Source organism: Quercus lobata, chromosome 5, assembly GCF_001633185.2.
Source record: "Quercus lobata isolate SW786 chromosome 5, ValleyOak3.0 Primary Assembly, whole genome shotgun sequence".
Lineage (NCBI taxonomy): Eukaryota > Viridiplantae > Streptophyta > Magnoliopsida > Fagales > Fagaceae > Quercus > Quercus lobata.
Window position 1 is genome coordinate 52030041 of NC_044908.1, and position 144179 is coordinate 52174219.

A 144179-nucleotide genomic window follows, 5' to 3' on the forward strand; every position below is an offset into this window, starting at 1 on the left:
GGGGGTTGCTCATTCATATATACGGCAACAGTTTTAGTCAACAAGTAGCTAGTGATGGTAGTGCGTGCCCCTTTAGAGGTCCCTATTCCATTAAACATTGTTAGAATAGAAATACCTGAGAACTACTTTTTTCTTTTTTCTTTTTTTTTCCTAGAAAGGCAAAATATGAAATGACTATGAGATCCATTTGGAATCCCAAACTCAGAAATCTATTCAATTTTGATGTCTTGTAAGCTCAAACTCTAAATTTGGTTAGCAAATCACTGTTTTTACCTTCATACCAATAAGTGAGCCTAAACAAAGTTGACAATCAATGTATTAAGATTGCTAATTCTAAAAATTTGCTCCTTAATTTCCATGGGTAGAAACATCCAAGATTGTTTCAACCATACAAACCAAAAAGGAAGTTCTTCAACACGGCGTAGGTTGATTAAAAAGGGAAAAAGATTGAATCAACGAGTTATTATGATTTAGATTAAAGCTTGATTGATTTAGATTAATGCATGATTTAAATGTAAATGTAGTTTCAGTTTGTTCCCATCAATAGGTAATTAATCTTTTTGCTTGGTTGCCTTAAACTGCTCAACATCCCACAGTTATGGTCATAAGCCACTTCGCACTTCCAAGGAAATGATTCTCTATTTCACAGACTTCACTTCATCTACCTGATTATTGAAAATGACCATAACCAATCTATTCATTCTTCTTCTTTTTTTTTTTTAAGAATCACAGAATGCATTATAAGAAGCTAATTTGCTTGGAATGGTTCTAAGTATTCCAAGGATTTCTTCAGTACTCTAAGCATATAAGTTGTTTTGAAATCTTGAATTACAGAAAACTCACAGATATGAAGAAATTAAAACTACTAAGTAGGTTCAAGAAATTAAAATTAGTTCAAGAAACCAAAATACATAGAAAGGGAAACAAAACCAAATACATATAAAGCAAACTACTTTGTTAACATGAAAGCATAGCAATTATTTAAAATAACAAGCAAACACCCTAATCATTATAGGTACCGATCTTGTCCATGATCTTAGCAACAACTTCTTTGGACTTTTTAAGCAGCTCTATACTCTTGCTTATTTTCTGTCGCTTTGAAGCAACTGCAGGCGACTCCTCGAGCATCCTTTCAATCCCACCACCAGGTCCCATCAACTCATTAACAATCTCTGCTTCAAACTCTTTGTTCACCAAGTTCCCAATACTGAGCAGTAAATGTAGAGCCATGCAGTCAACCAATCTCTTTAACACAATCTTCCAATAAGCTGTCATTCTCATCTTCAAATCAAAAGCCTGTTGTAGAACATGAGAATATTTCTTTAAATGATCAACATCAATCTCACCAAAACCTTCAAGCTCTCTCATTGCAGGCCTCTCTTCATTATTCAAGACGTACTTCATGAACGCATCTTGTTGAACCATTAATTTATTCCAATCAGATAAGTACTCTGGATTACAAGTATAATCCGTCTGCTTCTCCATTTCAACGATCTCCATGACCCAGTTGATAGAGCGCTCTTTCATCTTGGCTATAAGATTATGTCCAGCGCGCCTGAAAGATAGCTGAAGCTGGTGATGGTGTTCAGAGTGGTGCATCATGACAGAAATAACAATTTCCTCAACATAACTCCAGACCTTCTCAGCAAAAATAGTTGGAATGCTAGATATGCCTTTCACCCTTCTCTGTAGGATAGTAAGGAAGTCAGTGCGGGGAAGAAAATTCGGCAGTCCAATACCCTTGGTTTCCTCCAAAACCATAATCTCCTCCATCAAAAATTTCTCTGCAGGGTCACTTTCAGCACGCTTGTGAAGTTCATCGGAGAATTGGTTGAACATTTCAACCAACCGAGCAGTGCAATGCATGTTTTGCTCATCTGGGTATTCATCAAATTCTCCTCTCACAAGAATTTTCCGTAATGATTCTTTGGCCATTCCAATAATCTGCATGAAAGCTGTCATTGCCTCAGTAGGAGATGACATCTTCTGGGGCATTCTTTTCGCTTCAGCAATGTTCAAGCTCAACTTGTCATTAATGCTCTTCACAATAGCAGGCAAATTTCTCGCTATACTAGCTGCTTGAATTTTCACCAGCTTTTCTGCCAGAACAGGAATCCCCACAATTGATTTATCAATCTTGGAAAGCTGAGGATGTGATTCAAAAAGTCTAGCCTCTTCCACTCGCGCCTCTTCATAGGATTCTTCTCCTATCCGATTCCTAACGCAGACATAGCCAAGCCCAATATTGACATCATCAGCAGTAACCTTCTCAAGAAGGCCTTCAGGAGACTTATCAGACTTAGTAACAACAGCAAGAGTCCGTTCACCAGTCTTGTCCACCATCTGTGACATCCTGATAGATTCACAAGTAGTGAAATCCACTGTCGCTGAAAGAACATTGAGTATAATACTCTCTTCAGGAGTGATATACTCCATGATAATATCTTTTATCTGGTCATAGATGTTTTCAGGCTGACCGTGGACTGGCACTCTAGTAATCCCAGGAAGATCAACCATAGTTAAATCAGGTACACCATTTTTTCTCACCTCCAATGTCAAAGGAGCGTTGGAAATCCCCTTCCCGAACCCGGCAATCTCCTCTGTGGCAAGATTTATAGCCTCAGAAACATGTTCTTCATCGGTTCGAACAACTTTACCATTGAACTCCAAGGAAAGATCAGGTTCAGGAGTTGGCTGGTGCATGAGCCTCATTATGAGAGGCACCCTTGTGCAAATTCCCTGGCCACGGGGCAGGTTGATACCAGCAAGTGATTCAAGAACACTTGACTTTCCTGAGGACTGGTCCCCAACCACGACAATGGTGGGGAGCTGAATGCCTTCTCTTGTGATCATAAGGTGACGGAGGCTGTCAACTGTGTCGAGGAGTGGGCGAATACGATCATTGTAGGATGAAATGATGGGTGCATCTTGGACTGCTTGAGCTACTACAAGTGAGCTTTCTTCTCCCATGTTTTTTTTTTTTGATTGGAAATACTCAGAACTTTTATTCAATACGTTGTAAAGAAGATTCATCATTTGCACACACATGTGCCACATGACTGGGACACTCTTCCAGCAATACGACCAAGTTCTCAACATTTTGAGCATGCTGAGCTAACAAGTGGGCAGGGACCTTATAATATGTAGAAAATCAAACGTCCTGAAGCTCTGGGCTTTCCGCAGCACGCCTTGGATGATGTTCTTCTCCCGTGTTTTAATAGAAAGGAGCAAAACTTAGAGCAAAAATGCAAAAGAGCTAGAGAGAGATATATAGTGTATGCGTTATGGAGAAAAATGGTATGTGATGCATAAGAGTGAACTATTTTTTTTTTTTTTTTTTGAGAAAACATAAGAGTGAACTAGGATGGAGTATTTTTATGGACTGGTCTCATTCATTAAAAGATGGGGAAAGTAAAGAAATGTGGGGTCTTAATTACCTTCTTCATGTGGAAAGAGTGTCTGCTACACCACAGTGACTTAGAAGTTTTAGGGTCTGTTGGGTAAGAAATTTAGTATAGTTATTTAAGTGTCGTGGAAATACATGTGGGTTAAAAAGTGTTACGAAAATATGTATTGTGGTGTTTAAACACTGAAAATTGTTGTTTAAACAACAGTATCAAACATCCCCTTAAACATTAAATTACTTAGTTCTTTTTAAGAACATATTAAGTGTACAGTGTACAAAACCCACGGCTAAAATCATGTTTTGAAACATAATTTTAGTTAAAATTGTGAAATCATAATAATCTCTTAATTTCACAATTATAACTTAAATCTTATTTTCAAAAATACAATTTTATTGGCTATGCGTACTACTGTGTGTAATAACTAAGAAGATGTCTACAACAATAATGCGCGAGTAATACTAATAACTCCCTTCAAATTTTCAATACATGAAATTTTACCTTGGAGAGTTTTCCAAGAAGAAATTGATTCTTTGTTGTAAAAGATAGCTTTAGGCAAAGCAACTTTGGTGCTCTACGAGGTCATCAATGAAAGGCTTTGCCTTTATATAAGTCTCCCTATTCTTTTCAAAATAAAAAAAAAAAAAAAAAGTCTCCCTATTTTACTGACTTGTACGTGGTAACCAATGAACGTCCTTGCCTTCTTTGTGAAGTTTCAACGGAATATGTCCATACTTTTTTTGATTATCGGAATATGTCCTATACATAGGAAAAAGGTCACCTAAGAGCATCCACGGCAGCGGATGTAAAATTTTAGCTATTTAACTACACAAAAAGTCATTTTATTTATTTTACCTACATACATGCTACAACAGTGGATCTATTTTAGCTTTTAATACAATAAAATAATATAAACACTACAATAAAATAATATTTCATTCAACCACCAACCACCGTCAAATCCATAAAAATCACTGCACAACCACAACCCGCCGTGTCCATCAAAACCAGTGAAGAAGAACAAAACAAGAACCCAGAAAAATCAACACAGCCAAACCGAAACCCATGCCCGATACCCTGTCCGTTTCGGTACCGACCGACGAGACCTGGGCCAAGGGGCACGGTTTCACGGTCTTCACCGACGAATTGAGCCCTAACTGATACTGACCGCCCGATTTTGCCGCCAACGGCGTGGCTTGGTCCTTCTTGATCGAAACGGAATGAGTGCAAAGCGAAACAGAAGGGTCTGTGTCGGCTGGGCTTGTGAGATCGGCGATGGAGAGAAGGTTTGTGGCAGTTGGGCTTGTGAGATCGGCGATGGAGAAAAGGGTCGGTAGTTGGGCTTGTGAGATCGGTGATGGAGAGAAGGGTTTGTGGCGGTTGGGCTTGTGAGATCGGCGATGGAGAAAGGGGTCGGCGGCTGGGCCTGTGAGATCGGCGATGGAGAGAAGGTCTGTGGAGGAAGAAAGAAGAGATGGAGAGGTAGTGAGGAGAGAGACACGGAGAATGAAATGCAGAAAGAATAAAAAATAAAAAGGTAATGTGAACATAAAATAAAAAATTAATATTTTTTTTAGCTATGATGAACAGTGCACATCTATAGATAGATGTGCACTGTAGCAATGGAGCTAAAATTTTTAGATTTAGCTCCACTACTGCAGCAAGCTTTTGGTGTTTGAGGAGCTAAAATATAGCAATATAGCAATATAGAACCACTGCTGTGAGTGCTCTAAACACGTATTTTACACACTCCGTACGCATACTGTTTTGAACTAAAATAGTCATTGCCCATGGTGGGAACTGGGAAGTGCCCATGGTGTGGGAATCCAATACTTGTGCAGACCTATTGGCAAAGTGGGGACCTTCTCAATCAGGGAGAGAAATTCTATAGGCCACATTCCTTTTTGTTACAATGCCTCTCTGTTGCGATTCCACAGGTTTTGTCTCAAGCTTTAGGGCTTGTTTGGATGCTTTTTTTTTATCACTTAATTTCCATCACTCATTACTTTAAAATACCCTACCCGTTTGGCACCATCACTCACTTGCCATCACTCAATATTTTTCACACTATTTGTGGGCCCTATACTTGTCACTCAGTGCAGCTTTTTTTTTCTTTTTCTTTTTTCCCCAGTACCCAAACTCACCGAACCCAGTATAATAATAATAATAATAAAAGAAACCCAAACTCATCGAACCCAATGAAAAAAAAAAGAAAAAAAAAAAGAAAGAAAGAAAGAACTGAAGATCGAAAATTAGAGGTGATGAAGAACCAAATAAAAAAAAAAACCCCAAAAACCCAAACCCAGTGAAAAAAGAAAAAGAAAGAACCCAGCCAACGGAGACCAGTGAAAGAAGAAGAAAAAAGAAAAAGAAAAAGAAAGAAAGAACCCAGCCAACGGAGACAGTGGAGAAGAAAGAAAAAAAAAATGGTTAAAAGTTGCAGCTAACCCTGACAGTGGGTCCCTCCATGTGTGTTTAATTACAAAAATGCCATTGAAAACAGAGTTATGGAAACTGAAAACAACTAAAATGTGTTTTCCGTTTCCATAACTCAAAAATCAGAGAATTGAGTGATGGAAACAAAAAACTGGAAACAGAGTTATGTGGTGCCAAACAGACTTCTCAGCTATGGGTCTCACCATTTTTGAGTTATGAGTTATGGAAATCACTCATCCAAACAGCCTCTTAGCTACTATTTGTAGTTTTGTGTGTTCGAAGTTCAAGTGTTGTTTTTAAATTAGTGTTTGGTTTGCTTGTTGGGTTTTAGTTTGTTTTGTAAGTTATTGCTCTCTCAGTTAGCAGTGTGAACTCTCTTGTGTTTGTTATTCTTTATTTCAATAAAGCCTTTGTTTATGCCAAAAAAAATATATATATATATTATGAGTAGTGATACATCAAGTTAAAGTTTTACTAGATTGAGGTTACTAATTGATGTGTTGGCCATCATAAAGAGAAAATTTAAATATTTATTTATGAGATAATTGAAGTATATCAATCACAATTATTGTCACATTATTTTATAATAAGTTTTATGTAAAAAAATTTATAATATCTTAAATATTTTCCTACATATATTTAATCACACAAATTATTAAATGTACTCTAGATATATCATCTAATCAATAGAATGTGTTGATGAGCACTTGCAAGGTTTCATATTTATTTATCTCTCATAGTTTTTTAGTTTTTTTCATAATTGTCAATTATATATAAAATGAGTTCAAGATAAATGATATCCATAAAACAAAATATTTTTGTGGCTTATATATTTAATCTCTGCCAAATAGAATTCTTATTCATCAGTCAACATTAGGGGTGTTGATTCTCAAAAAAAAAAAAAAAAAAAAAAAAGGCATTTGGGGCATGAAGTTAAGCCATCAATCTACTATAGCCAACCCGATACAACCCAACCCTCCGAGTTGGGTCAGTTTGTAGGGTTGGTGGGTTGGATTAAATTGTCAAAAATAAATAAATAAATAAATGGTGGGTTGGGTTGGATTTTTTTTCAACCAGATTATAATGAGTCGGATTGAAAAAGCCTGACTCAGCCTGACCCATGCACTAAGAATGGCAACTGGTCAGGTTCGGGACGAGTTTCTTTATACCCAAACCTGACCCGCGGGCCTGCCCCCGTAACCTAAACCCACCCCGTTTAATAAACGGATTTTTTTTCAACCCCCAAACCTACCCCGTCGGGCCCCGCAGGCCCTGTCTAGTCATGCTTGGCCCAAAAGCACAAACACAAACACAAATCCTAAACACAAACATAGAAATCAAAGACACAAAAATTTCAAACTTTCCCTTTCAAAATCACAAACACAAACTCAAATCCTAACACAAACACAAACACAGATTTCACAAACACAAAAATTTTAGATTTTCCCTTTCAAAATCAGAACACAAACACAAATCCTAACACAAATAAAAACACCGATTTCACAAACACAAATTTCAGATTTTTCCTTTCAAAATAAAAAACACAAACACAGAAATCACACACACAAATAAAGAAAAAAAAATGAGAGACGAAATGAACCAAAAAAAGAAAAATCATAGAGGGTGGCCATGAGAGATTAGCTGAAGCGTGATAGAGCTTGAGGTCGGCGGACGAAACAGTGAGACGTGAGCTTGAGGCTTGTAGACGAAATGGTGAGGCGTGAGCTTGAGGGTCGACGGTGACTAGTGTGAGTGAATGAGACTGGGTGACTGGTGAGGAGGGGTGGCTGAGACCAAAGAAAAAGATGAGAGGAGATTTAGGGTTAGAATAGATTATAAGTGTGTGTGTGTGGGGGGGGGGGTTTGGTATTTTTAGTTTTAATCGGGTCGGGTTCAGGTTCGAGGCGGGTTTCACTAAAACCCGTACCCGACTCGAACCCATTTCGGGTTTTGTTTTAAAAACACAAACCCGACCCTATTGTTTCGCGGGTCGGGTTGAGTACTTTTTGCCATCCCTACCATGCACCCCCCTAGGACCCAACATATTCATAAAAGTTCTAAAACACTTTTTCAATGGATAAAACTCATCCTTTAAGCACTCCAATTGTAGTTTAGTCATGTGATGCCATGAAAGTCCCTTTTCACTGTCAAGATAATGAAGAAATTCTTGATCCTAGAGTACCATATCTCAATGCAATCAATGCCCATATGTATCTAGCAAATTACAAAACCTGGCATAGCATTTTTAGTACACTTGCTAGTAAGATAGTTCTGCACCAACTCGAAAACATTGGAATAAGATCAAGCATATATTATGTTAGGGATAATTACAGATTATCCACCTGTGGTTTAGCCCGAATTTAACTTATCCACCCTTGGTTTCATTTTTGACACTTTCCCCATTCGTGGTTCATTCCGTTTATGCTCCGTAACCCACCTCTAATTTTTCCGTTACTCTAACAAGTTTCATCAAAAAATCAAACAAGAAATCAAATCAAACACTCCTCATCTCCCATGCACTCTCTCACGCTTGCTCACCCACCTGAGATCTTAGATGCTACAATGGCACTCACTTGATTTATTAGTCCGAGAATCATCACTAAAGGCAAAAATCACTTACTACTCTTTCCATTGCTTCTTATTTGATTTTATCTCTCTCTCTCTCTCTCTCTCTCTCTCTCTCTCTCTCTCTCTCTCTCTCTCTCTCTCTCTCATCTCCCACACTTTGGTTTAGATAGGCGGTAGCTTTAGATCACAGTTGCGACAATGGAGGAGCCAAGGGTGGCTATACGGGTTTGGGTTTTGATTTGTGGAGGAGGAGCATGACTGATTTAGGTCTGGGTTTTGAGGGGCGTGAAGTGTAGGTTGCAATTTGGGTTTTGGTGGTGGTCGATCTGAGATTTTGGGTTGTTATGGTGGACACGGCTTGGTTGCAGTGTCATCGTGGGTGTGGTGGATCATCAGTGTTGCTAGTGGTGGCTCCATTCCTTTGCTCAAACCTAGATCCATGATAAGCATATCATTTTCTTAGAAATGAAGTGAGCGACACCCATGAACCCATTCAACGGATCAACCATTGAAGATCATGTCTTCTTACATCCAGTTTCCACGTTGCTAGGAACAAAATTTGATGTCATTTGCATCATTTATGGTTTGTCTACATGTATTAAAATATTAATGAGTCAATGATAGTGGAAGTCTTGGATTGGATCACGGATGATTCAAGCCTATTGTTATGGGAATTTAAAAGTTGGAATGAAGGGTGGAATCACCGGGGTGCTTGGATTTTTTGTGGGTTTTTTATTTGCCATTGAAATCTAAATTTTTTATTTATTTATTTTATAGGTACAAAGATCTGAGTCTATTGTAGTTTGATGGTATTACTTGATTTGATTTGTATTAGTTTTCTGGGTGTATGTTCTTCATGTTTGTGTATGTTCTTCATGTTTGTGAATTGTGAGAAACTAATACCATATTTTAATCTTGTTTTTCTTTTGTTTCTTTTGTTTTTCTTGTTTTGGGAGGAGAGAGACATAAAATGGGTGTAAAAAGACTTATTTACCCATCTTTTTTAATAGAGGTGGGTAATAGAGACTAAACGGAAGTAATCTCAGGTGGGTAAAGTATCAAAAATAAAACCATGGGTAAGTAAGTTAAATTCGAGCTAAACCACAAATGGATAATCTGTAATTATCTCATTATGTTACTTCCATGGGACAATTTACATGGGATTATTTTATTCAAATTGATCTAATCCACAGTTGGTTAGATATGCAGGTAAAAGTTATCTTTCTAATCTACAAAAAAGACAAATCATAAACAAAATATTTATTTACTTATGAGAAATATTGCTATTTCATAGAGATCTGTCAAGTAAATAATTTATGTTATTTTCTCAAATAACTCAAAGATTATCGCAATTGAAGTTCTATGTATTAATGAGGAATAAATAAATATATATATATATATATATATGATGATTGTATTTTGTTTCCTTCGCTTAGGTTTCATCGCCCAATGTTTTTCTTTGCAAGGTTTTTAATAAGACCATTATAAAGTTAGAGAAATATAAGAAGGGTCTGGTTAATGTGTGCCCTTAGGGCACACATTAAACTTTCTAGTTATAAAAACATTTTCTCGGAAATTGAAAAAGCTGTCATTACTTTTTCAATTCTCAAGAAAAATTTTTCTAAAAATGAAAATTAAAGTGTACCCTAAGACACATATTAGTAAAATCCATATAAGAATGCTTTACTCTTTTTCCTTCATCATTTGATCTTTTCCGATAAGGCTTCCTTAGTAAGGTGGTATTAACGAGGCATACTTTGAGTGTGCGGTCATTCGACAGGGAGTGTTGTACTAAAAGATAGCTTTAGGCGGAGCAACTTGAAGGCCACAATTCACTTTTGATTTTTGGCCTTTAGTGCTGTATGCTTTAGTGTTGTACGTGGTAAAGAATTAAAGGGAGCTTTCACGAGAGGAGGAAGCGGAGCTATCCAGGAGTACTAAGAAGGTCAAAGAAGGATATCATGCTGATTTCAATGATGGAATTAGTGAAAGTGGGCAATCGCAGGGTGGCCAGAACGCTTGGGGGGCGGGGAAAAAAACCTTCAAGGATAAGTTGATGGGTGAGATTCCAGGGGCCTATGTTGAGGCTTTTGATTTCTCGGAGCTATTGGATTTGGATGCGGACTCAGACGAGGAGATGGAAGGCCTTCGTGAGGGTTTGGCAGCGATCAAACTCACGAGAGAAACCAAAATCCGTATCAGAAAACCGTGGTCCAATGCATTGATTATTAAACTTTGTGGTAGACCAATAGGTCTTAGTTTTCTTCAGAGTAAGCTTAACTTATTGTGGAAACCAGTTGGGTCCTTGGTGTGTGTGGACCTTGGTGAAGATTTTTACTCAGTCAGGTTCTCTTTGAAAGAAGATATGGATGTTGTGCTCAAAAACGGGCCATGGTTTATTGGGGGACATTTTCTATCCATCAGGCCTTGGGAGCCTTTTTTCAAACCAGCGAGTGCGAGTGTTTCGTCTATTGCAGTATGGGTTAGGTTGCATGCTCTACCGTTGGAATTATATGAGCTGGAGGTCCTCAAACAAATCGGTGAAGCTATAGGGAGAGTTTTGCGGATTGATTCGCATACTGCCATGGAGGCCAGAGGAAGGTATGCTAGGTTATGTATTCAGTTAGATGTTACCAAGCCGCTTATTAATACTGTTCTCATTAGGAGGTTTGAACAGCCCATGGTCTATGAAGGGATACATAAGCTGTGTTTTTCCTGTGGGAGGATTGGGCATAGATTGGAGGCTTGCCCGCTAACTATTAAGAAACCAGAGCCACCGGTCGAGGGTGGTCCGGTGAGTGCTGGAGAGAATACGCATGTTGTGCATGACTCGTACTGCTCTGGCACAGGTAGTGGAACGAATAAGGACAGTATAGCTGGCAGAGAGGAGGACGGGTACGGACCTTGGATGCTTGTGGCACGTAGGAAAGCTGGGCAGAAGAAAACAAATAATGCCGTTACTCCTGAGAATCATTCCAAGCATGGGCTGGGCCGAGAGGATCATGGGCTTATGCAAGATACAAAGGGCGGTAATAGGCTTTGGAATAATTCTAATGTTGGAGCTGACTCTGTTGGGCCTGGGAGGGTGGGCCGTGAACCAAACTTTGGCTTCAAAAGGCTTGACAAACCAGTAGATGTTCGGTCCAGCCCTTCAGTTAAGGGGAAGAGAGCGTTAGCCAGGAGTAGAGCTGCTGTGGGGTATTCTAAGGAGGTAACAGGGGCAATGGGAAATTTTTCTCCAAATACAACGGGGGTGTGGGTCTTACGGAGTATAAATGGTGGAGGTGAGTGTGCCGGTGAGCCTTACCAATTCTCAGCAAGCGGTGGAGATGATTTGGGTAAGCTGGATCATCGATATGAGTGTGGAGGCTCTGTAGATGGGTCAGGTGGTGATCGTCATGAGGTCAGGGGTCGAGGTGCGATGGATCGGAGCAATGAAATTGCTTGCGACGGAGGTCAGTGTAAGAAGGACATTGCTGTTGGCCACGGGTACAGGGGTGCGAAAGCCCAAGTCAACTCCAACCTTCAACAGCCGAGCAATGGTGAGGGAGATGAGCTTGGGTGTTTGGGGTCAAACTTTGAAGCTGTGGCTACGGAAGGCAAACACAATGGTAATGAAGGAATGGTTGAGATGGATGTTGAGGAGGGCAGCAGAGATGTTGGCCTTTCCAGTTAATTTTCTTTCCCTTTTGTCTTTAATAAATATGAAGATTATAGTGTGGAATTGTAGGGGCGCTCTGAAGCCCAATTTTCAGAGTCATGTTAGGGAGTTGGTGAGGATTCATAACCCGTCCATTTTGGTTGTTATGGAAACACGGGTTGGGGGAGACAGAGCAAGGGAGATTACAAGTCGGCTTCCTTTTGACGGTGTTATTCATTCTGATGCGATGGGCTTTGCGGGTGGAATTTGGTTGCTATGGAACTCAGATGGAGTGGAGGTGGTGCCTCTTGCAAGCACGGAGCAAGAAATCCATGTCGAAGTTAAGGTAATTCCCTCTAACATTGCTTGGATTTTTACTGCTGTGTATGCTAGTCCTAGATTTGTGGAGAGACAGGTGTTATGGGATAATCTCTCTAAGGTTGCTAATCTTCATAATAAGCCTTGGATTATTGCGGGTGATTTTAATGAACCCCTTGCTGGGGATGATAAGTTTGGGGGCAGACCAGTGAGTGTAAACAGAGCGTTGATGTTTAAGGACTGTATGGATAGTTGTAGTATGGTTGATATGGGTTTTAATGGGCCGAGATATACGTGGACTAATAGAAGGGAGATGCATAGTCTCATCCAAGAGAGAATCGATAGATTCTTTATGAATCCTAGTTGGTGTTTACTCTACCCTGATGCCAGAGTGACGCACCTAACCAGGTGTGACTCGGACCATTGTCCCGTATTGATGGACACCAATCCTAAGAGGCAGCTTCATCTCACTAGACCGTTCAGATTTCAATCCTTTTGGCTATCTGATCCTTCATTTCCGAGTGTGGTTAACAAGGCTTGGCAGCATCCTAGGAGGCTTATGGAAGCGATGGATGCCTTTTCCAGGCAGGCTAGTGTTTGGAATAAAATTCATTTCGGTAATATCTTCCATAATAAGAGGAGAATTTTGGCCCGGCTTGATGGGGTGCAAAGGTCGTTGGCCAACCAGCCGTCTTCCTCTCTAGTAGCTTTAGAGAACCAGCTTTGTAAGGAGCTGGATGTTGTGCTGGAGCAAGAGAGGGATCTTTGGGCTTTGAAATCTAGGATTAATTGGATGATCTTAGGAGATAGAAACACTGCTTTTTATCACATTTCAGCTCTTGCTCGTAGGAAGCGTAATTCCATCACCGCTATTAAGAATGAGGCGGGGGCCTGGTTGACAGAGGAAAGAGAAGTTGCAAACCATATCAGAGAAGGTTTTATTAAAATCTATACTACTTCCCAAGTGGTTGCAACTCGTGAAGTTAGTTATAATTTGCAGTGGCAACCAAAACTTTCGCTTGAGGAGAAGAATAGTATTAGCCACATGGTGACGGAGGAGGAAATTAGAGCTGCTCTCTGGTCTTTGAAAGCCTTCAAAGCGCCCGGTCCGGACGGGCTGCATGCAAGTTTTTTCCAAAGATTCTGGCTGGTTGTAAGAAGGTCGGTGACTGAGGAGGTGTATTCTGTTTTTAGAGAGGAAAAAATTCCGGATTTTTTGAATAGTACGAATATTGTCCTCATCCCGAAGACTCAAGGGCCTGAGTCTATTGGTAGCTACCGTCCCATAAGTCTGTGTAATTCTGTGTATAAAATAGTGTCCAAAATTTTGGTTGGTAGGATTAGGCCCTTCTTGGATCACCTTGTTTCCCCCTACCAAGCTGCTTTTGTTCCTGGTAGGAAGGGAGTGGATAATGCTATTGTTGTGTAGGAGATTATTCATACAATGGGGAGAGCTAAAGGGAAAGGTGGCTACATGGCTATTAAAATTGATCTAGAGAAGGCCTACGACAAACTTGAATGGAGCTTCATTAGGGGTATGTTGATCCGTTACAACTTTCCGGATAATCTTGTTGAGATTATTATGAGCTGTATTTCTTCTGTCTCGACCTCGATTTTGTTTAATGGAGGAAGCCTCGATCCTTTCAAGCCCTCTAGAGGCATAAGGCAGGGAGATCCGCTTTCCCCGTACATCTTTATCTTGTGTATGGAATTTTTAAATCAGCTCATTCAAGAGAAGTGTGAGGCTAAAGTGTGGTGTCCGATTAAGGCGTCTAGGAATGGCCCAGCCTTCTCTCATCTGTTCTTTGCCGATGATCTTGTTTTCTTTGCTAAGGCGAATGCCGGAAGTTGCAATGCCATTAGGGAGGTTCTTGATACCTTTTGTGGGTACTCCGGGCAAACTGTGAGTGAGTCTAAGTCCAGGGTTTATTTTTCTCCGAATATTGATCCTGATGATAGGGAGGCATTCAGTGACATTCTTGGTTTCCATCAAACGGATTGTCTGGGGAAATATTTGGGGTTTCCTATTAATCACAAAGGAAATAATAATCAGGATTTCGGTTTTGTTTTGGATAGAGTGAAGTGTAAGCTTGCAGGGTGGAAGGCCAACCTCCTTTCCATGGCCGGTAGAGCGGTGCTGATTCAAGCTTCTTCTGCAGCTATTCCGGCATACATTATGCAATGTAACCTGCTGCCTGGTAAGGTGCTGGATGGTATTGACAGAGTTAACAGGAATTTTCTGTGGGGTTCAACTGAAGAGAAGGGGAAAATGCATTGGGTGGGCTGGAAAAAGGTCACAAGAGCAAAGGAAGAAGGGGGTTTGGGGTTTCAAACAGCCAAGGGAAGGAATACAGCGCTGTTAGCAAAGTTGAATTGGAGATTCCACACCGAAGATAAGGCCCCTTGGGCTAAGGTTTTGAGGATGAAGTATTGCAATCCTCGGAGACTTAATTCGAGAAATGCAAGCAAGTTGCCTAGCTCTAGAATTTGGAAGGGAATGGGGCGAGGAGAAGAAATTTTTAAAAAAGGAACCAAGTGGCTTCCGGGTTTTGACAGTGAGTTGGATTTTTGGAATGACAGTTGGACTAATCATGGACCCCTTAGAAAGACCATTCAGGGGCCTTTGTCTAGAGAGGCAGCCAATCTAAAGATAAAGGAGGTGGTGGATCTTACTGGTAGTTGGGATTGGTCTTTAATCCAAATGATTTTTCCAGAGGAAGTTTTCAATGATATAAAGGCCACCCCAATCCCCTTTTCTGCCAGATTAGAGGATAGATTGGCCTGGAAGTATTCGGCCAAGGGTGATTTTGAGCTTAAGAGTGCTTATGGGTTGGCCACGGACTCCTTGAGGGATGCCCCTTTCAATGGAAAGTGGATTTGGAAGCTGAAAATTCTGCCTACAATTCAAAATTTTGTCTGGAAGTGTATGCACCATAGCATTGGAGTTAATCAGTGCTTAGCAGATAGAGGTCTTCAAGTTGATGTCTGCTGCCCCCAGTGTCATGTTGAGGCAGAAACTATCTTGCACAGACTGCGTGACTGCCCCGTTAGTAAGAATTTGTGGCTACACTTGGGTAGGCGGGTAATCAAGCATAATTTCTTCTCCTTGAGCTTACAGGATTGGCTTTTCTATAATGCCACATCTAGCTCTTATTACCAATCTGGTTCCCTACTGTGGAATCTTATTTTCTTATTTGGCATTTGGTTGCTTTGGAAGGAGAGGAATCTTTGCATCTTCAACCAGAAAAATCCTAATCCCAGACTAAGCAAGGAAGTGATGGATCGTGCTTCGGAGTTCTATTTCTGTGCAAGCAATGGCTTGGCCACCAAAAGGACAGTTATAAGGAGTGTTAGATGGGAGAAACCGATGGTTGGCTGGCTCACTTTGAACACGGATGGTTCGGCAACAAGCAATACTGGTCTAGCAGGTGGAGGTGGGCTAATCAGAGATGAAAATGGGAGTTGGGTGACAGGTTTTGCTAGAAGGATTGGGAGTACAAATAGTTTTATGGCAGAATTATGGGCGCTGCGTGATGGTCTGCATCTGTGTCTGCAAGCTAATGTGCATTCTGTTATTATTGAGGTAGATGCTAAAGCCATTGTGGATGCCTTTAACTCTCCCTCTTCTTGTAATGCTTTTGTCTCAACTATCATGGAAGATTGCAGAATTATGGCTAACCAAATTCCTCAGAGAAGATTCAGGCATATCTATAGGGAGGCGAACAAGTGCGCTGATCTTTTGGCTAGAATAGGACTACTGCTAGACAGGGAGTTTGTTGTTTTTTCAAGTCCTCCAGTGGAGTTATCTACCTTGTTGGAGGATGATGCTGTTGGGCTGGTTGTTAGTAGGCTCTGTCCTGCTCCTGTTTCTGTTGCTTAGTGTTGTTTATGTTTTCCCTTTTAACCACAAAAAAAAAAAAAAAAAGAATTAAAGGCTTCGCCTTTACAATTAAAATAGGTTCTCTTTGTGAAATTTCAACTGAATATACATTATATATTGTATAACACAAATTATTACATGTACTTTATTCTTTGGACATAATTAATATTATGCCTGTTTGAGAATAGTTTATTTAAATTTTTGTTAAAAATATGTTAAAGTATATTTGTACCTTAAAAAAAGTGAAAAGATATGAAAAAAACTATTAAAAAATGTAAAGTTTTAAAAAACTATACATAAAAATTAAAAATTAAAAGCGGAGCTTATAAATTAATAAAAAACAGTAGATGACCACTTGCGAGATTTGATATTTACATAGTCATATGGTTACCCATTGCTTTTGTTCCATATAGTTCAAAGATCCTCTCAATTGACAAACAAATATTTATGAATGTGTCATTCAACAACGTTGTTTGAAATCTGAAAATTAGCATGAGGTGCTTTTTAAATTCAGTGTTTAAACATCTTAAAACGAGTAATGTAACTCAAACACTCCTATTAAATGCGTTTTTTTTAGAAACAAAAGTTTTTAGTGCTTAAACAAAAACCGTTGTTTGGAATCACCAAACAAATAGGCTCATAACTACTTGGATTCAGAGAATTTCCTTTGTATATATGTAACAAACTAATGCTGTAATAAATAAATTTTCCAACTTTTCCTACTTGTTTATTTTTAAAATTAACTTTCATTTTTGAAATATTTCAGGCCTTTGATTTTGAAGGCGCTCATGCACAAAAAGAGTACCACCAAATGTAGATATTTGTTTCTACATTTGGTGGTACTCTTTTTGTTGGAACAGAGAACAATATTGTTTTTTTTTTTTTCCTGATAAATTTGATAATGCAATGTAGAAAGGAAGATTTAAAATTAGAAATATCAGGAAGTACTAGTTGAGTTACATGATAAATTTGATAACGCAATGAAGAAAGGAAGATTTAAAGTTAGAAATAATATGGTGTCAGTAGTTACTATAAATTCTACTCTAACTTAATTTGAGTGTCTATATTTGTGAAGCTCTTTCCTAGAGACTTGAACTCCGACCTTTATCCCTCATACTTTACAATCACTTATACTTGTGAAGTGACAATTGCACCAAAAATGCGCGGTAGTATTACTGCAAATAATTAAACATATAGAATTTAGTATAGTTATTCATAAAACTTGTGGTTACAAATCACTCCACGTTAATAAATTTTACAAGGGCAGAGCATCTTCATAAATCCATTTCCTTCAATAAATTTAATTTACAAAGGTCCTCTTCCACTAAGCCAAAAACATTTCCCCTTTGTAGTTCACTAATGCGATTGACAGACAACAATGCTTAGTTCATTTATAAAATCTTTATTACTGGTTCCTCGAAAAAAAAAATCGGTTATTATTTATATACTTTATGTTACCTATTGGTAAAGACTGGCTCCTTCTCATCAGTCACAAGTGAATGCTGTTTCATTCTTGCTGTTCTACGGATTATACCCATCAACACGTCCCATACGTACAACAGTTTAATCAATTTCATTATTCTTAGCACTTACTGACTAATGAGCAAGCTCTCATCTAACAATTCATTTTATTCCTACTAAAATTAGATGACCTTCTGGGACATAATCAGTGTTCAGATTAGTTCATTAGAAGTTTTGTAATTGTAGCAAATAGCCTAGATACAAATGGTCATAACAATGTTAGATGCAAAATTGCATTGAAAGGAGGGATTTAGAGAATGACAAGACGAGAGGATTACTGAATCAACTGTCACAATCAAAGCACCTGGAACTTGTATAGCATTTGGATATAAGCAATGTAAACATGGCAGAACTTAAGGGCTTGTACACAAATGCCCGACCTGTCTTATAACTCTGATTTTGTTAAGCAATAAACTAATAAGTAGGTTCAAGAAATAAAAATTGGCTCTCACCATCTAAAACATGATAATACTACAACGAATACTACAGAATTCCAAGAAAGGAAAACAAAACAAAATGCATAGAAAGCAAACAACTTTATCATAAATAACATAGAAAAACACACTAATCTCTAATCAGCATACGTGCCAACCTTGTCCATGATCTTGGCAACAACTTCTTTGGACTTCTTAAGCAGCTGTATACTCTTGTTTATTTTCAGTCGCTTTGCAGCAACTGCAGGTGATTCCTCCAGCATCCTTTCAATTCCACCACCAGGTCCCATCAATTCATTCACAATCTCAATTTCAAACTCTCTGTTAACCAAATTTCCAACACTGAGAAGTAAATGTAGAGCCATGCAGTCAACCAATCTTTTTAACACAATTTTCCAGTATGCAGTCATTCTCATCTTCATATCAAAAGCCTGTTGCAGAACATGTGGATAGTCCCTAAGTTTCCCAACTTCAATCTCACCAAAACTATTAAGCTTTATCTTTGCAGGCCTTTCTTCATTGGTCAAGACATCCTTCATGAATGCATCTTGTTGAGACATTAGAGTATTCCAATCAGACAAGTACTCTGGATTACAAGTATAATCTGTCAGCTTTTCCATTTCAACGATCTCCATGACCCAGTTGACTGAGCGCTCTTTCATCTTGGCTATAAGATTATGCCCAGCACGCCTAAAAGATAACTGCAGTTGGTAATAGTTTTCAGAGTGTTGCATTATGACAGAAATGACAACTTCCTCAACATAGTTCCAGACCTTCTCAGCAAAACTAATCGGTATACTCGATATGCATTTCACCTTTTTCTGTAGGATAGTGAGGAAGGCAGTGCGGGGAAGAAAATTCGGCAGTCCAATACCTTTGGCTTCCTCCAAAACCATAATCTCCTCCATCAGAAAGTTCTTTGCTGGCTTTGTTTCAGCGTGCTTGTGAAGTTCATCAGAATACTGGTTGAGCATTTCTACCAACCGAGCAGTGCAATGCATGTTTTGAAGATCTGGGTATTCATCAAATTCTCCTCTCACAACGATTTTGCGTAATGATTCTTTTGCTAATCCAATGATCTGCATGAAAGCTGTCATTGCCTCAGAAACAGATGACATCTTCGGGGGCATTCTTTTCAGTTCAGCAACATTCATGGCCAACTTGTCATTAATGCTCTTCACAATAGCGGGCAAATTTCTCGCTATACTAGCTGCTTGAATTTGCACCAGCTTTTGTGCCAGAACAGGAATTCCAACAATAGAATTATCGATTTTGGAAAGCTGGGGATGAGTTTCAAAAAGTCTTGCCTCTTCAACTCGCGCCTCTGCATAAGATTCTTCTCCTATCCGATTCCTAACACAGACATAGCCAAGCCCAATATTGACATCGTCAGCAGTAACCTTCTCAAGTAGCCCTTCAGGAGCCTTGTCAGACTTAGTAACAACAGCAAGAGTCCTCTCACCAGTCTTGTCCACCATCTGTGACATCCTGATTGATTCACAAGTAGTGAAATCCACTGTCGCTGAAAGAACATTGAGTATAATACTCTCTTCAGGAGTAATATACTCCATGATAATCTCCTTTATCTGGTCATAGATATTTTCAGGCTGGCCATGCACAGGCACCCTAGTAATTCCAGGGAGATCAACCATTGTTAAATCAGGAACACCATTTTTTCTCACCTCCAATGTTAAAGGAGCGTTAGAAATCCCCTTCCCAAGGCCGGCAATCTCATCAGTGGCAAGATTGATGGCCTCAGAAACATGTTCTTCATCGGTTCTAACAACTTTTCCATTGAATTCTAAGAAAAGTTCAGGTTGAGGAAGTGGCTGGTGCTGAAGCCTCATTATTAAAGGTACCCTTGTGCAAATTCCCTGACCACGGGGAAGGTGGATACCGGCAAGTGATTCAAGGACGCTAGATTTTCCTGATGATTGGTCGCCAACAACCACAATGGTGGGGAGCTGTATGCCTTCTCTTGTGACCATAAGGTGACGGAGCTTGTCAACTGTATCAAGGAGTGGACGAATACGATCATTGTAGGATGAAGTGATGGGAGCATCTTGGACTGCTTGGATTAGTGCAAGTGAATTTTCATCTTCACGTTGTACAACAGTGCTAGATTTCTTTTTAACAGAAGAAGCAGTACTCTTCACTCCTGCCATGTTTCAGTTGAAAGAGCAAAAGTTACAGTAAAATCAAAAGCAAGCTAGAGAGCAAAATGGTATGGAATGCATAAGGGTGAACGTGTATGGGGTATATTTATAGAAGTCTCAATCTCTTTCATTAAAAGAAGTAGATGGAAAGTAAGAAATGGGGGGTCTTGATCATCCAAATAAAGAGAGATAGAGGGACTTGACGTTTGGTATTTTCAATGAAACCAATGAGAATGAGAAGCCACGGGTTTTGAAGCTACGTACATGAATGCTCTGATAGTTGGTAGGAGCACTTATTGGTAATGTAGCACTACAAAATACAGAATTCAAAAGATGTGAAACGGTGTTTTTCCTAGGCCATACTTACAATATGATGCAGTAAATTAGCTGAGGGCCTGCGTTCAGTGGTTCAACCCTCTTGGGAGTTGGGGAGTGTAGTCGTTGTTTGGTGGACTACAGTGACTGTTACAGTTCTCGAGTTTTAAAGGTTACCTGATTCCAAAGAAAAAAAAAATTTTGTACACGAATGACCAGTAAAAGCTCCCTTCGAATTCCAATATGGAATTTTACCTCGGAAAGTTTTCCGAGAAGAAAACTGATTCTACGTACTCCATTTATCATGCAGGATGCTAGTAGTTTCATTGGGATTTTTTTCCCCTTTTCTTTGTTGTACTTGCATATTGGTCTAATATTGATTGAGGGATTCATATCCCGTGAAATACCTATCTCTCTCTCCTCTCTTATTTTTCTCTCTCTCACTCTCTCTCTCTCTCTCTCACACTTCCACCAGCGGTTTTTCTCTCTCTACCTCCCTCTCCCTGACGCTCCTCTCAACCCCAACTGTGCCTCCAGTACAGCCATTGCTCCGCCTCGCCAGTTTTGACAAGAGCGGGCTTGGTCTGTCGGATTACCCTGAAACCCACAAATCTCTTTCCCCACTACCACCCACAGTATTCTCTGAAACCCACACTATGCTCTGAAGTCTTCTAAAAGCAGTAGATGGTGTCAATCAACTGCTTGTTGTTTGTCTCCGTTGAAGTCCGACTGTTTTGGGTATGGTTGATTGGTTTGGATTTTTGGGTTTCAAATGAATGGCAGTTGGATGGCCGTTTACAGACTTGGGGATTAATGTCAAAATGGGTTTTGATATGAGCATGTGTTTTATTGTGTAAATACTAAATACATGTCATTGTGTGCGTGAGTGATTGAGTGTGAGTGAAATTTGTATTTATGCTTAAATTAGTGTAAACACATGGAGTAGACTGCCGGCCTTAAAATCTGGGAATGTGAAGGGTTAGTTCTATGTAATAACCTTATCATTGTGTTTTTTTCCTTTGCTCTGATCTTTGTTATTATCTTGCTTTTTTGCTCTGATTTTTGGGCGGGGGTGAGGTTAAAATGTGAGGCGTTTGATTAAAAAAGTTAAAAAAAGTGGTTTAGTTTAGTTTTTAAACAATTTTTAAAATTACTTTATTTGATTTTGAACTAGTTTAGGTTTATATTCTTTTTGTTTAGACTGAGTACATTTTAGTTAGCTTCTAAATACAATCATACACAAGGACCTTAGAGGCTATGTGGATTATGCATATTTAAGTTCAATTTGATACAGTAAAGAAGCTTGGCCTAAGAAAATTAGATGCAGCTATGGAATAAAGATGGATTTGCACATATAATATGAAGAGATAAGCAAAGAGAAAGAGAATGTTAACCTTTTTTAATTTTTTTTCTCCTTGATGGTTGATTTAGGGATGTAATCTCACTAGTAAGTAAACTTGTTTTGGTGGTCCTAGTTAAAAAGAGGGGAAAAGGAACACACACACACAGAAAGAGGCTTTGGAGAGAGATTGTGTATTTCATGATAATATGCATAGGGTATTTTGTGACAGAGTTGAGACTTATTGAAAATGACAAATTGGGTGATAATGTTACTTTAATTACGACTACTGTATGGTTTCTGAAAAATTACTTTGATATTGATTTCATAGATTATGGTGTGTCTTCATATCATATTGGAACTGGTTTTGGTCATTTTGCTATTGCAACTCCAGATGTAAGTTTCATTTTTATATTCTTGGAAGATTGTTGATGTAATTTCTGTTTTAGTGTTGAGGCTGAATTATGCATTCCTTGAACATTTAGGTTTACAAATTGGTTGAAGACATCCGGGCCAAGGGTGATGTTGTCACTAGAGAGCCTGGTCCTGTTAAAGGTGGACAATCTGTTATTGCCTTTGTGAAGGATCCTTATGGTTATGTTTTTGAGCTTCAAAGAGGTCCAACTCCTGAGCCACTCTGTCAAGTAATGCTTCGTGTTGGCGATTTGGAAACTGCTGGCACCATCTATTTTAAGCGAATCTTTGCCCATGGATGTGTATATTTTATTAGAACTCTTGTTATTATTACTAGGTTCTTGTAATCAAAGTTTTCATTTCAATAGAAGTTTTGTCATTCTTGAATCAAATCCTTTTCTTGTTTATCTTTCGTCTCATGTATCGATTTGTGATTGTAATGCAACATCATAATTGTTCTACTAGTTTCAACTTTTTTTTTTTTTTTTTTTTTGGATAGGAAATCACACACTTAATATTAGACAACATTAGAGTTTACATCATGAAGAATTGCAAGTTCTAAGAAACTTGGACAATTCTCCATCCACATACATTGATTAACTATACCCTTGGCATACTTTACTAACAAATGAGCTGGGGAGTTAGCATTACACTTTACAGGAGAAAAATACACAGTGTGGAACTCCAATGAAGCTAAACTAATCCCCATTATTACCGCATCAATTGAGGCTGGAGGTGAGGATGACTAATTCAACGCTCTAGAAACCATTAACGAATCACCCTCCATGATGATGTCTGATAAACCCAGCTGCTTTGCGAACTGCATACCAATTTCAACAGCCTTCGATTCCGCTTCAAGAGGTCCCAGTGGTGTGTGTAAATGCTTGCACATTGCTACTACAAAGTGCCCATGCCAGTCCCATACAATCACACCAATTCCCACTGACTTCAACTCAGCAAACACAACAGCATCAACGTTACACTTAAAACACGAAGTGGGTGGCGGGTTCCACCTTTGAACATGTTGAACAGAAATGTTTGTAACTAGTGTCAAAACAATGATAGATCGGTATTCCTCCAGATATTGAGTCACCCAATGAAGAAGCATCCTACCATCTTTTCGCTTTCCGCCACATTGAACTTCATTCCGGTTTCCCCACAACGCCCACGCATAGTTTAGCAGCAACTGCAGATTTTCCAGTGAACTTTTTTCATCCATCAATAAACACCATACCATCTCCTTAAAAGAACTTAACCGGTTCATTACATTTGGAAAAACCAGCTTGGACGACGACCAAAGCTCTTTTGCTCTACTGCATTTCCAGAAAAAATGGATCGAATCTTCCTCCTCCACGTTGCATCCATCACATGTAGCCACTTGCAAAACATTTCTTTTAACAAGGTTAGTTTTCAATGGTAAGATGTCCCGGCAAGCCCTTCAAGCAAAGTGCCTTATTTTGTGAGGCACATTGATCTACCATAGACGTTTCCAGAAGCTCCTTTCTTGGCTGCCATCAAAGCTTGAACCAGAAAATTTAGCTATTGACATTTGGCAAGCAACCCAGTAGGCATTCTTCACTGAGAACACTCCATTATTACTCCAAGCCCAAATCAGTTTATCTTCGGGCAGATGAGAACTTCTTTATAACCTCTACTTCATCCAGCACAAATAGAGCATCTATAGCATCAGCCTTCCACGAAGCCTCATCCTTATTTATCAATTCTCCAACCTTCATATCATGTGGCATAAACAATCTAGGAGATGAAACCATGAAAGTTGAAGGCTTAGGCAGCCATTTATCACCCCAAATCTGGATACTCTCACCATTACCAAGCCTCCACCGTAAACCATTTTTAATAAGGGGTTGAGCAAACATAATACTCCGCCAAGTAAATGAGGGATTATTGCCCAAAACAACCTATGAAAAATCACATGTAGGAAAATACTTAGCTTTCAAAACCTTATACACCAATGAATCATGACCTTGTTGAAGCCTCCACCCTTGCTTAGCCAATAAAGCCAAGTTAAACTCCTTAAGTTTTTTAAATCCCATCCCACCACAACTTTTTGGAGCACATAATTTTTTCCAACTCATCCAAGCTATCCTCCTCTCTTCATTTCTTTGCCCCCACCAAAAATTACGTATCATAGACGTCAAATCCTCACAAAGAGAGTCTAGCAATTTAAAAACACTCATAGTATACGTCGGAATTGCCTGTGCCACAGCTTTTATCAACACTTCTTTTCCTACCTTAGACAATAACTTCTCTTTCCAACCAGCAAGCTTTTTCCTTAGTTTGTCCTTAATAGAATTGAAAATAGTTTTCTTATTCCTACCCACCAATGACGGCAAACCAAGATATTTTTCATGGTGCTTAATCACTTGGGCCCCAAACCTCTCTTTAATAATTTCTTGAATATCCATAGGAGTATTACTACTAAAAAACAGAGAAGTTTTGGTATGATTTAACTGCTGGCCCGAAGCACATTCATAAACCCGCAACACCCTCTGGAGGGCATCACACTCCTCCAAGGAAGCTTTACAAAAAATGAGACTATCATCGGCAAAGAAAAGATGGGATATTATGGGACCCCTACGGAAAACCGCAACTCCCCCCAGCCTTCCATTCTCCACCTCTTTCTTAATAAGAGCAGAAAGACCTTCCACACATAGCAAGAATAGATATGGAGATAGAGGGTCACCCTGCCTTATTCCCCTACTTGGAACAATATGCCCTTTAGGTTTGCCATTAATCTTCACAAAATAAGAAACAGTAGTGACACAACTCATAATCAAAGCACACCATTTATCATCAAAACCCAACCTTTGCATAATTTTTTCCAACCATATCCACTCTACCCCATCATATGCCTTACTCATATCAAGTTTTAGAGCCAAATCACCCACTCTACCACTCTTCTTTTGACTAATATGTTGCATCATTTCATAAGCTACAAGAACATTATCAGTGATTAACCTACCATGCACAAATGCACTTTAGGTATCACTAATAATAAAAAGAAGTACTTTTTTCAATCTATTAGTAATGGCTTTTGATGCAATTTTATAAACCACATTACAAAGACTAATGAGTCTATAATTAGTCACAGATTTTGGCTCTTTACATTTAGGAATAAGGACAATATGTGTATGATTAAAATTAGGTGGGATGATACCTGAATTAAGGAAGGCTAAAACAGTTGAAGTAACCACAACACCAATCATGGGCCAAAAGTGTTGATAAAATAATGGAGGCATGCCATCCGGTCCAGGAGACTTCAACGGATACATTTGCTTAATGGCATTTTTCACTTTAACTTCTGTAAACTCTCTTACAAATACATGATTCATCCTTGGGGCGACTTTATGTTGGACTACATCTAAGATTTCTTCAAAATCCGTAGGACCACTACTAGTAAAAAGCCTTTCATAGTACTGCAACATCAACTCCTCCACGTGCTCATCTCCCTCCAACCACCTACCATTCTCATCTAACAAACCCTCTATGAAATTCTTTTTGTATCTTGCAGAAGCTTTCTCATGGAAAAACCTGGTGTTCCTATCTCCCGATATCAGCCAACTAATTCTTGATCTTTGCCTCCACATATCATCTTTCTTGTCCATCCAACAATTCAACTCAATTCTAGTATTCTTCAATGATCTAATCATATCCGGTGTTGAAGGTTGCAACTCTAACCATTCTAACTTTTTCTGTAATTCAGCCACTATTTTCCCCCAAATTGCCAAATTCTATGCCATTCCACATCTCAAGTCTAGCACGGCAATTCTCCAAGCATTTATTAAGAACATCATCCGACCCACCAAGTAAGCCTTCATCCCAAGCTTCCTCCAGCATAGCCTCACATCTTGGGTCCTTTAACCACATTGATTCAAATTGGAAAACTCTACCCATCCTCTTTTTTCTTAGTTTAGCAAAAAACTGAAGAATAAGAGGTGAATGATCTGAAGCCGATGATGAAAGATGAACAAGCTTAGCCATTGGAAATAAATGAAACCACTCCACCATAACCAAAGCTCTATCCAACCTTTCTCTAATTTGGGACCCATCCTCTTTTAAATACAACCAAGTGAACAATGGCCCCGTAAATCGAATTTCCTTAAGACCACAACAGTTAATGGTATCAACAAAATATTTCATATTCTGTCTTGTTCTATTACTTCCCCCCTCCTTTTCAACCATGCTAGTAATTTCATTGAAGTCCCCAATTGCTAACCACGGTAAAGAAGATGTCCCATGCAAATGCTTAAGTTTTTGCCATGACTCCCCTCTTTTAGAAGTATCATGTTCACCATAAAAACCAGTAAGATGCCACCAACCAATACCAACCCCCCCCCCCCCATCTACCCATGCATCAATATGTGAATGTGAATAAGTCTGAATATCAAGCTTAATCTCTTTCTTCCAAAATAAAGCTAAACCACCACTACTTCCCCTACTAGGCACGATAAAACCATTTTTATATTTACACTAATCACGAACCTTTAGCATCCAATCCAAACCAGACTTTGTCTCTATTAAAAAGACAATATTGGGATCTTGTTTATTGATTACCTTCACCAAGGCACGAATTTTCCGACGGTTCCCAAGCCCTCGGCAGTTCCAACTCAATAAACTCATAATGCCAGGCAGGGTTGCGTAGCAACCTCCGCCGATGTAATCTGATCTATCCCAGAAAGAACGTGTAAAACTTCACTGTTACTCACCTTGGTTTTCTTTTTTGCCCCATCTGCCTTCTCTGTCACACATGAGATATCCTTGTTACTTCTCTTTGGACCCAACAAAGTATTAAGTGGCAACTCTGTATCAAACCGTGGCTTAACTTGAGCCATCTTCCAAGTCCCTTTCTTGAACCCAATTTCACCCGCATTAAGTAAATTCTGTTTCTCTGAAGTAGGCTTTTGAAAAGTACCTCCACCTGAAGCATTTAAAGATGGGCCTTGTACATTGTGAAAAGCACTTTTAGTTTTAGTTGCACTTCGTTTGGGCCTGCCAACAACCGGGACGCTACAGCTTGGCCCTTCCCTTTGCCAACGTTGAAGTCGCATGCAACCTCTTGGAGACACAAAGAAGTACATGGCTCCACTTTTTTCTCTATGGAACTCGTTTATTAGGAGGTAAGTCAACGTCCATCACCTTAATTTCAACCAAGCCCGAATAAATGTCCCTTTTGTCCCCAACTATTCTACACAGACTGAACCTGTAGTCGAAATAATAGGTTCTGATTGGATAGCCTTATCAAGTTCCGAAATTATAGCCTCAAAGTCAAGAGTACGTTTCTCAGCCAATGCAACTGTTCCAGCCTTCTCAACCGCTCCAAACACAACACCACCCTTGGACGGCCCACCAACAGAAACACCACTGTCAACTTGAACATGCTTTTGCCCTAGAACTACTCCCACGGAATCAATTTCCATGTTTATGTTCTCCCTAATAGATTGCAATGATACTCTTCCATGACTTGGACCCACTTGCGTATCAACCTCTCTTCTCACCAAACCGCCACCAGTATTTGCAAAAGCAAAGTTTTTGCGAAAACCGACCTTCAACCATTTGTCATAAGGGAGTTCTTGCTGGTGATCGACTTGAAAAGAACACTCTCTAGCTTCATGACCAATCTGACCACACCTGAAGCATAGCCCCACTAATCTTTCGTATTTAAAACCAATACAGACTTTATCTCCTTTCAGACTTGCAACAACACCCCCTCTACATAACGGTTTCTCCAATGGCAATTCAACCCTTACTCGTAGAAAACGGGCTTGGTCTGATGAAAAAGCTTTCAAATCAACCTCCACAACCTTTCCCAGACCATTACCAATATCTCTACCTACCTCCTCAGACAACAGATCAAAAGGAAGCCCCCACACCTGTACCCACATTGGTATTGAATTGAAACGAACAAAATTCGCAGTCATGCCCCACTCCCACTTGCATAACACCAAAGGACGATCCTCAAAACTCCATGGACCATTTGCTAGCACCCACTTCAATTGGCTCTCCATGGTGAATTTAAATTGAAAAACACCATCTCCGACATCAACAATACGAACATCAGAACCCATCTTCCACACAGATCGCAATAAAGCCATTGTGGCACGTTGGTTAAAAGACCTAGTCATGAGAAATCTCCCCAACAGACTGAGAGAGCATTCTTCCAACATCCTATCCCGCATAGATCCAACCCTAATAACTTCTCCTTCATCTTCCATCAACTTAATATTTTGTAGCTTTTGAACAAAATCTGAATCCATAGTTGAAAACGTAAGACTAAAAGGAGACTAAAAGGACAAACTACCATAGAAAAGACCAAACAGCATAAATGTCTCACCAAAAAAGTGAGAAGAAGACTCCCATGTAGAGAAAAAGACTCACCTTACGTGAGAAGGAAAAGCACGCCAAAATTAAACATAAAATCACACAATCAATTGCATTCTCAAAATAATATCATGAAAGGATAAAACATGTTAGTACATTTTCTTGGTTTGAACTCTACATTCTTGTAAGATTGTTGTATAAATAAATAAGGAAACTCTTGCGTCAAAATTAGAGAATACATTCAATGTTAATAGAAAATTTTATTCAAAGAAATGTAAATCCGTATACAGAGGTAAATAGCCTGGGCACGCACCCCAGGCCAGGCCAGGAGCCACACAAAGAAAAAAACTAGGCTATCCCTCAACTAAACAAAAACCTTTCGATGAAGATGCAAGCCCAGATTGTAAATAACTGTAGCCCCATATTTAAGAATGTGCTTGAGTAGCCGATAGCTTGTGCTATGTCTCCAACATCACTAAAGCTCCCTCCAAAGATGGCCTTTGGTTGTGTCTAGATTTTCTCAAAGTAAGCTTTATTCTTGCATTCCAAATTAGATGTAGTGGCCCATTGTTCTAGCTCCCTTTTTGACAGTTTCTCCACCATCACCAAAAAGCTGGAAAAAAATCAAGCACTCCATTGCTGCATTTTTGCACTCCATTGCTGCATTAACCTAGGTTGACTTCAAGATACATGGTGCTTCAATCGATCATGGAATGTTTGAAAAGCTTTTCTCAAAAGATACATTAAAATTTTGGCCAGTAAAGGCTAAATTTTTTTCCTATTAACAAAAAAACAAGGGACATATGGTCATTACTCCATATAACATTTCAGCCTCAGTAAATGAAAACATAAAACAAACTAGGCTATTCATATGATCAACTATGCCTAACAAATTAGTTGCAATTCTTGCTTTATTGTACAAATCAGAACCATATCTGAATAACATAGAAATGTCCAAGTAGAATCAAAGTTCATCTAGAAATAATGGATGTTTTATTAGAAGAAAAATAGAATCACCAAATTTTGGAAGATTATTTCGAATCAAAAACCCAAAATATTTTGGACATGCAATAACAAACATATAAAAATCTGTAATTTATTGCTTAACATTTGGGCAAAACTTGTAAAGTATGACTGGTGACAATTCAAGACAACAAAAAGTTTCTCACAAGTTCACATTTCAAGAACCATAGTTTGTATGTATAAAATGAACTACAACATGCCAAATATATTATCCCACTAGAATAATACACAGCTGGATAATCAATCCAAATTTAAGGAAAAAGAACATGTACTTAAGTAAACTTAGAAGGACAAAAAAGAAAAATATTTTTTAGAATACCTCATGACCAAGCAACAGAATTTCTAGCTAATGTCAAAGAGGAAAAACCTCCTAAAATTGCTCAAGAGGTACCAAAAACAAAAGGCTCAGTGCAAAAGAGGTGGTGAAGCGATTTTTTCTATTTCCTTCTAATCAAGTACATCTTAATCCGAATTAGCAAGGTTTAAAATCTTTGTAAAGAATCAAAATGGCAAACCAAATATACAACTATATAAAATCAATATTTCAAGGATTCCAGTCTTTAAGTACTTACAAGTGAGCAACTTTTGTTGTCTTCTTCTTCCCAAATACATAGCTCGCTAGAACATCCTCCATTCCTACATCACAGCAATTAAGCAATTAGGATTAAAGAAATTAACCTTCAAGTTTAAAGAAATTAAGCTTCATTTTACGAAAAGTTATCAAATTTACAACAAAAGCCTAGATTTTTCTATGTTGAGTTTTCTTGAAGCAAAAATTGAATTTTAAGCATAAAACCCAAATGGCCAACCACTACTGATACTTTTTTTTGTTAGATAGGACAAAGAAAATGAAAATAGAGTAATTTTTATCATATGGGACACTTCAAAAATTAACGATTCCACTTAATTAGACTCCAAAACTTCATTGCCTATTTGAAGTTCTTCTTCACTACTATTAAATTATCTTATATATAATGATTCTCAAAAAAAAAAAAAAAAAAAAAAAAATCTTATACATAACAAACATGCACACAAATATATAGGAAGTGACAAAGGGAAAAGGGGTAACAAAAAGAGGAGGACAAAGGGAATTTTCCGACGATACAATGGCCAAGTACCGTCGGAACCACCGATCCGGCCAATGGCTTCGTTGCTTCAGAGAGACCTTCACTCCATGAGAGTTGGGACTTGGGACATCTTCACACACGAGAAAAAGGGAGGAAGTTTTTTTGTTGAAGAGCGAGATGGGTCTTCTTTGTTGGCGTCGGAATCGGATGAGCTTGAAGCTTCGCCGAAGCTTTGGAAGAATAGTAACTCAACTAGGTTCTTGAAGCTATGGAGGTTCAGAGAATTGGTTCATCGAAGCAATAGTGATGGCAAAGAGAGAGGCTTGGCCTTGTGTGGACTGGTACCGGGCTGCTGTGACAATGGATTGAAGGAGAGGCAGAGAATGGGTTGAAGGAGAGGCAGCTGCGCAAGGGAGAGAGAGAAAAAAAAATTGAGTTTATGAAAAGTTAAGGCTGAAACTAAAACAGTGGGCAGGTGAAATTTTTTAAAGGGAAAAATAGTCTTTTTGTTATTTGGTGAGGTGTCAAAGATTTAAGCTATTAGATTAAATCTAAGGCTGGGATTTTAGGTATTGCATGGGATATGGATCCTTGATTGAGATATAGTAGTTTTCATTCTCAGATATTTATTATTTTACATAAACTTTTATGGGTTAAAATATGGATTTTCCCATGTCAATTGTATGTAAATAATGTTCCTAAAAAAAATTGTACATAGATAATAGCTTCTCAAAAAAAAAAAAATTGAAAGTAGAAAAGAGAGAGAGAGAGAGAGAGAGAGAGAGAGAGAAATTATCTTTGTTATTAGAATTGTTCCATGTGCAAAAATGTCTGAATTTGCACTTGGAGACAACAAGAATTGGTCAAAATAACTTAATCGGTATTTAATTCGGTATATTTGAAAGGGTTAAGTGTACTGGATTATTAATCAAGGCAAACAATATGGAACAATATTTATAACTTCTTTTGATAATGAACCATTTTTAGAGAATGAACAATATTTATAACTTTAGTGTTCGAAGGTCACAAAGTCTATTAATTGGTAATTTGGTATAAACATATTTGAGAATATATATACCACAAGAAAGGCACAGTGAGATTGTGCCCTCTATGTATGAGTTGGAGACATTAGAATTGGACCATGTTTAACCTAATTAGGTCACCAGAAGTTGGGCACGTGTTGACCAATGCGAATGCTCCTTTAATGTGTTTGTAAAATTTAGAAATATTGCAACGTAACGACAAGCAACATCTTTCATGATGATTTCACTATTTTAAAAACTGGACTGGACTGACCAATTGAATCGGAAATAGGACACAGAACTTATCCTTTAAAAATAGGAAAAATCAGCGGTTGAATCATGAAAACTGAAAACCCCAATTGGTAAAAATGGGAATTAAACTCATTTTTGGTTTATTGTTTCGTTTTTTAAACCATGAATGCCTCCCATTTCTTATTCCTCTTAACTTTTATGTGAGAGGGTCCAAAGAAAAAGTCCATAAAGAATCTTTTTCTCTAATTTTACTAATTTTCATCTAGCCTACTATTTACATTTTTTTTTTCTTACCATTAACAGCCTGCCACATAGACAAGTGTCAATTTTTTGTCAAACTAGTACGCAAGGCTCACTCCATATATTTTGGGACCTAAGGTAAGAATTAAATTTAGACTTTTTATATATTTAAATATAAATTAAATAATAATTGTTTTATAATATAAAATCTATTCTACTTGCTTGTTAAGATTAAAAACTAGTAATTAAATTTTTGTATTCAAGTTATATAACATCTCTTTTTAAACCGATAATATTGTTAATTCACTTAATATTTCTTAGGATGTTATGTTTATTAACAAGTAATTAGATATATATTTATTTTATTTTTTCACAAATTATAAATTTTATTTAGTTAACAACTAGTATATCATCATCATCATCAAAGCAACACCTATACTACTATCAATAAAAAATGTGAAGTTCTATCTAACCAAAAAAATAAAATTCCCATAAAACCCATGCTACATCACCCAAACTATAAATATTAAAAAAAGTGAATGATAGTCACAATAATGAACATGGCTGGTGTAAAAGCTTAAAAGCTAAATAAGAGTGACTGAATAACTTCATTATCTAGATAAAACAATGGTTACTTTCTTTGTCTTCTACCACTACGACACTACCAAGGGTAAAATAAACATAGAGTAAAGTTAGTTTTCAACTATAAAAACAAGCGGGGAGAGAGAGAGAGAGAGAGAGAGGTTTTTAACACAAATTTGAATAACCAATCATTAAAAAAACAATTATTAGGGGTAGCAATAACATTCATTGCCAAATCATTTGTGAGGTAGTTGATAGAAGTTGTAGTAGTTTTAGCATTTTCAATTTTTTTAAAAATGGTATTTTTTATGGACAAAGTTTAACTACAAACTTGGTTAGGCTACAACTTCCATTAAAAAAATTAATATGTCTACATATTTTGAAAATATGATTGTTAGATTGCATTGATTATATTTTTAATATACATATCAAATTTCTTGTAATTGATAGTTGTTTACTATTCGATCCATAAACTTAATTTTTATTGATGACATAGTTATTGATATTTAATCTTCTGAAAATTTTGCAAGAATAAAGGATATGAGAAAGAAAACACAATCCAATGATGGATTTGTCACATCCAATAAATATATATTGAGTGGAGTTCTAGCCTTAAGCTACAATCAAGTTTGTTGCCAAACTTTGTCAATTTTTTTTTTTCTATTGACTAATAAGGACTTAATTAATACTCTTACAAGTAAAGATACATCTTTATTGGTTAATTGTCTCACTTGCCTATATAGTAGAGCCGGCCCTATTGGTATGTAGACTTATTATTATGAAATTGTATGTCTTGCTTCAATAACATAGCCACCATTGGAGCTTGCACAACTATTGAAACTTGTGACAGTTCTCTCAAAGCATATGTAGAAGAAGGGGGGGCTAGGAAGGCCACGGTCCAACTTAACTTTCCAAAAAATCCCTCCTCGATTCCTCTTTTAGTTTTGGTAATATATATATATATATATATATATATATATATATATTGTAGGGACACGTTTCGCAGCCCATTCCCAAAGTGTGTGGGATATTAGCCCAGTGAGCCTAGTACAATAAACTTGTAGAGAGTGGATTAAAGAACTAGGTCCTAGTGAATTTGACAACGGCTAGCATGGATATAGAAGATGATTAAGCAAGAACAAGGAACATAGAACTGAATGAATTCACTGTCCAAGGAGGTAAGTTTTCAAATAAATCAGTCAAATAGAGTACAAGTGCAATTTAGATTACTACAGTGCCTTTTCCTCCTCCTCTCCCTTCTGGGGTCTCTACTCTCATTTGTACTACATCTCTTCCTTCATCTTTACCCTACACGTGGACAGTTGAGAGTTTATGTTGATACTTGTCCCATCAACCTCTTCTAGAAGCCTTTAGGGGATGGTTATAAGGCTGAAGAAGTATTGTTCAGAGGTCACTTCCTCATTAATGCGGCCAGGGAGTTAGCTATAGAGCATTCAATGCGGTAGTAGTAGCTTTCCTTTAGATATTTTTGGGTTCCCATCTTTCTTGTACATTTATGGCGCACGTCCCTATCATTAGAGCTTCCTAGAAGGTCACTTTGATCATTAGGATCTACATCTGATTTATATTTAGCTTATCTGAGGAGATATTCCTCCTTGGACCACCTTCTCATTTGTATCTTGCTCATTAAGTCCTGAGTCTGAACCATTCATTACCATTCTTTTGTCCTCGGACTACTCACGCTCTCGGCCAAGGCCCAAGGACCTATATACAAATTTGAGCCCTTACCCCTATATATATATATATATATATATGTATGTAAATTTATGTATAAATTTAAATAATGGCCCCCTTATATATACTTGACTAATACATGGTTTTTGTTTCCTCAAATTAATCTTTTTTTTTTATATGACTCAAATTAATATTATACCATTCATAACTTATTAATTCAAAGTGTTATTTAATGTATTTCATAAAATAAAATAAAATTATAAATTATTAATACACTATATTTTTCTTATAATTACTCATCTACCATAAGAGAAGTACTATCTCCACAATGTTTTTACAATACTTTCACAACAAATTATAGGTGATTAATTATTATTGGTTCTAATTTAAATCAATCATTGAAATTACTTTTTTGCCCCCACCAATAACAACTGGTAACAACCTACCACTTAAATTTTTTTGCAAATTTGTTTTTAAACATAGCATTTCTCTGTACCATAATAGCTCATTGAACCAAGGAATATTTAAGAAACATCCTAGAAAAATTATATATATATATATATTAAATTAGAGATAATATGGACATTTTTTCTTTTTCTTTTAGAAGAAACCATAAATGTGGATTTGATGGTTAGGAGTTAAGAATTACTCTATTTAATTTTTATTGATTTTATAGATATACTGGATGTGAATAATTTGTTAAATATAAGAAAATAGCATATGTTAAATCATGCTATAAACCCTTTTTTTTTTAAACGTTATAAACATATTTTATGTTTATTCTTATAAATCATCCTATTCTTATAAGATTCACTTCATAGTCAAATAAATCAAAATCTGGTTACGCTTCAACCTACATTACATGTGTATTTATATATGATTTTTTTTTGTTAATATTGCCAATAATAATTTTTTTTTAAACCATTGTAATATATGTATATATATACTAGTCGCTAACTTGTGCAATGCATGGGAAAGCTATTGAATGCGATTTTTTTTTTTTTTTCTTTTAAGTAGTGTATATTTTTCAATTGAATATGCCCCTGATACACCAACTTTGATATCTAATGATAAGTTTATAAATTAACTCGATTCATCCCCCACCCCTACCCCACAACTGAAACAGACTAAAAATTATCATTGTACCAACATCTTGTTCAGTCTCAACGCCACAATCAACTAATATAGCAAAAGCCACTAATACACCAATAACTCTAGTAAAACCTTATCATTCACTCAATTCCCTAACCAACAACATTAAAATCTGCCTATTTCCTTCTCCATACCGAACCCACAATAGGATATTGACCCAAAACACTTGTTGCAAAATGTCTAAAATGTCTTAAAACTTAAGAACAAAATTACCATAATAGCATATAAAGTTACATATAGAAGTATCCAAGACATATATTTGGCTTACACATCTCTTTTAAATTTTTGATGATACCTTATGACAACACTAACTTACACAGGAAAATAACAAAATGATCTAAATCTTATATCCAAGAGATGCATAGACATATGCCATGTGAAAAAAATAAAATGATTAGTATCAAATTTTGAATTTCAATGATCTAATTCATAAGACTTACATGATAAAACCAAAAAACACTTCTTCTTTTTTTTTTTTTTTTAGTTGAGAAATACCTATTCTTAACACCAGGAGATTCATAGACAAATTGCCATGTGAAACATAAAATGATTTGTATCAAACTGTTAATTTTAATGATCTAGTGCATAAAACTTATGCTAGTAGACCTCATTCTGCGTAAAGCAGAAACCACTTTCCAGGTAACAATTTTCATCAATAAAAGTTATGAAATAGAGATACACAAATTAATTAAGCAGCTTAGTCACTTATGGGCCATTATATAGTTTGTGCCAATTCATCTATTCTATTATCCCAACACATGTACACCAGTTGCCCTTGAAGGACTTTTGTCGAACACCTAGCAAAGCCAAGATGTACTTAAATAGAAGTTGGTTGATCTACAGGTGTTGATATAGAGAGAATCATAAATTTCAAGCACCTAAAATTTTTGAGAATGATGTAATATACAAATTAGAAACCTATTTTGACAAACAACCAAGACAATTAAAAAATTAACAATATATACAAAAAAAAAAAAAAAGCTTCATGTGAGGTTTATAATTAATTAAATCTCTCTTATCAAACAACTAATATTTTTTTTTTAATCTCACCATTTCCCAAATGGCATCATCAATTGGAAACAACTGGACCTTCAGTTTCACAGGAGTATATTGTTCTCAACAAAAAGATTTTGCCAAAAAAAAAGGAATCCAAATTATTTTGGGTTTATGTGATTTGTAACTTCTTGAAACCAAAAAAATATGGGCCATACTATAGTATTTCCAACTAACATAGTAACTTGTTCTATGGAAGGTACTTATCATTGCACCAAGCCCGACTTCTGAATCCTACCCTTATGTTCAATTATAAACTACATCTAGTCCTAACTGGCTTTTATGTTTAGAATTATATGCAAAACGAAATCAATTAGGCTCCAAAAATAAATAAATAAATTCTAATATAAAGTTAAAATTTTATAAAACAAACATGAATTCTAATATCAAGCTCCAAATATATTATATAACATGCAACAAAGAAACCTCAAAAAGAAAAAGAAAAAGAAAAAAGAAACTATAGTAGCTAAATGTACAAATAAAACACTAATTAAAATTCATTGACATGCAAAAATTAATATCTAAAACTAAAGAAGCATACTTTGCTCAGAAATTTTTTTTTTTCGATAAGATCAAACCTGGTTTAGAAAACCTTGAACTAAAATAACAAAATTTAAATAGATTAGTAAACCAAAGGGCCAAATAAAGAAAATAGGTAAGAGGGAAAATCCTAAAATTAAAGTAAAAACATCACTAACCATTTTAAAAACTCCAAGTGACGAAGAATGACAACCTCCCAACTCAACAACATCTTTGCCAAAGAATGCAAACTATGACACACCAAAAAATGTACATTCTGCATCACAACAGAATTCAAGTAAAAAAACCTGTCAATTCTCCAAACCTACAATGTAAAACAATAACCTCCAAATATAAAAAAGACATTTAATGATATAAATTTTTCCCAATGAGAAAAATACACACACAGCCTTACATGCTTATATGCATATAGGGCAGGACAATAGCTATCATAACCTCACTCTCGAGCCATTTTTAAATTCAAACATGTTCCAATTTTCTCAAAACAAAATTAAAAAATCTTTTGCTAAAATCCACCTCATAGTAAAACACAAATAAGTCATTCTATCCACTATAGCGACAATTTGTGAATGTAGTATTATACAAAAATTATGAATGGTTTTGATTCATGGGCAAATAAACAGGCCTAAGAGATGTGCCTAATGAGGGAAACATGCAAAGAAAAATCTATTATCAAGTCTAATGCTATTTGCCTTAGTCAAATAGTTCGATAGTCGATAGATTCATAATTTCTCTACAACTAAAAGTAATGGCTTATAGGTATTTATCATGACCAACTCTAAAACATGATAGAGACTGATACCAGCAATTTTCTTTTTGTGGGGAAATACCTATGCGGGAATGAGTTGTGGGCAACCTTGTAATCATTATGGATTTGAAAAATGTTTTCCCTTCTTGGCCTGTGTTTGCTCCACTGCCTTCTCTTCTTCTCTAATAACCCAGGTTGCAAGCCAAAAAAAAAAATCCTAATAACAATTCAAGTAGAATTTGATCATCTAGGTTGTTTCCCTGATTTCAACAAAATCCCTAAATTGATAGCAAACCTAATTGTAGACAATAGGATAAGAGATTAGTTGAAAATTACCAAGAAAGAATGGTCTTATATTGGGGCTGGGCCAGAGATTGAAAAAGATTGCACCATGGTCATGCCTAGAACTATCCTCAAGTTTTCAAGCAAATAAAACTTACTGACGACTTTGTGGAACTGAGAGATGAAGGAAGAGCGGTCTGACAATAGTGAAGAGGCCTCTCCCTCAGATCTGTCTCTCCAACTCTGTCTGCATCTTGTCAGATTTGTATCTCTATGTCTCACGGTCATAGATGGTTTCTAATCTCCGTTGATATATGTTTGTTTATAACTCTAATATATCTCTTTCTCTGAAATAGTTTTTTTTTTTTTTTTTTTAATATATAGTTTATGCCAAACGTTTAGTAGAGAGCATTCGTAGCCGTTGTTGCAAAAAAAAAAAAATGTCATTTTGACACACCAAAATCCTACTTTATTATTTTACCACATCATTTTACAATATCTCATTTATCAAATGTTCTATCATTCAATTCTATACATTAAAATAATATTTACTACACATTAAAATAATATATTAACTCCTCCCACCATCATCATCATCAAGCACAACAACAACAAAGTCAAAAAGGATCAGAGAGAAATGAATAAAAAACTTTTTTTTTTTAGCATTCTTGTCCGTACCATTCCAAAATGGAACAGTACTGTTCACATGTGGCAAAAATTATGAGATTTGGAACATCTTATAAAGGGGTTTTTTGTGTTTGGTGTGCCAAATGTGCCAAATGCCAAATATTTGGCACATTTGGCACATCTATTGTGGATGTTCTTAAAAGGAAAAACGAAAAGATATGGTTGTTTATCGTTTTTAAAAGTAAATGTGGTGTAAAAACTTAAAAGGAAAAAAAAAAAATTATATGTAAATTGTGAAGGAGAAAAGACATAGGCAGTTTTATAACACTACAGCCTTGTGTCTCTAGTTTGTAAGAATAGGCCTTTTTTAACAAAATAAAAATTTAAAAATTTAAAAAAAAAACTGTTAAAGGTGAACGGAAAAGATACAATTGTTTGTGTTTTTAATTGTATATGTGTCAATAATTTATGTAGCCACGTGACGTAATGAGAAGTGGTCAATAAAAAGTCAAACATTTCAGCTATTAGTTATTCTATAAATATAAATATAAATATATATATATATATATATATATCTCATTAATAATAAGTGTTTAGCATATCACCCATGCACATTTTTTGTGTGAAAAAAAATGTTAAAATGCAAAACTCATATTCTTCTATGTTTCATCAAAATTCATTTCAGTTATCTAACTTTGCTTTCGTTTATTTCAGTTTTATAATTCTCAAGTTTATTCAATTAGGCTTTTCCATCAACTTTTGTTATATATTGTAATTAATTTTCCAGTTTTTTAAATTTTTCTTCAAAATTTTTTATTTAGAAAAATTCAATTAATGATTGAAAAGTATTTTTCAGATTTTTTTTTTTCAGAAATTTTTAACAAAAGTTGATAGAAATGATTTAATTGAATAAATCTGAAACTTAAAAAATTAAAATGAATGAAAATAAAATTAAAAAACTGAAATGAATTCTGAAAAAACTTAAAGGGTAAGTTTTACATTTTAGCCCCCACAAAAAAAAAAAAAAAAAAAAAGGGCCATGCCTTAGCACAAAAAATTAATTATTTTCTCTTCTAACTTTTTTTTTTTTTTTCCTCTTGAGTTTTATGATTTAATTTGCCACTAAACTAGGACTATTTGAATTATAAAAAAGTGAAAAAAATTGGTGGGGCTTTTCTGATTACATGTGTACAACGGACCAGAGTCGAGACACTTTTTCTTTTACTTGAGAATACAACTCCGAATTCCTACAGAACACGGTGAACAATGTTAAAAGTCCGAAACTTGATATGAATGCCACCACCAAACGTGACTCCCACGTTTCCTAATCCTCACAGAAATCGGTTTTCAACAATAGGTTAAGGTTAAACCCCAAAACTTTTCTTATAAATACCCCCACATACTCCCCCACATTTTACTCTATATTCTATTGCTTTGCTTCTGTTCTGTTCTGTTGTTTCCTTTTGTTTCTATTTAGTCCATAGCAAGGCAGAGCAAGCATCAACATCCATGGATTCCCTCAATAATAAGAAGAAGAAGGCTCCCAATAGGTTGGTCGTGGAGGAGCCCATTAACCACGACGACAACTCTGTGATCTTACTGCACCCTGATACCATGCACACCCTCAACTTCTTTCATGGTGATACTGTCTTGATCAAGGGGAAGAAGAGACGGGACACGGTTTGCGTTGTTCTTGATGACGCTGCTTGTGACAGTTCCAAGGTTTTCATGAACAAGGTGGTGCGTTCTAACCTTAGAGTCAGGCTTGGTGATGTGGTTTCCATTCATCACTGTCATGGTATTAATTACGGCAATAGAGTTCACGTTCTGCCTATTGATGACACCATTGAAGGCCTTAGTGGGAGTATCTTTGATGCCTACTTGAAGCCTTATTTTATGGATTCATTTAGGCCGGTGAGGAAAGGTGATCTTTTTGTTGTTAGGGGTGGGATGAGGAGTGTAGAGTTTAAGGTTATGGAGACTGATCCTGCTGAGTATTGCATTGTTGCACCTGAGACTGAAGTTTACTGTGAAGGAGAGGCTTTGAGGAGAGAAGATGAGGAAAGATTGGATGAGATTGGTTATGATGATATTGGTGGTGTTAGGAAGCAACTTGGTCAGATTCGTGAATTGGTGGAATTGCCTTTAAGGCATCCACAGCTTTTTGAAACTATTGGAGTGAAGCCTCCCAAGGGAATTTTGCTATATGGGCCTCCTGGTACTGGCAAGACACTCATAGCAAAGGCTATTGCTAATGAAACTGGGGCTTTCTTTTTCTGTATTAATGGGCCGGAGATTATGAGCAAGTTGGCTGGTGAGAGCGAGAGTAATTTGAGGAAAGCTTTTGCTGAAGCAGAGGAGAATGCTCCTTCGATTATATTTATTGATGAGATTGACTCTATTGCTCCCAAGCGTGACAAGACTGGTGGAGAGGTAGAGAGGAGGATTGTTTCACAGCTTTTGACATTGATGGATGGTGTGAATTCCCGGGCACATGTTATTGTTATTGGAGCCACCAATAGGCCTAATAGTATTGACCCTGCATTAAGAAGGTTTGGGAGGTTCGATAAAGAGATTGATATTGGTGTTCCGGATGAAGTTGGGCGTCTTGAGGTTCTTCATATCCATACCAGGAAGATGAGGCTCTCTGAAGATGTGAACTTGGAAAGAGTGGCCAAGGAAACTCATGGACATGTGGGTGCGGATCTTGCGGCTCTTTCTACTGAAGCTGCACTACAATGTATTAGAGAAAAAATGGATGTGATTGACATGGAAGATGAAACCATCGATGCCGAGGTTCTCAATTCCATGGCTGTCACCAATGATCACTTTAGTGCTGCTCTTGCAACTAGCACTGCCTCTGCTTTGCGTGAAACGTTTGTGGAAGTGCCTAATGTTAGCTGGGAAGACATTGGTGGACTTGAGAGTGTCAAGACAGAGCTTCAAGAGACAGTTCAATATCCAGTGGAGCATCCCGAAAAGTTTGAGAAGTTTGGAATGTCACCATCTAGAGGAGTTCTCTTCTATGGTCCTCCTGGTTGTGGAAAAACCCTTTTGGCCAAGGCTATTGCCAATGAATGTCAGGCTAATTTCATTAGCATCAAGGGTCCTGAGTTACTCACAATGTGGTTTGGAGAGAGTGAGGCCAATGTTAGGGATGTTTTCGACAAGGCTCGCCAGTCAGCACCTTGTGTCTTGTTTTTTGATGAACTTGACTCCATTGCTATTCAGAGAGGAAGTGGAGTTGGAGATGCTGGTGGTGCTGCTGATAGAGTTTTGAACCAGCTTTTAACCGAAATGGATGGGTTATCATCCAAGAAAACTATTTTTGTCATTGGAGCTACTAATAGGCCTGATATAATTGATCCAGCACTTCTAAGACCTGGTCGTCTTGATCAATTGATCTATATCCCTCTGCCGGATGAGGCTTCACGGCTTCAGATTTTCAAATCTTGTCTTAGGAAATCACCTGTGTCAAAAGATGTTGACCTTACAGCTCTTGCCAAGCTTACAGGAGGCTTTAGTGGGGCAGATATCACAGAAATATGCCAGCGGGCTTGCAAATATGCCATTAGAGAGGACATTCAAAAGGATATTGAGAGGGAAAGCGGCACTATGGCAAAGGATTCCGCAGATGAAATGGCTGAGATCAAGGAAGCTCACTTTGAGGAGTCCTTGAAGTTTGCCAGAAGGAGTGTGAGTGATGCTGACATCCGCAAGTATCAAGCTTTTGCTCAAACATTGCAGCAATCCAGGGGCTTTGGGTCTGCTTCCTATGGAGATCCTGTTGTTGATGATGCACCTCCTGCTACTTCGAGTTCCTCCACATCTGTTCATGCCATTCCACAGCAAGTGCTTGACATTCAAGCAACTCAAGGAGACATGTTGCAGTCTTTACTGACCGCTCAGGCTGCACATGGTCAGCTCTTGGATACACTGATGGGCAATATGGCTGAATTGCGTATCCAGCTTCATCAGTTGAAAAGTTCGTTGTCCTCCACACCACCTCCTGGGCCCTCTGATAGAGTTTGCTTTGCCAATGTGTCACAAAAGGGGGGAGCACATCTGTTTGCATCTTCAGCTGATGGGGTTGATGATGCTGAGCTTTAAGGACTTAGATATCCAGAGAATCAGAATCATACAATTCTTTGTAGCTAGAATAAGTATTATAGGATTTTAAATTTAGTTCTCTCCCTTCTTACTTTCTGCAATGAACTTTAGCTTTAATGTATTTGCTGTAACTCAATAATGATTGTAGTTTTTTCTGCAACAAGTGATTCAATATAATTCAATATTTTACCTTTAGAAAAGCTTCCTTTCTGTTGGTCTTGTCAATTGTAATTACTTACTATTAATTCAAATTTAATTCCTTGTAAATATATTTTTTAAATTGCCATGGTATCACAAACACTTCAGAAAAGTTTTCCATAAGCAAATTCTGTGTTTCATGACTTTTTGTTTTATGTTTTCCTTAACCACATTACGAGATTGGTTAAAAGAAATGTCCTTAGGATTGGCTAATATATAAGCTCTTATAAAATGCTTTGTTTGGTTTTAGGAATGAAATGCACCTTTTGTGCCCTACAACATAGTGAGCTACAGTCAATTTGATTGGGGTGGCTTTCCACTAATTTCAAATAACCAACTTCATAACATATGGCAACAATCAAAAGGGCTATCTACCAATCTGCCTATTGGAGTAGGATCTGTGTCCTGTGCAATGTGGCAAGAACAACATGTCATTGCCCAGTTCATTGTTTTCTCTACCCATTTTTTTTTATTCATACACTAGATTGTCCCCATATGTTGCTTGCAAATGAAAATATTGGGCTTATTTCATACCAGTTTCTGCAGTATATTTTTTTGTTCTTGTTTTTACCAGTGTTTTTATGCAAGAGAGATTAAGATACTTGAGTGATACTTCTCATTTTTCCTTATTTTCTGCTCCCAAGTTGTGCTTTCTGAGATGAGTGCACAGGAACATGAAATATGATAAGCTTTGCACGGTTGCACCAGACTGATGCCCTCCTAGGCTCCTATCTAGTCTTCAAAGAATGATCTTGTATATTAATTAAAAGTGATAGTCCATAAGATTTTAAGAAGTTGATTTATGTACGGAACTGAAAATTAAGTATCAGAAAAGACAAGCTTAGGCACCAAGAGATGTCTAAAAATAGTGCTAATAATCAGTTGGCAGGTCTTCAAATGGTACTTTGAAGTAGATTGGCAAGAGAACATAATTTCAGGAGTTTAGAGATGTTTTCTGGTACTGTCCCCCTTGAACTTGGAGAATCTGCCAAACTGTGTCAGTGTTTCTTTCTTTTATTTTATTCATTTGCAAATCACATTTGATGATTCATTTTTTAAAATTTTCAATGATTGACTTATTCCATCAGCACCAAGCTGAACTGGACTGCACTTTTCATTTGGTGACTGCAGCATTCTAGTGCACAATCTCACTGGCGAGTTACTAGTTGCTCTCAACCAAATTAACTAAAGTGTAAGTGGTTGTGACCTTTTCCATTTATGTACTAATAGTGATTATAGGTTTATACTTGAAAAACTTCAGGTTTTCAATTTGGGCCATATGCAGTAGGATTAGATGTAAAAACTTCACTAGTAGAATACCCCAACTTTTTCAGAGTTGGAAACAATTTCAAAATTTGTATGCATTTTCTTCCCAATAATATTATTTAAATATATTCTTGTAAAATTTTCAAGTGAATCTAACCCATTAGAGTTGTATTTTCAATAAAGATATCCAAGCTAGTGGTCTTGAGGGGTCCATTTCTTCTACAGTTTGTGTCCTGAGTAATTTAATTGATCTGTAAATCCTACCTTCCAAGTATTCTTTTGTTGCATAATCTCTATGAAATTCTTATGTTACAATCCAATTCATTATTGCTTAGTTATTCTTTTTTCTAAACAGTTATCAACTAGAATAATACAAAGTAAAGAAATTGTGCCTTCATGATGTCGGCTTATGTTGCATGATATTAGGGTCTTGCACAAAAGGGGGACAATGCCACACTATGCGACAGTAAGCACTCTGAAGTTCAAGTTAGTTGTTAATTTTGGAAAGAAGAGTTGAAATGAGACTATAAGTTATTTCTCATCTCTCCCAGCTGAGAGGGGAAGGGGTATTTATACCCTTAGCAATAAGTGTGGCATGGTAGGGGGCATCATTATCCTATGAGGCATCTTTTAGCCAAAGAAACAGCTCATTGATGGGACAATTCAATGGGACGAGGTGGGCCGGCCTGCTGTAGTGCAGTTGTAATTGTTTCGGCCTTGATGCACAATGTCTTGGGCTGGCCTTAATGCACGTATCCTAGTATGGTTCTGTCTCAAGTGAATTTCCCTTTTAACCTTATATTTATTTGGTTGCATCCCATAATATATATTTAACCCTTTCATATTACTTTTTAAATTATATTTGAAAAAATAAATAGTAATTATGAGGTACATTTTTATTCTAATTCATTGACAATTCATCATTTTCAAATATATTTTTTCCACCTAAAAGAACCCAGAAGAGCGAATGAAGTAATGAAACCATAAATAGAAATTATGGAGAGGGAATTTGGGAAGTAATTAAAAATATAAATTCATTAACAAATAAAAACTAATAAGGAAATAAAATTAAGATTAAAATGATTTGGGGAAAATGTATTAAATTATCCAAAATAGGAGATAAAATTAGAGGATAACACAATAAGTGAGCAATCAATGTTGTACTTGTTCCAAAAAAAAAAATGTTATACTTGGTGGGTGAGTTTTTGCAGTGTAAGTTTATTTTGATAAAGTTTCAAGTATGATTTTCGTTTTTTATGATTGTGCTATTTATCATTAAACCAAAATACCAATCTGTTTTTTGTGTAAGTAGGAATTGAACCCTAGATCACTTATTTAATCAACAGAGACTTTACAATTGAGTTAACCGAAATCCACTTTTAAGGTGTAAGTTCATGGGCTGCGCTAGATGTATTTCAAGGGGTTCAAATGAACCCCCTGATTTTTTTATTAAAAAAAATTATATATATAATATTTTTTTTACCGGTTTAATTTATCATTAAAAATATTTTTGCACACCATGGCTTAAATCTTGAACACCCTGATCACATATCAACTTTACTATTTTTTTTCCTCAAATCACTAACTTTGTAACAAAAAATTATTATAACATGATAATAATACACATACATGTATCAAACCCTCCGTATTTCCTGAATATTAGATTATATTAAGTTATATTATATTTACACTATACATGTATATATCATACTCATACGCATCACAATTCACACAAATTACTTTATAACCAAAAATAATAATAATAATAAATAAATAACGCACATATCATACACATACGCATAACTAACAAACACTCACTCTTTACTCTTAGAATTAGAGATATCAAGATAGTCAAATAGAGAAGAGAGATGAGACGAGATTCATGAGAGAGATTCAAGCATTTGATTAGTTAAGTAGACACTTAGTGTATTATTGATGTATGGATGTGTGTGGTTGTGTTAGTTAATAATTCATAACAATGCAAGTGAGATAAGTTTTGCCATTTAGTTTAAAATATTTTTATAAAAATAATGACAAATAGATAGTGACAATTGCATAAAAATAAAAATGTTATACAAACTCAATAAAATAAAATAGTCATATCTACCCACATTGACAATAGATAATAACGATTGATAATGAATTATCATGTGATGATTTCAAAATATGAAAACTCATAGAAGGATATTGTAACATTTTATGTATTTGCAACTGTTTTTTTTTTTTCGTCGATAACTAAATATATTTAAGTTTTCTTTTTATTAAATTTTGTTTAATTTAACTTTCTAAATGACCCCCCTAAAAAATATTTCTGGGGCCGTCACTGTGTAAGTTGATGCACCATGTGTATATAGTGTCGGATTTCATAACATTTTAATTTATTTATTTTTGTGTTTTTATTTATTTTTGTGTGGTTGTAGGATGATTGATGTAAGGCCACAATTTGGTGCCTAAGCCCAAAAGGTAATAGAATCTAGGCCCAAAGAGCCCAATACAATGAATTTGTAGAAAGTGGGTTAGAAAACTAGGTTCTAATGAGTGGAATAACAATTACAGTGGATCCAGATGACGAGAAAGTAAAGAAAAATTAGTTTACCCAAAGAAAATCATCCTCGATGATGAAGCACGAGTTCGTCAGTGAGAATGGGCAGATGGAATCCCTTGTTGTGTGTGAGGGTATGCTCTATAAGGGTCACCGGTGTGGTGCCTGCCACAACGCCTCCGATGCCAAAGTTAGAATAATGACAAAACAAGATAAAGAACCAGAATGCTCTCTCAAAGTATGAGTGTATGTGTGTACCTTCTGTTGATTGTGTAAGGGCTTTATTCCTGCGGCCTTAGGGGCTAGCCATTGTGGTTGTTAATGTTTTCTCAAGTAATGCCTCTGGTCCAATAATGGGACTTTTAAGAGGTTCCCAACGATCTGCCTGGTTGATTTGGTAACTGTCCAGGTCATTGATTGACTGCATTGAATGACTCCCCTGCCTTCGTCAGTGATGACTGCTTTCTTCGTTGTTCAGGATGACTTCGTCAGGAATGCTTTCTTCGTCCTTAATGTTAGCTTCATCTGTGGGATGTAATCTCGTCATTCCCATCACTCGGCATGATTCGAGGAGATTAGTTCTTGTATATATTTCTTTTGGATTTGATTACAAATCTAGTTCCTATTGTTACAATGTTTCTTTTTCAATTCTCCGATCCCTCTCACTCAAAGGCTTCTCTCTCTCTTATACTATTCTCTTCCTTCCATCTCCACCCTCCACGTGAAAATCAAGTTGCTAGTATTGATCCTTGTTCCATTAGCACCTTTCTGAAGTTTCTGGGAGTAGCTGTAAGGCTGAAAATTATTGTTCAAGTATCACTTCCACATTAATGTGGCTAGAGAGTTAGCTGCAGAGTATTTAATGCGGTGATAATAGTCTTTCCTCAAATATTTCTTACCTTTCCCATGTCTCATTACTTCTTGATATTTATCCTTAACAGTGGAATTGCTCGGAACGTTGCTCTTGATGGCAGGTCAACCCTTCTAACCTCTGCACCGTTACAGCCGAGGAGAAATTTGTCCTTAGGCCACCTTCCTGAACTCTTATGACCAGTCACTTTCCACTATTTATTAGCTCGTACTTCCACATCAACATTCCCTTATCCTTGGACTACTAGGAGTCCTCGGACAGGGCTCATGGCCCAATATATATTTCTAGGCTTATCTTCCCTACAATTGAAATATAAAAATAATATTTAAGTAGAATAAAGAAGGAAATAAAAATATTGTTAGGAACATATCCAAAAAGTTAATAGGTAGAATAGATTGGAAAATGACTTTCTAACAAAAATTTAGTTAAGTTTAGCAAAAAAAACAAAATTTTAGTTAAAATTTTATTTAGCCAAGTTGTTTGTTGGTCACAAAGTGGGGCTATTTTCATCACTTTCTCTTCACCAAGGGTTGGGCCTAGTTCACTTAGGCCATGTCCTAACCTCTCCTAATTGAGAAATGTCCAATAAGGTGAATAAGTGATTTTGTTTTAATTAAAAATTGTGAGTTATATATATATATATTTTTTTTTTCTCTCTCCACTTTTGAGAAGGCTAAAACAATTATGTGATGTTAAAAATATTATAATTTTATTATATAGGTCTTATAAATTGTTGTGTCATTAATCACAATACGTAATTCAAATACTTAGTTATTATTTTATAGTTGTTAATGTGCCATTAATTATAGTCTTTTTCACATCAATTTTTTAAATTTTAGTTTTTGTATTAAAATTTGCAGTAGTTTTAGCATTTTTCTTAAAAAATTAATAGAACAATAGTAGTCCAACTAAATTACCATTAAGAAAATGAAAAATGTTGAAATTGCTACAAATTTTCTCAAAAAAACTTAAGAATTAATGTGACAAGAATATGATTAGTGCCACTTAAACAATAAAATAAATGTATGTTTGAATAAATTTCTTTTTGATGTGACAAGAATATGATTTTTTTTTTTTGAAAAATACGACAAGAATATGACTGGTGCCACTGAATGTTTGAATAATTTTTTTTTGATGTGACAAGAATATAATTAGTGTTACTTAAACAATATTACAAATAAATGTTTGAATTAATTTTTTATAATTTTTGACACGTCAATTTTTAAGGCCTTTACAATTTGTAAGATCCGTAACATCAAATAAGTGAAATTAGTCATATTAAAAAAATAATTTAGAACAATAACTAAATTGATGAAAAATAAATTATATATTATTTAAATATAAAAGGAACCATTTAAATTTTTTACTTTAGGTCTCAAATTATATTTAAATAAAAACTGTGATGGTGGGTGTCAGGACTCGATTTGTAACGACCCAAAATGATATTGGGTTCACACGTAAAAAGGTCCAAACAATATAATTTGTAGAGCGTGGGTGTTAAGAACTAGATTAACCTCCGTAGAATAAAAAGATTCAACCTAACGTTTATTGATGGATCAGAGTTGATACAACAATCGGTTTTTCTTTGAAATAGATACAGTTCTTTTGTTTTTCACCTTTTCTTCTTGAGTCTTCTCTGTTTTCTTCTCTATCTTCCGATCCCTTTCCTGCATGCCCTCTTTTCATGTTATATACCGCCCTCTTTATTCCATCTTCACCATACACGTGTAGGTTGAGTTCAGCGGATCTCTTTTTGTCTCATCTAACACCTTCTGGAACCTCCTTCTAGTAGCTGTAAAACTGCTTCATCACTGTTCAGGCATCACTTCCACATTAATGCAGCCAGAGAGTTGGTTGAGAAGCAATTAATGCGGGGGCAGCTGTTACCGTAGATATTTGTTTGCCCTCTCTCTCTCCCACCTTTGGCCCCTTATCCCACCTTGAGTGATGATGTAGCTCCGAGATGTGTTTGTTACCTGATGGCGTCCTGATCGTCCTCGGACTCGTATTGCCGAGAAGGGTTTTGTCCTCGGACGAATACTGAACTTCCCTTTCATGATATTCCCTCTTCCCTTCGTTTGGTTACCCCTTTAATCTGATATGGGCCTCCTCGGGTAGGTTTGCCTCCTCGGATGGACCACAGGCCCAATTAACTTGACTTTAATAGTTTTAGTGACTGACCGGCCCCCACAGTGGGAATAAGATACAATGTAAATATGTAAGTATTATAATTTTTTCTAATTTTTAATGGTTTCGTTTAGTACTTTTTTATCTTAGATTGGCCGCACCAAATTTGAAAGACAGTCATAGGCTACGAACAGGTCAGAGTAGATTTTTAATATGAAGAAATTAGATTTATTTTTCATGTGTGAATAGCAAATTGTTTGGGGAAAAGCCACAAGAACGGTTAAACAATTTTTAAAGCCAAAAAAAAAAAAAAAAAAAAAAAAAAAAGAGGAAAAACCTCTCACCCAGATTTTTTTTCCCTTCCATATAATCTATCGGTCTTACAATAAATTTGATCAATAAAATTTATTATTACATGAGAAAAGTATTATTTTTAATTATTTTAAAAGTAATCCAAGAATATGATAACGTAATTATAATTTCTAAGGGTAATGATTTTTTTAATAATTATTTATTTGATAATAATAAGGATAATGATTTCAATAATTTCCCAAATCTTACCAAAAAAAAAAAAAACACACAAAGGAAAAAGAATTCATTGCCATTTTTTTTTATGAAAAAAAATCCAATATAATAAAGGAGAAAATAGAAGCAGAAATGAAGGGACATGTACTTAACTATCTTGTCAGCATGTCTACCATGTCCATATACATGCCTTTGAAACAATCCAAAAGTCAACAAAAACAAAAGTTATAATAAATGGTCCAACTTGATGAGCTCTCGTGGGCGCAAAATTAATGAATCTTTCCACAGTATCTATTTAGGTCAGGTTACTACTGCCTCTCTCTCTCTCTCTCACACACACACACTAAAATAAAAAGAAAAATACGCTACTTTCTTCAATTGGCATTATCAAACTCACAAAGGAGGACCCATACTATATTTTCCTCTAGTGTATGTATAGTTGTATACTACTAAAATGAGAAACAGAAATATTGGGGTCAACTTTTCACAAACCAAAATGGGTTATTTGCGAAAGCAAGAATCATCAAATACATTATAGCCATGTCCATGCATCATTTAGAATATGGTAAGTCAAAAGCTTTTGATTCTAAGAAAAAATAATAATAAAACTCAAAAGCTTTTGCTTTAACAATGCTACTACCATTTTATGAGGCCATTCTAATGGACAAACTCTTCCTTCTACTTTCATCTGAAGAAACTTGAGCATTCAGCCCAAAAAAAAAAAAAAACAACTTAAGAAACTTGAGCATGTTAATTTGATTCTCAAATCCAGTTGATTTGGAGCTACTCTTTTTACACAAATATTGGTCATAAGATCATTTATAAAAATAACATATTCATGTCATAAAATGGGTTAACTCTTTTTTTTTTTTTTTTTTAAATTTTAATTTACATAGATTCATCACTTTTCATGTCATAAATCTACAAATTGGTTTATGCTTTTTACGTAAATTTATCACTTTTTTCTTCTACTATTTCTTAAAAGTGTAAAATTGAGTGTGAACTGTGTTGGTTAGAATTGTTGACCAAATTATGAAAAAAAGAAAAAATTGGTTAATGGTGCTTTTCAAAAGGTATTAATAAGACATTTTATTTTTATTTTTAAGAAATGAATTTTAGTACAGAGAAAGTATTGATCTTTACTCTTACAAAGATGCAGGTGGACCAGTCAACTCAGAATCCTGATTTCCCATCCTACCGAAAAATTAAAAACGCGTTTTTAGCCATCGTCATAGTCAAAAGCCGTGCCTTTAGAACAAGAACAAACTTCACCTACTAACAAAGTCCAACCTTGCCCCACCAAAACCCAAAACCAAAAGACACAAAACATTATTAAAAAAAACAAAAACACAAAAACAAAAACACTTCCATCTGCTTCTGAGAAAACCATGAATTTCACATTCAACAACAACAACAAACAAATCACTTCTTGTTCACCTTCACCTCCTATTGTCTTCCACCAATGAAAGATCCTCTTACTATGGAATACTCAGAAACAGCAACAACAACAGCAAAACCAATGACAGCATCAAGAAGCTTTAGCTCTGATGCTTTGGCTACTACTCTTAGCAACTCAATCCAAGCTTTAGGCAGAGGATTTGATGTCACCTCTGATATTAGGCTTCTTTACTGCAAGGGAGCTCCTGGGTCGAGGCTGGTTCACCTTGACGAAGACAGTACCAGGGATCTTGTGGTCTCTAGAGGAGTTGTGGTGCCAAATGTGCCTCTTGAGATTCACTGCTCAACGGGGGAGATTGCCTTTGAGAGTAAATCTGTGTGCTCCTTTCATGAGGTTGTTTCTGACTTTCTTCACACATTTTGATTTTGGGTTTTTGTTTTCTTGTTCTTGGTGTTATTTGCTGCTTGAATAATTATCTGGGTATATCTGAATTCTATAATTCTGATTGTGTGATGGGCTTGTTGAGATGTGGGGTTGTTTGTGATTTAGCTTTGGCTTTTTGTATATTGATTGGGTACTGAAATTAATATCCGGGATGTTTGCTTTCTTGTCCTAGTTTGGTTTGGTAATGGAATTATAGCTGGGTATGTTTCAATTTCAACTCTTTAATTCTTATGGTGAACTGGTTCATATGAGTGTGGTTCAGGACCATCATCTTTAACAATTGGCGTGCAATGATTGTCTAGTTTTCAATTTCTATTTGTCTCTAAGATCTTCAATAGATTTTGGTTGTCTATAATTTTAATAGGGTGGTCTGGTAGTCTAAAGATTCTTTTGGTTCCATTTATTTATGGCTGCTGATTTCCAATATGATTATGTAATTGTAAAATATATTTGATATCTACATTATATACTATGTGCATCATGAATGTTTTGTAAATATGCAATAACAGTTTGTCATGATTTCTTTGTACAATTGCAATCTCCTGTCACTACTTTGATGCTCTGGTTGCATTTGGACATGGAATTTGGGGTGGTTAAAGTGAACCGCATTTTAACACCTTAATAGATTCTATTAAGTTACAATTACAAAACTGTATTTGTTAAATATTGTGCCACTGTTGGGGAGCAGTTTGCCCATGACCTATTTGGGAATGCCATTGGGTACCTCGTATAAGACAGCCTCTATTTGGAATCCGATTCTAGAGAGGATGGGGAAGAAGTTGGCAGGCTGGAAGTGTCTTTATTTGCCAAAGGGTGGCGGACTCACCTTGTTGAAAAGTACTTTGTCAAGCCTCCCAACCTATTATCTTTCCCTTTTTATTGTTCCTAAAGCTGTGGCAATGAGATTGGAACGTATTCAGAGAAATTTTTTGTGGGGTTCTTCAGCGGAGTGTTTCAAATACCCTTTGGTGGCTTGGGAAAATGTTTGCTTACCTCGTGAGCTGGGTGGATTGGGAATTCGAAATTTGGTGTGGTTTAATCAGGCTCTTCTGGGAAAATGGCTTTGGAGATATGGTCGTGAAACTACTCATCTATGGCGGAGGGTTATAGCCACGAAATATGGGGAGGGGAAAGGGGGTTGGAGCACTAGAGTTTGTAGAAGGGCCCATGGTTGTGGTTTATGGACAAGTATTCGTGATGGGTGGGAACGTTTTTCTAGGCATGTGTCTTTTGTGGTGGGGATGGTTCCCGTATTCTTTTTTGGCATCATAAGTGGACTGGGGATAATTCTCTCAAATCTCTTTATCCTCAACTATTTGTGTTTTCAGCCAATAAGGAAGCTTTTGTGTCTGAAGTGTTAAGTCCTTTGGCTGGTGATAATGATAGAGTATGGAGTCTAAGATTTTATAGGGAATTTAATGATTGGGAGTTGGTGGCTTCCTATTCCCTTCTTCACGTCATTCAAACTAGAATTCCTAGGGGTGGAGGTAGTGACAATCTTTCTTGGTGTCTTAATTGAAGTGGGAAGTTTGATGTTTGGTCTTTTTATCTTAAGATTCAAAATGCAACTCTTACTTCTTTCCCTTGGAAAGGCATTTGGAAAACAAAGGTTCCTAAAAGGGTGGCGTTCTTTATGTGGACAGCAACTCATGGTCAGATCCTTACTTTGGATAATCTTATGCTTTGAGGCCGAACTTTGGTAAATCGTTGTTGTATGTGTTGTTGTAATGAGGAATTGGTGGATCACCTGCTGATTTCTTGTCCGGTTGCTCATTCTCTATGGATGTATATGCTTCGGCTGTTTGGGATTGATTGGGCCATGCTAGGTTCCATTATAGACTTATTTTTTTGTTGGTATCAGTGGTTTGGGAAACATAATTCTGATATTTGGAATCTGGTTCTGGATTGTTTAATGTGGAATATTTGGGTAGAACGGAATCGACGTTCTTTTGAGGATATGGCAAAATCTTTGGATCAGTTGCTAGATTTATGCAGATGGACCCTCTTTGATTGGTCTCGGTGTTGGCCTCTCAGATTGTTCTACTATCACGGATTTTCTTTTGTCTCTTAGGATAACTTAATGCCAGTTTGCTTTTCTTTTCCCTCTTTTCTACTTGTTCACTATTGTGAATCTTGTATTTTGTTCTTGCTTTTTCTCTTTTAATAAATTTTTTTCTTACCTATCAAAAAAAAGATTGTGAATGCATTGTTTAGACTTGAGAGATTTAAGAGATAATCATAGTGTTCCTGACCTGTGTTTTCCTCTTCTCTTCTAAGCTATGTAAGTTCTATCGCATTTGTCGAGATTATATTCATTTGGGCTTTTACGGCATAGGTAGTTTGATCTTCTAGAAAAATGAATTACAAAAGAAAAGGCTCTAGTTACTTATTGCAATTAAATTTTACCCTATTATAGCCAGAAGACTTTACATAATTTTTTTTTGATAAGAAGTATGTGACAATTTTTAAAGTTCTTCCCAGGAAGCTGAAGGTTATATTTAAGTTGATTTAGGAAAATGGCAAAAAAAAAGTATGTGGGCTACAACTATTGGATTTTGTCATGATGATGGAAGAGTACTTCTGAAAATGATGGTTTGTTGACTACTAGCTTTGCTATTCATATTAATGGTGGGGAGAATTATGGTTCAAGGCTTCTAGGGTTAATTTGGTTAAGAGAACCCTTTTCTTGCATCTCTCCCCTTTCTTTTTAACCCTGGCCTTGATATTCTGCATGCAATTTGTATCTAAGAGGAAAACTGCAAGTTTATTTAATTATTTCAAATTGGGAGGAGATTATTATGGTTTTTCATTTAGAGAGTACTGATCACACTATCTTTTTAAGCATCCTGAAATATACTGAAAATCATAAATTGTAGAAGAGACTCTGACCTTTATCATGGGCTGAAGTTTTACTTTGGACATCATCTTGTGGATGAATGGTGCAATTTCAGCTCAAGCTTTTGAGCTTCTGCATCCTCTTGTTGTCAAGGAGTTCCAACATTTAGCAGGGGCTACGTCAGAGAAGGCTTAGCTCACATTTGGGGGTAGATTCTGTTTTTCAATTTGTTTTATCCAACCAACCTACCTATTTGTTTCAATTTTTTCAGATTCTCTCTAGGAATTTTTGTCAGTGTTGTTGGGTGAGAGATATTTCATGATTTTGGAAGCAGGGATGGAGAGTAAAAATTATCTAGTCATTGGGACAGAATTTCCTTTCTAAGTTGGGTTGTGCATTAGCTTAGGCTAATGAGAGAAAACCTATAAAGGCCTAGGAAAATGGATTTTTAGATATGTGAATGGAGAATCTTTAATTATGGACAAGATACAAAAATTTCAATAGGGAGAATATTTGATTTCCTTGAAAATCATCATCCAAAGATATCTTGGATGGCCTAGTTTTTCAGGGAATTATTATTTTTAAATGATATAAGCTGTAAGCGATGTTCTTCAGCTGCAGTTCTCACTGGAGTAACCAAGCGGTATTTTTGTAGACCAGGCTGTAGGCAAGCAAGCAAGATACTGATCAAAGTATCTTTTTTGATAAGTAAAATTTGAAATTTGAAACTGATCAAAGTATCTTTTGAAAATCGACAAGCATTTCTAGTTAGGAATTTGGAAACGCTCATAATTTCGTTCTTTTTATTGGCAAGAGTGGAACCTAAGACCTTACAAACCTAACTCAACCCTTTTTCCACCTGTACTTGTCTGTCATTGAGAATTGTGGTCTTTGAGTCCACAATTTGAAATTATTTTGAGTCAAGGTCATTGGTAAACAGTTTCTCCTAGTGTTTTCAACAAAGACATCCAAGGTTCAAACCTCACTGCTCCCAATTACTTTATAAAAAAGAAGAAGAAAAAAACAGTTTCTCCTAGTGTTCTTAAAAGCTTCAAAGCTCAAAGCCCCAAGGTCTAAAGTGTTTTTCTTGACCAAAGTGAAGCTCATTTAGTGGAGCTCACCTTACATATTAAAAGACATGAACAAGGATAATTAATTATACTTGTGCTTTTTAGTCTTTGCCTTTTGGATTTTGATTGAACCATATACTTTTTTATTTGATCATAGCTATCATGGTTAGGTATTATAAAGTACAAGAGAGATATATAAAATGTTATGTTTCAACTTTCTATGACTAGATTATTAGAATTGTTTTTCAAATTTACTATATAAAAACTTCAGGCTAAACTGCACTTTTGGTCACTGAAAATTCAAAAATTTTCACTTTGGGCCCAGAGAATTTTACTATTTTGTGTTTTAAATACTGTGCCAAGCTTGTCCTTTCCTCATAACTCTGTCACTTAGCAAATGGAGCAGTACTAAAACTGTTTACACATCATCAACTTTGTCATGGCATTATGACAGAAGGACAAACTTGACACATTATTTAAAACACATGGACTAAACTGAAACAAGATTTTTGTGCAATTGCACTTACCATTTTCGCTAATAGGCAAAATATATCACTATTTTGATATTATTAACTTTCTTATATTGTATGTTATGTATCTATGTTTTTATAAAAAGCATTAGAGGCTATTATATATTATATTTGAAAAATATGTGCGTTTTGCTTCAGTTAGGTGCATTCTTATGCTTTGTGCCTAGGCTCCAAGTGGATTGTGTGCTTAACATTTTTACCAACACTAGTATCTCTGTTTCAGCACCACAAATGATCATTGTGGACAATTTTGAGAGAGGAATAATAGAGCCGTCATCAGTTTTAATTGTCTTTGTTCTGGAGGTCATTGTTTGGTTGATTGAACTGCTTTAGACATCATCCATTCCATTATATTTTTAGGTTTTTTCCTAAATCTTTTGAACACCAAAATGTAATGTTTAGGAGCTGCTCTTGTACTCCCCATCTGCTTGTGCATTCTCTCCTCTTATTAATACATTTGTTCTTTACTTGTCCAAGAAAAGCCGAACCACATCTTTTGGGAACCTAATACTGGACCTTTAAGCTTTACTTTAACATGTTCATAGTCAATAGTACTAAATATTCTACATCCACCCCAATAATATCCTTGTTTAATGAGTGCTCCCAAAGCTGTGGAAAGTACTTCCTTTGTTCTCTTCCAAATTTTTCTGGTTCACTTGCTTCAATTAGCTTAGCATGTTCAAAGGCATGAATTCTGAATTTGTTAGAGCAGCTTAGTTCTGTTGATGATCTTATGTTTGCAAAAGAATTGATGATAGTTTGTACATAATATCGGGTTGTAAAGTGACTTAATTGGCAATGACATTTAGGACTACATTGGGCTCCAATTTCAAGGCTATAGCTTGCAGGGTGAAGAAGAGCTTTCTTTCAAAGGGATGGTGTTAAACAAAAATATGTTATCTTCTCTTCTTACATATTTTATTCCCCTCTTGAAAGTGCCCATCTGTATTGATAATAGATTGAACAAAATTCAAAGAGGATTTTTTTTTTGGGTGGGGGGGGGGGGGGGGAATTGGAGGTAGCTAGGAAGCTCCATCTAGTTGATTGGGGGACGGTTTGTTCTCTTTTGAAGAAAGGAGGGTTGGGGATTTGTAAAATGAGCACATTCAATGAAACACTCTAGGTAAATGGCTGAGGATGGATAGAGTGGATAGGGATCAGCTTTTGCAGTGTATTTTCTCTCTCAAATATGGTGAAGCCTGATTATCAAATATATATATATATATATATATATATGGTGAAGCCTGAGGTGGGCTAGGCTATGGAGGAGCTTAGAGGGTCCTATGGGGTTAGTCTCTGGAAGTGCATTAGAGGAGGATAGGATAACTTTTCACAATATATAAAATTCTTTGGGTTGGTCATACACGGTTTCAGTCTTGGCATGATTTTTGGTGTGGTGACCTTTGCCTGAATGATGCTTTCCCTAACTTATTTTCAGCTTGCAACTGATAAGAATGCGTCAATTGATTCCTATTTGGGTAACAACCATAGTTGGAATCACCATTTTATTCAATCATCCTGGGATCAGGAATTGGAGTCTGTCTACAAATTCTTTTGATATGCTATACTCTAGTCTCCGTGCTATAGAGGATTGAATAGAGTGGAACCTTGTAAAAGCCGGTAAATTTGAAGTTCATCCTTATTATGAAGCTTTGATGGGTACTTTGGGGGCAAGTTTTCCACACAAAAGTATATAGCAAGTCAAGGTGCCTAAAGATTGTTTTCTTTGTGTGGACCAAAGCACTAGACAGAATTTTTCAACAATGGATAATTTGTGGAAGTGTAAACATGATGATTGTCAATTGGTGTTGTATGTTCAAGACTGGGGGAGAATCGGTGGACCACCTTTTACTTCATTGTATGGTAGCTAGAGATATTGTCACTTGTGTGGGTGTTATATGGAGCATCATGGGTCATGTTGAAGATGGTGGTGCAAATGCTCCGTTGTTTGAGAGGGATTTTTCAAAGCCATTGTAGTTTTAAAGTTTGGAATGCGGTCCCTTTGTGCGTCTTGTGTATAATTAGGGTGGAGCACAACAGGCTGACTTTTGATGGAATTATGGCAAATCCATAGGATCAACAAATCATTGTTACAATGCTTGTATGATTAGATGGTCGTGCTTGGAAATTTCCCCTCATTTTCAGTTTTGGATTTGTTACAATACTAGATAGTCTGAATTTTGAAATTGTAAGATCTAGAATATATGTTTTTCTGATAGTTTTTGTTGAATAATTTCATTTATTTATTAAAAAGAAGTTCTTTACATAATCTCATGTTTAATTTGCAGAGATTTCAAGCATGGTATTCTTACTAGATTGCTTGTCATAAGGTTGAGACTCAGTCTTTTATATTCATAAAGTACTATATTTGCTGTTTTTGTGTTAAGTATCATGTCCATGTTTTGCATGCTTGTCTGGCATTGATGTTTTGGCTTATTTCCCTGATAACATGAAACCATTCTACCTATTTTTTGACCTATTATGTTTTTAACCTCAGTGTCTAATAGCTGCCTTTGATACTTGAAATTCCAGATGGCAGAATATTTTAATAAGAAGTCAGATATATCAGGACGCATCCCGCTGGGAAGTTTTAATGCCATGTTCAATTTCACTGGTTCTTGGCAAGTAGATGCAGCAGCTACGAAATCCCTTGCAATGGTTGGATATTTCATTCCTCTATTTGAAGTTAAGTTGGCAAAAGATGGTTTGGTTTTGAGTGAGGAAATTAAACATGCTGTTCCTTACTCTTGGGATCCAGCATCTTTGGCAAGGTATGCAATTCATTACTGATTTGTATTGTTGTAATTCACTTCAGTTTGGACAGCTTTCTATTTGTTTTTCATTGATTTATCTAATGTTTAAATTAGAAAGTTCTTGTTTTTTCAATTGATATTCTAGCATGATGATGCGAATGATCTCTTGCACAAATGGCCATTACTTTTCTCATAAATGAGGGTGAGGGTTGAGGTTGTAAATTCAAAACCCACTATGTGTGTGTGTAACTAAGCAATCAAAAGAGAATATATACATGATAATGTAATGCTTATTATGATCAATATTCTCAAAGTAATAGATCTTCAAAAAGGACTATGATTTGGAGGTGCCAAAATTGTTGAATCTTTTACCTACTCCTATACATATCTAATATTTCGTTCTTACCTTGAATAACCTCGATATGCATTGAATTACATGATAGTTACAAATTGGTTACTGAGCGATTATGACCAGTATATATTGCTCAATAAAATGGTGTGGTCTTCATCCCAATGGATCTGTGCTTCTTTCCAAATATGTAATTTGAGACAAGTGTATAGTAAAATGATAGAAACTCATACTTGATACGTCCTTGGAGAAAGGACAATAGCATGGATCATATGGTATTACCTTTTTGTTGGGAAATCTTGTAACTACCAATTACTATGCAATATTTTAGACATAATTGCCCTGTTAATGCATAGAGAAGAACTTTGACAGTTCAAACTCCAATGATTTGTCAATAGGCTGGGAGCATGTTCTGATGGCTAACTGGATTGACTCAATATTTTGGTTGCAATTGAAAATTAAAAGTAAAAATTAAAGATGAATTTGATGATCTGGAGAGCATGTTTCTGACTTGCATTTCCATTTCATTTTCCCACTTTTCAGTTTTATTGAAAATTTTGGTACCCATATCGTTACGTCTGCAACAATCGGTGGAAGAGATGTTGTTTATATCAGGCAGCACCAATCATCTCCATTGTCAGCATTGGACATTGAGAGCTATGTGAAAGACATTGGGGATCAGCGGTTTCTGGAGTTGAAAAGCCAGTTAAGTGCTGGGCCCTTAAAATACAAGGATAAGGTCAGCATGGCTCACTCTAAAACCTTTTTTTTTTTTTTTTTCTCTAAAAGATTGCATTTATTCCTAGAAGTCTAGAACCCTCATGGAACTTTTAGCTCATTGCATCATGTCTCCTTGTTCTCAAGTGTGTTTTGATGAAATTTGTTGTTCTCTGAAGCCGTTTCTGTTTCATTGCATAAATTTTCTTCTTAGCTTGTATGCAAAAAATTCTTAAAATTCAGTTTATTGCTGCAGGATGTTACTGTAATTTTCAGGAGGAGAGGAGGTGACGATCTTGAGCAGAGTCATGCCAAGTGGGTAGAGACTATTCAGTTGGCACCAGATGTGATTAACATGACCTTTACACCCATCGTTTCTCTGTTGGAAGATGTGCCTGGAATAAAGCATTTGACACGTGCAATTGAATTATATCTGGAGTGTAAGATTTCATTTAACTATTTGTTTTCTTGAAATGTGAATTTCATTCACATCCTAGAAGGTGGCTACCAAAAGTAACATGAAAAATATATTAGAAAGAAAAAAAAAAGAGTATTCTTAGAAATACATTCCATTCCTTTTTTATCCATTAGAAATACATTCCATTCTTTGAAGCGAGAAGGGTTTGAAGCCATTTAAAAAAGAAAAAAGGAAAACGAAAATTCAATGCCTAAGTAATAAATCCTGTTTATTGATTAATGACTAGTGATCAGTATATGAAAGCGATTTACTTTTTAAACTATGTTGTAGAAGTTCATTTATGTTTACTTCATCAGGCCTTTTAACAAGATGTGATTGCACTACAGGGGCCAATACCACCTAGAAGTCAATAGGTGTGGAAATAATTTGATTAGAATCTACGCCTAACAGATTTTTCATAGTAGGCCATGAGATTGTTGCAAACATTCTCAAATATTTAGTTTACAGATTCCAAAATAAGGCGAGTTAAACAAAGAATACACAATAATTCCTTAATGATAATACAGATAACAAATCTGACATTGAGTTCTAAAAATCTGGTATCTTTTTGTATTGTTTTTAGTTTATTTCTTTCTGTGGTTAAAAATAATCTTGCTTTTAACAAATTTGATTGTCCTGTTGATTTATTACTTTCTATGATTCTGCTAAGCTAAATAAATCTCGAAATGTCCTCAACTATGTTAATTCCAACTGCAATTTCCCTTAGACTTGTTTAGGAGCTTATTCATCTTCTTTCTACTACGGAGTAGTTGTATTACAAATATGCTTCTTTGATAATTGTTGCCTGCTCATCTGTTACTGTTTTTACCAGACAAGCCACCTATTGAAGATTTACAATATTTCTTGGATTTTCAAATTGCTCGAGTTTGGGCCCCAGAACACAATAATCTACAAAGAAAGGAGCCTGTGTGTTCCTCCCTTCAGTTCAGCTTGATGGGTCCAAAGCTGTATGTGAGCCCAGATCAGGTAATTTTTGTGGTTCTATCATCTATGTACTGGAGTGGTTATGAAATTGTGAATTTGAAATTGGCTTACAAGTGGTTCAGACATGTCTTGCATTCTTATTAAGTTAATTTTCAGTACTGCTGAAATATAAAAGAGAGACTGATAAATCTGAAACCAAGACACAGAGGAAAAAAATGCATGGTCACAGTAAATTCAATGCAGGAATGCCTGGAAAACTATGCATGTATTTTCCCCCTTTTTAATGTTTTGGGATACAAATGTTTTCCCCCTTGTTTAATTTTTTCCTGTGTCATCTGTGGCTCCTGGTTTGTCATTTCTGTAATCCAATTCTGGGGCATGTTGTTTCAGCCTTAAGAATAGGACTTGGAGTTTTGAGAAAATGGTTTTAAACTGAGGCTAGAAGGGATATTTTTCCCCAACTTGCACCCAAAAAAAGCTGTCATTTTTTTTAATGACTCCATCTTTTAACATCCCCCCTTTTAACATGGTAATTATATGTGTGCGCGCGCGTGTAAATTTTTTCCTTGGCATACCTTGTATTATTTCTTGACGAGTTACCTACCAGTTCAAGCATGCAAAATATGTTGGTTCTCTAGAATTTTTAAACATGGCTTGCTATTCCAGGTAACAGTTGGCCGTAAGCCAGTCACTGGGCTTAGACTTAGCCTAGAAGGGAACAAACAGAACCGACTTGCTATTCATATGCAGCATCTAGTGTCTCTTCCGAAAATTCTTCAGCCCCATTGGGATGCACACATGGCTATTGGGGCCCCCAAGTGGCAGGGTCCAGAGGAACAGGACAGCCGTTGGTTTGAGGCAATCAAGTGGAAGAACTTCTCCCATGTAAGCACTGCACCTATTGAGCACACTGAGACTTGCATTGGAGACCTCTCCGGTGTTCATATTGTCACAGGGGCTCAACTTGGTGTATGGGATTTTGGTGCCAAAAACGTGTTACACCTCAAACTACTCTTCTCTAAAGTACCGGGCTGTACAATAAGGCGGTCTGTTTGGGATCACAACCCTTCCACTCTTTACACATCACAGAGGCCTGATGGCACTTCTTCATCAGTTTCAAGTGATAAAAAGGAAGATGTAAGTTCAAGCCAAATTGGGAAACTTGCAAAAATTGTAGACATGACAGAAATGTCAAAGGGACCACAAGATATTCCTGGTCATTGGTTAGTCACAGGGGCAAAACTTGGGGTTGACAAGGGAAAGATTGTATTGCGCATAAAATACTCCTTGCTGAATTACTGATATAATTGGTTTTGTTGTTCTAGTTTTTTACCTTCCCACTAGAAACTATAGTCAAGCATTCTTTGCACAGGTGATCCCAGTTCTTTGGTTTTGTACATTTGTGTTGTTTTGATCTATAGCCGCCTTGTTGATAATTGTTAGTCGCATCATTGATTAGCTGATGACCTTTTTTCTTCTAGAATTTGGTTTGATTTTTTTTTTTTTTTTTTTTTTTTTTTTTTAAATTATTGAAAAGGCTATTTTGTTGAACAATGAAATGATAAACTTGTTTATTTTATTTATTATAGTGATTTTTTCCTCGTGAAGATATGATGATGTAGGCTCCCTGACTGATGAACAATGGGCTGTGTATTTTATATTCTCTCCGCATATATTAGGTGATATCCATCTCTTCCAATTTTTCAAAAATGGGAAAAACTTAGGTACAATTACTTAGATATTTAGGTGCACTATATTAAGATCTCCTCTTAAATTCAAATGCGCAATTAGATTGACCAATAAAAAGTGCTATCCTTTCCAATGACAATTAAATTCAATGACACAATGAAATAAAATTTAATTGGAAAAATAATGTATTGCACCTATGCAAATTAAGAACTTTTTTTTGTGCGTGTGTGTGTGTGGAGATAGTTACAATATGTTGCTAAACCTTACAACTCAAACTTTTTATTCCTCTAGACTCCAAGCACTTTGTGTATGCTAGTGCCAATTAAACTATAAGGCTCTTGGCACCTAAGTATTGACTTAATTTGAAATACTTATGAATATCTTGTTACCTATTTCCCTTTCCCAACAATATCTTCTAACTGGCTTTCTTTGATAAAAAATGGAACAAGTCCACCTTAATCAGCCTATGGGAAGAATCTATAGCCGTAAGTAATTCATCAGACACTTTTAGCCGGCAATTTGAGGGAAGGACCCATTTGATTGGTGACAGATCCATTTGAAGCTGGATACAGAGCAACTTGTGTACATAAAGGGTTCTATTTTGCCCATGATTTGATAAATTCAAAGCCACGTAAATGACCATGCATTTATCACATTTTTCACGTTACAGTGCTGGAAGGAAATACGTAACATAAGTCATTGTAAACCCAATCCCATATACTATATTATGATTTAAACTTGTCTGTCTGGATTCTGTTTTCATTATTCCTAAATAACAAGTTAACAACACATGAACCTTTGTCATGACATTACTATTGGACCCACATTTGAATACAATTTTAATTTTTTGCTTAGTAATAGCTTCTGTTACATTGATGTTAACAATAACAAATGTTTGGGTAGGTTTCACTGTTACTGGACATTTCCGTCACCTTTGGATACAAATATTTGTTGCTATTAAGTGATTGCTAGTGATTGATGATAAAGGCACGTACTTGTGTCCAAAGAGAAAGCTCTCCAATAATACACTAACTACAAACATGTTGGGACGTTTGGGATTGAACATAGATCATTTCTGTTGTATTGTTGCTTTTGTTATGAGTCTAGAATGTAACTACAGGTTCAGACACAAGATTCTAAATAAACACTCTCTCTCTCTCTCTCAACTTTATTTTGTGGAACATTTTTATATATAATTATTTTGGTAAACATTAATGATCCAATAATAAGAGTTTCAATTCTCTAAGGGCACCCTATAAGAGAAGAAAATTACTTACTTTTTTGACAATATTTTACCTTTCCCATGAAATTGGTATTAAATTTTTTCTAAAATAATTCGTTAACAAATACTCTAATGGCACCTTATAACATAACTCATTTTATTAAATTTTCTTAATTTTTAATTGAATATTAGCATAACACCTACTACTTGAATTGGTGACCCAAGGATCCGATGCTTATTCCAAGTTAAAATCCAGTGATAACGATGATGAGAAGTATCCTTTCGTTTACCAAACATTACTAAATAAAATGTTATACACTATTGCAACAATTTTTGACATTTTGGATGGGAAGAATGCTTATCATCATTGTTATTGCTGGAGTTTAACCTGGAATAAGCATTGGATTATTGGATCAGCAATTCAACTAGTAGGTGTTTGTTGATGTTCAATTAAAAATTATGAAAATTTTAAAAAATAAATAAAATATTTGTTAAAATTTTATTGTTTAATTTTTAAAAAATTATATAAAAAATCCATTATAAAAATTTAAAACATAATAATGGCATACTTAAAATAATTAAGTATAAGATCAAATCCTTAAATTACAATTAATAAAATAACCATATGGGACCACATGTTCATCAAATTCATACATAATAAGTCATAAATAATATTGAATTCTGCTTATTAAATAAATCAATCAAAAATACAATTATAAAAAGAAATATTAGTCATGCATTAATATTAAGAATGTGGTTACTATTCAAGTATTAGTTCTTGTGGGGTTTGAGGGGGTGAGGCAAGGACAGGGCCAGCTGAATAGTAAAAGCAATAGATGCAGTTGCTTAAGGCCTTAAGTAAAAAAAAAGGGCCCCCAAATTTTAACCAGTGTTATTTATAATCAATAAATAAAATAATATTTTTATCAAATGAAAAACAAACAAAAGAGAGAGAAAAATGCTACTTCCACAATATTTTTCACAACACTTTTATAACAAATGCTAAATAATAGGTTGTTATAGCCTGTTATTGATGGTGAAGAAAATAATTATAGTGGTGTTTTCAAATAGAAAACAAAAAGCAACTTAAAACCTAGGATTTGTTATGAAAAATATTGTGAATGTTACACTTCTAAAAAATAAAATAATAATAAGAGTTGAGTTAGCAAATTTTTACTAGTTTTCATCTAGGTCTACCATTAACCCCACTCTTTTACTTACCATTATCAATTTGTCATATCAACAAGTGTGAAAAGTTTTGTTAAATTTTTTGTCTATAAAATTTCTAAAAAAACAAAAAATTCTACATTGTTCATGTTAATTAGTAGTAATTTTGCATCTAAAACAATATAATCAATTTTCGCCTTAGGCCCCTAAATACATCAAGCCGCCCCTAGGCAAGGACCTAGGTTCAAGTGTTTAGGAGTAAGATTCTCACACATATATATTTAGATTAGGCTAGAGTAAAACTTTATCTCAGATAAAAAAAAAAAAATTAATATGAAAAATTTTATATGAAGATAGTTTTCTGGATTTCCTTGTTTTTAGTAGTATTAAAAAATTAAAAAAAATTAAAAAAATAAATAAATAAAAAAAGGTTAAAGGAAAACTATCTCTTAACTTCCCTTATTTAGCTTAAACATAAATTTTTTTGGATAAAAACTTTGTTTCACACCAAGCTAAATAGAAGAAGTCAAAAAATAGTTTTCCAACTCATTTTATTAAGGTTGCTACCATAGTTCATCAGTATGTCTAATAATATGCTTATATCAAGCATATGAATTTCTTCTTCGACCCTAACACATAAAAGTATTTGAGGAATTAATGCAAATGCAAGAAAATTGCTTCCATAATACAACCTGTAGTACAAACTATAAAATAATACAATTTGCTTTTAAGTATTCAAAACATGAAAAAGGCTCAACCTTGTCTTGAGTCTTGACAGTGCCCTCAGAATCTCTCTCTTCCAACTACAAGTCGGCAATTTGCGGCACAAGATACAATTACACTCAAACAAAGCAAAGGGACATTGAGATTTGAGCTCAATATATAAGAATTGGTCAATGCCATTGCCAACCACCAAAACCTCAATCATTTGCACTCTTATAAATACACAGATCAATTGATCCTTAGCTTCAATCCATCCAAAACCTCTTCTTCTGGTTAAGACCTTACCAAGTAGCTAGCTATGGTAATGGTATGCTTCCTTTTATCTTTGTTTTATTTTCATGTGTCTCACACTTTTGATTTGCATGTTATAATTTTCATGCTTTAGCCTTATCTATCTTTTTGAATTTTTCGTAGGAGAAGCGTGAGCTCGTTGAAGGAAAAGTGGATTGGAAGGGAAGAACAGCTGTGAGGGGCAAACAAGGAGGAACTAGAACTGCTTTGTTTGTACTAGGTAAGTAAAAAAAAAAAAACTCAACTTACTTTGTTAGAACAATTTAATTACATTAAAAAAAAAAACGGAAATCTTGTTATAAATTCATGAAATTTTCCAAGAGTTTATCAAAATTTTCTCAAGAGAGATTAATTGAACTCAAGTGAGTTTGATAATTCTTTAATGAAGGAGAGCAATCCAATTATTAAAAATAATATGATGCAAATGAAATCAGCAATAATAGAATCAAAGAAAACTTACTTCCATTGACTTTAGAACATTAAATAACATATAATTGGCTCCTTGGTTTCAACAATTGTCTCCCATTTCATAGAAAATGAGATATATATTTATTTATGGAAAAATTGTCTCCTAGGTAACTGCACCGAAAAACAAAGAGGTGGTGTATTTATTTATTTAAGAAATGAAAAATGTATAGATAATTATCATATGTACTTATATGTGGCATAAGTACATTTTATATTACATATATTATATTGCACTGTTCAAGTAGCACATGCATTATCATTGTACATGTTGATTTTACAAAACATAAAATATTATTGCATGAGTTACATTCATGCATAGAAGTTCCACACTCGAGAGAAGACACCTTGACGAGAATGTGCTTTAATGGGTAAACACCAATCACTCTTCAGTCTTCACAAATAATTCATCTTATGAAAGTATTAATTATTGGTCCATTGCATCATCCGAAGTCTTACCAACTGTGTCCTTGTTGTAGCCACTTTTGCTTTTGAGAATGTGGCAACCTTGGCCCTCTCGGTGAACTTGACCACATACTTCAATGGAGTGATGCACTTTGAACTAGCAGATGCAGCTAATGAGCTAACCAACTACTTGGGCACTAGTTACATCCTGTCTATCTTGGCAGCTGTTCTTGCAGACTCTTACATCGGCAGATATAAAGCTGTTCTCATTGGGGGATTCCTCGAATTAGTGGTATGCTTGCAAACCCTCCATACAATCTTTGACATTTACAAGTTACTAGATATCTTAAAAGCTCAACTAGTAAGGGGAAAAAAAAAGTAAATAGAATCATTAACAAGTGCTTTTGGATATGGCTTGAGCAACAATAAATATTCAATTATGAATTGAAATGAATCTTCTGTGAAGACAAATACACTTGCCAATCAATACTTCATTAAATGGGTGCTCAAGATCTTATTTTGCCTGGAAAATGTTAAAAATATTACAAGTTTTCTTAAAAATAACTTATAAACTAATATGACAAGAATATAATTAGTGTCATGATTTAAACAATATAACATATAAATGTTTGAATCACTTATTTTGTGGGTTGGTAACAAATTAGTTCGTGAAATTTATGTAGTAAAATTTGTAGTATTTCTAATATTATTTTTATGTTTTGTTCTCCAAAAAATATTATATAAAATATAAATGATTATCAGTTTTTCTATTTTGTGTTCAAGAAAACGAGACCAACAATACGGAGGGCATGTAATTTTAGTTGAGCAAATTAACAATATCTGTGTATGGAATACTTATATTTGTTGGTTATGTGTATCCAGGCATTAGCATTATTTGCAATACAAGCTCACTATCCAAGTCTGAAGCCCCCACCTTGCGACGTCTTTGAACCAACTTCTCACTGTGAGAAAATTGGCGGTGGCAGTGCTGTTCTCCTCTTTGTTGCTCTATATTTCCTTGCAGTAGGGTCTGCTGGAGTAAAAGCTGCATTGCCATCACATGGTGCTGACCAATATGATGAAAAAGACCCAAAAGAAGCAAAGCAAATGTCTAGCTTCTTCAACTTCCTTCTATTAGCAGTGTGTGGTGGTGGTGCTGTCAGCTTAACGCTAATTGTGTGGATCCAAGATCATAAAGGGTGGGACTGGGGCTTTGGAGTCTCTTCCATCGCCGTACTCTTTGCTTTTATTATTTTTACCGTGGGATTGCCAATGTACAGGATACAAGTTATTCAAGGAACCACCGCCATCACTGAAATTATTCAGGTTTGTGTAATTAGTTAAGCATATCTGCAAAGCAAATCTTAGACCCTTCTGCTAGTTATTACTACTAGAAAAAGAAGAATTAGAAATCTGCCTTTCACTTAATGCTCCATCATGCTATGTGTTTGATTTATTTTTAATTTAAACTTTTGTTATTTTATAAGAAAAAGAAAAGGATGCATGACGGAGTGCGATTATTAGAGTATGAAGTAGAACACTAAAAATAGGGCAAATGATTCTTATTTGATTAAGACGAATACAAATCTTCTGTCTCATTCTAAATATTTCATTTTATGTTCCATCAATTATAGTATGATATATATTTGATTTTTTTATCATTTTAAACTTTGGTTATTTTACAAGGAAAGAAAAATTTGTATGAAATAAATTGTGATTGGTGGAGTATAAAGTGAAGCTCTCAAAATGCAACAAGTGAGTTTTTATGAGATAAAAACCACATTTTCTTGTGCTTAATCTAAAAATCTGTCCTTGCCTATCAGCTAAGATTGAGCTTAATATTAAGCCACCAGTAGTGTTTAATTACTAAAGTCAAAGATCCTCTATGGATACTTCCAACTATGTCCTAGTCTAATCCTAAAGCAAGATTTGATTGCACGGATTCAGGTTTGTTTACTTTCTGCCTTTTCCTCTTAGGTGTATGTTGCAGCCATTCGTAATAGAAAGCTTGAACTTCCTGAGGACCCCACAGAGCTCTATGAGATTGATCATGACAAGGAAGCTGCTATAGAAGAAGATTTTTTACCTCACAGAGACATTTTCAGGTTCTATCCAAATTAGGTTCCCTTTTATTTTTTACTTGATATGTTAAAGTTACAAAATCTATAGTTTATATCCATGCAGCCTCCTATATTTTGACTATTTTGCCTTAACATTCCACGCTAAAATTAATCCTATGCAGGTTTTTAGACAAAGCAGCCATCCAATCAACATCTATAGGAAAATATGGAAAACTAGAGGCTCCAAACCCATGGAAACTATGCAGGGTCACGCAAGTGGAAAATGCCAAAGTAATACTAGGCGTGCTTCCAATATTTTGTTGCACAATTATCATGACCCTTTGCCTTGCTCAGCTTCAAACCTTCTCAGTCCAACAAGGTCTCACTATGGACACAAGTGTCACTAAATCTTTCCACATCCCACCTGCCTCACTCCCAATCATCCCAGTCATGTTCATTATCTTTACAGTCCCTGTCTATGACCGGATTTTCGTACCCTTTGCACGCAAAATCACCGGCATTCCAACAGGCATCACGCACTTGCAACGAATAGGAGTTGGTCTTATTCTCTCATTCATCTCCATGGCAGTAGCTGGCTTCTTGGAAGTGAAGCGAAAGGGTGTAGCACGAGACCATGATATGCTTGATGCAATCCCAGTCACACAGCCACTGCCCATGAGCACATTCTGGCTATCTTTTCAGTACTTTATATTTGGAATTGCAGACTTGTTCACCTATGTGGGACTTCTTGAATTTTTCTACTCAGAGGCACCTGCTGGCCTTAAATCCGTCTCGAGTTGTTTCCTTTGGAGCTCCATGGCACTTGGATATTTTTTTAGCACTATACTTGTCAAAATAGTTAATGCTTCGACAAAGAATAGTAAAAGTGGAGGTTGGTTGGCAGGGAATAATATTAATAGGAACCATTTGAACCTCTTCTACTGGTTGCTCTCTCTTGTGAGCTTGTTCAACTTCTTTATCTATTTGTTTGCAGCTAAGAGGTACAAGTACAGGCCTACCAATCCTGTCCTCACAAATGAGAAAGCCAAAGTATGAGGAAAATAAGAGTTAGTCTTAAGTGGTGATATTAATATTGTAAAGAATGAAAATGAAGATTTGGGGGGTTTTCTATTCGACTTGTGTTTCTTTATCTTTGGTTTTTGGTTAGATTTGATGATATTATGAACGGTTTGGGACATGTATGTTGTTCATTAATAAAAATAATTTAATTACGTTATGTTATGATGAACCCAATTTTTGTATTGGTTGTTTTGAAGGAATCAAGACTTCTAATTTGTTGAATGGACTATTTCAAGAGAGTTTGGACCTCCAAATTAGACTAGTTAGCAATTTGTAATTCAATAATTTATGACTGTTTTTTTATTTATTATGGACTTCTGAATTAATACAAAGCAGATTTTGCAATAGATAAAAACAAATACTAATTTCATCCATCAATAAAACTAATCATAGCTTATTCTCATCCAAACTAATCTAACAAATCCTAATCCACACTAATTTATTTAAATAAATAAATTGCGAAAATATACTTTTGGTTACTTGAGATTAAGGTGAGCACTATAATCTCTCAAATTTTTTAAAAATAAACGCAATTAGTTATTTTGTTAACCATCGTTAGTCTAAGCGCCTACATGGTTGATAGAGAAATGATGTGAAAAATTTTGACTGATGTATCTTTAAATTTAATATTTAAAAATTAAAATCCAAATCTAACTCACTAAAAAAACCTATCATCCCATTAGAAGCCAACCCATTGCAAATTGACCTGTTAACAAACGAGTATATTCTCAAATCAAACTAAAAAAAAATGCTAGCCCTAATTTGAGATATGCTTTGCTTACCCAGAATAACGATCGAATTTGTTTAGGCCCACCAGTATCATTTGACTTGTTTTGGAACAAAGTTTCTCTCCAAACTAGTTTGAAGAGAAACTCTTCAAACTTCTCATATATCTTTTGTGTGTGTGTGTGTGTGTGTGTGTGTGTGAATTTTGAAAATCTTGATAGGCCAAGAATCTATTGACCCCTTGTGATAAATTAACCAATTAATTAGCCAAGTTAATTGATTAATCCAATTAAAATGCAATAAGCATGGTAGCACAAACAAATCACCAACTAAAGTAAATATGTAGCGGAAAATAAAGTTGATACGATGATTTGTTTACAAATGGGGAAAACCTTCAAGGCAAAAACCCCATCGGGTGATTTTAAGGTTATCACTCTCGAGAATGCACTATTATCACAACAAGTGGTTACAGGTAAGGAATCCCAGTACCTTATACCAACCAATAGTTGAACTCTTACCCAAATACCCAATTGGACTTGTTCTGTAGTGACAATCTCTCATTTTCAATGCACGGCTCCTAGTACATGACTAACCAATTCGATGCACGAATCTATGCAAAAAAAAAAAATTCCTACATGATCAAGATAAAAATTCCCACAAGTTCATGCACAAATAAATTCTCACATAGCCAAAATCATAACCACACAAATTTTCCAAGAATCAATATCACATACCCAACAAAATTTCTCCATAAGTCAAAATTTGCCAATACCCACAAATATATCCATGTACATACCCACAAAATTTTGCCATGTCCATAAAACTAAGTTTACATATACCAATAAAATTTTCCCACATATACCATAAGCACATTCATATAAGCTTAACACAAATTTTTCACAATGCAATACTCTCAAAATCCAAACCAAAATTCATCCAACAACATCACAAATTACCTACACTGTCAAAATTCCATAAGCCACCCACATTGTCCAAATTGCAACATGATCAAAGAAAAAACAACACTTCAAGAATGATCCAAAGCCAACATTTCCAAACATGATCAATCACACAATGCCCCAAAATTTCAAAATAACCAAATGACAATATGTCACAATGAAACTTTCAATAAAACATGCAACAACATTTTTTCCAAGCAAAGAAACCAAAGAAAAACTCACCTTGGTGTCGACATGAAAATATGGAGCATGGGTCCTAGGGTCTTGAAGAAGTCCATCATCATCATGCCAATCAAATGTTGGATCATATTTCTTACCATGAAAAGCAAGAAAAGAAGATCCCTTGGAGGAAGAAGCCATTTTGATGTAAAGAAAATGGGTTTCACCAAAAATGGGTGTATGATGAAAATGCTCAAAACACAAATATCTAAAGAAATATTGATAGAGATGGATGAGGGAAAGTTAAGAAGCTTAGAAAAGTGCTTTTTGTGAAGAGAAATGGTGAGATGAAGAAGGTGAATAGTGTCAATGGAGGAAGAGAAGTTGATGGAAGATAAAGCAAAAAAAGAAAAAGAGAAGAGACAAAGAAGTGGGGGGCCAAAATTTCGGCCCCACACTTAAACTCAGCCAAAAGCTGAGTCAAGTTGACTTAGTCAACCCAAAAAAAAAATATATATATTTTTCAAAGTTTTTAAGTATCTTTCAAAATCCAAATTTTCAATTCAAAATTTTCATTCCCAAATTTTCAATTTCACATTCTCAATGCCCAAATGCTAAACTCAAATCATAAGTTTTCAAAATTTTAAGCCTCAGATTTCATGATCAAAATTTCAAGGCTCAATTTTCAAAATTCTAAGTTTCAAAATTTCATATTTCAAGTTCCAAACTTCAAGTCAAGATTTCTAAGTTCCAAAGTCTCAAAATTTGAAATAAAAATTTCAAAACTTCCAAGTTTCAAAAATCAAATGTTTCTTAAAAGATAAATCTTTTGTTAATTAAAATTTTCTTGATAAAGTTCAAATCAAGAATGAGCAAATGAAAATCACACATCTTAGAAACAGTGAGACCACGAAGCACCTATTAGTTAAAGTCTAACTCTAAATTTTGACTTTTTGCAGGCAACAATTCCAAATTGAGATCGAAGTAGAAGAAGACCTTTGATCGACATTTCAATTCTAGATCAAAGTAGAAGAACATTTCAATTCCAGATCGAAGTAGAAGAAGACCTTTGATCGAAATTTCAATTCCAGATCAAAGTAGAAGAAGATCTTTGATCAACATTCCAACAAATCCATATCAAAGTAGAAGAAGACCTTCGATCAACACTCCAACAATTCCAAATTAAAGTAGAAGTAGACCTTTGATCGACATTCTAACAATCCAGATAAAAGTAGAAGAAGACATTCGATCGACATTCCAATAATTCCAGATCAGAGTAGAAGAAGACATTTGATCAACACTACAACAATTCCAAATCAAAGTAGAAGAAGACCTTTGATCGACATTCCAACAGCTCCGATTTCAAGGTAGAGAAGTCCTTTGATTGCCTTTCGTCAAGATTGAGAGAAGCCCTTAGGTTGCAGACAATTCCAGTTTCAAGGTAGAGAAGCTCTTTGATTACCTTTTCATCAAGATCGAGGTAGAGAAGTCCTTTGGTCACTTCAATTACCAAGAATCATGTCTAGAGTCATCAACTACTAGCTAAGTCAAGTATTTTCATTTTTCGTCAAAAGATAAGGCACCAGTTCTATGTTCCAAAATTTTAGGTTCGAGGGCTAGGTAATTTTTGAAAACTCAACCTCAATTAAATCATGGTCGCTAAAATCAGTGTCTTTGTTTTACATTGACATTCGTTTTTCAAGCTCTGTCAATGAGGTGCATTATGTAGACACTCAATTTTTCACCTGTGATTTAATCAAGGAGAATGACTTGAAAGACCATCCATGTACCCTAAAAATCATAATTGCATTATATGCATCAATTTGTTCTTGCATCACATGCATCAATTGTCTTTGCATAACATGCATTACTTCATTCATTTATTACATATCATAAAAATGATCTTGATATTCTAATAGACGCAATGGTGTTTCCGGTTTTTAAGTCGGACCATTGGATCGAAAGATATCACATGATCAAGTTTGCACGGTCAACATTCATTGTGTCTAGGTAGAGTCGACCACACATGATCAATTTAAATTAATTTTGATTGGTTAAACAATTAAAATTAATTAAATAATTTTGTGATTGGTTGATAATTAGTGTTTAAAATAGGATTGCATGCATAGGAATAAAATGAATGATTGGATAACAATAAAATTGTGGATAATCTGAACTTTATCAAGATTTCTTTTAGGATATTTATCTACAAGAAAATTATTCTTAAATGGCCTTAATTATCTAGAAAAAAGATGAAAAATCATAGATGGAGGATGAAAACATGTCTAGGTACAAGGACCGATCAAAAAACTCTAGAAGAGGAGTCCAAACGGCACCCAAACTTGAAAGAGTGTTTGGTGTCCAAAGGCCAATTCGACACTTTTGGAGTGCCGAACAGCACTCTAAAAGGGCCAAATTTCCATGTTTTGGGGTTTGGCCCAACAGCCTTCGGGTGACGATAAGGCATACCCTTTTCGATCTTTTCGCAAAAGGATGCATTCGGATTCATATCCTAATCATCCATGCTTATTTTATAGAGTCCTCTAACCTCTATAAATAGAGACTGAACCTCATAATTCAGCACCTTTTTTTTACGCTCTGGGAGGCATACGTTAAGCGCTTTCAAATTACTCATATTTTCTGATCTCCTCTCTGAGTTTTGCTGCTTAAATTAGGTTTTTTATGTTTCAAAGAGAATTGAACAAATTTCCTTGAACCCTAAAACATCCTCTCAAGAACAAATAGTGCTCATGCAAGAGGTTGTTTCCATCACCCTTTCTTTTTCTTATGCTTCTTGTTTATGATGATAAATGTTATATATATATATATATATATATGAATTATTGATCATTGTTTTGTTTAAAGCATGATTGTTTTTATACAATTGTTACAATCTCTTTCTTGAATGTCAATAATCTGCATGTAATTAACTCTTCAAAATAAAAATATCTGGGTCTTCTTTAGATGTAGATCTGAATTTTTCTTCAAAATAAAACAAATCTGCATCTTCTTTAAATGTAGATCTGAATTTTTCTTCAAAATAGAACAAATCTGCATCTTCCTTAGATGTGGATCTGAATTTTTCTTCAAAATAAAATGGACAGAATTTTCTTTAATCAAAACTGATTTGTATCTACCCTAGATACATATTTGATTTTTTAATACATGCAGATTTTTGAAATAAAGAAAAAGGTTAAATATGATTGTGTTTGTATTTAGTTCATATTGCATAAATTTAAATTATGAGTGAAACTCTCTTCTTAAAAAAGAAAAAATCTTTTTCATTATTTTAAAACATATAAAAAACAGATTTGATTTTTCTACTGTTGAAAACCCTTTTTTTATTTTATCATAAAACAGATTTGATTTTTCTATTATCGAAAACCATTTTTTTTAGTTCTTAAAAAACAGATCTGATACTTTTTCAAACCAAAAGACTTTGTTTTATGTGATAAACACAGATTTGAATTTTTATCTCCAAAAACCACTTTTTTCTACATACTACAAAACATATCTGGTATTTTGACAAATCAAAATCAATTTTTTTTACTAACTAAAACAGATCTGATTCTTCTTAGAAGAAGAGATTTCATTCATAAATAAATTTGTGTGATTTAATTTTTTCACATTTTCAACATATCATTCATGACATGCATAAAAAGGTACATTGGTCACAAGAGTCTAGAAGACTAGACTCTATTTGGGCGAAATGAGTGCCTAACACCTTCCAATTCTGTAACCTAGCCTTCGGATTTAGGTATTTGGTTAAGTAGATCTAGCCTTGTCTTTATTTTTATTTTGGATAGAATGTAACTAGGACAAAAAACCATGTATTTTTGGTAGATTGTAACTAGGACCCAAAGCCACGTAAATTTTCAATTTTCAAATATGTAATTTTTATTCAATCAATGAAGAGAATAATTCAGTCATGTATTTATTTTTTCTTATTTTTTTTGGCGACTCCATACCACTTACCCAAAAGGAAAGGTGCTATAAAAAGTACCCAAATCTCTTTTTTGAGAGGCACCCTCAATTTTGGTGGTCTCTCACAACTAGCAAGCAAGACTCATGTATGGACATGTAAACAAGCGTGTAAAGATGCATAGCAAGCCAACGGGTGGCACAAACAAGCATGGTAAGCATATCAGCTCATGGGGCGAAAAGGGGGAAGGTGTGCACAAAGCAACTAGCATCACGACAATGCATCCCAAGTGGCTACATCCAAACAAGGCCTTATGGGCGTAGGATGTAACCACACAATGATGACCTGCTAAGGGCGTCAAGTGTGGCAAAGCCTAGAACTAGAGAGGCTAACACAAGCATAAAGCATAGAAGCAAGCAAACATAGACATGCAAAACGGGTGATCCAAACCCTTTGATATGGGCCAGGGTATATGGATGATGACAAAGACCATAGGGTCTAGATCGGGTTTGAACCAATAGGCCAAAACACAAGAAAGAAAGATAAAGCGACAAAAGGGCTACAATAGCACATGGCAAGACAAACATAGCTTAGACCTAGGCACACAAAAATGGCATGGAGTGCACAAGCACATGGAAAATGGCATAAAACAAGCAAAGCATAGACCCAAGCACACTAGCATGTGGAAATATAGATCTAGACATATAAGCATGTGAAAACCTAGATCCGAGCACGCAAGCATGCAAAAATGTAGATCTAGGCATAGGCATGGCAACGCATGTGTGAATATGTGAAAGCTAGCACATAAACATGGTAGAACATGAATCCAAGCATACAAGCGTGTACGGATGTGGATCTAAGCATAAAACATGGCAAAAAGCATACGAACACATAGATTTGAGCAAAGCATAACCATGGACATGGTATCAAGCATGTGAGCATATAACCCTAACAACAACACAAAGCAAAGAGAGGAACAAAACGAAGGAAACATGGTATAAAACCCTAAGCATGTTGATCTAAACATATAAGCGTGTAAAAACATAGATCTAAGCACAAAACATGGCATAAAAACCCTAAGCATGTAGATAGGGACAAATAAACATGTGAGCAAGCATAAAAGAACACAGATCTAAGCTAAAAAACATGCTAGAAACAAGATAAAACAAGAAACATGTCAAAGAAAGTAATAAAGCATATTATTATGGTAAAAAGTGCTAGAAAATGCTAGGAAAAAGAATTAGAAGGTTAGGGATGTGGATGATAGCTAAAAAAGCTACATCCACACCCCTAAACCCCAAATCCAAAGTGTAGAACCAAGGAAAGGAAGATTAGTTGAAAAAGCAATACCTTGTGTTCTTGATGAAGAGAGCAGAATCAAGAGACTTTGATGTGTTTTTTTTGGAGTGTTTTTAGATGTTTTTGGTGTTTTTTTTGGTGTTTGGAAGAGAGAAAGTACATAGAGAGCAATAGGGCAAAAGGGAAAATTTCATAAAAATGTGTGTCCTCCTCTATCTTGGGCATGCTTGGGGCTATTTATAGCCCCAAGTGTGAAAATCGAGGCCACGGCCATTTTAAGGCCGCCAGCAGCCTTTCAATGGCCGCCGGCCTCAAACCCCCCCTAATTAGGCTAATCCTAACTCCTTTGGATAGATATTGATTTTCAGTTTCTAAAAAGGTATGGAACTCAAAAATCCAACGGTCAGATCAAAAGTTATGGCTCTCGGAAGTTTGCGGTGCATTGATCAGTGTGTCATTCCGGTTTTCATGATATCTTGGCCGTTTCAACTCCGATTTCGACCCATGAACAATCATTGGAACAAGAATTGGATAATATTCGAAATGGAATTGTCCTCAACCCATTCTAGCAGCCGGATAAAAATTAGATGGCATTGATTTTATATCCCCGGGTGCGAAAATCAAGGCCCTGGCCATTGTAAGGCTGCCAGCAGCCTTTCAATGGCCGCCCGCCTCAAACTCCCCCCCCTGATCCGGCTGATCCTGACTCCTTTGGATATATATTGATTTTCAGTTTCTAAAAAGGTATGGAACTCAAAAATCCAATGGTCTGATCAAAAGTTATGGCTCTTGGAAGTTTGTAGTGCATTGATCGGTGTGTCATTCCGATTTCATGATATCTCGGCCGTTTCAACTCTGATTTCGACCCATGAACAGTTGTTGGAATGAGAATTGTATAATCTTCGTAATGGAATTGGCTTCAACCCATTCTAGCAGCCGGATCAAAATTAGATGGCATTGATTTTATAGCCCCGAGTGCGAAAATAGAGACAGTGGACATTGTAAGGCTGCCAACAGCCTTTCAATGGCCGCCAGCCTCAAACCCCACCTGATCAGGCCAATCCTGACTCCTTTGGATAGATATTGACTTTTAGTTTCTAAAAAGGTATGGAACTCAAAAATCCAACGGTTGGATCAAAAGTTATGGCTCTCGGAAGTTTGCGGTGCATTGATCAATGCGTCATTCCAGTTTTCATGATATCTTGGCCATTTCAACTCTGATTTTGACCCATGAATAGTCGTTGGAATGAGACTTGGATAATCTTCGCAATGGCATTGGCCTCAACCCATTTTGGCAGCCAGATCAAAATTAGGGTTTTAGGCCCACCCGAGATCGACTTCAGGCCAAACTTGGTCAAAATTGTTTAAAAATTTTTGAGAAGCTCGGGTTTGATGTAAAACTATGAAAAAAAAAATTGTGAGACTCTAGACCTTGTTTTGGCCTTCAGTCAAACCTGGGGCTGATTAGGGGCATTTTGGTCATTTTGGCTGAAAAAGGCACTTTGAGCACTCCGGTGTCCGAACAGGTTAGGCCATGTCATTCTAGATGTTCTCATGGCTCCATAGAGAGAAAATAATATTTTTGAATTTTTGGGGGTCCAGCACGCAAATCGAGGGTGGGAAAAATGTGGTATCAAGAGTTATTGATATTTGACGATTGAATAAGAGATTTAAACCTATCCCGCCTAACATCACTTTTTTAGTTACAATAACCACTCACTACGTCAATAGTTTGTGAAATTGTTTGTAAATTTAGGATTTTCCTATTCATATAGCAATAATGCAATAAAGATTATCACACTACTGCTAGATATAAAGAAACTAAATTAGTCCTATCATGCATGGTAATACTCATTGATACCCATCAATACATATTTAACACGTTATTCATACAAATAACATTTATTAAGCAACCAACTAGTGGGTGTTTGGTAATTATTGAAATAAAAATTATGAAAATTTGATAAAATAAATAAAAAATGGTTAAAATTTGATAGATTAACATTTAAAGATTATTTAAAATATTTTCACTAAAAAATTTAAACATAATAATGGGAGAAAATGGGCAAATGCCTCTTCCAAAAAAAAAAAATTCAGCATTTTGCCCCCTTTTCCAAACTAATTAGGAAAATGCCCCTCTTTTGAAACTAGATTTTCTCAAAATCGAGTTATAAAAAAAAAAAAAAAAAAAAAAAAATTCTGGAGCCCTATAGTGATGTTTTAAGGAGCCTATAGTGACATTTTAAGGACTTATAGTGGCGTTTTGTAACTTGATCTCCATAAAGTCGAGTTACATGCAATTTTTTTTTTCTTTTTTTTTACCTATAACTCGACTTCATAAAAATCAAGTTACAAAATGCCACTATAGGTCCTTAAAATGTCACTATAGGCTCCTTAAAAACGCCACTATAGGGCTTAACTCGATTTTGAAAAAATCGATTTTCAAAAGAGGGGCATTTCCCTAATTAGTTTAGGAAAGAGGGCAAAATGCTGGATTGTTTTTTTTGAAAGGGGCAAAGGCCAATTTTTTCCCATAATAATGACATACTTAAAACAGTCAAGTATATGATCAAATCATTCCTCAAAAAAAAAAAAAAAAAAAAAAGGTATATGATCAAATCCTTATATAATCATACGAGATCAAGTGTTCAAACAGATACATACATAATAACACTAATTAATTTTTCTTATCAAATAAATCAATAAGAAATAAAATTATAAAGGAAATATTTGACATATATTAAGCACATTAACATCACAAGTAAAAGCAACCCATTTGAAGAAAACTATTACAAAAAGGTCAAACAATCAGAAACGATAATAATTAAACCATTCAAAAAATTTATAATTTTTCTCCATAATAAAAATTAAGAGATAAAATTACTTAAATAATCACAATTAAATTAAGATATTGTATTCCTTAATTTTATTTTTTATTTTGACAATTCAAATGTTACAAATTACAATGAGGCATGGACTTCTCATTTGAAAATATCAAAAAGTACAAGTTGAGTTACAACACTACTTCCTTTTTAAATTTTGTCCCTAACATAACATAGTTGATTGAGTCTAGAATCTTCTATCTTAATTAGATGGCAAGTTCCAGTATTTCAAACAGAAATGTTCATATTCCCTTTGGCCCAACTATCGAATTGTAAAAAATAATACTAATAATTAACACATAATTGGTTGGCATGGGTCTAATAATATGCTAATCAAGCATATAATTTTTATTTTCTAAAATAATACCAAAAAGCATTCAAGGAACACAAGCATATTCTTTTTGTAATATATAATTTATGTCTTGTTGTGTTACACTTTATACTCCATCAACCAATTATAGGATGTTGTGTGTGTGGGTGTGTGTGGGTGTGTCATTTTTATCCACTTTAAATTTTATTTATTTTATAAGGAAAGTGAAACAATATATATATATATATATATATATATATATATGTAGGGTCACGTTTTTCAAGCCCTACCAAAGATTCTTAGGACCTTAGACCAATGAACCCGGTACAATGAATTTGTAGAGAGTGGGCCAAAGAGCTAGGCTTTTGGTTTATGAATAACGATAATCACGGTGTTCTTCATGGATCGAGTTTACCAGAGGGGATTGCTCCTCGGCACGGTCCGGGGAGCTTTTTCTGGTGCCTCTAGTGGGATGGGGGGTCTCAGCCTCCCATCCTTTTCATCTCTCTTTACTCCCTTTTTATAGTAGTTTTCTTCCTCCTGAATGGGGTCCCTAAGGTAGGTACTTGTCCCATCATCCCTTCCCTGCAGTTGTTGGGAGTGGTTGTAAGGACAGAGAAGTATGGTCGTGTCAGACACAAGGCATTAAATGCAATAATGGCAGCCTTTCCCTTAGACACTTTCGTTTTCTTCGTTGTCCTTTTCTGCTTTAGTGTTTTTCCTGCTCAATGGAACAATATGGAGTGTCACTACTAGTGGCAGGTTACCTCTTTTATCCTCAGCTATATCCATGCCGAGGAGGATTCTCCCCATGGCCGAGGAGGGGCTTTCCCTTCCCATGACCGAGGAGGGGGTTTTTCCTTGGGCTGGGCCCCTGGCCCAGTGTAGACATTGACATGGGCCTATTAGTCTTTTACCCCCCCCCCCACAATAGCCCCTCAAAATCCTGCTGTCCAGCTCCTCGGACGGAGAGGAGGGTTTTGTTGACATCGGGCCTCTGTCACGGCTTGCCAAGTCTTGCCCTCCATTAATGCCAGAGTCTCTTCGTTTGCCTGAAGTGCGTTCTTAGCTGTGAGACATTCTTTTAGTCTATCCAAGCCGCGTTCTTATCGTTTCGGTACACGAGGCGCGCTTTAATTGGGGCCCTTTCACGAGGTGACATAAATCCAACGGCTGAAGACTACTTTGGAATTTGAGCAAGATTTATTTCGTTTGTAATCCCTTCTTGGAGATTTGGGGCAAAGTGATTGCCTCCAGATTTGTCCCCTATATAAGACGTGCGGTGGGAGATCATCCCCCTTTATTTACAAACCCTTGAGTTTTTCAAGTTTCTAACTCCCCAAATGTTCCCAAAGTCCCCACTATGAGAGTGACTGAGATTTAGGGAGTGAAATGGTCACGGTTAGGGTGAGGGTGAAGGAACAAAACCCTCTTCAAAAGCCTTAGGTATCTCCGAGATTCAGAATGGCCAGTTAAGGTAAGAGAGGCAAAGGTTGAAAATATTTCTCCCTCTCGACTGGACAAGAAAGGAGTCTCTCTTCCTTCAGCCAAAATCCGAAGCAGGTGTAGGTCGCATCAGATTTTTGGTGTGACAGCACTGGGATTTTCATCCGGCGCCGTGTGCCACGCATGTGAGGGTTTGGGCTTCCCATTTCTGGTACCATTCATACTTGCTCGATTGCTGCTAGAGCAAGTATGGAGATTTTGGCATCCCTGCTTCTTCTTCTCTTCCACCGCCGGTGCCATCCAGACTTGCTTGGTTGCTGCTAGATCAAGGTTGTGGATCGGGCGCCTCCATTTCTTCTTCTCTTCCACCGCCGGTGCCATCCGTACTTGCCCTATTGCTGTTGGAGCTAGATTGAGGATTCGTCGTTCTCGTGTGCCCCCCATTTTTTTTTACAGTTAGCTTCTGATATAGGCTTGTCTAAGCCCTTTTATGTACAATGTACTATTTCTTTATCTAATAAAAGATGATTTTATCTCATTTTGCGTATCCTTTCTTTTCTGCAATAATTATTTTGTGAATGGATGTGCTGGTGTCTTTTCTTCCGAACGGTACTTAGAACCGATGTCATTGCCAGTAAAAAGATATCATTTTGAACTTATCAAAACTAACGGGCACAACAATACCGACTTTAAGTAGGTTAACTATATAAGACTAACCGGGATAACAGCCGCATGTTCTGTACTGTGAACAGGGTGGCCGCCCAAGGACGTGTAACCTAAAATAAACTGTCCGAGGGGGTCGCCGAGTACTAGGGTTCTTTTCCACATTTCCGACGATATTCACCGCTTTAACTCGCTTTAGGCGTCTGGTCCGAGGACCGGGGCATGACTGTACCTAGTCTAAACACTTAGAAAGGTACCATTATGTGTTAGTTTCCATAAAGCCGGAGGTCCGAGGGCCACGCAAGACCTTTATTCTGCCTAGGATTTAGGCCTTTCTTGAAGTAGCTAGTTTCCTGTAGGTTTGAGTCCGAGGATCATGCAAGGCCTTGGTTCTGTCTAGCACTTAAGCTTTTGGAGTGACTAGTTTCCTCATAGGTTTGAGTCCGAGGACCATGCAAGACCTTGGTTCTGTGTAGCACTTAGACTTTTGGAGTGACTAGTTTCCCCATAGGTTTGAGTCCGAGGACCATGCAAGATCTTGGTTCTGTCTAGCACTTTAAGCTTTTAGAGTGACTAGTTTCCCCATAGGTTTGAGTCCGAGGACCATGTAAAACCTTAGTTCTGTCTAACACTTAGGATTTTAGAGTGACTAGTTTTCCTATAGGTTTGAGTCCGAAGACCATGCAAGACCTTGATTCTGTCTAGCACTTAGGCTTTTAGAGTGACTAGTTTCCCCATAGTTTTGAGTTCGAGAACCATACAAGACCTTGGTTCTATCTAGCACTTAGGCTTTTGGAGTGACTAGTTTCCCCATAGGTTTAAGTCCGAGGATCATGCAAGACCTTGGTTCTATCTAGCACTTAAGCTTTTGGAGTGACTAGTTTCCCCATAGGTTTGAGTCCGAGGACCATGCAAGACCTTGGTTCTGTCTAGCACTTAGGCTTTTGGAGTGACTAGTTTCCCCATAGGTTTGAGTCCGAGGACCATGCAAGACCTTGGTTCTGTCTAGCACTTAGGCTTTTGGAGTGACTAGTTTCCCCATAGGTTTGAGTCCGAGGACCATACAAGACCTTAGTTCTGTCTAGCACTTAGGCTTTTGGAGTGACTAGTTTCCCCATAGGTTTGAGTCCGAGGACCATGCAAGACCTTGGTTCTGTCTAGCACTTAGGATCTTGGAGTGACTAGTTTCCCAATAGGTTTGAGTCCGAGGACCATGCAAGACCTTGGTTCTATCTAGCACTTAAGTTTTTGGAGTGACTAGTTTCCCCATAGGTTTGAGTCCGAGGACCATGCAAGACATTGGCTCTGTCTAGCACTTAGGCTTTTGGAGTGACTAGTTTCCCCATAGGTTTGAGTCCGAGGACCATGCAAGACCTTGGTTTTGTCTAGCACTTAGGCTTTTTTTTTCTTTGAAGGAAATTCAGCGAACAAGACCATTAAACCCTCGAGGATTAGCCCCTTGACGGGTCCCCAGGGCATGCGCCTGACGTCGGAAGCCCCTAGAACCGCGCTCCATTTAGCAATCCTTCCCGCGTAATGAACACTTCAAAGCGTGGACCCAAGCAGAGGCTGAGTTATGGCAACGACGGTGTGTTCTTGGAGATGATGGGGGCTTTCGCATAGCTTGCACCACCGCCAAAATGGTCCTCTCAAGGGACTCTTGCTGATAGGAGTTTGACCATGATTAACCGTCGCATTTGCCAATGCACAAGCTCTCCCCACAGACGGTGCCAATTGTAGGGTCACGTTTTTCAGGCCCTGCCCAAGATGCTTGGGACCTTAGACCAGTGAATCCGATACAATAAATTTGTAGAGAGTGGGCCAAATAGCTAGACTTTTGGTTTATGAACAACGATAATCACGGTGTTCTTCATGGATCAAGTTTATCAAAGGGGATTGCTCCTCGGCACGGTCCGGGGAGCTTTTTCTGGTGCCTCTGGTAGGATGGGAGGTCTCAGCCTCTCATCCTTTCCATCTCTCTTTACTCCCTTTTTATAGTAGTTTTCTTCCTCCTGAATGGGGTCCCTAGGGTAGATACTTGTCCCATCAACCTTTCCCTCCAGTTGTTGAGAGTGGTTGTAAGGACAAAGAAGTATGGCCGTGTCAGGCACAAGGCATTGAATGCAATAATGGCAGCCTTTCCCTTAGACACTTCCGTTTTCTCCGTTGTCCTTTTTTGCTTTAGTACTTTTCTTGCTCTGTGGAACAATATGGAGTTTCACTACTAGTGGCAAGTTACCTCTTTTATCCTCAGCTATATCCATGCCAAGGAGGATTCTCCCCATGGCTGAGGAGAGGCTTTCCCTTCCCATGACCGAGGAGGGGTTTTTTCCTTGGGCTGGGCCCCTGGCCCAGTGTAGACATCGACATGGGCCTATTAGTCTTTTACCCCCCACAATATATATATATATATATATATAAATGATAAGTTGTGGTTGGTGTAACAGAAATAATTAACATATAATTGGTTGGCATGGGTCAAATAAGGAAAATTATTGTATACTCCTGAAGTACCATAAATGCGTACTCCTCACTCTCACATGAATAGTGGGTTCCACTATGAATTTAATTAGTGTGACCCACCATTTTTATGAAAGGGGAGAGTACGCATTTAGGATACTCCGAGAGTACATAATAATTTCCCGTCTAATAATATGCTAATCAAGCATATAATTTTTATTTTCTATAATAATACCAAAAAGCATTCGAGAAACATAAGTGTATTCTTTTTGTAATATATATTCTATGTCTTGTTGTGTTACACTTTATACTCCATCAACCAATTATAGGATGTTATATATATATATATATATGTGTGTGTGTGTGTGTGTGTGTGTGTGTGTGTCATTTTTATCCACTTTAAATTTTATTTATTTTATAAGGAAAGTGAAACAATATATACATATATATATATATATATATATATATATAAATGATAAGTTGTGGTTGGTTTAACATAAATAATTAACATATAATTGGTTGGCATGGGTCTAATAAGGAAAATTATTGTGTACTCCTGGAATACTATAAATGTGTACTCCTCCCTTTCACATGAATGATAGATCCTACCATGAATTTAATTAGTGAGAGTGTGCATTTAGGGTACTTCGGAGTATACAATAATTTCCCGTCTACTAACACTACAAGAATTTTGGTTTTTTGCGACCAATGTTTTAGCGACGACCAAAAAGTCGTCACTATTAGGCATACATTAGTGACGAAAATATATGGTCATCGCTAATTAGTGTATTGTAGCGATGATGCTAAGGTAGTCGCTAATAAGTCGTTGCTAACACCATGGAGGGAATTTTATTTACTTTTGGAAAATGGAGGGAAACTTTTACCAACGACAATAAATTTTGTTGCAACGACATTTACGTCGCTAAAATAAGGTCTATTTTAACGACGACATCTATCATCGCTAATAATCATCTTTAGTGATGACCTTATGTTTCGTCACAGATATGTGGCCAAAAATATATAGTAAATATATTATATATATGCTTTATTTATCAGTGATGACACATTGGTGGTTGCTATTAGAAGGTTATTAGCGATGACACAACATGTCGTTGCAAATATATCTACCTAAATATAATGGAGGGTAAAATTTTCACTCTCAAAAAGTGGTGGGAATTATTGGAGGGAAGCAGATTTTATATTAGCAACGAATTAGGTCGTCGCTATAAGGGATCTTTTAATGAAGACAAAGATTGTCGTCACTAATATGTGGCCAAAACAATTTTGATATAATATGATTTTTTTTTTTTTTTTATCAAATCCTCCAAATGCCTCTTAAAATATTCAAAATGACATAAATTACTTTAAAATGTTTGAAATGATTAAAATACCATTAATCTCGTCAAAATGACCAAAATACCCCTAAACTTATATAATGACCAAAATAAACTTGAAGCCTCCAAAGTAATTTAAAACTTTCAAATCCGTTAAAAAGAAGAAGAAGAAAATATGAGACAACGGAGGGCTTGTTGCTTCAAAATACTCTCAAATCATAATGTTACCCATTTGAAACTAGAAATCAATAACATAATAAAAATTGAGAAAGTTCTGATTCCACTCAAAATACTGACTAATTCTCATAGTTATCAAAATGTGAATCGTATTGTGAATCAATTTTTAATTTTTCTGTATCATGTGTCATAAGAAAGGTATTAGTCAATATTTACCAAACTAATAAATTCATTATAAATATATGAAAGGTATATTCATTATAAATTCATAATATATTCAACTAATAACTTCAATCATCAATTATGTAATGATATTTACCAAAAGTAAGTAAATAAATCAAATTGAAATATATTTATAACATACATATTTAAATTAATTAAAATCAGAAGTGATAATACATGATATATGAGCCAAAATAATAAATTTTTTAATCATTTTGCCTAATCAATTTTATCTAAGTCAATGTTAACAAGATGTTCATCATCTCTCAAAATTATTTCCTTATTAACTTTTTCTAACAACTACTCCAATACCCAATAATCCACTGAAAACCTTCCCACTAAACCTAATTTCACAAAGTCTAGTGGTCTCGAGACCATCTATTAAGTTTAATCGGGTTTGACCAACTTAAACTAAACTTTGACCGCGACTTTCTTTAAGTCCGACCGTTTGATTGTGACCATAATTTACCAAAATTAACTTTTCATTACACTTTTCAAATCTAACGGTTAGATTTCAAATCTAAGAATGGCACGTGATGGACATGTGTTGTGTACTTATATGGCTATATATATTCTCTCAATCTGACCATCTAATTGGTCTCAAATTTCACAAACACTAATATGTCACTATACTCTTCAATCCCAATGATCAAGATTTGAATATGATTTTCACCAAGTCCAGTGGTCTCGGGACCATCTATTAAGTTTGATCGGGTTTGACCAACTTTGACTAAATTTTGATTGCGCCTTTCTCTAAATCCAACCATTTAATTGTGATCATAATTTACTAGAATGAACCTTTCATTACACTCTTCAAATTCAACGGTTAGATTTCAAATCTAAGAATAGTACGTGATGGACATGTGTTGTGTACTTATATGGCTATATATATTCTCTCAATCAGACCATCCAATTGGTCTCAAATTTTACCAACACCAATATGTCACCATACTCTTCAATCCTAATGATCAAGATTTGAATATGAATTTCACCAAGTCTAGTGGTATTGGGATCATCTATTAAATTTAATCGGATTTGACCAACTTTGACTGCGTCTTTCTCTAAATCCAACCATTTAATTGTGACCATAATTTACCTGAATGAACCTTTCATTACACTCTTCAAATTCAACGGTTAGATTTCAAATCTAAGAATGACACGTGATGGACATGTGTTGTGTACTTATGTGGCTATATATATTCTCTCAATCTGACCATTTAATTGGTCTCAAATTTTACCAACACCAATATGTCACTCTACTCTTCAATCCTAATGATCAAGATTTGAATAAGAATTTCACCAAGTCTAGTGGTATCATGACCATCTATTAAGTTTGATCGAGTTTTACCAACTTTGACTAAACTCTGACCACGTCTTTCTCTAAATCCAACCGTTTAATTGTGACAATAATTTACCAGAATGAACCTTTCATTATACTTTTCAAATTCAACAGTTAGATTTCAAATCTAAGAATGGCACGTGATGGACATGTGTTGGACATGTGTTATGTACTTATATGGCTATTTATATTCTCTCAATCTGACTATCCAATTGGTCTTAAATTTTACCAACACTAATATGTCACCATACTCTTCAATCCTAATGATCAAAATTTGAATATGAATTTCGCCAAGTCTAGTGGTATTGAGATCATCTATTAAGTTTAATCGGATTTGACCAACTTTGACCGCTCCTTTCTCTAAATCCAACCGTTTAATTGTGACCATAATTTACCAGAATGAACCTTTCATTACACTCTTCAAATCTAACAGTTAGATTTTCAATCTAAGAATGACACGTGATGGACATGTGTTGTGTACTTATATGGTTATATATATTCTCTCAATTTGACCATCCAATTGGTCTCAAATTTTACCAACACCAATATGTCACCTTACTCTTCAATCCTAATGATCAAAATTTGAATATGAATTTCACCAAGTTTAGTGGTACCGGGACCATCTATTAAGTTTGATCGGGTTTGACCAACTTTGACTAAACTTTGACCGCATTTTTCTTTAAATCCAACCGTTTAATTGTGACCATAATTTACCAGAATGAACCATTCATTACACTCTTCAAATCCAATGGTTAGATTTCAAATCTAAGTACGGCACGTGATGGACATGTGTTGTGTACCTATATGGCTATGTTCTCTCAATCTTACCATCCAATTGGTCTCAAATTTCACCAACACCAATGTGTCACCCTACTCTTCAATCCTAATGATCAAGATTTGAATAAGAATTTCACCAAGTTTAGTGGTATCGGGATAATCTATTAAGTTTGATCAAGTTTGATCAACTTTGACTAAACTTTGATCGCGCCTTTCTCTAAATCCAACTGTTTAATTGTGACCATAATTTACCAGAATGAACCTTTCATTATACTTTTCAAATTCAACAGTTAGATTTCAAATCTAAGAATGGCACGTGATGGACATGTGTTGTGTACTTATATGGCTATATATATTCTCTCAATCTAACCATCTAATTGGTCTCAAATTTTACCAACACCAATATGTCACCATACTCTTCAATCCTAATGATCAAGATTTGGATATGAATTTCACCAAGTTTAGTGGTATCGAGACCATCTATTAGGTTTGATCGGGTTTGACCAACTTTGACTGCGCCTTTCTCTAAATCTAACCGTTTAATTGTGACCATAATTTATTAGAATTAACCATTCATTACACTCTTCAAATCCAATGGTTAGATTTCAAATCTAAGTACGGCACGTGATGGACATGTGTTGTATACCTATATGGCTATGTTCTCTCAATCTGACTATCCAATTGGTCTCAAATTTCACCAATACTAATATGTCACCATACTCTTCAATTCCAATGATCAAGATTTGAGTATGAATTTCACAAAATCCAGTGGTCTCAGGACCATCTTTTAAGTTTAACCAGGTGTTGATGCTCATTTTGGGAAGTCCGGTAGAAGGAAGAAGTCCAACAATATGGGTAGAAAAGAGTTAGTGAGTGGATAGAAAAACCATTAAGCTCAAGTGGTAGGAATAATGGATTATAAGCCTATAAAATAAACAATGGGCGTTAAGGAATCAAACGGGCCTAAAGGAGCCGGAGAGAGAAGTAGCAAACCTATGGGTAATATGTGATGTAGAAAAGTGAGTTACAGTTAGACCGGTCCCAACTTTCTTATCCAAAATATTTGGGCCCTCAGTATAGCAGGAGATAGTCCAACCCCAAAATCACAAAAGGCCCACCACACCAGGTTTGACCAACTTTAACTAAACTTTGATTGTGCCTTTCTCTAAATCCAACCGTTTGATTGTGACCACAATTTACCAAAATTAACCTTTCATTACACTTTTCAAATTCAACGGTTAGATTTAAAAAAATTAATAATAATGAAAGGAATACTTAAATAAATAAATTTAATTATCTTATTTTATTTTAAAAAATTAGAAATTCAATTTTTTTAATTTTTATGTGATTTATTATTTATTTAAATGCTGACGTGGAATTTTTAATATGCTAAATACGTTTTTTTAATATTTTTCTAATAGCCATGTCAGCATTTAGTGTGCAAATAGTACACTTCATTTGCCATGTAAGTAATTTTCGTTAGTGAAATGACGATAAGGACCAAAATAGAATGCATTTTTTATTTTAGGAAATACAAATGATAAAATAAAAAAAATAGGGACAAAAAAAATTCCCCCCCCCCCTCCCCTTTTTACCCTTCCCACACAAAATTTCCCACGCCTAACTATTTTTTTCAATCTCCCCCCCCCCCCCCCCTTCCCCCAAAATGTTTTTTTCGTTCCCGCAAAAAATTTCCCCAAAATTTTATTAGTCTCTCTTCTCACTCATTCTTACTCTCTGCTTCTCCTCTCTTCCCCAAATTTTTGGATACAATGGATTGGTTCAATTAATTATTTTTTACTAGACCCAGACCATAACTACTCACAATGGATTGGTTCAATTAATTTTTTTTTACTAAACCCAGACCATAACTCCTTCCCTTGGGTTCTGGTCATCCCAAATTTCATCCTCATCAACCTCTCTCTCTCTCTCTATATATATATATATATATATTGGTGTTTACGGTTGAGACGGGAGTAGTGGTGCATGTTTTAGGTTTTGGATTGGTGATCTTTTGTTGAGGGTTTGGGCATCTTGTGAAATTAGGGTTTCTCGATATGGCTTCCAAGCTGATCTTGAAGGAACTCAAGGATTTGCAGAAGGATCCTCCTACTTCTTGCAGCGCCGGTACTCCATTCTCTCTCTTATCTTCAATTTTGTATATGGTAGCTTTGTTTTGCTTGATCTCTGTACTTTATTTGCGTGTATATTATATATATATATATATATATATATATATATTTGCCGATTTGTTTTTTTTTTTACCAGAAGGGTAGATTCAAGGAACTCTCGATTCCATTAGTTTTGGTAGTACTTGTTTTGTTTAATAACACTTGGACTTTATCATGCGCAGGCTTTATTGCCAGGATCCATTTTAAGGTACTACTGCAACACTCACAGATGTTCACTTGCTATAGTTCCTTTTTATTTTTTTATAGTTTTTATTGGATAAAGGAGAATATTTTATTAACATACAAGAACCTGAGGCACAACCACCGACCATACAAAAACCTTACCTTTCAAAAGAGTTGTCTTTAAGAGAGTGGGCAGTACATTCCTAGAGTTAATGAATCTAAATAATTCATAGTATGTTTGCATAAATTGGGATGAAGTTGGACCACCATTATTATCTCTTAAATTTGTGGTACAAAAACTGAATTTATGATAATGGTTCAGCCGGTAAACTCTTTTTTAGTAAGATCTTTAATTTATTTTAAAATATAATTTTCCATTAAATTTATGAAATTTTAAGAAGTGCCACCTTTTCTTCTTATTATTTTTTTAAAGAGTTTTATAGTTGGCCCACACAAATGTTTTTTTGGGTGCAAACTATGAGGGGTATTCTAGTGCTGAACATATAGCACTCAAATATTTTCTAAATTTCAGTGGGAGCAATTGCCTCAACTCAATATAAGGTACTTTCACCCATGCTTTGTAATGGTTGTCTAGGTGTTGAAGTTGGGACCAAAGAATTTGTTTTTCCTGCAAAAGTTTACTCTAATTAAGGACTTTTGATAGCTTTGGATTTTTGTCCCATATAAATTGAACTTTGTGATTTGTTATGAACATCAATCATGAAGCTTTGCAATGATTTGAGGATCCTTGTCTGGAGTTGGATGGGGAGAGTGATGGTAACCTTTGAATGGAGTTGGGAGAAGCATGTTTGGGTGGATTGTTGTAGTGATACTGTCTACTTTGTGTTGACTGGACCAATGATCAGGCCATGCTACCATTCTTCTGGTTAAACTGGTAAATCTGGCTTGGTCTTCTAAATTTTAATATTCTTCTTGATTTGAGCTACTCACTGGGGTCAACGCATGGAAATTTGATGGATTAGAAATCATGAAGATGCTCTACAGATTATCAACAAAAAAAGAAAAAAAGAAAAAAAGATGCACCTACATGTCTAGGATTTGCAGGAAAAGAAAAATTCTTTTTTCTCTCAATACCTAAAACTGAAGGAAACTCTTGATCTAGTGTTACATTGGCAACCATATTCTCTCACTTTTTTTGGGTTTCTGTATTACGTCAATTGTCCATATGAGTTCTTTGTTGTATTATTGGAGCTAATGTATCTTCTTGTAAGAGGTGTAAAATTTGTGTTGCAAGAAAAAAAAATTTTAAATCTATATTCTGATATTCGTTATTTATGTGTCAAATTGGTTCTTCCCCTGGTTTTGAGGATGGAGCATTTGAGTCTACCAAGTTGGTCCGTCCAGCAGCTTCATTTTATCATGCTGTAGATGATTGCCTATATTTTGTGGATTTAGAGGTATACTTTTGGAACTTAGAAATTTCTTACTGAACTGTTATGACGTATACACAAATATTCATAACCTTTTAGATATCTCAACAATTGTATCAAGGGAAAGGATAAAAGCATATATATTCATTTTCATTAGTGAAAGCATATCAATAATTCAATTAGCCAATGTTGGTCTAGCTAAGGCAGTGCAAAGATATTACTGCCCAAAAAAGTATGTTGTAGTGTGAAGTTTGCAAATAGAACATAATTTTGAGCATGTTGATTATGCTCAGTGTCCATGTGTTTCCACTAAAAGAAGATATAAATGTCTTAAATATATTCAGTTACTGGCCTACTTATTTGTTGTTGACCATACATTTATGTAATTCTAAAGGGGTGGGTATCATAAATTGGTTTTATTTGCAGCTTTGAAACTCTTTGGATCATGGATATGACTTCAGGGTATCATAAATTGGTTTTATATTGATAACTTTCCTAATTTATCCTTTCCTTTATTTAAAAATTCAATAAACTCAATATCTCTCTTCCAATAGAGTTTCAATTAAGGAGAGTAGTTTTGAATCCATATTTAAGGTCAAACTTGTTTCTCAATCTTTCTCGTCAATGGATGCAAAACTGAAATCATAAATTAGTGAAAAGCATGTTAAGAGTTACCAGCAAATTATCTAAGTGATTGTGAATGCAAATGAGCTAAATATATATTTTCATGAGAAATTGCAGCCATATGGAGAATAGTGGGCTATGTGTGTAGAATCAAAAATTGGTTGAAGAGGCTTTTTAAGCAAAAGAACTGGCTTTTGCTGCTGTTGTGGAGCTGAAAATTTAGCTGGTAAAGTGTCAAAGCCTTCCAACATTTTGGTTTCAGGTCTCCTGGTCTTCAAAGGCTGTGAGTAGTCTCCCTTTCTTTTCCCTCCTTTTGTGTTTACTTCTATAATTCAATGTTATTGTAAATTATTCTGTATAAATCTAAAATTTTAAAGGTGTCATCAGATGCCATTTCCTTGTAAAACCATGAAGAAGCCTGACATATTCTTGTTTATTAGGATGCTTGCCTTTTAGTTCTATGTTTCCCCTAATTTTCTTACTCTTACAAATTAAACATTGCATCCAAATTTCTATTTCTCATTTTTTATTTGCAAAAGTGAACAAAATTTGCATTCATGCAAACTTATATAGGTATACTCAAACGTTAACTAATGTCGTGATTAAGTTTCACTCAAAATATATGTGAGTTGCTTTTCATGTATGGCATTTTTCTCTCAGCATTTGAAAGGTATACATGTATTGCAAACCTGTGGTATAAAGTAAACCATGAACCTGCCCCTAATCTTTCCAACAAAGAATATTCACCCCGCCTTGCCTTCCCTACATGTAGCCTTTTGAAAAGTAAAGTTTAAAAATTAGAACCTTCTTGAATTAATCTTTTTGGAGGGAAAAAATGAATCATTTAAAAAAAGAAAAGAAAAATTGAGTATATTTTTAGCTTTTGAGGTATAGTTTTGACCATTTATTATTTTCACTTTGTTGTTAAATTCCCAAAGTGGGACTCTCAATTTGGAGAGGGAGTATAAAAATCTGCATAGACCCATTATTTCATCTTTCTAAGAATTAAAATCTTTTTAAGTTAATGCTTGAGATAGTTTTTTTGTGGATGGTTTAGAGGTAACCCATGTGGTTAATTTTATACACCTTTTGGTTATAACTCTTTATCTTATACTTGTTTTGAAGGTTATGCTGAAAGTACCAGTGATAGTTTGTCTTGAAGGCACAAACGTGATCAGAAAAGAGCACGACTTCACTCTTTTGTTCAACTTCTAAGTCCAAGGTGTTTACCAGACACTATGTGAAAGAAACAAAGTTTTTATTTTTATTTTTTATAGAAGAAAAAACTAAACTCAAAGTCTGACACTTCAACTTTGGGGATTGTCAAAGTTCACATCTTTCCTGGTTGTGTTAAATTGAGGTACTTTTGATGATCTCTCTTCATTTTACCTTCTGGGTATTCCTTAATTTTGGTAAACAAGTTGTGGGTATCTTTGAAAATCAGCAACTGTTTCATGGTTTAGTTGTGGGTCTCTGTGTCTTAGAGTTTCATGGGTTTTGAATGATTTTTGGAGTTTTTGTGTGTTTTGGGTGTAACTAATTGGTGAATTGTAAAAAGTGTCTTAATTTAATTTGAGTTATGGAGTACTTTTTAAAAGGAGACTAGTTTGGAAATACTGAAAAAATTGGATATGGAATTTTAGCGGTTACTTTTCTTTTCTTTTTCTTCTTTGTCTTGTTCCTTGTTGGCTCTTGTTTTGTGTTTTGTTCATTGCAACAAGTTTTAGCTTGATTGCATATCTTCATGAGAAATTCGTTATCCTTTGATTAGTATTTGAGTGAATAGATTAGAGCTTTTATTATGTATGTGATATTGAATTTGGGTATTTTTTTCCCTTATTAGTAGTTATTGATTAAGCAATTGTTATGCTTCTGAGTATTTGTGATTGAAAATTTTTTATGTGCATAGGATTGTGCTTTGTTAGAGCATCCACAGCAGTGGAGCTAAATTTTTAGCAATTTAGCTCCACCAAAAGTTACTTTATCTATTTTACCTACACACATACTGCAGCAGTGGATCTATTTTAGCTTTCAGCATAATAAAATAATATAAAAATCACAATAAAATATTATAACTACTACAATAAAATAATATATTCTACTACCAAAAAAATATTACACCACCAACCTCAACCACCTCTACCATCAACCACAGACAACCACCACCAACAACACCACCACCACCACCACCACTACCGGCAGTCCACAGCATTAAAAAAAAAACCGCAACGAGCACAAGTCCACTGCCACAAACACAAACACACCCACAACAGATCAGAAAACATAAACACAAACCCACATCGGCGCTGGGCCTTGCAGAGAGAGGGTGGAGCTCGGTCGGCGCTGGGTAGTGAGGAGTGGTCAGCGCTGGGTTGGGCTTCGATCGGCGATCGGCGTTGGGATCGCCGATCGGCGTTGGGCAGCGAGGAGTGGTCGGCACTGGGTTGGGCTTCGATCGGCGATCGGCGTTGGGCAGCGAGGAGTGGTCGGCGCTGGGCTGGGCTTCGATCGGTGATCGGCGTTGGGCAGCGAGGAGTGGTCGGCGCTGGGCTGGGCTTCGATCAGCGATCGGTGCTGAGGAGTGGTCGCCGTTGGGCTGGGCTTCGATCGGCGATCGGCGCTGGGCAGCGAGGAGTGGTCGGCGTTGGGATGAACTTCGATCGACGATCGGCGCTGGGCAGTGAGGAGTGGTCGGCGTTGGGCTTTGGCGCAACGGATTGAGGTCGGTTTGATTAAAATGGAGGACTGGAAGAGGAAGAAAGAGGAAGAAAGAAGAGACACCGGAGAGAGAGAAAGAAAAAGAAAAAGGAAAAAATAATTTTTTAATAAAAGAGGAGAGAGGAATTTAATAAAATAATATTTTTTCTTTTAGATGTTATGAACAGTGCACATCTATTTATAGATGTGCACTGTAGCAATGGAGCTAAATTTTTTAGATTTAGTTCCACTGCTGCAGCAAGGTTTTTGGGTTTGAGGAGCTAAATTTTAGCATTATAGCATTATAGCTCCACTGCTGCAAATGTTCTTATTACCCAACAGGTACCCATGTAAAATTCAGAATGTAAATTTGAGAGAAAAATTAAAAAAAAAAAAATGTAAAATATTATTAGCGACGACAATGTCATTGCTAATATTTTATCATATCATTAGTGATGAGAAACAATATCATTGTTAATATGCAATTTTTAGTGATGACATGTTTGTGGTTACTTATATATCGTTATCTGTGACGACAAACAATATCATTGCTAATATGCAATTTTTAGTGATGACATGTTTGTGGTCACTTATATTTTGTTATCTGTGACGACAACAAGCGTCGTTGCTAGTAATGATATATCAATGACCACAAACATGTCGTCATTAATAATAATCTACTAGCGACAACAAAAAAATTTGTCACTACTAATGAGATAGTAGTGACGACATTTCGTCTTGGGGTCTCGAGTTATTTATGATGACAACTGTCACTATTAGCGACAACTTTGTTGTTGTTAATAGTATTGTATTTGCGACGACATTAATATCGTCGCTAAAAAACTTTTTTGTAACCAAATTCGTTTAACGAAAGTTAGCGACGACATTTTTCGTCGCCAATATAATTAGCGATGATATTTAAAGCATTAGTGACGACTATATGCTGTCGCTAAAGACCAAATTTCTTGTAGTGTAATATGCTAATCAGGCGTATAATTTTTATTTTCTAAAATAATACCAAAAAGCATTTGAGGAACACATATGTCATTTTTATCCACTTCAAATTTTAGTTATTTTATAAGGAAAGTGAAACAATATCTATATCTATATATATATATATATATATATAAATGATAAGTTGTGGTTGGTGTAACATAAATAATTAACATATAATTGGTTGGCATGGGTCTAATAATATGCTAATCAAGCATGTAATTTTTATTTTCTAAAATAATACCAAAAAGCATTCGAGGAACACAAGCATATTCTTTTTGTAATATATATTCTATTTCTTGTTGTGTCACACTTTATACTTCATCAACCAATTACATTATTTGCACTCTTATAAATACAAAGCTCAATTGATCCATCCATCTAACTATTTGTTCTCGTCAAGAACCTAGCAATTAGTTATGGTACTTTGCTCCTCTATTCAATTCATTTCCATGTGTCTCTCACACGTTTGGGTTACACGTTATATAATTTTCATGCTATAACATTATCTATTGTCTTAATTTCTTTTTTGTTCGAGAAGCCTGAGCTTGTTGAAGGAAAGGTTGATTGGAAGGGAAGAACAGCTGTGAAGGGCAAACATATTGGAGGAGCCAGAACTGCGTTGTTTGTACTAGGTACATAAAAACTCAACTTAATTTGTTTAGAAATATAGCTTAATGATTGTATTGTCAATGTGAAGTCTGGAATAGTTTCGTTAGCGCAATATAATTGCATTCTCTTTTTTGTTAATCTTATAAAAAGAACATCTTGTTACAAATTCTCAAAATTTGCCAAGTATTTATCAAAATTTTCTCTAGAGAGATTGATTGAACTCGAATGAGTTTGGTAATGCTTTAATTAAGGGGAGCAATCCAATTATCAAAACAATATGATGCAAATGAAATCAACAATAATATAATCAAAGAAACTAATTTCCATGATTTTAGAAAATTAAATAATATATAGGCCAAAATGGGCAAATGCCCTTTTCGCGCAAAATATAGAGCACTCTGCCCCCTTTTTCCCAAACTAATTAGGAAAATGCCCCTCTTTTGAAACTCGATTTTCTCAAAATCGAGTTTCAATGTAAAACTCGATTTGTAGAAAATCGAGTATGGAGCGATCAAACTTAAAAAAAAAAAAAAAAAAAAAAGCATGGAACTCGAGTTCCATAAAAAACGCCACTATAGGCCTCCATGAAACACAGCTATAGGTAAAAATTTTAAAAATAAAAAATAAAAATAAATTTTAAAAAAATTGCATGAAACTCGAGTTCATGGAGCTCGAGTTCTATAAAAAAACTCCACTATAGGTATTTAAAACGCCACTATAGGGCTCCTTATAGAGCAATCAGACTTTAGAAAAAAACTTGCATGTTAAAACGTTATTATAGGGTTTTAAAACACCACTATAGGGCTCCCTATGGAGTGATCAAATTTGAGAAAAAACTTGCATGTTTTAAAATGCCACCATAGGGTTTTAAAATGCCACTATAGGACTTTTAAAACGCCACTCTAGAGTTTTAAAAAATTGCATGGAACTCGAATTTTAGTAGTTTTTTTTTTTTTTTTTAATTTTTAGTTTGTTATAACTCAATTGTCCAAAAATCAAGTTTCAAGTTGAAACTCGATTTTGAGAAAATTGAGTTTCAAAACAGGGGCATTTCCTTAATTAGTTTGAGAAAGATGACAAAACGCTGTATATTTTGCGCGAAAAGGGCATTTGCCCATTTTGGCCTAATATATATCATTTGTTGGAACAATTATCTCTCATTTTAAAGATAATAAGATAATTTATTTTATTTTATTTATATATACAACAAAGAGGTGGTTTTATATATAAATTTTTCAACCACTTCTCTTAGCCTCATTTTAAATATCGAATTTATACGCACGACATAATTATTATACTTAGTTACCTACATGATATATACATTTGCACTATCATTGACATGTAGATTTTACAAAACATGATATATATTGCACGAGTTCAACATGACTTCCGAGACATGACACCTTGATGAGAGAATGTTCTTAATGCACAATTAAACACAAATTAATCACTCTTCATAATTTTCGTCTTGTGAAAGTACTATTGGTCCCTTTCATCCAAAGTCTTGGCTAAAATTAGTCTCCAAAATACTTTGCTAAATTACCGCTTGTGTCCCCTGTTGCAGCCCCTTTTGGTTTTGAGAACATGGCAACTTTAGCTCTGGCTGTGAACTTGACGACATATTTCAATCTGGTGATGCACTTGGAATTAGCCGATGCAGCTAATGAGCTAACCAACTTCTTGGGCGCTAGTTACATACTGTCTATCTTGGTAGCTATTCTTGCAGACACTTACATCGGCAGATATAAAGCTGTTCTCATTGGAGGATGCCTCGAGTTAGTGGTATGCTTGCAAATCCTCCATCCAACCTCATCATCAAATGATATAGTGATATTAATAACAATCTTTGATAATTAAAAATTTTAGGTATCTTAATTAAAAGTTTAGTAATAATTAAGAGTGATTAGTAACATACCTTGCTCTCCTTTATAAGGATAATCAAGATTTAAATTCTCCATTCTCATTGTTGTAACTATCAAGTTTGTTAAGTTGTAACTTCCATATATTTAGTGTTGGCTTATTCCGTGTCAATTTGATTGAATTTTCATGTTTAATATCTTGTATTCATGGGCTTTGTTTTGTATTTGGTTTGGGTGTTAAAAAAAATGCTACTAAAAAGCCATTGAGACACAATTCACGGATCCCTAGGAATGTCACACTCTTGAATTGGTTTACAAATTTGTAAATGAATACCGAGAAATTTGTAAAACAGTCCACTAATTTCATACTCTTGAAATGATATATATAAATTGAGAAATTTGTAAAATGGTCACTTTGCTATTCCATCCCTTCCCCCACATTTATATATCCTTCCATCTCCTACGAATTTTACCCTAAGCACTCACTTCAAAGTTGAGAGAATTGAATCTATCCTTGTGAGAGCCAAACACCATTAGTTCTCTAGACTTTTCCCACTCACCGTTGACAATTCTTTGAGAGAAGATCAGATTCTTCACACCCATCATTACCTAAGTTTTGTGAGTGTTGTTTGGACCTTTGGGAACCATTGGAGCTAGCCAAATTTCAGCCTTGGAGGCTTGAAGGTGCAACCAAGCTTGGTTGCGGGATCCAAGAGCTAAGTTAGAGAAAGGACTCAACATAGTCAGTTGTGAAAAGTGAAGCTTAGAGGGCTCAAATACAAGGGTAACTTTAAGCTTGGAGGGATTTTTGTAAATCTATAATGCGCAACTATATATACTTAATGGATCAGTTCAGTGGTGGAGCCGCAGAGAGATATTTTCACCGAGTACTCTAGTTCTCCTCTTCGATAACATATCTAATGTTATCTTGGGTATGTTTCTCTTTACTTACTTCCCTTTATCTTTATTGATTCGCTTAATATTCGTATTCATGCAATTGTTAGCATCCATGTTTAGTTCAATCAATTAATTGCGTACACTAGGTCTTAATTGATAAATTAATTGTAATTAGCTTAGCCATAATTAATTCAGCCATAGTTAATTAGGTAATTTCTATATAAAAACAAATCCACACCTTAACTAATTAGGGAAAAAAAGAGTAAATATAATCATTTAACAAAGGGTCTATGTTTTTTAGGGGGAAAAAAGTAGAAGAAAGAAAGGAAGGGTCTTGTTAGCAAATGTCATACAAATACGGATTGAGGAATAATAAATTTTCTAATATGAATTGAAATGAACACTTTTTGAAAAGAAAAATACACCTGTCAATTAATACTTCATTAAATGGGTGCTAGTGATCCTATGGCTTTGTTCTCCAAAAAAACAGTCATCCAAATGATTTTCAGTTTCTATTTTATGTTCAAGAAAACGAGACCATGATATGGACTATATATGGAGGACCTGTGATTTCAGTAGAGAAAATTAACTAATTTTATAGAATTTTTATATTTGTTGGGAATGTTTGTCCAGGCACTAGTATTACTAGTAATACAAGCTCACTATCCCAAGCTGAAGCCCCCACCTTGCAATGTCTTTGACCCAACTTCTCACTGTGAGAAAATTGGTGGTATCAGTGTTGTCCTCCTCTATTTTGCTCTATATTTGCCTGCTGCTGGGTCTGCAGGAATCAAAGCTGTTTTACCATCACATGGTGCGGATCAATTTGATGAAAAGGACCCAAAAGAAAAAAAGCAGATGTCCAGCTTCTTCAACTGCCTTCTATTAGCAGCATGTATTGGTGGTGCTATCAGCTTAACACTAAGTGTGTGGATCCAAGATCATAAAGGGTGGGACTGGGGCTTTGGGATCTCTTCCATTGCCATACTCTTTGCTATTATCGTCTTTGCCATAGGATTGCCAATGTACAGGATACAAGTTATTCAACGAACTAACGCCATTATTGAAATTATACAGGTTTGTGTACTTAGTTAAGCCTTAGCAATCAAAATCTTCCTACTTGTCATGAAATTATTTAGTACACTCGATATACCATACACTCCTCTTATATAATAATTAATGAGCCTTATGTTAGGGTTACAGACATGGGACTTATCCTTACGTAGAGAAAAATGTAGTACACTAGGTGTATAGAATAATTTCTATGGATACTTCCAACTAAGTCATGGTCTAATCTAAAAAGGTTTGTTTACTTGCTGCATTTTTTAAGGTGTATGTTGCAGCCATTCGTAACAGAAATCTTGACCTTCCAGAGGACCTCACAAAGCTCTATGACATTGATCATGACCATGAAGCTGCTATGGAAACAGAATTTTTACCTCACAGAGACATTTTCAGGTTCATCCCAATATTGACAAAAATTATGCCTTTTTTCTTTTTCCCCATTTACCTGATATGTAAAATTTACACAATATATGTATAAAATTTATATCCATATCCAGCCTCCAATATTTTAACACCTTTGCCTTAACATTCCATGCTAAAATTAATCATATGCAGATTTTTAGACAAAGCAGCCATCCAACATGGTAGTCTAGTAGAGGCTCCAAATCCATGGAAACTATGCAGGGTCACTCAAGTTGAAAATGCCAAAATAATACTAGGCGTGCTTCCAATATTTTGTTGCACAATTATCATGACCCTTTGTGTGGCTCAGCTCAGTGGCGACTCTAGAAATTTTTTTCAGGGTGTTCCCAACAAGTATAAATTACACAATTTATTAACAACAATAAAAATAAAAAAAAAAACACGCAAATATATAAAGTTTACAATTGTCTTTTACGTTGTTTTCTTATCAAATATTTGTCCATAATTCTAGTAAAAGAATAAATAATAAACTATAAGTTCATTTGAAATATTAACAAAATTATTAATTATTGTTGTTTAGTTGTTTCATTAATTTGTTTGTCTTTTATAAACTATAATTTGTTATATTGTTGTTTCATTAATTATAAAATTATTAATTGTTGTTTAGCCTAACATAATTTAATTTGTTTGTCTTTTATAATGTGTTAGTTAATTAAATTATTAATTATTGTTTATTAGTTACTTCTCCCAATTAATTATTGGTTAATTAAATTATTATTTATTAGTTGCACTAGCACACACCCCATGTGCATTAATTACTTCCCCCAATTCAAATATCCCACCTCGACCCCATGTCCCCATCCACCCCCCCCCCCCTCTCACTTAGACAAGCCCCATAGCCCCCAATCACAAAAGTCAATAAAAAAAAATTCATAATCACAAATCACAATACACTGAAAGACAATTAATTGTATCTCACCAACACCAACGGATAAAGTAAAAAACAAGGGCAAATATTAATAAAGTGATAAGATAAAGCTAAGCAATCAGATAAAGTCTCAAAGAGAGAGACTCTCATTTGCTTTCAGTCTTCAGATAAAGAGAGAGAGACAGAGAGTCTAAGAGAGAAACCCATACTCATTAATCCATTAACCCGTATATGTAGAGACTAAAGAGAGAAAAAGATGAAATACCTTGAGGCAATACTGTGAATACCGTTTCGAAACCCGTTTCAATTTGTTAATTGGAATGAAATATTTCAGTACCAGATTGGTACCAGACTATTTCGGTGTATCATTTCGAAGTCATCGCAAATAAATAAATAAATAAATATATTATTCATATATATAAAAAATAAAAAATTTAATATATTAGTTTTTTTTTCAACTCTTAGAAAAAGTAAGTCTGCATATGATTATTTTTATAAATAAAATAATAAAATCATTAATGGCATTTTTGTAAATAAAGCCAACATTTTGAGTAATTAAAATCATAGAACCTTCTTGAAATTCACTTTCTCATTTCCCAAATCCACCCACGTGATCCATCCTTTCTCACCTATCCAATTTATTTCAATTGTCTCTCACACTTGTCAATATTCTTTTGAAAGTTTCAGACGACTGGACACCATCACAGCAGTGCATTCTCTCTTTCTCAGTCTCTCATCTTGTTCTTGTTGTTTTTCTTTTCTCAGTTTTTCTTGCTACCACCATTTTTTTTTCTTCAATATTTTAAACTGAGACGAAGACAGTCACGATGTGCTCTGTTGCAGCGTTGCTTGAGGCGGAGGCGCCGTCTGTTGGTTGTTGTCATTGATGTGCTTTGTTCTGGTTTTGCTTTATTTTATGAATCTGTTGCTCTAGTTTCTTTAGGTTAGGTTGTAATAGCGTATATTGAGTTTTGGTTTTTTATTTATTTATTTTTAAATTTTGAGAATCCGTGGGTTTGCTATCATGTTGGGTTTGCTTTACCTTGTTTTTTTTTCTTTAGATTGGATTTGTAATCTGTTGTTTAGGTTTGATGTTGGGCTTTTTTTTCCTTGGTAGGCTTGCTCTTTTACAAATTTTTTGGGCTTTTTTTTTTTTTGCTTGAAAGTGAACAAATAAATTTTTTTATTTTTTTTATTTGAGGGTGTTCCTGATATTTTTTGAAAGCAGGGTGTTCATAATTTTGGTTTAGGGTGTTCCTAATTTTTTTTTTTTTAAGGATAAACAAATAAAAAAAAATTAATTATTATATATAATTTTTTTTTTTTTTCAGGTCAGGGTGTTCCTGGGAACACCCTGGCCTAAACGTGGCGTCGCCACTGGCTCAGCTCCAAACCATCTCAGTCCAACAAGGTCTCACTATGGACACAAGTATCTTTAAATCTTTCCACATCCCACCTGCCTCACTCCCTGTCATCCCAATCTTGTTTATTATCATTATAGTCCCCGTCTATGATCGGATTTTCGTACCCTTTGCGCATAAAATCACTGGCATTCCCAATGGCATCACGCACTTGCAACGTATAGGAGTTGGCCTTATTCTCTCATGCATCTCCATGAACGTGGCTGGCTTCGTGGAAGTGAAGCGAAAGGGTGTAGCAAGAGACCATAATATGCTTGATGCAATCCCAGTCATACAGCCATTGCCTATTAGCACATTCTGGCTATCATTTCAGTACTTCATATTTGGAATTGCAGACTTGTTCACCTACGTGGGGCTTCTTGAATTTTTTTATTCAGAGGCACCAAATGGCCTTAAATCCATCTCAAGTTGTTTCCTTTGGAGCTCCATGGCACTTGGATATTTTTTCAGTACTATACTTATCAAAATAGTTAATGCTTCAACAAAGGATAATACAAGAAGTGGAGGTTGGTTGGCAGGGAATAATATTAATAGGAACCATTTGAACCTCGTCTACTGGTTGCTTTCTCTTTTGAGCTTTTTCAACTTCTTTATATATTTGTTTGTAGCTAAAAGGTACAGGTACAGGCCTACCAATCCTAAATGAGAAAGCCAAGCGGCATGAGGAAAAGAAAACTTAGTCTTAAGTGGTGATATTAATATTATCAAAATGAATATGAAGATTTGGGGTTTTTTATTCGATTTGTGTTTCTATGTCTGTAATTTTTTTTTTTTTTTATTTTATTTTATTTTTTATTGTTTGATATGATTATATTACATATGAAGGGTTTGGGACATGTATGTTGTTCATTGTAAAAATACTTTAAGCACATCTATATATGTTATAAAACTGAATCCTTTAACCTTTTTTTAAGTTATCACAAATTTCCATATCAGCAATATTTAAAAATAAATAAAAAACACCCTTTCTCACCCCAAAAACAAAACCCGATTAGTTGCAAACTCAGTCGAGTCTTCCAAAAACAAAACACCCGATCAAACTCACAAACGCACTCCCATCTCCCTTTTCATCTTCTTCACGCAGTCCCATCTCTCATCTCTTTCAAGCGCAGCCGAAGTTTCTCTTCTGCTTCTCAATTCTCTCTTCACTCTTCACCCTTGCAACCATGGTCAGATTTATTTGAACCCTGAATCTTCATTGCCTTCAATTCACCTGTAGGCTTCCACCTTTGTTTTACGTTGTGTCTTTTTTGTTTTGGTTTGTCTCAGATCCTAAATTCCTAATATGTAGAAAGAAATTTTATGTTTTCAGTTGGGCTGTAGCTGTTGGCAGATAGTTTTTGAAATTACCATGAAGACCAATAAAGAAAACGACATGTAGTATAGATACGAAAATTGGCGTATAAAGCTTTGCAGAACCATGTTCAAAACCTTCAAAAGTACTGGTGCAGTTTTGTTCTGCCCTCCCACCCAAAAAAAAAAAAAAAAAACCTTCAAAAGTACTTCACAAATCTCACTGCGCTCCTTTCTTCTAAAAAAAATCTCTTTTTGGGGTTTCCCTGTTTTGTTTTATTTCTAAGGTAACAAACCTCCTTCCCATAAAATATTTGAAAGCTTTTCCCTTTATTTTTTACTCTATTTCTCTATTGGATTCATGTACTTTTATGTACTTTCAAACTTTATATTACATTGTGTTCAATTGTTAGATGGTACCTTTTTACATATATTGAAATCATTTTCTAATTCTTAATATATTTATAATAAACTAGTTTGTAACCTCATACATATGCAGGAATATACTTAAAAATATATAATAAGATGTATAATATAATTCTTATATATAATTTAAATACTATTAATGGTTATTTTTATATTTTGTTAATTCTTTAAAAGATTTTGTAAGGATATTATTAGGTATAAAATGTAAATTGTCCATTTGATTCATTTATTGTAGGCTTTTTGGTTTTTGTATTTAATAACTCATTTGGATGAATATTTATAATGTGGTCCCACATTTGATTATAAATTAAGAAATAAAACTTTTTAAGAATATATATTTAGGACACATGGCGTAAAATTGAAACTCTAATTTTTTATTTTTTTATTTTTATAGAAAACACACAAACTCTATTAAAAATTAAAAGCAGTAGATAAATCATGGAGAAGAGTCTGTACAAAAAAAAAAAAAAAAAAAAAAAACTCTCTTCAATCCAAATAGAAAAATTAAAGTTGCCTAAAGCATGTTTAACTAACTGGTGAGCAGGTATATTGTCGTTCCTATGAACATGAGAAAATAAAACATTCTGAAACTCAAAAGAGGTAACCAACATCCCATAAATCAGGGCAGCAATTGTTGAAGTAGCATGAGAATTTCCACTAAGAGCATGAATAATATTAAGTGAATCTCCTTCTAGAACAAAGTCCTAAATACGCATATCCTTAGCAAATTCCAAACCAGATTCAAAGGCCTTTGCCTCCAACTTTTTTTTGTTCCTTAAAAATAGCTCCATCTACGTTAACCTTAAAAAAAGGAAAAGCCGGAGGCTCCCATTTTGAAACATGAACTTGAGAAAGCTTCATTGGGACTTCCACAACCACCCAATACTCCACCAGGTAGTGAGTACACCATAGAATCAGTTGCTTCTCATTCTTCCTTAATCCACCATGCTGAACTTCATTCCTATTTGTCTAAAGTGCCCATAAAATTGTGATTGCAACAGCCCAATCTTCACACAACCAATCTACCTTCATCAAGATAAACCATAAGAAATCCATGAAACACCTAAACTGCACAGAGGCAAAGTCATTGAAATTTTGAAATGACATCCATGTTTTGCATGCCTTAGTACATTCCCAACAAAGATGCAGCAAGGATTCCAAATTATCACCACATTCCTCACAACCACCCTCCAATATAACATGCCTATATACTAGATTCGCCTTTGTTGGGAGAATATCATGAGTTGCCCTCCAAATATTGTGTCAAATCTTATAAGGAACTTGGATCTTCTAGAGCTTTTTCCAAAACTGCCTCATGCTATCACCATTCAAGCTTGAAGTAGATTCGATAGGCTTACTCAAATCCATAGCAACTTTGAGGCACTCCTAACGGAAAATAAACCATTTGAAGTCTTTGCCTAGATTTGTTTATCTTCAGGAATTCGAGTACTCAGTGGAATACCTCCTATAATTTCTGCCTCAAAGGGAAGGAAAATACGTTTAAGTAAACTAAAATTCCATCCCTTATCTTCAACATCAATCAGATCACTAACCATAGAGATTTTTGGATAAAGAACTGTAGGGGAGATAACCTTAGATGAATGAGAGTTAGGAATCCACTTATCCTCCCATATCTTGATTTTTTGACCATTGCCAACATTCCATCTCATTCCTTTTCTAACAATTTCTTGGGCTGCATAAATACTTCTCCACACGTATGAAGGTCTATTTCCCAAAGAGGCATGAACAAAATCACAATCTTTAAAATAACGTAGCTTGAAAACTCTATAAACAAGAGTATTATTAGTCATTTGAAGTCTCCAGCCTTGTTTAGCCAAAAGAGCCAAATTAAAAGGCTTCAACATGTTGAAACCCATCCCACCACATGATTTAGGCACACACAACTTCTCCCAACTCAACCACGCCATCTTTCTTTCATCCTGTTTTTGTCCCCACCAAAAATTTCTAATCATACTAGTCAGATTATCACAAAGGGAAACAGAGATTTTGAAGCAGCTCATAGTGTATGTTGGGATAGCTTGAGCAACTACCTTGATCAAAATTTCTTTCCTGGCTTTAGAAAGCAACTTCTCCTTCCATCCAACTAACTATTTTGCCAATTTTTCCTTCATAGCATTAAAAGTATTTCTTTTATTCCTCCCAACTAAAGATGGAAGACCAAGGTATTTTTCGTGTTGTCTAATAATCTGAGCTCCAAACCTTGTCTTAATTTCTTCTTGAAGTTGTTGATCTGTATTGCATGAGAAAAACAAAGAGGTTTTAGCCCTATTCAATTGTTGGCCAAAAGCATCTTCATAAACTTTTAAGACACGATACAAAGAATCACACTTCTCCAAGCTAGCCTTAAAAAAAATAAGACTATCATCTACAAAAAATAAGTGTGAAAGAATAGGAGCACCACAACAAACAACCATCCCTTCCATCTTATACCTTCCTGTACAAATTTTTTAATCAAAGCAAAAAGACCCTTTGCACAAATTAAAAAAAGATAAGGAGACAAAGAACCCATGTCCTGAAGTATCACTTTTATAGTTTCAAATTGCTATCCCTTAACTTTATGATTTTAAGGCAAATTGAAATAACAAGAACCTAACACTATTTTTTTTTTTTTTCTAATTTTAGTTTCTCTCAGCTTCACCTATTATTATATATATGGGGTTTTTGTGTGTAGGTTTATTTTTCTTTTGTATATTTGTTTGGTTAGTGAGAAAAACATAAGCAAATGAAAATTGAATCTAAAGGTTGGATTTTTAAGTGTTATGTTGCTTTAGTTTCTTAACCAAAGAACCCATGTCTCGGGTTATTACTTTTATAGTTTCAAATTGCTATCCCTTAACTCTATGATTTTAAGGCAAATTGAAATAACAAGACCCTAACACTATTTTTTTTTTCTATTGTCTTTTGAACTTAGTAGATGCTTTTGGATTGGTGTTTGTATTCCAATTTTGTTAATAATATTATTATTTGAAGATTTTTCCAATACCTCAATAAGCAATAAATCCAACAATCATAATTGTTTCCATTGCCAGATTCCAAGTCATGCTCCTTAAAATCACAACACATATGCCACATTTTATTGTTATTAAATCCATTCCGTTTCGGCTGGAATGGCCGAAATATCTCGTACCGGGATGCAATCCGGAACGGTAATACCACCCGTTCCACCTCGGGTCTAATTCCGACCAGTTTCGAGTCATTTCGGCCATTCCGGCAAACATTTCGGCCGAAATGTAAATTTCGGCCGGTACCAGCTTTTAGAAGAAAAAAAAGGAAAAAGAAAAATCCCTAAACTGACAAACTCATTAGCACAGCATGTCATTACCTAGTGACGATCGCCTAAAAAAAAAACCCAGCCATCACAGAGGTCACCCTTTCTCTTCTTCGCTTCGTCTTAGACTCTCTGCTAGTCTGCTCTTCTTTCCTTTTTTACTTTAGTTTTTGCTTTGTCAAGTTTTTGTTTTGTTTCACATTTGTGTTTGCCTTGTAGACTTATAGTTTGCTGACCCCACCCACGTGACAAAGTTTTGGAAATGACAAAACTCAAAAAGGCTGACAAAAGAGTTTGATTCAAACTTATATTTGTTGAGTCTTACCTGTCCCCAACATGATATATATATATATATATATATATATATATATATATATATTGTACTGTTTTTGGTTGTTATTTTTAATTTTTTAATTACATATTTATGTTTTAATATTCTAAAACAGTAATTGTTATGTAATAATTAAATGATTTGTGTTTTCTAAGATTTACTTATTTGGATCAATAATTTTATGTTGTATAAGAAAATATAAATATATATTATTTTTAATTTTAATTTTTTTAGAAACCCCGAAACACCTTGAAACAGTACACCGAAATAGACCAGTATCGAAATATTTTGTTCCACTAGACAAACTGAAACGGTATTCATAACATTGCCACATTTTTATATCATATAATTTCAGCAAAATAATTCATAGCCGTAATTGCGGAAGGGAGATGATGATAGATGAGAATTGAAGGTTCATAGTAGTTGAAATATGGAATTTAGAATTTCAGCAATATGATTTGAGTATTGGATCGTACAATGCATTTTTCGCTTACTTATCAAAAAGGATATAAGTGCAATTTCTGAAATTTAGAATAGCGGTTTGTTATCATTTTTCTTTACAAAATGAAGACAACAGGAAATTTGTTATAGATTTTTTAGTTTGTCATAGATATATGTTTGCAAATGAGTTTGTTTGCTTTTATATTTCTGTCTAATTCATTTATCCCTAGGATTTTTCCACCAAGAAGGTTTTTCTTTTTTGGTGATTTTTATTGGCTTTGCTTACACCAAGTGATGTTTGTATGCAATTCTCTTAATCAAATGATTCGATAAATCCATATAGAGTATAGACATTTTAAGTGGAATTTCATAGTGGGTTCATGTGATTGTGTTTGAAATTGTAATTTTAAGATGAATTTGCTTAATTTTGGTTGCTCAAATTTATTTTTTTCAAAAGAATTTTCCACAATGATACTTGTAGGGGCCCGAGGACTAAGGAAGGGTACAAAAAGCTGTGGTTGTCACTACAAAGGCATTGTGAGCCCAAAGAGGGAATCTACCCAAGGATAGGAGGAGAAGAGACAAAAGACTTCTGAGAAGTCCGAATGAGGAGGATGGGATTTAGAGAAAGAATCGTGGTAGCTGAAGGAATTTTTCAGTGAAAGTTCACCTATTGCCTCCGCATTAAATGACTGGCAACAAATTTATTAGCTGCATTGATGAGAAAGTGACCTGAACAGTGGAATTCACAACTAAGCAGCTCCTTCTACCACTTTCAGCAGAAGTTTAAAGGGACAAGTGTCAGAGAAAGACTCTGGGTAAGTGGGGATGAAGGGCCAAGATGCAATGTGCTGAGGAGTATATAAGGAAAGGGAACTTCCAGGTGAAAGGGGATGGAGGAAAAAATACTCTAGGTATAGAAAGTAGAACAAGAACATTGAGAGAAAGAAAGTGAACAGTGTACCATTCAGTGTAAGAACTATTGTCGAGGGGCGGCTTTTATGCATAGCCACATGTCTTCCGCTAGAGGTGTGACTTTGCTAAACCCGGATTTGCTTTGGGGAGTCCAATTCGGAACTCAATATTGGGCCGCATAGACCAATGGCTTCCGGTGCATTTTTAACCCTACAAAATAGATAAAGCCTAAAATCTTAGAATCATGGTAATTGTTGAAATAAATAAATAATATATTTAACTGAATAACTTTTATTAAATGATTAGTTGAACATCATTATTATGTTTATTAAGTGATGTCAAATATTAAAATTAATTAATTAGGTGTCATATGTCCAGTAATGGGATGAGTCCAAAATAATTCATATCCTGCTGTGGTTCATGGTTCATGTTTAACATAATAAGGTATGTCCAGCAATGATCTATGTCTAAATAATGTATGTTAAATAGTTTATATCCAGTTGTGGTTTATGTTCGAATAATATATGTTAATTAGTTGGTCCAGTTGTGTTTCATGTCCAAATAATATATGTCCAGTGGTAGTTCATGTCCAAATGGTATATGTCCAGCGGTAGTTTTATATCCAAATAATATATGTTGGGTAGTAATATGGATTCAATTTATTAATATATATGTTTATTAAATGAAGCATTAGTGAATCCATATTTATTAAATAGTAAGTTAATATTAAAGTAATTTGCATCCAGCGGTACAATAATAATGAATTAACATATACTTAATAATGTAATCTTGAAGATAGAGAAATATTGACTTATCTTGTGTGTTTCTGACTCCAACTGTACAGCATCACTTTGTTTTTTATATGATTTGTGGCTCCAACTGTATAGCGTTAATGAGCTGATAACATTCTAGCGGCAAAATAATATGAGTACAAAAGTACATTGATAATAAATTAAAATATACTCAATAGTATAATTTTGGATATAAAAAATATAATGACTTATCTTCACAGTTTGTAGCTCCAGCCATATAATATCAGTAGACTTATAACATTTCAGCAGCATGAGAAAATGAGTCTAGCAGTGCGGTATGATATTATGAGTCCTTTCATGGTGACTTCATAATTGAAAGGGAAAAATGGGTGCAATTGGAGGGAGAGAGAATATGTTTAGCCGTGTGCATAGGTTGGTTAAGTTTATCCCCTTTATCATGCACTTAAATGATTTTCCTCATGTAATGTTATTTTAGTTTTTAGTCAAGTATAAGTGATATTGCCTTCCATAAGAATGACTTATAATTTTATAATTTTGTGTCTTTCATAAGAATAGCTTTAAGTATTAGAAATGTATGTCTTCAATGAGAATGACTTTGATATGAAGTCTTTATGCCTTTTAGGAGAACGGCCTTAGTATTGATGTTCATATGTCTTTCATGAGAAGGACTTTTGTAATATGTTCTTGGAAGAGTGTTTGGTATCTTTTAAGATGTACGGAGATGGTAAGAAATAGATATGTTTTGTGAGATATGGTGTTTGTAAGATAGGTTAGAAACATATGTGAGAAGTATGTATGGATAGTTTGTGAGAAATCTATTTGTAAAATATATGAAAGTATGAGATAGATAATATGAAGGTTAAATATAGTAAATACATGAGATTATAGATGCTGCTAGAGTTAGGGGGAGAGTTAGTATAGAACTTTTTATGTTAGGGGGAATGTGTATATCTTTTTGAGGGATGTAGTGAGGTTCATATGTACTTTTCTTTCCTTTTAGTTACATTAGCCTCTTGTACACCGGTCTTGTGACCATTTATTGACATACATTGTATTTTATTTTCATATATATGATGATGTATGTTTTTCTTCACCTATCTTTATATGTGTTATTTCTTTTCTATCTTTATACACATGTTTCTTTATGTATGCAATCTTTATTTCTGTTTCACACATGATACCTTGATGAGTTTTGTTTAAGTATTTTAGAAAGACAGGTTGTGAAAGTCTACCGTGCAATGAACTTTCTTCTTGCAACGTTTTTCAAGAGTTTATGTTAGGGATAGATTTATTTTGTAATTCAACAAGTAGTTATGAGTTTAGTGATTTAAGAGTTCTTTCATGATTCATTTGTTGGTTGTGGTTTTGTCATGGATTGCTAAAGAGGGAGATTGTTAGGAACATATTGTATGTAGTTGGCTAATCCTTTGACAAAACACACTTTACTTGTAATTGGGTAGATCTAGGATGAGTTTAGTACTTTAAGAAACAAGTATTCAAGTCAAGTATTCAAGTCATGCAAGTCTAACCAAGAAACAAGTAAAGGAAGTGTTGTTCATTAAAGTTTAACAAAAGTCTCGACAGAATCCTTTCTATCGAGAATTACTGTTGAAACTCGACAAAAACTCGACACAAGCTGTATCTATTGAGAATTACAAAATCAAATTTTCCAGATCTAATTACATGCATACTCCTATGTATTTGTGTAGGGTTTCTTTTTTCACAACTCTAGACATATATAAGGATTATTTTAAGGGTCGTCACAAAATGATGCAAAGTGATGAAAAGTGAGGCGATGATAATTCATGCAGAAATTGCTCTAGTTCACTATTCTCTCTGTAGAAGCTACTGTGCGTCTTTACGCCATGGGTTTTATTACCAAAGAGCTTCTTGATCTTCATTGTTGATGAACTGAAAAACTTTACAGCCAACATCTTCCTCAAGTTGGTGTGTTAGTCATATACTGGGATTTGTGCATTGAACTGAGAGATTGTTGCTACAATACAAGTCCAATTAGGTATTGGGGTAAGGATTCAACTGTAGGTTGGTATTAGGTACTAAGATTTCTTATACTTGTAACCGCTTATAATTGATAATAGTGGATTCTCGAAAGTAGTGACCTTAAATTCACCCGGTAGGATTTTGCCTCAATGGTTTTCTCCATTCGTAAACAAATCACCTATATCAAGTTTATTTTCCACTGCATTTAGTTATTTGGTGATTTGTTTGTGCTACCACGCTATTACATGTAATTTGACTAATTAATTAACTTGGGTAAGTAATTAATTTGCAAAGAGGTCAATTCATTTTAACCCAACAAATGGAATGCAAAATACTATCATAGTTCCTTTTGTTGTGCTTCAACATGGAGATTCTCTTATAACCCTCATTCTTTCTATCTCATTCATAGATGATTACTTAGTTTTTATTTATTTATTATAGATGAGTACAAATTGTCATTATTTTATTGTTTTTGTCTCATTCATAGATGATTACTTATTTATTTATTGTAGATGAGTACAAAATTGTCATTATATTATTGTAATTTTTATAAATCTTTCTAATTGGGAAATGTCTCCAAGCCCACTCAAAGTTACCCGGTTAGCTTTGATACTATTTGTGACAAACTAAAAAAAAAAAATGCTAACCACATATACGCTATACTTTTAAAGGACTAATTGAGGTTCACTATTGTTGTTCATATATCTCAGATCAACCTAGTATTACATGCCCCCATCACAACAATTGAAAATTTGACAACAATAACAACAATAATGTTCTTATCAAGAAAAAAAAAAAAAAAAAAAAAAAAAAAAAAAAAAAAAAAAAACACCTTAGTGTAAAATATAAATATTTCTACAAACATACTACACAAAACTTATTCATAATTCATAAGCAAATAAAATAAAATTAAGACACTTAAAATAAATGCCCATTTATAATAAAATTCCATCATAATTTAGAATTTTTTTGAAAAATGTATTTGGATTTGTATTTAAAAATTAAAATGGATCGTGATACTTAGAAACCTAAGGCCCGTTTGGTTTTGTTATTTAAACAACAATTTTCATTGTTTAAACACCATTATATGTATTTCCATAACACTTTTCACTCGCACATATTTTTACAACACTTAAATAACGTTATTAGAAATCTCTTATCAAAACAGCCGTAATCACCCCAATACACCTTTTTCTCCCTCTTATTTTTCTTGATCAATTATTGTCCAAGCCCATAAGTTTTTTTTTTTTTCCCCTACGTCTAATTCCTTCCCCGAAGTCCATCAAAGTCTTTTATAAAGTTTTCTTTTAAGTCCATTTTTCTTGCCAAAGCCCAATTACAACGTTCACTCATTTTCCTGGTCTTGTCCCTTGTTTCATTTCTTTTGTAGGCTTGATCCATATTTACATAGCTCATTCTCACTCTCTTATAATGGGCTTATATCAACGGCCCACAGGTGTTGACCACTTTCCTATTCATGGAATGCGTCGTATTTTTTTTTTTTTTTTTTTGAAATGGATTGCCTAGTTCTTTTAAAGCCTAGGGCAACTCAAAAAAAAAAAATAAATAAATAAAGTAAAATAAAATAAGGGCAACTCAAAATCTCATTACTTACAGACATTCTACATTGAGTTTTAACATTATTATATTTTAAAAAAAAAAATACTGTAATTCTATCAAAAATTAATATATCTTTTCAAAACTAATAAAATAAATATATATATTCATTACAAGGTAACGTTACATACACAATAACTTTCGCATCATTTTTTAACAACAATTAAATTTGCAAGCTTTTAAAAAACGGCTCACTGCGATTTAATATTTGTGGATGATTTTATGAATTAAAAGATGATAGACTTGAAGGCATATACGATACGGATATACCCATTACCTATTCATGTGCCGCTCCACTTATGATGCCACATAACTCTCTCAATGTCAAATTCCGACTTTAAAAAATTGCTTACAAGTTACGTACAAAACCGAAGCACACAAAAACCTCTATATTCGACACAACAGATAATCAAAAACACCCAAAACCCCACCACCATTTTTTTTTTTTTTTTTTTGTTCCACCTCAAATTTCTGTTTCTGTTTCTGAAAAAACCAACAAATCAGTCTCTTCCTTATTTGCATCAAAACCCACTTCCTCTTCTTCTTCTTATTCTAGTACTTCGACCTTAATATTCGATCTCATGGCAACCTCCCAACAAGTAGAGCCAGAGAAGCACGTGTACTCGGTTTGGGCTGTCCCACCTGATGACGTGGCGGCCAGGCTGAGGAAGCTGATGGATAGCCTTGGGTCCGAGTTCGGTGGGCCCAAATTCGAGCCCCACATAACTGTTGTTGGGGCCGTCAGTTTGACACCGGAAGATGCGGTTGAGAAGTTCAGATCAGCCTGTGAAGGCCGCAAGGCCTACACTGCCACCGTTGATCGTGTGGCTACGGGCACTTTCTTTTATCAGTGTGTTTTCCTTCTCATACATCCTACCACTGAGGTCACTTTTTTTTTTTTTTAATTTTTTATTAATTGCTATATCTTTTAATCAATGTATTTTCGGGTATTGATTCTATCGCACTCATAATTATGTATCACGTATTTGAATAAAAATATATGTATATTAATGTGGATAATGTGTATGAGAGTGTATGGACGCAGATTTTGGTTTCAATTTTAATAAGTTTTTGTCCTTTTCTTTTGTTGGTTTTAATTGGGGCACTGATTCTAAGATGGGATTATATTTTTGTGTTTTGTTTCAGGTAGTGGAGACTAGTGCACACTGCTGTGGTCATTTTGGATACAAGAACTCGACTCGTAAGTTAGTGTTTTTTATGTATCTGCAACTTGTTCTTCCATTGTTTGGACATATTTATATAAAATGGAATTAGGACTCTAATTGGGAGAGTGCATAAATTTCGGATGAAATTTAGTTTGGGACTTGAAGTTTGGATCATGTGGTGAAAAAAAGTATGCAAAAATTTCATGACAGATAATTTTTGAAGTCCCCTAATGATGGTAATCTGGAAACTTGAAAATTATGTAAGGAAATCATACAACTCTTATCTCTTATGCCTCAGGAAATATATATATGTCAACAGGGGACTAGTCCCATTTTCTGGTTACAGATTGATATCTAGAATATACATATAAGGAGTGTGATTTAGGAGGACATAAATGCTATTACTCATAATTATCCTTAAATCTTACAATGTCCTTGTTAATTAGTAACTTGATGTGGCACACAGATAATCATGCATTGCTAGTGCACCTAAGCACAAGTTTGTCACCTCTGTTTTAGTGAATAGTTGGTTGTTTTGGACCTATTGGTGGAGAAATTATAAGGTTGTCATGGACAAATAACATGGTCTACCGATCTATTAAAAGACTTCCACATGTTTAAAATTGCTGAGTCAACTACTCAGCAATTTTAAACAAGTGGGAGTCTTTTAATGGAATATGGGACAAATGACGTGGTCCACCATGAGGACTATATAATTTCTCCTATTGGTGCTTGTTTCAGTTGTTTGTCTTGAAGAAACTATCCTTCTCATTCTTTTTTAAGCCTGGGCTTTTGCATTTATGAAACACGCATTTGCTTCCTCTGATGTGCAATTGGTGGCTCAACCTTCCAGAAATGAGATTTTCATTATATAGAAAGCGAAAGTGTGGAATTTTATGTTATTTTCTTCTATGGGGACATTAGGAAATGGATTTTTGGGTTGTGAGGCTCCCTGTATTCATGATTGGGCTGTATAATGTGCAGCTTACATGCCACATTTGAGCCTCCTTTATGCGGATCTGACAGAGGATGAGAAGAAAAAAGCTCAAGAAAGAGCTAGTATCCTTGATGAAAGCATTAACAGTTTGAGCTTCCAAGTTAATCGCCTTGCATTATACAGAACAGACACTGAGGACAAAACTCTCGAATCCTGGGAGAAAATTTCTGAATGCTTCCTTAGCCCAAATTAGCTTCTTCTTCGACATGTTTATAGTTTGTAATAAGTATCATGGTGTACTTTGAGCTTTTTACTATGTAACAAGAATTATTATACTGTTCTTCTAACTCTTCTTACTTTTGGTTTATAATAAGAATTGCATGTTCTGGTGTTCTTCTGCCCCTGCTAATGCTGTCTCAGTTGTATCGCAATTTCCCAATTTTGTAATTCAATTTCTCAGTTGTCTCAGTTGGATTGTAATTAAATTAATATTTTTATCAAGTTAGAAATCATAGGAGAAGAAGATAAAAACAAAAAAATTATATTTTTTTTTTAAATCTAAAAAAATTTGATTTTACTAATTTAGTCAAATAAGTTCTATAATTGCAAGGAAAAAAAAAAAAAAAACCGGTTTTATGGTGATGGCTCAAGAGTAAAAATAATCAATGCATAAATTGGTATTGGAAGAATGGTGACCTTTTAAAGATTCAAAAAATTCAGGAATTAAATTTCCAAAATTTGGCAATTTAAAACCAAAAAAAAAATAAAAGATTAATGAAATTATTAACCCTATTGACCTTCAAAACTTGCCTATGCCATAAGTAGGGCTGTCCACGGGTCGGTTCGGGTAGATTTTGTGCCCAACCCGGAACCGATCTGATCACTTCGGGTCTCCTAAAAATGGATCCACCGCCAACCCGCCGACGGTAACGATTTGGGTGGTCGGACGTCAAAGTTTTCCGGTTGGTTTTCGGTCGGGCTCGGATTGTGCAAATCGCGTCGGATTTTTGCCGAAATCTGCTTATTTTTGCCGGATCTGACAGGATTTCGAAGAGATCTTGGCTGATCTCAACGAGATTAGGCCGAACTTGAAGAGATCTTGGCAGATCTCAACAAGATCAGGCCCGATCTCGAAGAGATCCGGCGAGATCTCGAAGAGATCAGGCCAGATCTCGACGAGATCTCACCAAATCTCGATAGATCGGACAAGATCATACCGGCGAACTACTTCAATCGGCAAAGAAAGTTATTTCCGATGTGTTTTTCGATCGAGTCGGTTGAAATCGGTTTTCCATGCTCTAACCCGTCAACCGACCCGCCGGTCTTGAATTTTGGGATCGGAGATCCGTCGCCAACCGTCGCCGGCGTTGGGTCGGCCAGTTCTCGGGCCAGATCGGCCGAGTTGGGCGGGTGGGTCAGGTATCGAGTCTAGTTGGACACCCCTAGCCATAAGTCATCTTTTATTTTTTGCAACATTTCTGTCACTTCCTTGCTTAAGGCAACTAGGAGTTTTTTTTTTTTTTTTTTTTTTTTTTTTGTTAACCATCTCTATTTGAATCTATGAGAGTGTATAAAACATGTTATAAGAATTAAACAAAAAAATATAAGTAAGAACCTGATAAGAAGAATTTAATAAAGAAATTGATAAGAATAAATGATCTCATGGGCAAATAAAATTAAAACATATTAATAAGAACAATTCAATAAAAACTTTTGATGTGAAACTTTTACCCTTATGCTTCAAATTTGATTTGATGAAGATTGAACAAATTTAGGATATAATTAAATATTGGACAACAAAATAATTAAATTGGATCAAACCATTAACATATAAATTAGATCAAACATAAGGAAACTAGCGTAAACAAAAGGCAACAAATACATAAAACGTATTCAATTCGACTAGTAAACAAATACATGCCTACATGGTTGTAGGTAGGAAAATGGAAGCCAAAACCAAAAAACTATACAATGAGTTGGAGAATGAAAGAATACACCAACCGTGTGTATATATATCCCTGTAACCTAAAAAATGACTAAAATATTTCTGAAGCCTAAAAATTGACAAAAATAACCCTGAAACCTAAAAATGACCAAAATACCCCCCTAAAACTATAAAATGACCAAATTACCCCTAAAACCTAAAAAATGACCAAAATACCCCTAACCTAAGAAAATGACCAAAATACCCTCAAATCTATAAAGTGACGAAAATACTCCTAGTTGTGTTGTGATTGTTTGATTATTATTGGTTAACTAACTACCTAAAATTGTGTTAGTTAAATTAATTCAAATGATATAATTTCAACTATTAATTATTAGAATATATTTGTGAAAGGTCTTAAAAAAAATGTTGAAACCTTTGATGTGAAAACCAAAATTTGAAACTATAAATATTTATTGAAATTTAACATGTAAAGAAAAAGGTGCTAAGAGGAGGAAAAACAAAGTGAAGGGGGATAAGATATAAATTATTTTGTAAAAATTCAAGATGCAAATAAAAAAAAATTAAAGAAACAAGTTATGATGTTAATATTTTAGAATTAATTTAATATACGTGCCAATAAAACCCAAATTTTTGTTTATGCAGGTGGGCATTGCAATCTTTATTATTATTATTTTTAAGTATGCTTAATATGTGTTTTCAATTATACTATTTGTAAAATTTATTATTTTACTCTTTACATGCACTATGTACATGTTGACAGATTTGTTTTAGTATATAAAAAGTGGGAAATTCTATAGTAATTGTTATCCTTTATTTAAAAATTGTATAATATATATATATATATTTTTTTTTAAATAGAAAAATATTTGTAGTTGTAAGCAGCATTCTAGTGCAAAAAGTGGCCATATGGAGAATCCATTTTCAGGTTTAGAAGTGACCCGTTTTTCTATATGTAACCCTAATATTGAAGTTTTTTTAAATTTAATTTAATTAATATGTGAGGGAATTTTGAACTATTTAAGTGGTGAACACCAAAAAAATTGTATACCTTAATAATAGCATAAATATCATACATTATGTTATTGAAATTTATTATTTTCCTTATTTGACCCTATTATTTGAAGATTTTTGATTTTTAAATTTATCAAGATTAATGAGTAAATATTTTGGAACATTTAAAAGGAGGATACTAAGTCAAAAGCCTTGTAATTCAATTGGTTAGCACCTTCTGATGTTTCCATGACATTTAAGGTTCAAATGCTCATTACTCCATTGTTACTATCAAATATATATAAGGTGGACAATAAAAATTGCATTATCCTTATAAATGATTTTCAAGATTTAAAAGAACATAAAATCTTATTTTTAATAAATGATTGAGTTGAGATACTAGGTTCCATTTTATCTTATTTTAATTGATGATTGAGTTAAAATATACTACAGTTTACCTTACTCTGAAAAAGAAAAGATAGAGAATTAAAAAAATACTGCACAAATTCTATTTTTGATTTCCATATATTAATTTATTTTTGAATCTTATTATATTTCTTATTCTTAAATGGTAAAAAAAATTATTTATACTTTGGCTTCTTCTTTTTTTTGGTTTATAATACATTGAAACTATATAAATAAACTGTGTTGCTGCTGTGTTAGGTGCAATGGTACAGTGAATGCTTGTACACAGATGCAGGGGATACTTGTACAGAGTTGGTTACAAGTTAGTTGAGTTAGTTGATAATGCTATTGGAGGTTGATTCCCTTGAAAAATCAATGGAGGCCTAGTTTCCTCGAAGAACTACAAGATTGAGAGCAACAGAGATTAAGGGTCATTTGATTCATATCAAGATTGATAGTGTATTTTGGTGTAAAATGTTTATACCCCTTTAGTACTTTAGTAAAAATAGAAGTGTCTAAAGATACTAATGTTGTGTATAAGTTCATTTAACTACCCAATTCTACTTAATTAGCATATCAGTCTCCAACTTAATTACCTGTTAAACAAATACTTATTAGTCATTATGAGCACTGAGCAGTGAACCATTTGACTTCCTACTGAGTTGTGCAGAAAGCATGCATCTTATCTTATTAGTACTGAGAGTCTGAGACCAAAGGACATGTACACAGGAACAGCGGCCTATCAAACTCTGTTCCGGTACATACAAATCAATGGCTAGGATTTGGGGAATGGTGGTGAAAAATCTTCAGTCTCATATATCTATTTTTATTTCTATTTCTATTAATCTATATAAAAAGAGCCAATAGGCTCATAAATTGTGTTTTTGGTTTATTCAATTGGTGAGTTAGCACTTTAACCTTCTTCTTCTTTTTTTTCTTTTCAAGTACGCAATTGGTTTAAGCTTTGTTTTTGTTTTTTTAAGAATATATATATGTTTACTTTGTACTTGCAATTTAAGTTTACATTGTAGATGTAGGGACACGTTTTGCAGCCCAAGCTCAAAGTGTAAGGGATATTAGTTCAGTGAGCCCAGTACAATAAATTTGTAGAAAGTATGTCAAAGAACTAGGCTCTAATGAATTTGACAACGGCTAGTATGAATTTAAAAGATAATCAAGCAAGAACAAGACACATAAAGCTGAATGAATTCACTGTCCGAGAAGGTAAGTTTTCATATAAATCAATTAAACATGTTACAAGTGCAATTTTGATGGCTACTTGTTCTTACTCCCTTTTCCCCTCTCTTTTCTTGGGGTTTATACTCTAATTTATACTAGACATCTTCTCTCATCTCTGCCTTACACGTGTAAAGTTGATAGCTTATGTTGGAGCTTGTCCCATCAGTCTCCTCTAGAAGTCTTTGGGGGTGGTTGTAAGGCTAAAAGAATACTGTTTAGAGATCACTTCATCATTAATGTGGTCAGAGGGTTAGTTGCAGAGAATTCAATGCGGTAGTAGCAGCTTTCTCTTAGATATTTTTGGGTTCCCCTCCTTCTCGTACGTTCATGATGCATGTCCTATCACTGGAGCTTCTTGGAAGGTCAACTTGATTGTTGGAATACATATTTGAGCTATATTTATCATACCCAAGGAGAAATTCCTACTCGAACCACCTTCCACTTATTCCTTACTTATGAGACTTTAAACTGTCATAACTATTTATTCCTCCTCAGACCATTCATATTCTTGGCCTAGGCCCAAGACCCAATATATGCTCTAGGCCCTTAACCCTACAGTAGACACACAAAAAGTGACAAATATTATACACATTTGTACCAAAAAAAAAGGGTAAATATCTATTAATTATATAAAAAGAGCCAATAGGCTTATGAATAGTTTTTTGAGCCTTTCCTTTGAAAAAAAAAATGTGAGACTTTATTATGGATGTGTAGTAAGTGGCTAAATTTTAGGATTAAAGATAAGTAGATAACTCCCATCAATAAATCAGAATTTTCTCTTAAAAAAATAGAAAAAACAATTGAGGAAAGAGATGTAAATAAAAGTTTTGATAAATGAATCATTTAAAAATGAAGTATTCTTTTTCTATACTTCACTAAAAACTAGAAAAAAAAAAAAAGTTTAGATATGCCCATAAATATAGGACTAAATTCAGTATTGATAATAAAAAGGAATAGATATAAATTTTAACAATTTTAACTTAGCATTACTATTATTTAAGTATTTTTTATATTTTAGATGATAGACTTCACCCAATTGGGTGTTGGAAAATAAAAACTGCTTCTAACAAGGAGTAACTAGACACAATTCAATTGGCCTTGCACTCAAGCTAACTACAACTTGAACTTGGCCTTACAAAAAGACATGATTTTGTTTTAAAGTGTGTCAAATGAACCCGACATATTAAATTTAATCTAATTTTATGTAGAAATGAGTTTGGAAAATAAAATTTAGACATTTTCTAAATTATATTTTCGTTACCTTGATTTAACAATTCATAACTATGGGGCCAAAGAATTTGACAACCCCGGCCCACTTTATACTAAGCCCAAGGCCCACATTGAGGAGGAAGAAATGGCCGAGGACGAACAAAGAAAGCCCAAATAACCTAGAAATGTTGCCAAGGACGACTCTGTTCTCAGCATTCCAGATCCCAGAAGGAAAAAACGGCACGCCGTCAAAGGCAGCCTCCCAGAGCGCCCCCAGAAAAAGGACAAGTACAATAGGATACTCATGGGGGTATGGTGTAGGAGCAATTCAAGGAAAAACTATCACCTCCACATTAAATGCATCCAACTAACGTTCTGGCCGCATTAATGAGGAAATGACCCCTGAATAGTGCGGTCTTGGTTGTCGCACCTCATAGAGGGTTTGGGAAGGTGGCTGATGGGACAAGCACTCGAGTAATGACCTGCATAATCAACAGATGGAGGGCCAAAATCGATTGGAAGGAGATATATAATGTGAGAGATCCTCCAAGAATGGGGGATCAAAAAATCAGGAGGAAGAGAAAAAAGGAGTATACCGGAGTAATTTGCATGGACATAAAAGCTTTTGTAACCTAGCATTAAAGAAATAATAAGAACACTAAGTTCCTCAGACGAAACGCCCGAGGACAAACTCCCATACTTTAGTCTATGCCCTTGTTGTTCAATCCATTCATAACCGTGTCTAGTTGTAATCCTCGCTAAAACCTAGTTCTTGAACCCATTCTCTATAAATTTATTGTATTGGGTTAGTTGGGCTGGAGTCCACTCATCCAATATAAGAAGTGCTCGAACCCTGTCCCTACAATAACCTAAATCTATATATATTCTCAAAACTTCTACCTAAAATAATAATTTAATAATTTTAAGATGTGTAACATATTTCTTCTAATTACAAACTCTTACTTGAATAAACTTAGCAAATGCTTCAAGTCTGATGGTACTGGGAGTGGGACCTATGGGTGATATGGGTTTGTTGGGAGGTGGTTTTCCTAGCCAAATGTGGGTGTAGGTGATATGGGTTTGTTGGGCAATGGGTGTGGGTGATATAAGTTTATTGGTTGGTGGGTTTTCTAGCACGACTGTGGGTGATATGGGTTTGTTCAACGGTGGGTTTTGCCGGTTAGAGAGAGATAACTCAGAGAAGAGAGAGGGAGAGGATCAAAGATAGAATAGAGAAAGTGAAAGAATGTTAGGGACAAAATTGTCTTTTGGGGACTAAATTGGTAGGTTTTAGAATGTTCTGGACTTAGTTGGTATTATAACAAACCTCCTTTCCCCTTTTTTTCTTTTTCTTTTTTTTGAAATGGATTGCCTAGTTCTTTCGGCCTGTTTGGAAGTTAAAAAAAGGAGGGGAGTAGAGTAGAGTAGAGGGAGGGAGAGTAATTTAATTACCTTGTTTGGAAGTTTTTTAAAGAAGGAAGGGGAGGGGTTTCAACTACCTCTAACCCCTCATTTTTAATTCTCCCAAATTAGAGAGAGTTGGAGGGAAAGTAGAGTAGATAAATTATTGACCAAATGAATTCTCCAATTTACCCTTTCTAAATTAACAAAATTACAAACCGATTATATAAATAAACATTGTTTGTTTCCTAAGAAAATTTAACACTGCAAATGACAAATTTTCCCAGTGCTTTCTTACAAACCAAACACAATTTATAGGCTAGTCTCAACTCTTTTCTGGGCTAGTATCTTTACAATTTCTATCCCCATTCCCTCCACCGAAGCGTCGTCATTCTCGTTTTCAATTTCATCGGAGTCGGTTCGGCCCAAACCGAGATGGCGGCAGATCAAGGCGACGAGGCCAAACATTGCGGAGGCGATGGAGGTCAAGCAACCAGCGGCATGGTGGGCTTTGAGCATTAGGACCCAAGTGAGCTACTTGGCATTTTTGCGTCCTCGGTGGCCTTTGTCTCTGGTACGATCCGACCTGAGCGAGTCGGTTGTGATGAGAAAATCGTCCTCCATTGGACCCTCCAGCTCCACCATTGACCAATTCGGATTCTCCATCTTCACCACCACCGGCATGCCACGATGGCTCTCTTTCGCCCACCATTGAAATGACGGTGACCAATTGGGTTTTGAATTTTTGAATTTATTTTTATTTTTATTATAATTTTTTTTAGGTAATAAAAATTATTTTATAATAGTTAATAGTAGTTTTATACTTTTATTAGTGGTATTTGATGGAATGAGAATGTTGATTAAATAGTTATTTAATCTAACAAATTAATCATAGACCAATGTTGCAAATCCATTTTCAAATAAGAGTAAATTTGTCTATTTAAATCATTTCTTCTCATTTCCATCCTAATTTTTAAAACTTCCAAACAAGAAGAAGGGATAATTACTCCCTTTCCCCTTACTAATTTTAAAAACATCCAAACAAGGTGGATGATAACTATTCCCCTCTACTCTCCTCCCTCTCTAAACTTCCAAGCAGACCATTAAAGTCTAGGGCAACTCAAAAAAAAATAATAAATAAAATAAAGGCAACTCAGAATCTCATTATTTACTGACATTCTACATTGAGTTTTAAGTTTTAACATTATATTTTAAAAAATAATTCTATTAAAACTAATTTATCTTTTCAAAATTAAGAAAATAAATGTTCGCCCCATTTGTTTCGACGTAAAATATTTTCCGTAAAATATTTTCCTATTTTCAAGTGTTTGTTTACATGTAAAATACAATCAAAGTTGTAAAATATTTTCAATTTGACCAAAGTTTGTGCATAAAAACTTGTAAAATATTTTACCAAAAACTCAATGGTAAAACATTTTACAAAATGCTCACTCCCTCTCACCCGATCCTATCTCCCTCTTCTTCTCAGTTCTTCTCTCCCTCTCTTAAACTCTCTCCCCAGCCAAACTAGTGAGACCAGTGACAACACCCACCAGCAACAGACCACTGGTGGCACCATTCCCTACTGAATCCGACCTAGTTCTTCAACTTTGAAAATCGCCCTTCAAGATCCAGATTGAATAGATTAAAACCATTCATCTAAGATTGTTGAGTTGAGTTTCTGGAGGTCGGATTGTGGTGGAGCTGCTTTTGGTGGGTCAGATTACGGAGGATTTGGTGAGTGAATGATTTTTGTGCTGATGGATTTTGGGTATGGTTTGTGTTTGTCAGCAGTGGCGGAGGCAGAATGATGGTGCCTTGACAGACAACATGGGTTGTTTGATGGGTTTCAGGTATGGGTTTCATTTGTCACGGTGGTGGGTTAATGGTGGCTTCACGGATGACTTGGGTTGTTTGATGGGCTTCATGTATACTATGTAGCTTGGTGGGATTTGATGATTGTCACAGTTTTTGTACTAGGTTATGACTTTGGATTTGCTGGTGATGCTTCAATAGCTCCAACTAGACAAAATTTTGCTTTGATTTGCTCTATTCTAGTTGGACTTTGCAGTGATTTAGTGGGTTGTGCGATTAGAAAATTTTTACAAAATGATTTCTTGAACATTTTCACAAATGCTACCAAACACTATAAAAATGAAAATATTTTACAGAAAATATTTTCGATGTAAAATATTTTACACCTGAAAATATTTTACATCAAAACAAACAAAGCAGTAGATTCATTACAAGGTAATGTTACATACACAATAACTTTCGTATAATTTTTTTTGGGAAAAATTCTATATAACTATGAATAAATTTCAGCAAGCACAATCACACAAGAACATAAAGATTTACGTGAAAACCCTTTCTCCTTGAAGGGAAAAACCAAGGGACAAACTCCGAAAAATTCCACTATATTATATAGAGATTACAACACTTAGAGATACAACTTGAGTAAAAAAACTTTTTTTTTTTTTTTTTTTACTCACTGCTCTTTTTCTCACTGTGTATCTCTCACAATTTTCTCTTACTCTCTCTATTTTTCTCTTCTCTTTTACTTGCCCACTTACTCACACAGTTCTTTAAGACTGCACTTAGGCTGCGTTTGTTTCGATGGTAAAGGAAATCCAGAAAGTATTTTACACCCTTGAGGGTGTTTGGATGCGCTTGAAAATTCGGTCAAACTGAAAACCAATTTCAGTTGACCGTAAAATAGGCACCCCAACTCTGTAAAACCAATTACATTTTCATTTTACCTTCAAATGATTTCCAACCTCACTTAGAACTCAACAACCCGAAGAGAGAGAGAGAGCACCAAATCGAACCATCGATCTCGTCGCCACCGATCGAACCACTGACCTCACCGATCTACAACCCACCACCCACCACCCACTCTTGCTGTCGCTGCCGCCTCTAGATCAAACCACCGATCTCGTCGCCCAAAGCCCTAAGCTCGATACCGATCTGGCCGCCACCACCGATCGCCGATTTGGCCGCCACCGATCACCAGCCCACTCTACTCCACCCCCAAACCCACCCGATTTGGCCGCCGCCATCCTCCATTGACTTTAATCCTCTTTTTCCCTTGTTCTCTCTCTTTCCCAATCTGACGAGTTTGTGAATAAAAAATGTTTTTATTTTGATTTTTGGTTGCGTTAAAAGGTATTATATTTGTTTGGAAGTTGAGAAAATGTGAGAAAATGGGAGCAACAAGTAGAAAATGTATTTTTTTATAATATTTTCAAAAATACAACCAAACACCAGAAAATATTTTTCAAACCATTTTTTAAAATGCAACCAAACACTTGAAAATATTTTTATTTTTCAAAAATATTTTACACCCGAAAATATTTTACACCGAAACAAACGCAATCTTAATCCTCAGTTTCTCTGGGACTTCGCTTCTCCTCTCTTCTCCAAATGGCCTAATGGCTTTTCCTTTTATTTCTTTCACCTTTTCTTCTTTACTTCCTTCCGCACTCTTCTCATCAAATCACAATAAAAGCAAGCCACTTACTTTGACATTACTTTAACCAAAATCTCTTTCTTGAGCTCCTTAGGCCGAATGGCCTTTGTATCTTTCTTTTCTTTTTTCTTCAGCGTGTCCAAGACGCCTAAGCCAACCAACCCCAATCACTCATGCTGACTTTTGTACATGATGAAGAAAAGATAAGAAACATTAAAGACAAATGACATGTCTATTACAAGTGCGCTGAACTCCTTTCTCAAAAAACAAAAAAAAAAAGTGCGCTGAACTCATGGTGCAATGCACCCAACAATTTTTCCATAACAATTAAATTTGCAAGCTTTTAAAAAACGGCTCACTGCGATTTAATATTTGTGGATGATTACCTATTCATGTGCCACCGCATTCCACTCTCAGTATCAAATTCCAACTTTAATTGCTTACAAGTTACGTACAAAACCGAAGCACACAACAACCTCAATATTCAACACAACAGACAATCAAAAACATCCAAAACCCCATCACCATTTTGGGTTTTTTTTGTTCCACATCAAATTTCTGTTTCTGTTTCTGAAAAAACCAACAAATCACTCTCTTCCTTATCTGCATCAAAACCCACTTCCTCTTCTTCTTCTTCTTCTTCTAGTACTTCGACCTTAATATTCGATCTCATGGCAACCTCCCAACAAGTAGAGCCAGAGAAGCAGGCGTACTCGGTTTGGGCTGTCCCACCTGATGACGTGGCGGCCAGGCTGAAGAAGCTGATGGATAGCCTTGGGTCCGAGTTCGGTGGGCCCAAATTCGAGCCCCACATAACTGTTGTTGGGGCCGTCCATTTGACACCGGAAGATGCGGTTGACAAGTTCAGATCAGCCTATGAAGGCCGCAAGGCTTACACTGCCACCGTTGATCGTGTGGCTACGGGCACTTTCTCTTCTCAGGGTGTTTTCCTTGTCATCCATCCTACTACAGAGGTCACTTTTTTTTTAATATATAATTTCTATTTCTTTTTATCAATGTGTTTTCGGGTATTGATTCTCTCGCACTCATAATTATGTATCACGTATTTGAATAAAAATATATGTATATAAATGTGGATAATGTGTATGAGAGTGTATGGAAGCAGATTTTGGTATCAATTTTAATAAGTTTTTGTCCTTTTCTTTTGTTGGATTATATTTTGTGTTTTGTTTCAGGTAGTGGAGACTAGTGCACACTGCTGTGGTCATTTTGGATACAAGAAATCGACTCGTAAGTTATTGTGTTTTTTTACTTTGTATGTTTTTCAGGTTACTATTAGATATTTATCAAATTTGAAATTATAGTATTTACTATCTATCTATATGATTGTTATGTATCTGCAACTTGTTCATCCTTTGGTGACTGGTGAGACATATTTATATAAAATGGAATTAGGACTCTAATTGGGAGAGTGCATAAATTTCGGATGAAATTTAGTTTGGGACCTGAAGTTTGGATCATGTGGTGAAAAAAAGTATGCAAAAATTTTATGACAGAAATTTTTTGGAGTCCCCCAATGATGGTAAACTGGAAACTTGAAAATTATGTTAGGAAATCATACTATTCTTATCTCTTATGCTTCAGGAAATGTGTCAACAGGGGACTAGTCCCATTTTCTGGTTACAGATTGATATCTAGAATATACATATAAGGAATTTGATTTAGGAGGATCATAAATGCTATTACTCATTATTATCCTTAAATCTTACAATGTCCTTGGTAATTAGTAACTTGATGTGGCACACAGATAATCATGCATTCCTAGTGCACCTAAGCACAAGTTTGTCACCTCTGTTTTACTGAATAGTTGGTTGTTTTGGACCTATTGGTGCTTGTTTGTCTTGAAGAAACTACCCTTCTCATTCTTTTTTAAGCCTGGGCTTTTGCACTTATGAAACACGCATTTGCTTCCTCTGGTGTGCTATTGGTGGCTCAACCTTCCAGAAATGAGATTTTCATTATATAGAAAGAGAAAGTGTGGACTTTTATGTTATTTTCTTCTATGGGGACATTAGGAAATGGATTATTGGGTTGTGAGGCTCCCTGTATTCATGATTGCGCTGTATAATGTGCAGCTTATATGCCACATTTGAGCCTCCTTTATGCGGATCTGACAGAGGATGAGAAGAAAAAAGCCCAAGAAAGAGCTAGTATCCTTGATGAAAGCATTAACAGTTTGAGCTTCCAAGTTAATCGCCTTGCATTATACAAAACAGACACTGAGGACAAAACTCTCGAATCCTGGGAGAAAATTTCTGAATGCTTCCTTAGCCCAAATTAGCTTCTTCTTTGGCATGTTTATAGTTTGTAATAAGTATCATGGTGTACTTTGAGCTTTTACTATGTAACAAGAATTATTATACTGTTCTTCTAACTCTTCTTACCTTTGGTTTATAATAAGAATTACATGTTTTGGTGTTCTTCTGCCCTAACCAATGCTGTCTCAGTTGTATCGCAATTTCCCAATTTTGTACCTACTTCACCACACCCCCCCCCCCCCCCCCGACCCCCCTCTTCTCCCTTTTTCCCTCCTCACCTTCCACATGAAATTTTAGGAGCAGTTTTGAGGTTTTGAACAACTTTCCATAGTTCTGGTAGGTGTAAACTCCCCTCTAACTAGGTTGGTGGTTTTGGTGGGATGGATTGCTAGCCACTCTTGACCTGTATTGGGTCAATCTAGTGTGAGGCAAATTAGCTCATCTTCTGCATCAATTAAGCTGACAAGGATGAAGATGATGGTTGAACCTATTGAGTTAAAACATTGATGCAATTTCTCTAGATTCCATTCTTTCTTGGTATGGTCCATAAGCGATTCCCCTTTTGAGCTTAGAGTAGGAGGAAGTAGAATAGGATAATGCCCCATAATCCTTTCTTTTTCATGCTAAAATATTCACTTTCTAACCACCACCAAGTCTCCAACAACATTTTCTTGAGTATCTTGGTGTACTTTATAAAATAGATGATGCCCCATAATCATTCTTTGGGAAATGGATGAAATAGTATAAGTGTGACATAGTAAATTTCACAATTGTTGAGGTAATTAACATATTGTGATTGGTGTATAATAAAAGTGATTTCAGTTGGTAATCTTGTGTGAGTTGATGTTATACCTTAATCATATCCTATAGAATTACCGCATGTTCTGGAGTTTTGGCTTTGCCAATATTGTCAAAGTTCTGGCACTGAAGTAGATGTATGCCCTTTGGGGAGTGAACAGATCTTAAGTTTATGCTCTAAATGAAGATATACTAGAGGGTTGGTTAATAGGCATTCCTTGTTACATGACTAGCTTAACATACTTGATGAACTGACATTAGGCTTTTTGCTTTGTTAAGAAAGGTAGAAACAATTTTAGACTCGTTGTTTGGCAGCATAATTAACCAAACATAGTCATCACTTTCTTCTAATAATCCTGGAAACCCACAATTTTCCAAAGCTCTGGGATTCATCATGCGTGCTCATGTAAAATTTGAGCACCAAAGTAGATAATGGGACTAAAAAAGCTTTAGCTGATGGTCCACTTTGATTTGTTCAAGCTATGATGGACTCCAGCCCAATTAGGACGAAGCTAATCAATACTGAATATAAAGACCCACTCAAAAGGCCTAAACCCACGGATAAAATTGTGGCCCAAAATCCAATTTAAACCCATTCCATCACACTATCCAGCCCAACAAGTCATCCCAGATTTATTCAAACTCAAGCAGCTCAAAACACAGCCCAAAATCTAAAACTAGCTCAATCAGTCAAAATCTACTCATGCTCTCTGTGGCACATAGGTCCAATTTTGGTTCCATATCCCCTACAGTCGAGATTTATTCCATCAAAAGGCATAAATCCCGCACATTGAGTAATTTTTTTTTTTGAAGCCCGCACATTGAGTAAATTAAATTTTGATAAATATTTTATTGGTCCGGATAATGTACGCCCAAAGAGCATACATTAACCATTCATTTTAGAAATGTTTTTTTTTATGAGAAATTAAAAAAGCTAATAAAAAAGTAATTTTTTTTTTTTTTTCATAAAAAAATATCTAAAATAGTTTACTAATGTAAAGGCACATGTTAGTAAAACTCATATTTTATATTTTAATATTTTAATTCCTTCTTATAAAAATATTAAGTTTATATTTTAGAAAAAGTTCATGAAACTTCTATCTACCTTGAAATTAGAAAATTCTATTATGAGGCTTGTTTTCATGCATTAGAGGTAAATATAATAAGAAAATTATTAATTTCCCAAAAAAAAAAACACATGCTAATGGTATTTAGAGGTAAGTATAAGAGTATTATTATTTTTGCCTTTTCATTAATGGTTGACAATGAGATTTGTGGTTTATATTTTTAGGTATTGGAAATTCGGAATTGTATTTATCAATTTGAAAAATAAAATAAAAAAGAGAAAGACGTTTCAAGCGAAAATTGAGTTAATGAGAGCACTTTTTTTTTTTTTTTTTTTTTTTTTTTTTTTTTTCTATTAATCTTGTCCTCTCTAAGCAGAGGCCAGCATTTCAGCTAAAACTTATCTGTTTCTCAACCACAAAAAAAAAAAAAAAAAAAAAAAAAAAAAAAAAAAAAAAAAAAAAAAAACTTATCTTCATAATAGTGAGTTTTTGGGACATAAAGATTTTTTTTTTTTTTTTTTTTTGGGGTTTACTTAATCAATACTTTGTACTTTCGCTAATTTAATGTATGAAAATTTAAAGATTATTTATACAATTATTTGTAAACAAAATAGTATTTATGCTATATTAAAATAAGATAAATTGGAACCTGATATTTCAACTCAATCACATATTAAAGTAGAATGCTATGTTGTTTAAAATCTCAAAAATCATTTATAAGGATAATACAATTTTTAGAGTTCAGTAATTTTTTTCTTTTTAATAATTTGATAGTTAACGAGGGAGGGGGATTGAATCCTAAATATCATAGAAATACCAAAAAGTACCAACCAATTGAACTATAAAACTCTTGGCTTAGTGGCCTCATTTTTAAATGGTTCAAAATATTCACTCATTAATCTAGATAAATTTAAAATCTTCAAATAATAGGGTTAAATTATAAAAATAATAATCACACATTACTCATAATAAACTTAAAAAACTTCAAATAATAGGGTCAAATAAGGAAAATAATAAATTTCATGAAAATAACTTAATATATTTATACTATTATTAAGGGAGACCATTTTTGGTGTCCACTTTTTAAATGGGTCAAAATGCCCTCACATATTAATCAGATTTAATTTAAAAAAAAAAAAAAAAAACTAATTTTAGGGTTGCATATGGTAAAACCTAAACTGTAAGTTGCTTTTAAACTTTAAAACTGATTATCCATATTACCCACTTTTTGCACTAGAATACTGCTTACAACAATAGATATTTTTCTAATTAAAAACAAGGTTAAAATGCAAAACTCACTCTTCATATTTGACTAGAATTCATTTTAATCCTCTAACTTTGCTTTCGTTCATGTTAGTCCTCTAAGTTTAAAGTTTATTTGATTAAGGCCTCTCCATCTACTGCTATTAAATGTTGTAGTTAATTATCCAGTTTTTTAATTTTTTTTCTTCAAAATTTTTAAATTAAAAAATCCAATGAATGATTGAAAAATATTTTCCAAATTTTATTTTTTAAACAAATTTTAACGGAAGTTGACGGAAAAGCCTTAATTGAATAAACTAGAAATTTAGTGGATAGAAATGAATGAAAAAAAAAAAGTTAGAGAACTAAAAATAATTCTAGTATAACTTAGAATGTGAGTTTTGCATTTTAGCCTAAAAACAATTATACGTATTATAAACTTTTTAAATGTTGCTTATGTTGTTGTGATGGGGAATATCCGGATCATTTGCTACTTCACAATAAGTTTTCTCATGCCTTATGGTATGAAGCTTTTGAAATGTTTGGGATTCGGTGGGTAATGTTGAAGTCAGTTAACTCTCTTCTCTTTGCTTTGAGAAATTGGTTTGGAAAGCACTTATTAATCATATGGAATATGGTCCCAACATGTTTAATGTGGATTGTTTGTCAAGAACGTAATACTTGCATTTTTGAAGACAATGAGAGACCCCTTAGACCTCTTAAAGTCTCTTCTCTTTGGTACTTTGTTTTTGTGGGATCGTATTTGGTGTTGTATGAGTTGTATTTCATTGTTTGATTTTTACACTTTCTCTTTCTTTTTGCTCTTGATTTAGTTGTATTTACTCCTTGTACAGAGTGCTCACTATCATGAACATGATGTTCAATTTTTTTCAATAAAAGTTTTATTAACTCTATATATATAGATACGAGATGGGTTCAAGTTACATATGGTGTAACTCTAAAGCCTTTTTCTAAACTATTGGATTTAAATAGATCCAACGGTAAAAAAAGACACTCATTAATACTAATATTCTGATTAGGATCTCATTAATTATCTCTTATTTATTGCATTCCATACCTATCTCTAAAATTTAAAAAAAAAAAAAAAAAAAGTAACATCTCTCTCTCTCTAATTTTTTTCCTCCGTTCTCAAAAAAAAAAAAAAAATTCCTCCATTGCTCGTCTCCTTTGTCTCTGTGTCTCTTTCCTCCATCACTCTTCCACCTCCAATGCCAAGTCGCTAGCAAAAAAAAAAAAAAAAAAAAAAAAAAAAACGCCGCTTGTTGCACAATTGGTTAGTCTCCCACTTTTTTTCACCTGTTATAATTTCTTAGATACAACTAATTTATTGTATTCAACTATATTGTAGTACAGACGTTGAAAATTTTGGTGCCTGTTGTGGTTCTTTTTATATGCAATAGTAGTCTTTTAGTTCTTTTTATATGCCCTATACTATGTACTATCCGAGCCATAACACTGTCTTGATCTGCATCGGGCTAGCTTAACCTGCCAGTGCCAGGTTTAAATGTACACTACTTTTACACAGTCTATTCCTTCATTCAATTTCACATGTTACTAATTTTTTATTCAAATTCACATGTTACTAATTTTTTATTCCAAGTTTCCACTGACAAATATTACTACGTGTCTTGATTTAATATGAAAAAAAATGGAGATAAATAGATTTGTTCTATCAAAAACTTCAGCATACTCTATGAACCTATCAAGGGCTGTGATTTATGCTAAATGGTCACCAATATGTATGTTTAATTGTTAAAAGGAATTACCATTTTCTATAAATGGTCCTTTGGGTCCAACACTGTAATTTCAATTTGAATATTTGTGGTTGTATATACTTCTGAACAGTTAAAAGGAATTACCATATTCTATTAAAAAAAAAGTTATTTTTATATACAACTATATTTTCCGGAACAAATTGCTATTGACTAAATCTATTGGGTCTATTAGTTCTTGTTATATGCAATAGTAAATATAATGTATCAAAATAGCTACTGCATGTGTAGATATAACCTTTGTTTTTCTATTGGGTCAGCTATCGTTTTTTAATCTTGTAAGATTTCCTCTCTATAAAGTTAAAAATTGCCACCTCCCTCTTTTTTATTTTTGGGGGTGGGGGTGGGGGTGGGGGTGGTGGTGGTGGTCCTTTCATCGGAAGATAACAACACCTTATGAAAGTAGTAGTACTAACTTGCTCTAATTTTTAAAATAGGCTCTTAAAGTAAGATTTATTGCTTATAAATGATTGTGAAAGACTTAAAACAAACACTTCATTTTGCAGGGAAATGTTAGAAGGCTCATAGACAAACGTTTTGATGGGAATACAAAATGTATTATAGTGATTATGGAGCAACAAAAATGATCCTTAGACCTCTGCTTCACCTGGTATTGGAGTGATTATGGAGCAGCAAACACTATTGTATCCGTTATTAGTTGTTACTGCTAAATGTATTTATGTTAGTTGTACACTTGGACTCCCATTGATTGAATAAAATCGCTTCTTCATATATCAACTTTTGTAATTAGAGATGTTTGGATTAAGAGATACTGTAACTCTGCTGCCCATGAAGCTACTAATTTTTTTTTAACATGTGTATTTTATCTTTAGATCAAAATACGATTTTGTTGATCAATTTCTAAAAGCGAAAGAGTCCTGAATCAAGATAACAGGCAGGTTGCTAATGCATTATAGGACAACATGTTGACCATGATTGATTGAAAACCATCTTGGGAGACAGTAACACATTTTGGGAAAATTGTTAATAGGTTTCCTCCAAAACGTTTTCATTATTCTAACAGATTGCTTCTCCAATATAAAATTTTATCCAATTTCCATGCAATTTAAAATCATTAAAATTATTGGTATGCTCTGGATTACTAATTTTTTTTACAACAATCTGTCTATCTCATCTTCAAAACTTTCAAAATAATATACAATCCCCAAACCATATGCTCTGAAATCCTAAGTTGTCTAAGAAAGCAAATGGTTCTAAGCAAATAAACCTTTACTAAGTAAATTTTCTTCTTTTCTTTATATTACCATGCAGTTTCCATGCTCCCTAGTATTATAGGCAATAGAAATGAATTATGAAACATACCCTGAACCCATAGTGTAAAATGATACTACTTAAATCCAAAGTAACAGCTAAGTAAAGAGGTCTACCATTTCTTGTTTTTCACAAAAAGTTTTCCTCTATGAAAAATGAATATAGGATTAAACAAAGAGTATAGAATTGCTTAAAAATCTGAAAAATGTGCCATAAACACACCATTAATCACATTAAATCAAAGCAAAATTAAATGAGTAGTTGTAACCAAAGCTATGGCTACACTGCTACTACCCTCCATATATATGTTGTCATGGAACAAAAACTAACAGTTAAGATTCTTAGCTAGAAAGTTCCAAATAGTATTCCAACATAGGTCCTTAAAAAAACAAAACAAAAACAAAATAAAAAAACCAAAATGTATTGTTTCATCATGATTAACAACATAGGTCCTTAAACGCTTATATTTTAAGCTACTTGGACTCTATATATCTCAATTCTACCAAGCGAAGCTCATTTTGTTATTCTCTTCAGCCACATGTACCTAAAGTAGAAAACAATGTATAAGTAAATTTGAAACAAAAGATATATATTATTACAATCAAAATTAAAAAATTAAAAAAAAAAGACTAAAAAAATGAAATGAAAAAACTCACTTTATGCTAAATCATCAATATTATTGGCATCAAACACTGTCATGTTTTCTTCATCTTGTTAATCACTTCTTTCGCCATTATATTGTTTACAAGTACGACGATTATGACCATAACTCCCATAAAGTTGACAAGATTGTCTTTTTGTTGTTGCACGAGCTAAGGATATTTCAAGCTCACCTTTAATTGCCCCACCATGACCTTGTTTCTCAGTGCTTTTCTTTTGACCTTTGGTTTGTGATACATGTGGATCTTTTATATTCAAAGGAACATTGGGAGAGCAGTCTTGTACTTCAACAACAGCAGCTAATTCACCACTCTTGTGATGCATATTCATTTCATCATTTTCATTACCTTCAAGCAATTGATTTTCCATTCCAAAAACTTTCTTAAGGGTCTGGTCTAAGTCGAAGATGATCATTTCATATATATCTTCAGATTTTTCAGCAAGGTAAGACAGTTGACTTACACAATGACAAACATGGATGCTTTATAAGGCTCTTGACATATGATGCTCATCCTCACACCTTGATCTATATTCTACACTTTTGATTTTTTTTATTTGCTTCTTTTGTCTAGCGTTGTAGGATGTAGTGGCTAGGAATCTCAAAAATATTTTTAGCTTGAAAGATTAATAACATATGCCTACAAACAATTCCCATAAACTCATAAATTTGGCAGTCACATTCACAAACTTTTGATTCCAAGTTCAACTTCACAATAAATGCATCATTTGGATCAAAGGAACTTGTTACTCTATACTTATAAAAAGTTCCATTTTTCTCAACCTTTTCCTTTGTAAAATGATAACTACTCACCAACTCTTTTTGGAACTTGCTAAATATGGTTCTTGTGTATATAGAAGCAGCTTGATGCTTTATTTTTGAGCCAATTACCAAAGAAGGACTCTTATGTCTTGAATCAAAATCTTCCTTTCTTTCTTTCTTATAACGGCTATCCACTGCTTTTACAAATTTGACCACAAAATCCTGTAGTGTAGTTCTCGAACAAAGGAGTCAAAAAACACATTGATGCTTTCACTTCTCTGGGTAGTGTTCATTCTTGCGAAGAAAGTATTTCTATTGTACACCAGTATCCATGACTCTCTAATATTATATAATCCTTGAAGCCATTCATTTCTATCTAAGCCATAAGTTAATATTAGGATCTTCCAAGCCTCCTCAAATTTTTCCACACTAGGTGACTCACGTATGCATCTCTTCAACTCATGTTTGAATATTGACTTCTTATGATATATATGGGAAAGTGTCTCCTGAAATTTCTTCTTAATATGACAAAGGCAAAGATGATGATGAGTTCTTGGGAATACCTTTGCAATAGCTACACCCATGGCTAAATCTTGATCTGTAATAATAGATAGCGGTTTCTTCCCCCACATTGCTTGAAGCCAAGTTTCAAACAATCACACAAAATTTTGTTCTGTCTTATCTTGCAACAATGCACAACCAAATGCAATTGATTGACAATGATGGCTTAACCCAGTAAAAGGAGCAAATGGCATATCATACTTGTTTGTTTTATAAGTCGTGTCAAATGTCACTACATCCCCAAAGTATTGATAAGCCATTCTTGATCGCGCATCCACCCAAAAAAATTAATCATAAAGCCAACATCATCGCATCGAATTGCATAAAAGAAATTGGAGTTTTTAGCCTGTTGTTTTTGGCAACAATTAAGGATAGCTGAGGCATCTCCAACAGCTAGATTTTTTCCCCTAACATCTCTCAAGTGATTCCAGCAATCTCTACTTGTAAATGTTTGGTCACCTACATTGAATATCATGACAACTTTTCCTATTAGAAGATCTTCTTCACCAAAATTTTCAACAAGACTTTTGGTAGCAGTAGACTTTTTTTTTTTTTGGTGGCATCAGAGGTATGACACACCTTTTGGACTAATTATACCATGATTGTGGTTGTTGTCAAATCCCTTCACAACCCATTTCTGCAACTTCTTATTCTTCTTGACTCTAAGCATTGCTTTGCATCCAGTTCTAAGACTTGAACAAGTTCTAAGACTTGAACAACTTCTACGGGCCTTTTGTTCATCATCTCTACTCTCTCCATTATCAAGTGTCTTTTTTCTTTTGCGTTGCTCTTCACTACAATATACATAAATACAACTTGTTATATTATCACTTCTAGGCGGTCTTTTACTGGTACAAACATAGATCCCAAAACCTTCTTTTTTTGCAAATTCTTTGTAAAAAGTTTCAACACCATCAAGGGAATCAAATTGCATTCCGACATATGGCTTGGATTTCAACTCACAATCACCAAAATCTTCAAGTGGTAACTCTTGCTCTGATAACTCTGGATTGTTTGGGGCATCATATAACTCTTCACACTCCATTTGGTATTTAGTAACTATATCAACCAATATAAACAATGAACAAAAATATAAAATATGTAAATATATTACCAATTGTAGCTACAAAACATAAATAAAAATTTGAATAATTCCATATCTAAAGAAATAGTCACTTTGAGCCAAGTACTATTCGATTTAGTAGCCAATACCTGTAGCTAAAACTAATAGACCGAATATAATATCAAAGTTCCCTCTCATTAGTGTGTAAACATGTAGCTACAAAACACATGTTCCTTAACTACACGCGAGACAATAAAGTTTGGAACAACTAACAGGCCCAATAGAAAAATAGAGGTTATATCTACACATGCAGCAGCTGTTTTGATACATTATATTTACTATTGCATATAAAAAGAACTATTAGACCCAATAGATTTAGTCAATAACAAGTTGTTCCAGAAAATATAGTTGCATATAAAAAGAACTAAAAGACTACTATTGCATATAAAAAGAACCACAACAGTCACCAAAATTTTCAACATTTGTACTACAATATAGTTGAATACAATAAAATAGTTCTATTTAAGAAATTATAACAAGGGAAAAAAAGTGGGAGACTAACCAATTGTGCAACTAGCGGTTTTTTTTTTTTGGGTCTCTCTCTGCCAGCGACTTGGCCGTGGAGGTGGAAGAGCAGTGGAGGAAAAAGAGACAGAGAGATGTGTGGTGGAGTTTTTTTTTTTTTTTTTTTTTTTTTTTTTTTTTAAGAGATAGGTATGGAATACAATAAATAAAGAATAATTAATGAGATCCTAATTAGAATATTAGCATTAATGAGTGTGTTTTTTGATCGTTGGATCTATTTAAATCCAATGGTTTAAAAAATGTGTAACTCTTTACGGTTACATCGGGTGTAACTTGAACCTATCTCGATATATATATATATATATATAGTATTGTAATTAGCTACTTAAGGGAAGGGTATTTTAGTAACTTTTGACACACATGAACCAATAGCCACAACGCACAAGACACTTGGCCCAATACTTAAGAGGACACTTGTTCTTCTTACCATGCATGTGAGAGCTGTGGCAAGCCACTAACTAATTCAAGTGAGAAACTTCCCTAGCCAGCTAAATAAACCAAAATTTGTACCTCCTTTTGCTCTCATTTCTCACATAAAACTAGAAAGAGCTAGAAAGCTCAAGCACTCTCCCTGTCTACACATATAGGTCCAGCGAAAAAAAGGGGAAAGGCTTCTTGCTATAGTAAGCTTAGCTTCCAATCCTTCAAGACCCCAAAGCCTGAGTAAGAAAATCTAGCTTCTAACCCTTTGAATCCATAAATTCCCCATTGTTGTTTCTAGTAATTGGATTAGGGGTTTGTGAAATAAGAAAATTGTGATATTGGTGATTTGTTGAAAGTGGAATAGGGTTCTATTAATTGATTATTGCATGTGAATAAGAAATTAAGAAAAAGTTAAGGTTAGTACAAACTGATGTTACTATTGGGACTTTTATTGTTTTCCATTTTGTTATAAATGGTTAAATGACTGTATATAAGTGTTTTCTAACATGTTTAATGAGAGAATAAAAATCCCCATATGATAATAAGACCATTTGTAATCATTTTATGATTTTGTGAGTAAAGGTGTTAAAACTATCTCTGTGACAGATTTTGTGTTTACAACATGAAAAATGTTGAATTAAATCCTATTCTGTGAATTTGGATGCTAGGGATAGTTTCTATGAAAGCTAAGACATTGGTTCTTATGGAACTGGTCTCACAGCAATTAGATCAATATAAAAATAATAGTATAATTTCTAATTCAACTGAAATTCTATTAGGGCAGATTTGAGCATGATGGATTGTATGATTTTTAATAAAGCATGAATTTATTCTTAGGCTTTGAAACTATAAGGGAAATTACTAGAAATCTAAATGGGTAACTCTATAAATTGGCAAGAAAATTGGATGTAATTTGATAGTTCATTTAAATTTAGTAAGTGAAGTATATGTTGGTAGAATGGGCAGTAAAGAGTAGAACATGTTATGTTTATATATAAGGGAATCATGCTATATGTTCAGAATTCAATAGTAAATACTATACCTTACAGTTTACCAGAATTATGTTCACAAGTACAGTATTTAAATGTTCTAAAATCTCATGAAATCCTTTTAGCATGAGCTGTTTATAAGTAAAGGTCACAAATTTTTATCTGTTTTTTGTATAATATAGTATGAAAACATGCACATATGGAATGAATGTAAAGAACTAATTTCTTTTTTAAAATAAGTTTATATTTAAGTACATGTTTATGTTTAAAAAGATTTATGTATTTGATTAAAGATGACGAAATAGTTTTTTTTTTTTTTTTTTTTTTTTGAGAATTTGATGACGAAATAATTAAATGCAAATTGATACTATTTTAGTTTAATGTTACACGAAAATGTTTAAATTCTTTGGAGCATAAGTTGAACATCATTTATTGTAATGTTTGCATTAATTTCTAAAAATGATAATCAATAATTTCTTTTACTTTAGGTTTTTTTAATATAGAAATATATTTAGTGAGTGTTATGGATAAATGGCCGTAATACATGTGTAGCGTAGCGCATTGTGCTTTAAGAAAGAAGATAGAAAACAAAATTTGCTTTTTTTTTTTTTTAAGAAGAATTTCGTTTATTCTTTCAAATGGATTGAAATGTCTCAATGTTTACTCTTACTCATCCTTGCTTTCAGTGATGACAGTTACTTTGGGTCTAAAATCCTCAGTCAAAGATCTAAGAATCTTCCTAACAATTTTAGGTTGATCGTAGATTTCACCCAAATTATATGCAAAATTAACAATATCATTAAGCTTAACATAGAATTCATCAAAAGATTTATCATTAGACATCTTAATGCTTTTAAATCTAGTTGTTAATTGCTGTAACTTATTGATCTTAACTGTCTTTGTGCCTTCATGCATAGTTTGGAGGATATTCTAAGCAGTATGAGCAACCTCAACATTAGAGATTCTCTTAAATTCCTCCATAGAAACAGCATTAAAAATAGCATTCATAGCTTTTCTATTAAAAGCGGCTTCTTCTTTCTGAGAAGTTTGCCACTCACTTACAGGAGTAGTGGGCTTCTCCCATCCGTATTCAACGGAATTCTAAACTCTCTCATCAATAGATTTCAGGAATGCTTTCATCCTTACTTTCCAATAAGCATAATTATTCTCATCAAAGTGAGGTGGAATAATAACAGAGTGACCGTGTTCCATGACAACTAGGGTCAATGATCAACTCTTAGATCAAAGGATCTAAATACTAGAGCTAACCCGCTCTGATACCACTCGTTCATTTTTAGACCCCTTAAAATACAACCAAATTAACCTAGTTAATTAGCCAAGTGATTACTTAGTCAAATTATCAGATCTAAGTTAACACAAATATATCATATCATGCAAAGCAGCGGAAATATAAAGAACACAATGATATGATGACCTAGGAAAACCAAATCGGTAAAAAACCTAGGGAGGATTTAACCTAACTATCCTCAAGGTAAAACAAATCAACTATGAAAGAATTGAAGTTTACTCAATAGCGACTTAGACCACTAACATCCTATTGCTACGTACCTCGAGTAGGAACCTTACTACCATGACCATGTGATAGTTCCGAGTCCACGGACTACTTTCTTTCTTGGATTCACAGCAAGCACAAGCACTCCTGCTTGTAT

The 144179-nt window shown here is 34.9% G+C and overlaps 10 protein-coding genes, 2 long non-coding RNA genes and 1 pseudogene across 13 annotated transcripts; 8 read left to right on the forward strand and 5 right to left on the reverse strand.

The window, feature by feature from the left end:
- Window positions 1-855: 855 nt before the first annotated feature.
- On the reverse strand, window positions 856-3328 carry LOC115988605 (dynamin-related protein 4C-like). The gene has a single exon (XM_031112167.1). It carries the CDS (start codon window positions 3106-3108, stop codon window positions 1003-1005), a length of 2106 nt encoding a protein of 701 aa, XP_030968027.1. The 5' UTR covers window positions 3109-3328; the 3' UTR covers window positions 856-1002.
- Window positions 3329-10464: 7136 nt separating this feature from the next.
- Window positions 10465-12084, forward strand: LOC115990655 (golgin subfamily A member 6-like protein 2). Its single transcript, XM_031114466.1, has one exon. The coding sequence runs from the start codon at window positions 10465-10467 to the stop codon at window positions 12082-12084; it is 1620 nt and encodes a 539-aa protein (XP_030970326.1).
- A 6254-nt stretch (window positions 12085-18338) lies between these two features.
- On the reverse strand, window positions 18339-20366 carry LOC115990656 (dynamin-related protein 4C-like). Its single transcript, XM_031114467.1, has one exon. It carries the CDS (start codon window positions 20364-20366, stop codon window positions 18339-18341), a length of 2028 nt encoding a protein of 675 aa, XP_030970327.1.
- A 2804-nt stretch (window positions 20367-23170) lies between these two features.
- On the reverse strand, window positions 23171-23662 carry LOC115990657. The gene has a single exon (XM_031114468.1). The coding sequence runs from the start codon at window positions 23660-23662 to the stop codon at window positions 23171-23173; it is 492 nt and encodes a 163-aa protein (XP_030970328.1).
- Window positions 23663-24041: 379 nt separating this feature from the next.
- On the reverse strand, window positions 24042-26096 carry LOC115990658. Its single transcript, XM_031114469.1, has 3 exons — window positions 25604-26096; window positions 24387-25378; window positions 24042-24344 (listed from the first exon to the last, which is right to left on the reverse strand). Exons 1-3 carry the CDS (start codon window positions 26094-26096, stop codon window positions 24042-24044), a joined length of 1788 nt encoding a protein of 595 aa, XP_030970329.1.
- A 2806-nt stretch (window positions 26097-28902) lies between these two features.
- LOC115992976 lies at window positions 28903-38742 on the reverse strand. 2 transcript variants are annotated; one of them, XR_004092740.1, is made up of 5 exons: window positions 38475-38742; window positions 38221-38320; window positions 37549-37646; window positions 30360-30423; window positions 28903-29542 (listed from the first exon to the last, which is right to left on the reverse strand). It is a non-coding gene; the product is annotated as an uncharacterized LOC115992976 (long non-coding RNA). The 2 variants fall into 2 exon arrangements; XR_004092741.1 differs by having other exon boundaries at window positions 38221-38355.
- A 1785-nt stretch (window positions 38743-40527) lies between these two features.
- LOC115990659 lies at window positions 40528-43157 on the forward strand (annotated as a pseudogene).
- An 8802-nt stretch (window positions 43158-51959) lies between these two features.
- LOC115991660 (MACPF domain-containing protein CAD1) lies at window positions 51960-63649 on the forward strand. The gene is made up of 6 exons (XM_031115495.1): window positions 51960-52478; window positions 59498-59736; window positions 60611-60806; window positions 61041-61224; window positions 62074-62228; window positions 62853-63649. Exons 1-6 carry the CDS (start codon window positions 52149-52151, stop codon window positions 63486-63488), a joined length of 1740 nt encoding a protein of 579 aa, XP_030971355.1. The 5' UTR covers window positions 51960-52148; the 3' UTR covers window positions 63489-63649.
- A 3636-nt stretch (window positions 63650-67285) lies between these two features.
- LOC115990660 (protein NRT1/ PTR FAMILY 4.5-like) lies at window positions 67286-71264 on the forward strand. The gene is made up of 6 exons (XM_031114471.1): window positions 67286-67294; window positions 67402-67498; window positions 68223-68440; window positions 69031-69474; window positions 70126-70253; window positions 70391-71264. The coding sequence occupies exons 1-6, from the start codon at window positions 67286-67288 to the stop codon at window positions 71262-71264; spliced, it is 1770 nt and encodes a 589-aa protein (XP_030970331.1).
- Window positions 71265-91628: 20364 nt separating this feature from the next.
- Window positions 91629-95996, forward strand: LOC115988441. The gene is made up of 4 exons (XR_004091518.1): window positions 91629-92090; window positions 92317-93735; window positions 94450-94615; window positions 95458-95996. It is a non-coding gene; the product is annotated as an uncharacterized LOC115988441 (long non-coding RNA).
- A 4140-nt stretch (window positions 95997-100136) lies between these two features.
- LOC115989566 (protein NRT1/ PTR FAMILY 4.5-like) lies at window positions 100137-105853 on the forward strand. Its single transcript, XM_031113325.1, has 5 exons — window positions 100137-101425; window positions 102024-102467; window positions 102721-102848; window positions 103011-103158; window positions 105124-105853. Exons 1-5 carry the CDS (start codon window positions 101414-101416, stop codon window positions 105811-105813), a joined length of 1422 nt encoding a protein of 473 aa, XP_030969185.1. The 5' UTR covers window positions 100137-101413; the 3' UTR covers window positions 105814-105853.
- A 10726-nt stretch (window positions 105854-116579) lies between these two features.
- LOC115992397 (cyclic phosphodiesterase-like) lies at window positions 116580-118757 on the forward strand. Its single transcript, XM_031116586.1, has 3 exons — window positions 116580-117137; window positions 117400-117454; window positions 118404-118757. Exons 1-3 carry the CDS (start codon window positions 116835-116837, stop codon window positions 118607-118609), a joined length of 564 nt encoding a protein of 187 aa, XP_030972446.1. The 5' UTR covers window positions 116580-116834; the 3' UTR covers window positions 118610-118757.
- Window positions 118758-129295: 10538 nt separating this feature from the next.
- LOC115992396 (cyclic phosphodiesterase-like) lies at window positions 129296-131470 on the forward strand. Its single transcript, XM_031116584.1, has 3 exons — window positions 129296-129991; window positions 130214-130268; window positions 131114-131470. Exons 1-3 carry the CDS (start codon window positions 129410-129412, stop codon window positions 131317-131319), a joined length of 843 nt encoding a protein of 280 aa, XP_030972444.1. The 5' UTR covers window positions 129296-129409; the 3' UTR covers window positions 131320-131470.
- Window positions 131471-144179: the final 12709 nt, after the last annotated feature.

What these genes read in the sequence shown, in the direction of transcription:
- LOC115988605 (XM_031112167.1), bottom strand. Translation starts at nt 3,108, where the DNA reads ATGCTCAAAATGTTGAGAACTTGGTCGTATTGCTGGAAGAGTGTCCCA.
- LOC115990655 (XM_031114466.1), top strand. Translation starts at nt 10,465, where the DNA reads ATGGGTGAGATTCCAGGGGCCTATGTTGAGGCTTTTGATTTCTCGGAG.
- LOC115990656 (XM_031114467.1), bottom strand. Translation starts at nt 20,366, where the DNA reads ATGGCAGGAGTGAAGAGTACTGCTTCTTCTGTTAAAAAGAAATCTAGC.
- LOC115990657 (XM_031114468.1), bottom strand. Translation starts at nt 23,662, where the DNA reads ATGGTATGGTGTTTATTGATGGATGAAAAAAGTTCACTGGAAAATCTG.
- LOC115990658 (XM_031114469.1), bottom strand. Translation starts at nt 26,096, where the DNA reads ATGATTAGATCATTGAAGAATACTAGAATTGAGTTGAATTGTTGGATG. An exon ending in TTTAGCCTTCCTTAATTCAG is followed by an intron (nt 25,379 to 25,603) that starts GTATCATCCCAC and finishes ATGTTCTTGTAG; the next exon opens with CTTATGAAATGATGCAACAT. An exon ending in ATGATTCATTGGTGTATAAG is followed by an intron (nt 24,345 to 24,386) that starts GTTTTGAAAGCT and finishes GATTTTTCATAG; the next exon opens with GTTGTTTTGGGCAATAATCC.
- LOC115991660 (XM_031115495.1), top strand. Translation starts at nt 52,149, where the DNA reads ATGAAAGATCCTCTTACTATGGAATACTCAGAAACAGCAACAACAACA. An exon ending in AATTGAATTATATCTGGAGT is followed by an intron (nt 61,225 to 62,073) that starts GTAAGATTTCAT and finishes TGTTTTTACCAG; the next exon opens with ACAAGCCACCTATTGAAGAT. An exon ending in TGTATGTGAGCCCAGATCAG is followed by an intron (nt 62,229 to 62,852) that starts GTAATTTTTGTG and finishes TTGCTATTCCAG; the next exon opens with GTAACAGTTGGCCGTAAGCC.
- LOC115990660 (XM_031114471.1), top strand. An exon ending in GGGGATTCCTCGAATTAGTG is followed by an intron (nt 68,441 to 69,030) that starts GTATGCTTGCAA and finishes ATGTGTATCCAG; the next exon opens with GCATTAGCATTATTTGCAAT. An exon ending in CCTCACAGAGACATTTTCAG is followed by an intron (nt 70,254 to 70,390) that starts GTTCTATCCAAA and finishes AATCCTATGCAG; the next exon opens with GTTTTTAGACAAAGCAGCCA.
- LOC115989566 (XM_031113325.1), top strand. An exon ending in CCTCACAGAGACATTTTCAG is followed by an intron (nt 102,849 to 103,010) that starts GTTCATCCCAAT and finishes AATCATATGCAG; the next exon opens with ATTTTTAGACAAAGCAGCCA. An exon ending in CAATTATCATGACCCTTTGT is followed by an intron (nt 103,159 to 105,123) that starts GTGGCTCAGCTC and finishes GTGGCGTCGCCA; the next exon opens with CTGGCTCAGCTCCAAACCAT.
- LOC115992397 (XM_031116586.1), top strand. Translation starts at nt 116,835, where the DNA reads ATGGCAACCTCCCAACAAGTAGAGCCAGAGAAGCACGTGTACTCGGTT. An exon ending in TCATACATCCTACCACTGAG is followed by an intron (nt 117,138 to 117,399) that starts GTCACTTTTTTT and finishes GTTTTGTTTCAG; the next exon opens with GTAGTGGAGACTAGTGCACA. An exon ending in TGGATACAAGAACTCGACTC is followed by an intron (nt 117,455 to 118,403) that starts GTAAGTTAGTGT and finishes TATAATGTGCAG; the next exon opens with CTTACATGCCACATTTGAGC.
- LOC115992396 (XM_031116584.1), top strand. Translation starts at nt 129,410, where the DNA reads ATGTGCCACCGCATTCCACTCTCAGTATCAAATTCCAACTTTAATTGC. An exon ending in TCATCCATCCTACTACAGAG is followed by an intron (nt 129,992 to 130,213) that starts GTCACTTTTTTT and finishes GTTTTGTTTCAG; the next exon opens with GTAGTGGAGACTAGTGCACA. An exon ending in TGGATACAAGAAATCGACTC is followed by an intron (nt 130,269 to 131,113) that starts GTAAGTTATTGT and finishes TATAATGTGCAG; the next exon opens with CTTATATGCCACATTTGAGC.